The 142,061-nt window shown below is 36.3% G+C and overlaps 1 long non-coding RNA gene across 2 annotated transcripts; it reads right to left on the bottom strand.

The window, feature by feature from the left end:
• Positions 1-28,081: 28,081 nt before the first annotated feature.
• LOC148677082 (uncharacterized) lies at positions 28,082-128,395 on the bottom strand. 2 transcript variants are annotated; one of them, XR_015929697.1, is made up of 3 exons: positions 128,345-128,395; positions 86,017-86,050; positions 28,082-28,174 (listed from the first exon to the last, which is right to left on the bottom strand). It is a non-coding gene; the product is annotated as an uncharacterized LOC148677082 (long non-coding RNA). The 2 variants fall into 2 exon arrangements; XR_015929700.1 differs by lacking the exon at positions 128,345-128,395 and adding an exon at positions 127,964-128,256.
• Between the last annotated feature and the right edge of the window lie 13,666 nt (positions 128,396-142,061).

Below are 142,061 nucleotides of genomic sequence, written 5' to 3'. Positions count from 1 at the left end.
TATACTGTAAATGACAACCCTCTGTTATCAGTCTTTTTGTTCTTCTTTGAACTCTTTCCAAGGCTACAACATCCTTGTCTGTAGAATGGTGTCTAAAACTAGCACTATTTCTTACTGGTGTGATGAAAAGCTTAAACATAAATTATTTTTGCTATAAAGTCAAGCATTTTTTATTGTTTTCTCACACTGTCTTGATGAGGACAAAAGTTTCTGTGTTTGACACTCCCCCTATTTTTCGATTATCTGCAAATTTAACTGGTTTGTAACTTTACCAGAATCTAAATTGTTAATATGGAACAGGAAGAGCAATATACCTAAAACAGATCTCTGTGGTACACCACTGCTTACATCTGCTCAGTTAAGGGTTATATCCCTATGTCATGCTGTTTCCCGCTGACTGATTCTTGATTGTAAAAACACCCTTGGATTTTTACGCCTTTTAAATTGAGGATGAACTTCATCTGAAGGAACTTTCAAAAACTTTGTGGACATGTAATCATGTTGTGCATGTTTGCGTGTTTGAAGAATTCTAATAAGTCAGTTAAACAAGACTTTGCATTTCTAAATCCATGCTTGCTGTTTCTTAGAATGTCATTATTTTGTAAGTGTTATTCTAGTCTGGGTTTATGAATATCTCAATATATTTGATAATAACACTTGTACTATGGTTTCCTGGTTCAGTTTCAGACCTCTTTGAATTGAATTGGTATTACATTTGCAATTTTTCAGTCTTGAAAGTTCATATAATTTAGCAAAGAGTCTATAAATAACATCCCTGATTTTCCTAAATAAATGATAAAGGTTAAGCACCTTCACAAATGATAAGGCTGGAGCCCCCACTGGTGATCAAGATTACTGACTACTGCAGTGTTTTAGTACCTGATCAGTAAATTTGGGAACACTGGGAGAATTGGGAGCAGCAGCGAAAACATTGGCTGGGGTTTCAGGACATTGATATAAGCCAGGTGGGTCTCTGCTATTCCATAATACTCCTGCCATTAAAGATGGATTCTAGTTTGTAGTGGTTAAGCCAAGAACCAGCCAGTCATCCTGATTCAAATGACTTGTATACGACCATCATTATCCTCACATACTCGAAAGGCAGTACACAGAACTCACAGGTGCTGCACTCGATCATGAAGAGGAAGTTTATTTGCATGGCTTTGTTGTCCTTGGCTTTGTACCTCATCCTTGACATGTTGCAAATAATCATAGAATTATCATAGAGAGTGGCACTGATTTGAAATAATTCAGCCCATGTAGATCATGTATTTGCTTATAGGTATTGTACTACGGTATTACAGTTAAAAAATATTTTTAGAAGCTACAACTAATGATGTGTTTGCGCCTTGAAAAAACACAAAGTTCTAGTCCTGAAAAAGAGAATTTGTGTAACAGGAAGGAACTGTTTAGGGTTAACAGAAAAAAAAGTAATCACAAGCCCACAACTCATTTCTTGATTAAGAATGCTAAACATTAGCCTGTGGCTTAGTCCTGTAACAAATATGGTCCTGCTATATTTAAACCACCAGAGCAATCCCCCTACTCCACTGTATAGTGGAAACACAATCACAGCGGTTCTCCAACTTGGCAGTGGCTTTCACTTGTATTATGGCTTGCCTATATACTGAATCTTTGATTGTCACAATCAAGCGTAATTAAAATAAATAAATTCATAAATACAAAAAGAAATTAACCACACAGTTTAAATAGCTGCTCCAATTAGAAAACCATTGCTACAAAGCAAATAAATGTGGCTATATTGGCACCATTCACACATTTAATCAGCAAACATCTGTTTCCTGCATTCATTTCCACACCGATAAATGCTGATTGTTGAAGTCTTTGATAAAATGCAATTTCATAATCACACTTATGGTACTTGTAGCCAAACAAGATTTCAGGCAACTTAAAAAGAAAATGAAAACTTCTGTGCTGTTGTCCAGAATGCACACATTATAAAGTATTAGCAATACTTTATACAATACAATAGCAAAAAGATTGTATTCTGTTGAAAAAAGTTACTGAAGATTCACATGTTCATATTTACAAATCTGTAATATTAGTTTGTGTGTCATCTGTAAAGTTGTTTTACCCTTATCATTTACTTTACCATCACCAACAAAAATAAATGGACTTTGAGCTTGTCATGATCAATTATCAGTGTATTTGTGGCTCAGTTGTACAAACACTGGAGGATTAACAAAAAACAAGTCATTTAAGAGAGGGAAAAATAATATGAAAAATGCAGTACAGGAATTCTATGCCAGTGCCAGAACTGTTTAAATAATGCAATGCGCCATGCTACAGTCATCAACAGACTTTCATTCATCAGCCTGTGTTTTGAAACCCCATAGGCTTAATGGTGTGTATGATGGAAATGTCCTGCTGGAGACAGAACAGAGAGCAGCAAAATGGTTCTCCTGGAGACTCCTTGACAGGTCACAGCGGAGGAGACTGACATTGCTATACAATATCCGTATTGGGACTTCATGACTTAGGCTTGGAAATTAAACGTTTCAAGCTCTAGCATTCTTTCACACAGGTACTTAAGGAAAGAAACAAGTGCCAATCTTGTGACAAACGAATGTTCACTGCCACAGATTTAGTGATTTAATGGTAGACAGACCCACGCATGGGCTTTCTCATTATGTGGACTGGGGAAATTGCTTTTGTCATCAAAAGCTAAAAGTCTGTAACCCTTTTTCGTGCCTGGCACGTTCAAGGCATATAACATATCACTGTCGTTCTCATAGTCTCTCTTTTAAGACATGCTCGTATCAAAAGAAGAGAAACTTAAATGTGACTGTGGCGCTTACATAAGATTCTGCCCAATGCCGAAAAGACAGGCTATGACAGTTTACAGTACGCGCTTATCTGTTAAGTAAATTCCACATCCGAGCCACATTGGCTGATCAGGCCAGTCTTTATTTTGGTTTCCATGGTGTTAAGGGATGAGAGAGCACATACGTCTCCCCCTGGTAGGGATGCCAGTACATCACAGAGATTAACCCAAACATTGCTGGTCCTCATTTACACTACTAGTTCAACTGGAGAAACTGGGGTAAACTTCCTGATCCTAGGAGCCACAGCCTGTCTGCAGGATGTAGGAGCTGAATCTACATCCAACCTATTATGAGGCTAGAGATTTACACACTACACTGCACTACTCTCCTGTGTATCCTGTAAGCTTAAGGATACTCACCACATTGCAGAAATGGATGAAACTTAATGAACTGAATGCAGTTGTAATTAGGTGAAGTCTCTCATCAGGATGGAGCTTAACCTGGGCTTTGTAGCATTATGTAAAATGAAAATTGACTTCGCTCTGATAGATTTTTCCATTGCACAGTTTGTGTCCTGTTTTAGATCTGAGTATGCTGGAGAAACTGATGATCCAGGTTGACCAAGTTGATCAAGTACCTTGCTCACAAATACAACAGCAGCATCTGTAGTCAGGACATTAGCCTGTGACTCTCCACATGGGATTCTATAGCCTTGGCTACCACATCCAGCCACATTAGAAAACCTTTACATAATAGCACAAGAAACACAATCATGACAAAGATGCAAGACAAAAATATCAAATACAAAAAGCAGGACTAGACATTTCAAGAACAAAAGTGCAAATAGAGAATAATTAAAATGGATGTTTAATGTTTCCAACTTTAATTGAAACCTAATTAGAGCCTTATAAGAAGCACACCACTTCAAATCACATTAATCCTACAACTGCAACCCCAGAATCTTTGTGTCCTTTTGTTAGAGAAAGTGTATCCATCTAAGAGCAACATTCCACTCGTTAAGACTGGCTGAAAAGAGAATTTGCAATTTACAGCCCAGATTGTCATAATACCATTAGACTGGCAGTTTCATTCAGTGTTTTTGTAAGATAACTTAAGCAGCACATTTTTGAGTTCATAATCCGCATGCTTTAAATATAGCCCTTTCCTGAATATTTTATAACTGAGGGAATAGGAATGTTGGCCTACTAATTACTGTCACAGGTGGCTTAATTCTTTAGTCTGAGCATTGATAAGGAGGTATTAGAGCTGGAAAATCTTTTAGGTCAAAACCCCCTCAAGGCATGGACATGAATAAGGCAAATAAAGCAGGCATAGCTGTACATTTCAACTAGCAACAACAATAATAAAATATCCCACAATGCTTTGCATAGTGGGGAGACACACTGAAATGCCGCTCCAGATGGAGAAGAGAGAAATTGTGTAATATATATTGAGTTCTACCAAAGGAAATATAAGTAGATCATATTGTAGCATGAATAGTGCCATTGATTCCTTAATGACCAAGTGGTCAGTCCCTTGCTTCAACATGTGGGGCAAGAGTTTGGAAATTCTGCTCCATGGGGAAGAGTGTCACCTACTGGTCCACTTACAACACAAGGCTGATTATTTCTGAATACGTCTTTCTTTGTGTTTCTGTTTGTTTGTTTTTGGAATGCCTAATTTAGCGTTGCGGGGGAGCAGGAGCCTGTCCCGGCAAGCAACAGATGCAGGGCAGGGTACACCCTCGGTAGGACGCCAGTCCATAGCAAGGCACCAGCAGACACGCACACACTCGCACCAGAGCCAGATTTCCCAGAAGCCAATTTGCCTGCCAGTATGTCTTTAGACTGTGGGAGAAAACTGGAGCACCCGAAGGAAAGCCACACAAATGAGGGGAGAACATACAGAGAGCACACAAAGTCTGGAACTGAACACACCACTCCAGCACTGCAGGACATCAATACTAACCACTGTGCCACCATGCCACCCTGATTTTAGTAATTACTTTATAAAACTCTAAAAACTTATTGGCACCGACCTGGTTTCTCTATGCTGTCACACAATACAAACATACCCACTAGACTACAGTAGTTGAAAAAGTTGTTATACATACCCACTAGACTACAGTAGTTGAAAAAGTTGTTATTCTTTTCTCTGACTTGGCTGCCTCTTTGTTTCTTATGTCTCTTAACAGATTTTGTGCTTTTCTTTTTCATGAGATATTGAAGTGCTTAGAAATGTTTGGAAACATAATAATGTGGACCACTCCGCATTTAGAACAGCTGTGGCAATATTTCAAGATCTGATCAAACGTCTAGTCCTGTATACAGCACCACTATCATTCCAATCTGTATTCTGAGATGGTTCGAGTCACTACCGTGACTCTACAGCATATTCAATTACTGGCCGTAGCAACAAATGTCATGCTCTGTAAGAAGTTGTAGAACATCTTGTTATATAAGTACATATGTTAAACTGAGAAAGACAACATTGACACAAAAAAGACATTAGAAATAAATGCTTACCCTGTAACTGATAGTTTTCTATAGCATTGGGATTTCCAAGGTCTCTCTTTTTTTAAGACAGATATAAAAGAGACAAAAAGGTGTGTTTTAGTTTACAACAGTTAAGCCTAAATGAGGAAATAACATTTTGAAATAACTACTTTCCATGAGCCTGTGATGGCTAATTAAACTTCTAAAGGACCAATACTAAAAGAACTACTTTTAGTATATTTCCGTATTAACATATGGAATTTATATGAATGACTAGATGCTGTAAACATCTATTTATATACATATATTTTCAAAATATAAGAACATAAAATATGATTTATATTGAATATACGTGAATGTAGTTCAGGTGAGTAGCTGCGTCAACATGTGTAGGCTGCAAAGGAGCAAGTAATGGGTTTATTCCATGCTGAAAACAGAAGAAAGAAAACACAACATTTCACCTGTGGAGCCTTCTTCAGGTGTCAGGTTAGTATATTGCAAAATAATAAACTCTGAATTAGAACATTTTTTATAACATGTTAACTTAAAGTTAACAATTAAAGTTAGCAAATGAAAATAAAAGTTTTTTAAGGTAGTCTATTTTTCATATATCTTTCTTTGTGAGACTGAATGTAGCTTTTAGGAACTATTTTCTAAAAGCATTTTAGAAGCAGCCTAGTCTTCCTTAAGTGTCTCGTTTCCCAGTGCTGATTAGACCCAGCCTTGCTTAGCTTCCGAAATAAGTCTAAGTTAGTGACAGCACTGCAGTCATTAATTATGTATTTGTCCTGAATTAAGTCACGGTTTTAGATTATATAGATCATATTAATTCATGTACTTTAGAGAATTAATTTTTGCTTGTTTTTTATTTTTTTTCTGCTAATTTGGCAACTAAAGCACTTCACAAATTGCTGTAATGATATTTATATATTTGAACTGAGTAATGCACAAACATAGAGGTATATATCTTCATCACTGTCTAGCAAGAAATCGACACATCAGAAATGTGAGTAATACAAATGTAATTGATCAAATTTAAAATTGAATATGTTGTTTGGCTCCCACAACTACTCTTTTTAATGGGTGGTTAGTTGTGTTGAGAAATCCACAAAGATCTACAGCTCATATCATCAGCAAATGCTTATTTTTTTATCAGTAAGGTAGTAGGAAAAATGGAGCCCCTTTGCTAATGTTACCATAGAAACATGAATAAAATGTCTTAAGAGAAGACAGGACTGTGGGCGGTAACAGGTTTCCAGCCTTAGACGCTGTCCCGGGAGATTAAGGATTAGTTCGATGGATATAACACAAAAGTCGCTGTGAAGGAACATTTTTGTCATTTAAAAAAAAAATAACCTCTGAAACTTGCTTTCCTGGAGTGGCTTTGGGTGTATTGTCTTTCTTGAGTAGTTTAATCTTTACAAACTGTTTTCACATTTCAGCTTCATTGGTAATTGGCTGACTTGAAGTCAAGAGACATTAAAATAGGGCTACACCTTAATTCATGTCTATTCATTCTTTCTTTCAGTTGTAAGACTTCAGAAGCATAGTATACACCTGCAATATGTATTGTTACAATGTTCTCCAATTACATTTGGAAGACACTGCAATTGCTGAGACACATTATTTCCAAGGAGAAGTATAACAAAGGAATTTAATTCCTTAAGCACTTCAGAATATTAATCACAGCATGTATTTTGCTTCAAAAAAAGATGAAAATGAAAAACTATTTCCATTATTAAACGAAGGAAAACGTAACTATTTTATTTTCATTTGTATAAAAGTGTTAGGTTTTCAGAGTTCACCAATGAACAGTTTCTTTATGTATTCTGAGACACAGAAAACTGACGCTTCAGACAACAATTAAGATAATTAAATCTAAGGGGCATCAAACAATATAGAAAATCAAATCAAAGGACAGCATTGTTTTTTTTTTATCTTATGATCCATATGTTACAAGTTTCCAAGGCTTTTTGTGATGTTTCTTATTTTTAGAAAACATAAAATGTCAAAGCAAGCGAGCTCCGTCTGTAGTTTTCTTTTACAGATGTTACTTGCTAAACTTGTAAACTACATTTCCAACCGGCTAAGGGTATAAGCAATTGTCTAGGTTCATGTCACAAATTCAGAAAAAAAAACTTTACAGAGCAGAGGATTCTTCCCCAGACTTGTGAAATCTTTTATTCCAGACTGATCTGGAAGACCTAATGCTGAACCGTCTGTCAGTACTTTGCATTATAGCCTCCTCTGACCTCCATTGGAGCAAATTTCCACATTCTTTGTTGTCTTGTACATTCAATATAACTTAAAAGAGGAAAGCTCACCACTGTTTCACTGGTTTGTTACAGATTAACAAAAGATGCTAGAAAAATTTCAGGAAATACAGTACTTAAAAGGTTGCAAGGTACAGTTTACATTTGTATATTTAAAAGGAATTCTCTTCAAATAAAGGTATTTCTAAGTGCACTCAATAATTATGAAATCATAAGAACCAGCCATTCTTATGCTTGTGGTATACTGAGGTAATATAGCAGCATTTATTTTTTCTGTTTTCAGTGATCTTTTCTATTCTTGAATTAACTTTAAGCCAGACCCTGATCCTAAAACACCCACAGAGGTGTGTCCATTTGAGGTTGCACTGACCGAGAATTCAACCAAAGAGGGGTCAGTGGTCATCGCATTTTATCCTGTTTCACAGGCTAATCTCCTCATGCAAATCACTCTAAAAATATTTAACTTTGTCCAGCATGTTATTTTGTTTCCCCTCTCAACAGCCCCTTGAAGAATGGGTTTGTTTTTGCACTCAGGTGTTGATAGTAGAGGAGGTGAAAGAGATAATCTGTTGCAAGTTGTTTGCAGTTTGAAACTGAAATGCACCACCTCAATAAAAAAGGACAGTTGAGGTGCCTAATAATTGACACTTTCTTTTAGGTTCTTCTTTGACCCAGCAAAAAAAAAGGATGAGATAATGTTTGCAACATTAATCAATTTTATTTCCAGAAAAAAATGCTGCCATATTAAAAAGTGCCTTGGAGCCCAGAGGTCCCCATACATCAGTTTAAGAATTATTGCAAGGATGTCATTGAGTGAAAATATGACTAAATGTGCAATTAGATTTCTGTGGTTAATTCCTACAAGGAGGAGGAGTCTATTTTCATATTGTCTGTTTTAAACCAGGCAGTCCTACAGCAGCTGTTTTTGTAAAGATTATATACTGCTAACAGATATTCTAGAAAATGGTTAAATATTTTAAATAGGCATGTCATTACTGAATTTACCTTAACCATGTTATTTTTCCCATTCTTTGATAAGGTGGGTAATATTATTTCTACACAGAGGCCATACTGGCTAAGATAATGGATGAACATTGTTTATACAGGTCTGTTTGCCTAGTCTGAGACATTCAGTTCAATCATTCACCCATACCAGCACTTTCTACAGCTCCACCACTGGCACTCTTGAGATGATTAATATTAGCTCTGCTAACTATCCAGTCCTAAAACAACAAGGGAAAAAATGCCTGGAAAGCAAGAAAGCCCAGTGGTAGGTCTGGTATGCAAACAAAATCAAAATATTAACATATGGCAGCTCTTCTTGAGCACATCATAAGTAGAGGATGTCATGCTAAACAAAAATTTACCAAAATGTCTAAATAATAAGCATAAACTAATCAGCAGCAGATTAGGTTGTACATTTGGGATTGGTACACTCTGATTGTATGGCATAGCATCAAAGTGTAACTTTCAAGGAAATAAATATTTTATCCTTGATTTCTGAGTACGAGCGACTGAAATGGGAGCATTAACTCTTTTCTCATCCTCAACTGTCTGCCCATTGTGTCTGGGTCCACATGGCTGTGGCTTTTTGTACTTCAGTGCAACACTGCCATGTGACATACAATGTGACCTTTTTCTTCTCTATTATTCTTATGGTAATTATGTCCACATGTCGTCAAATGCAAGCCAAGCTGACTACAGCAAAGTCAGTCAGACTCATGTCTGTTCTTCTCCTGAGCCGCAGCTGAGATTGCAAGTGACACTGCTCTCGATTTTGTTCTAATTCACAGGATACACACACCATAAAGAAGCCATACAGCACACAGGGCAAGCTAATTCATTGATAAGAGTGAAGTCTTGAAGAGGAAATAAAATTGCAGCAATTAATTTTAAAAATCAGGCTTCTTCCATTAAAGGATGGAAATTAATTACAGAGGTGTCTTGGTCTGCCTTCCTTCCTTAGGTCTGACTTTGAGAAAGGAGGGTTTAATTTATCAGCAGCTAAATTTCAGTTCAAGGGTTCACAAGGAGAAGGATCTCTTCTAATATTGTTCCTCTCATTTACAGTTACTGATCTAAGTTGAAATAATTAAGGTTGAAACAGTACCTTAACATACTACTCTGTCTCTCCTCCTGTTTGGATAGACTTGTGTAGAGGTAACAAAGTATTGCAAGCCCTCCATTTGACCCAGGTAATTGTCAATTATCCCAGTCAGCAGTCTCATCATGTTGCTATAGAACGCTGCGATTGTAGATCCTATCTGGAGTGCTCTGACTCACTTAGTTAATGGGGCAGCACAACAGCCATTGTTCAACATTTCAGTAAACAGATTTAAAGTTATTTCCTCTACTTGTCATGCAAAAAAATAAAATAATGTATCAGCAGAGAGGATGCCAGATGAACCTTTGAGATTGTGTTGGGGATTGCTGTTGGATGTCAGATACGGTATCTTGTCAGCTTCTTAGCAGTGTGTCGGAGCAGCCTTGATAGTGAGACACGTCAGTAAAGGTTCACTGCTCGTGTAACAGTTGCTGTATCTGTGGTGCAAAATGAACAATAGAAGCTGATTTCCAGTTTGGCAAGTGGCATGTGGGCTGGTTGCTCTGAGGGCACTGTGGGCAAGGAGGCTTGACTGACAAAAGGGCAAACACAGCAGGTCCTTTAAGTCCCCTTTGAATGTCAGCTTCGGGTCAGAGAAGTTGTTTTTTTATTAATCATGAGAACAATAATTGATGGGAACTTGTCACGTCTGAAGGATACATTAAAGGATTGGTTCTGCTATCTATAATATGCTGAAGATTACTGGTCTGAATGCATGCTTTAGTGCAGTTTGCATGTCGATACTAAATATAATGACATAGAGTGTCAGAAATATAGTGCTCAAGGACTCAGCTAGGGCATTAAAAACTCCACTGCTGCTGTGAATCTTTCTGTTATTATTTAACACTATGCTACATATTACAGTATCATTCTAACCGAATACCAATATATAGCCATATGTACCTTGTTGATGAACAAATAATTGGGGCCAATTTAAAAAGAACAGCCTGTGGTAAACCCCAGTCCAAAACATATGTGGTTACAAGAGTCAGAAGCAGATTGATTGTAATACAAATGCACTTTTATTTAACTTAACAGCTGGGTATGTCTGTGCCATCTTTGTTTTACTCATTTCAGTGTCATGCTGCGGTCTTTCAAATTTGGTGGTTTCATCTGATCTCAAACAATGCACTGAGTGAAATATTTTGGATCTTTCACAGTTCCTTTAGGTTTTGTGGTAGGAGAAAGTAGTAAAACCACTAGGGCATTAGGTCCTCCCAGTTTCAAAAGGCATTTTTCCATGGAGAATAAAACCAACACGCCAACCACATCTTTCGAAAACAGATTAACAGTGTTTTAATTAGCCTTATCTGATTATGTAAAAAAGGCTGGCTGATGTCCAGTGAAACTGCTGTAATCCCTGTTTATATGTTTCCCCTTGGGCCAGACAATCAAATCGTCAGCTGCTATACAACTGGCTTGTTCATTAGTTTCCCAGTGGTAAGTTGCTAGGTATTATTTAAATAAAACCTAGATAAATGATTACGTCAACAACTTGATCATCTTTATCATGAGCTTTTTTCTGAAACTTTCTTCAAAGTTTACGTGAAGAAAGGGTGTCCTTTTGTTACAGTAACGCATCTGAACCAGAGATGGGAAAAGGCATCACTAGACACAAATAAATGCTGCGTTCAAAATATCAAGTGACCATTCCATATTTTATATTTTTCCAATTATTGCACATTTCCTTTTTATTCAGGTGGGTAGGCTGCAAAGGAACAAGTAAATAGAACACAACGTTTCGGCCGTGGAGCATTCTTCAGGTGTTTCCTTTTTATTGTTTATTTATATTGTTTTATATTCATATATATATATATTATTGTTGCTGTTCACCTGGGAACAGTTGATAAGGGATGAAGAAGATATAAAGTGGAGACAGAAAAGATGAGGATTCAAATCTTGTTAAAACAAACATTCATGTGGGAGAAACAGGCTTGGTGTGACAAACCTGGTAAGTGTGAGAGAGCTCTCTGTATATAATGAAGTTTTCATTCTCAGGTTGCGCCTCCTGTTTCCGAAAAACACGTGAATCCCCCATATCATACAATCCATTTCTTGGCAGAGCAAGTGAAACATTTCTGTGGATTGTGCAACTTTGAAGTACGAAGGCATGACTGATATGGTGGGGTTAATTCAGAGTCTGACTCTAGGACACACTGGAAAAATAGACGTTGTGCACTTTACATACACATATTACTAATGCCAAGAGCTCATCAGCGAAGCCAGAAAATGAAGTGGGTAGGGATACAGAGTGATTCATGGAGAGGGGGGATGCAGTTATGAGGACTTAAAAAAAAACCAAATACAAAATTAAAAATACAAATATGAGGATCTCTGTCTGAATTAACGCATATATTAACGCGTCTCAATTAACGGTATTTGGATGGTGCTTTTGACCCCAAAGGATCCAAATGAGCTTTATACTGTATATAGGAGGCGACCCACAAGTACCTTCAGGAAGGTGCTGCACCCACCTGAGTGACACATAGACATTAGGCTTCAGCAGTCCCAATCCACAGCAGTTAATGTGAAGAAATGAGAAATTGCTTTCCCAATTGAATTAAGGGATTAGCATTAGGGAAGCCAGATTGCACAAGCCCAGAATGGAACCTAGCTGGGACACCAGAGCACTCACCAAGCTTTTATAACAGCGGCAAAAGACTTTTAATGACCGAGATTTTGCACCTCTCACCATGTCTGATTGAAAACTTCTAGTCCAGAAGGACAAGAGTTACCTACTAGTCCACCAATTTACACCACCACCCTGAGGTACTGGCCAGGCACAGACCACCCAAAACAGGCTTCATGTACAGTATGTATCACTGTGAAGCAGTCACATTTAATTGCTTGCCCACACAGCAAGAGACATGTTGCTTGGTCCACAAGCTAAATGTATTGCAGAGGATTTTTAAACTCCTACCAGAAATACATTTAGATGCTAGATTCATGTAGATTTCTAGGTGTGTGGGGGTAGTACTCATTTGCCAGACTGCAATTGCCTCACCAGTTATCACTGACCTGCAGCCAGCCAGTGCTCTTTTAACAAGTGGGAGAACAGAACAGGTTTGCCTCTTTTGCATTTAAGAACTGACCCGTGAAAGAACTTGTCTGGATTTGTGCAGCATGCCAGTTTAGTGGCTGTGTTTTAGCTATTATGTGAGAAAGTGCTGAGAGATTAATTTGCAAAAAACTTCTTGAAAAGTCCCATGTTCCAAAGCATGGAAAGAGTTTCTTCATTGTGCAATGTGGATGGTAAACATGTTTGTGATGTTTCACCAAATGTGAGCATTTGGGAACTTAGATCATGTTGAGCCTGTGTGCAAGACAAGGAGAGTATAATTTGAATTACAAATCCTTTTAAATTCTGCATATAATATGTTTCAAAAATCGATTACACTTGCTGATTTCAAAAAGCTGCTGAAATAAAGGGAAATGACAAAAATAGATTAAAAAAATATTTATTTTAATATCTGAAAATAAAACTTTAACAACCTGACTTTATACTCCTGGGTTGATTGTTAAAGTTCACTCTATGTCTCTTGAATTTCAGTGCAAGTGTTTTAAAATTCTTGATACGTTGCATATATACCATGCACAGACACAAGGATATAATTTAAATCCGACAGTCACGTATTCTCTGTACTACCTACAGTGCTCTTTTCTCTATTCAGATGAAGACTAAAATAAAAAGCTCCCCAAGGACAGCAGACATCCCCATAGCCCTTGCAGAAAGAAGCAGGGGTGATTTATGTGTCTACAGGGAGAAAGCTTCATACTTCCTGGCTTTAGTTTAGAATTCAGTTCACTTAAAAATAGGTAGGTTTCTCTGCATTTTTAAGGCAAAGCTATGCATTCTCTTGTAGGTATGCATATTTTGTGCAAGTATTTAAATTTCCTGAAACCTTTAAAGAAGAGTGAGAGCTCCATATGGCTTAGAGAGGCAATAAGGAAGACATCAATCTCTGATAAGATCCCCTGCCTTGCTATACAGTGAACAAAAGTACTTCTGATTGCAACATTATCTTGTGTTATTTCATACTGCAGAAACTGAAGTGGTCTGGGTATTTTGGCTCTAAAGTGCATTTTTAAAGAAAAAAATAAGTTCTGCAAGTTCATGAAGCATGTGCCAGGAAAAAATATGCATGGCTGATGTTTCTAAATAGAATTAATTACAAAATATTCTGAATAAATATATAAAAGACCTTACTACTGAATGTATGCAGGCATGATAGAAAATACAAAGATTCTGGATGTTAATTAAATGGTTTTGGCATTATTTTGATTAATTGATCTTTTATGACTGGTTGTGATACACTCGGGTGATTTTTACTGTTTCATAAGCATTAAATCACCTCATTAGTGAGACATTTGATTGGGCATAGGTAATACTGTGAAACAATCTGTTAAATATCAGGGTCTGTGTAAATCAAGAAAGAAAAACACAGAAATGAACCGATATGAGCCGCATATTAAGAGAAAAATACTTTCATGTCATCGGCATGTCAGAGCCTAGACTAAGTCAGTGCACTGTTGATCACTGGCTGTGAACACCCCAGACAGCAATTTCAAACCTGGCAAGACGTTACAGCCAAACACAGTCTGTTAATAATAGGCCACAATCTGGGAGACCACATGTCACGACCTCACCAAGATTAATGGAGTGAATTGGAGACCAAGTGTGAGGGCCTGGCCAGGTTTGTCTCTTTGCAATAGATCTCCATGGCACTACATTGGTCAGATACTGGGACCTCACTTCTTGCCTTGCCTGTGTGCTCAGTCATACCTGACAATATTCCAGCAAGACAATGTTCATTCTGTTCATCGAAGGCAGCTCCATTGAGCTCCTTGGAACATTGAGCTGAGATGACATACTGTAGGACTTCTGGGGTGCAGAGATCAGTAACAGAGTCTTGCCTAGGCTCTACTAAAGGAATGGGACAACCCACGAGACAGCATCTACAACATGCTACAAGGCAAGCATTGCACAATTATAACTTGTGTTGCCTGTGATTTTCACAGCAGACCTGTGGTGATTACAAAGGGCAATCAACATAATAAATTCATGTATGTCATATGTCTTTAGTAAAATATCACTGCATCTGCAAGAATGTTCCTTTCATTTTCCTGATAACTCTGTGAAGTTGTTACAATACTTCTATTTTGATGCTGATGTCAGTATACATCTGTCCATTTTCTAAAAGTTTTTTTCAATGCCAGGTTGCAAGGGTGCCAGAGCCTATTCTGGTAAATATATATACTTTTTAAGGAAATGAACTAAATGTGACAGTGTATGACTGTGAATGCTGGACTTATGCACCTCACCAGTGCTATTGAGAGTAATATTATTTCAATGTTGACAAGGTATAATGAAAGAAAAGGATTTACTGTTTAAATATGTATAGCCCAAATCTCTAAACCTTAGGTATTCAGTAGAATTCAGCAAAGAACAAGAATTTAAAAAGACCTTGCACTGTCTAAAAACATGCTTCATGGCCTTGTACTTGTCTATTTTATCAAAGTATCCTAGGTATTTTCTACAAGTTCTGAGGAATTTTACAAAATTTCCACAGCCTCAGATAAGTAGTAATTAGCAGCAATCATTGAAATACCTACATTTTACACATTTTACATTCAATAAGATAATTTAAACAGCATTACAATAAAATTGTTCATTTCAAATTGAAAAGCAGTACCAGAAATTTAAAAAAAGTTATTAAAACATGCAGCTGTTCATCGATAACAGAACAGCATGACATTGCACGAACAGGGACTGCATATTTATCAGCCTTTTCCATTATTCACAAAAAATATTGGTCTCTGGATTTTTTCAAGGACTTCACTTTTACCTCTGTAGCAGAAGGGAGGAATTTAGAGAACATGTTGTAAAACTTACATTTAAACAAATTTTTATGAGAAAATAAATAAATTTTTATAAAAAAAACATTGATTTAATTACATTAAATCATATGATATGAGGAATAATTAAATACTGTTTAAATTTTAGGTTTCATAAAAAAAAAATACATTGTCATCTAAATAAATTCAGCAGTTAGGCAGAAAAAGCCTTAGAGGACTGATATGCATTGTACTGTTCTTCCTGTCTAACGATATTTTTTAAATCCATTTTTCAACATTTCGAAATTTGTCTAGATTGGGACTGCATTTCAGATTGTAAAACAAGGTCTTTCATTTCCTTTTATGTCTTGGTCTTATGTGCTTCACATTGCTGGAGAAATATTTTATACAAGCTCCAAGTCAAATGTGTCTTGGAGGAAGTCATGTGTGTGAACTTCTTGAGCAAACGACCCTTAAGCATGAAAAGAAAATAAACCAAAAGCACTAGTGGACTTTGTGGTGCATATGTATAAATATGGGGATTAAAAAACTGTCATCACCTTCTCTGGACATATGCCAATGCTTCACAATCACCAGGAATCAGAAAGATATCAAAACCTAAAAACAAAGCTTCTTAGCCTGAAGAATATACTTCATACCCGAACCATAGAATTTTAAGGTGTTACTAATATACAATAGAGGAGTAAAATATATTTTCTCCTGTGATCTTTCTGTCAAATATTAATGGAGTTAATTGTCTGCATTTAATCTGAAGACTCAGAGGGAAGTTTTTGTGCAGTTTCCTCCACAGCCTCAGATATCTAAAACGTTGGATAAATCTTTCTCTTATTGGTTTTGGTTGGTGTTCGCCTGTGGCACTGAATCTAATGGAGCTCTGTAGAAGGCACTCGTATGTTATTACAGTAAACATATGCCTTGAAGAAATATATAAGTATGAGAGAAGCAAGATATCATAAGCAATTAGAACAAAAATGTGTAACATTTTGACATTCCTGGAATAAAAAAAGCTTCAAAGAATCCTATGTACAAACCAAATGTTACAGACATTTTTAGTGCTCTTTTCAGCAAACGTTAAATAACTTCTTTCAGTGTGCCTCATATAATAAAGTACTATCTTATCTGACCTTGGGAGAAACTTTTAAAAAGGTTATTCATAACAGTGCAGGTCTTAATGAAATGGCAGTTACAGCCATACATCTTTTGGTCCTGCTCCCACAGAGTCAGACTGTGACTAAACAGCAAAAACTCCATCAATTTCAAGTGTTATAAATAAAATCGCTCAATGAAATGGCAGCAGATTTTGTTCAGGGGCCTTGGCGCTTGATTTGTGTCTACATTGCGTGGTGTGGAAGAGTGGGATCAGTGTTTCTTTTCTCGAGGAAATCAGTGCAATTGTGAACGCTGGCCACCTGGAAGTCTTGTGCTGGAAGTGAACGATCAAGGCTGAGAAGCAGGTAACATGAAGTTCACATCTGCGAGAGTCGTGATTTAGGCCTTTGATGTCAGGCCATGCTGTTGTAGTTAGTGTTGCAGCTTTAAAAATGATATTGGTATGGCACAGACAGAACTTGACGGATACAGATCAGACAAACAAGAAGCCATGGCTGATAATGTATATGATTGTCCAGGGATGTCTGTTTTATATTTTTCTTCAACAGCTGAAACCAAGCGGACAAAATAATTTAATGTTACTTCTAGTCTGGAAATTAGAACTTTTGAATTAAACAAAAATGCATATTTGGTTTCACATCATCTAGTTTTAAGGTTCCAGACATTGACTGGCTGAGAAAACACCCCACAGCTACATCAGGAGGGTTTCTGATTTCTTCTGGGGAGCGTGGAAGTGGAGCTATGTAAATTGTGCAATATAAAAGACGCTGAGGTTAGCGATGATTTCCTCTTTATGATGTATGATGTATGAATGATGTATAAGCAAACACTTTGCTGTTGTGCTTCTCAAATTTAAATTCAAACTTGAAATCATCAAAAAATAATTAATTCAATTCCACAAGCAGTTAAATCGAAAAGCACGCTCGCTGACATCTAGTCCATACCTCTTTTAAAGGACACATCTACAAAGGAAAGAAAAAAGAATATTTATTTTTAAGAAATTACACTTTCTTTCATGTCAGAAATTATTTGGTGTTTGCAATTTGGTAACTATGCAATATTTGGTCATACACGTCTAAGAATGAACAGAAAAAGTACTTATATACAAAAACACTGTATTCAAAAAGTACTTTTGCAACTATAAATTACAAGTATATGGCTAGTTCTAACTTTGTCAGCAAATGCTATTACACTAGAAATACATTCCACAGCTGTCATAAAGTTTTTGTTAGTTCCCCACAAAGCAGTAAATGGGAAAGCTCCACCTTATTGGCGTATCTTGTAGCTACTAATGATTCAAATCACTCCTCCAGGGCAGGGGACACAATGTTATTGCAGGTTCACTGTAGAAAACAGCTCCAAAGTATATTCTGTAGGGTTGTAATTTATTTTAAAAACCATTAATTTGCATTAACTCTTAACATGTATTTTTTTATTGTCTTTAAATGAGAGGACATAGATTTGTCAGACACCATTCCCTGTGCTGGTTATAATGTTTAATTTGATCCTTAGTGAAACTTCTGTTTTTGCTTTGTGAATGTGTTTGTGTGACCTTTCATTTGTGAGCTGCCTTGGGATAATATAAAAACTGTACTCTAGAAATTATATCAGTGGTACCATTATTACTTCATTAATCATCAGTATGTCTTAACATCCTCATTGAAATGTAGGTAAGTCTTCATTTGACATTGGCAAAAAAGTAAATTTGTAACCATTTGAAAGGACCTCATAATGAGTAAGTAATGTTTCTGAAATAAGCCTTTTTGTTCATACGGTGACAAGATTTATTTTAAACAGTTTCCAGAAAAAACAGTCTTGCTCAACAAATGCGAGATTCTTATCATTTTCCCAAGGGCACATTCAAATTTTATATATATGGAGAAAGACAGAATATTACGTATAAATGTATAAATTCACATACGTAAACAAAAATGATTGGGGAAAAAAGCTAGAAAAATCTATGGAAACAACACAGAATAACACATTAATATTTTAAGCTATCAATCATTGGAAAATATAATCATAGGTCACCAGACCAGAAAGTCGCACCATATGGTACAGTGAAATTGAATATGATACACCATTTGAACGAAGAGTGCTGATTGAAATGGAAAAGGCCATTTGTCAGGAGTTATATTTCCATTAAAATGACCTTTTTAAAAAGGAACAGTGTCATGAAATAGTTTGGAAAATGATATTTCAGAGAATTTAAAGACAACAAATAGACAGATTGCTTTGTGACACCAAGCAAAGAAATAGGCCAGAAAACAAAACCTAATGATCTTTATGTACAACTGAGATTTATATTTCTCTGCATACAAATATCAAACAAACTTAGACCTGTGAAACATTGCAATAAAGAGCCAAATCCACTACACTGAAATATTAATATTTTTGTAAATACACAAGCTTATGCTTTGGAATTTTACAAGTTAACCATTCCAGTTCCTGCTGTGAACCATTTTCACAGGCTATGTGGAACATCAACAATATCTGATTGCAAGCTGTTAGTATTCTACACAGCCTATCTAGTTTGAGTCATTGCAAGCAGGTGCACAGCATAATAAAGAAGGGTTAGAAAAAATACAATCTGAAGAATTTTCTATCACTGGCTATTAAACTCGGATGAAAATCTAAGTAATTAAGGGTTCATACATTGAGCAGTAAAGACCGGAAAAAGTGAAAGGCTGTAGCATTTTATGGTTTGAAGAATTACAGTAATCTAATACTACAATGAATTTAGTGCTGTGCTTTTATCACTGTTACACAGTAAACATAAATTCCGTATATGATGTGTAACTGAGTTCCTGCTTTCATTGGGTAGTTTGTTGGTTGGTGTGATAAGTTTAAAAAACGTACTTGGAATTGGTTTAAAAAGAGACTTCCAGCTTTTAAAACAACTGTCAAGGAAACAATGTTTTTCATCATGCCGTTAAAAAAAAAATTCTAGTTTTTAAAGGATGTTGAATGGAAAGTGAATTACAAATTACACGAGGATAGAGAGCATTTATTTGTTTTCATTTGATCTCTTTCCTTTTTTGAGTGTCAAAGGTTGGTTGCCCTGTCATTGTCTCTTGTACATGAAAACATGGCACCTCATTAGCAACGTTTCAAGCACCTCTTTATGTCTTTGAGTCTAGTCTTATTCATTCTGAGACCTGGAGTCTCTGAGCTTCCAGAGGGTGTCTGTTTTAATTGTGCAAAAATTATCAAAGGTGGGTCAAAAGTCATGTGCAACGATGGGTTAAAACTGTGTTTTCACAAAGTTGACAGTGTTGATGATCAAATTTCTAGAACACTTGTTCCCATACTGAAGTTCACATATTGGTTATTTCGGTTAGTGGATTAAATTGCTACAGTAGTCCTGTTTTCTTAATTTTTGTCCTTTTTCATAGGATGTTAAATGTCTGGAAAAACAAGAAAATATTTTTATATCAAGATAAACTGAAATAGCTGGAATTCAGTTATCATTTTTAGCTAAGGTGCAAGATTATACGTTCAGTACATTCAGCATCAATCACTAGCACTTTTCCTGTAGTGCTAAGTACTACCTTCATCAGCATATGCCTGAAAAAGTATATATTTATTTAGTTATGAGAGACTTCTTATTTGCTTTTGTTTTTAAAATTATTGTAGTAGATTTTTGCCTTTTAACACTAAAACAATAGATTTCTTACCAGTTTACAAATTTAAACCATTCCTTGGGGCTCCTGATTATTGTCAGCTCATGTCAGCTTGATATGAGGGAATGTGCCATTACATTGGATGAAACGCCAGAGTGCAATGTGTTACATGGAGTGAAACAAGCGCCCAGGCTGTGTCTAGACTAGACTGTGAAACTCAAGAAAAGAAACTGCATCAATTGCATCTTTCATCACTGCTTACTTCTTCTACTGACTCCCACAAACAACACAGCTTTGAAGCGAAGTCTGATGAGCTCAGAGAAATAACTCAGTCAGTGACAGTAGGTTCTTCATTTCTGATTAATTCTCCCGCAAATACCAATGGCTCCATCAGATCTCAAGACAGAATCTTTACTGTCTTCAATTCATCAAGGATGTCACCGCTTAATTCGCCATGTGAATGTCTAATTTGTAAAACAAAACATATATGCTGAATAACATATGGTCAGAAAACTAAATTAAAAACTATAACAACATTTAGCTGGAACCTATGGTATTGGATCTGTTAGTATAAGAAACCATTTCACGCATATTATGTTCGCTGAGCAAAAGTGCTAGCCTGGAAGCATAACCAGGACAAAACATCTCAAATCTGGAAAACAAATGCACAACAACAACAACAATGGAAAAATTAGGAACAACACAGTCATTTAAGTCTGAGCAATATTCTCTGCCAAGTATATAGCTATATCATTCGAGAAGAACATGTTAACAGCTAAGATTGCGTTCTGGAGACCATGAAAGGAAAATGGACTGGCCATCTCAGAGAATAACAATGTCCAAAATGATATAACATTGAATTCAGGCCCAAACCAAATTTCCCCCTACACAAAACCAGAATGTCTGTCGTGACATTAGAAAATTATATACATGTACTGTTCTTATATACAAAGTAGTAGATACATAATATTAAAAAAAAAACTATAAATTGTTCAATAACAGACTAGACTCCATTTCAAAGTGGTCACCAGTATGGTTTATTAAGTAATGCATGAAGACATGGACTATCCATCAGACATGAAGAGATGAAAACCAGATGCAGGACGTTCTTTCACTGGAACCTGAGGCTGCTGTAGGATAGGGGCTGAGTGTGGCTCAGCAGAGTGCTGACACACATCTTACAGCAAATAATCACTCATCAGTACAGTTCAAAGGGCCTGGTACCCTGGGGCAATTAATACTCCTTGTGAATCAATGGCACTGTAGCTAATATCACACAGCTCCCCAAGGGAATGCTGCAAAACAATTTGTGATGTCAGGGACAGGACAGTTAACCTTAAATGAGGTTTAAAGTTAGGTCAGTGCTGCTAGTTTAATATTCGGCCTTGCTCGTGTTTTGTGATCACTGTAATGTCATGAGCTGGAATGAAATGGTGAGACAGTGGCTTTTTGCTCGTGCAATTCAGGGAAGCTGGCAGACTTCTCCAAGTGCGTAGTGTGACCATTACGCGCAGTTTGAGGTTCAGCAGCTTTGATGGCCCCTAGGACTTTCTGGGTCAGATGAAGATGGCCTCTTTTAATTTTATGTTACTCTAATTTTCATGTTACTTTGGCAAAGCTATTTCTCTAATTGGCTTTTATGAGCAATCTTCATGATTCGCAAATCAGTAAATTATTGCACAATTACCTTTCGTTGGAATTTAATTGGTTTTCTTTATTTCTTACACTTTTTTTACAGTTCTCAATGGCTTTTACTGTTTTATCTCAACATGTGCTTGATCTGAAATTGTGCTCTTTATGCTCTGTCATCAACCGCAACTACACAGTGTACAACTACACTGTACACATGTGCAAGATGGTTGTGCTGAAAAAGGTGGTAAAATCTTAAAGAAATTCAACTTGTGGAATTCAAGGGCAGAATGGTGATATGGTGATCAGTGCTACCAGACATTTCCAGGATCCGGGGATCCATTTGTCTGCCAGTCTGTGAGGAGTTTGTGTATTTTGTTTATGTTGCTTCTTGCTGGGTACTGTATCTTCCAAATAATAAGCTTTCATTAGCTACTCTAAATTACCTTAATTACTGTGATTAAATCAAGACCAAATGAAACATGATTCACCAAATACCTTGCTTGTAACTACAGGTATGCTAATGTTATGAAGTAATTTCAACATCCTTTCACATTTTCTGTGTAAATTAGCTGTTTGTTGTAAAATACCAGTTTTTTAGTTACTTACTGCAGGCATCATAAATATTTGAAACTACTGCACCTCTTTGCTAGGTGCTCAATGTACCACCTCTAATTACATGCTATGTTGTTTTTGCTCAGTAATTGGTCTCAATGGTGAGGAAACTCATGACATCAGGGACAGACAAATGCTGCTTCCTGTAATGCAGTAATAACTGGATGAGAGGTGGAGTGTTTTGTTGCTGTTCTCTGTAGGTGCCAGCATGTTAACTGCATTAAACATCCACAATAAATATGCTGTGTGTATTCATCAGTGTAGTGCCTGGACGAAGTAGAGATGGTAATGTGATTCATCAGCTACAGAACAGCCAAGGAAACAGAACAGGGTAATAAGTAGGTAAAGTAATTAATAGATCAGTCTTCACAGATGTATAAATGGAATTTAAGCCACAATTACTCAGAGACAGTAATGTTTTCACACAATACAGGAGCAGGAAACAATTGGATTAATTACCCTGGAGCTCTCATTGAAAAAATAAAAAGACAAAACAAAGGACAGAAAACAAAACAACTTAGAAAATAGTGTGTAGTATTTCGGGATGTGAAATTACAACAACACAACTAGGTCTATTATGGATTATTATTTGCACAGGCTGAATAACGGGAATGCTAGTGCCCATGGTCTGGATTTTTCAACAAATACTTTTTAAAAAGAATATGTGAGAAGAAGCCTCAAATACATTTTTGCTGAAGTAGATTGAATCAGGCTTCTTGTGAATCTGGGGAAATGTTGGATTTAAGTGTTGTAGGTTGAACACATTTAGTAATGTTGTCTAAGGAAAAGTGTCTTAGATGAAAGCAGGAAAAGGACCTCTGTGTGGTTGCTCCTACACAATGCTCCATTCAAATTTCAAATCACAGTCCCTGTCTAGTATTCTAAATGTTAACATTACATCAAGCGTAAGACCAGGAGCACAGATAAGCTTGAAATTAGGAACTTACAGAGCTGCTTTAAAGAAAAATTTCATAAGCACATTTCTTGGTTTTGTTCTGTAGCAACAAAACTCTCAAAATCCAAAGGGAGTAGCATCTGCTTGGCATCCATATCTAGAGTTCAATTATTTTTTTTATAGTTTCTAAAACTTTTGGAACTTTGATGATATTTAGTAAACCATAATTAAACTAATGCTTAAGGAAGTGAGATTTCACCATAGGTTCTTACTGCAGACAGCGACTGTGGTGACTTTTAAACTATGTCAGGTGCTCTGTGGGAACAAAACTATGCACGTTTTTTTTTAACGGAAATAAAACAATGCCTGCACTGCCTCATCCTGTTTTTTTTTTACATAAAAGGCCCCACCTAGGTTTACATAAAATGTTTTCAGTTGTTCAAGATGTTTGTGTGACACAGTTGTTCTGACTCGGACTTTGGAATCTTAAAGTAAAGCAGCAAAACATTTCTCTGCTTCAGGAATGTTGCTTTCAGGGAAGCTTTTGCTTTAGGATGACCACCAGGGTTAGAGCTTAGGCTGGCTTTGAGCCTGTGTTATAAAGAGAAGCATAAATGCAGTGGGATTGGGTTATTTTCCACTCTTTGTGTGTCTCTAGCCCCCTTAACAAAAAGTGGATTACAAAAGAAAAGGAAGCTCCAACAATGACATAAACCCCCCTCGAAGCTTTACTGGGTAATGGACGATTTTATGGTTCAGTGGCAGAAAGCAACGTTTGAAAACAAGACTCTTTTGTTTTAAGCCTCATCATATCCAATGCATTGTGAGGTGTCAACAGTTCAGCCAGCCTTAAATAAAAAAAAACTTTATAGAAAAGAAAAATAATCTTACACAGACATCGAAAACATCATACTTTGATTGTCTTTACTCTAACATTCCTTAGCATATGATGATTTAGGACTTGCAAATAACTTCTGAAAAGACACCTGCTTCACACTTCATGATACTGAAAGACTTCTACAATGCCCTGCAATTATATTGCCTCAGAACTCCAAAAATATTTGAATCAGATTATCGTCTTAAAAAGCAATCAAACTTTTTAAATCCGATCATACACTTGTAAAGAAGTCAACATTCTCACCTGTGACCTTATACTGAAAATGTTGCAGGAGCACACAAGACATGCAAGTCTACTGCAAAATCAATTTTACAGAACATATACTGGGAACAGACTTTAAATGGACTAGAATGTACATCCATAATATACTTTATAAATCACGTAACAGTCATTGTTTGGGTATTGCAGTACAAAAGGTTAGAATCGTTTTTGAGCAACTTCTAACAAATAATTGAGACACATGTCATGCATATAGAAACATCAACACGTTTTTCCTTTGAGCAGAGACCAAAGCCAAAAATCAGAAGAAGACTATGTCTCCCTTTAACCCTGGTGACAGGATCGACTCATAACAGCAGGATCCCAACCCTTGACGTTGCAGAGATTGTCTATAATTTCTCATAATTAATGTACCGCAAATTCCCTGCCTGGAGGGGAAGAAGTGCCACTTCTGGGCTCAAGACCCCTAGTGGTTTGTTTTCTCCCACTGGGAGTTTTTGTTTGCCTCTCCTCTGTGCCCACATAGTCTCCTGTTGCTGTACAAGATTGTCAACAGCTGTATAATTCTGTAGAGTGCTCCGGAGCAAACTGTTGTGAAGAGTACTATAGCAAATTAAGATTGATGGACTGACAGTTGCTGCACAGAATGGCTTGTCTTGATGTCTATGCATTTATCACTATGCTCTGTCTTGTACTACTGTCTTTCTAGTAATTTTTAAAATAATTTAAAGGGTAACTAGATAGCTTCAAGCAGCAGGCGAATCAGGAATGCTTCCAAGAGATGGAAATATTAATATGAGTCTAAATTAGTCTGCCTGTCTTCTAAGCAGCTTGACTTAAACAGATTTACATATAATACACAGGCGCAAAAACTGTGAAAGGCTTTATTTAAAAAATAGTTCATAGACTAATTCAAATCAAATGCTCTGCATATTTTCTCCTAATAAAGTTTTCCTTGATTCTGTTTTTCAAGGGAATGTAGTGTATTAAATACCGATATCTTCATTTTGCAGAATCGTAGATCTGCTGTAAATCTAGCAAAGAGTGTTTCTGCAATTATTAGGTTTAACTTCCTGTATGTTAAGAGAAAAATCTGGTTTTGTAGGCATTTATACAAAAAAAAACATGACTTAAACAATAGTTCACAACAGCTCTGTTAATATTTTTGTTCAATGTGCTTGTGGTCCTTTAACTCCTGATTTGGCAAAATTATGGATAAATGTATTAGATAAGTATGTCATATAATTTACATGCTTAAATGTAAAAAAGCAATACAAGCAATAGGCTTTAGAAACCAGCTATGTTTTCATCAGTGACATGAACTCAAGCCCAGTCAAATGTGGATACATGAACTGAGCTGACTGAAAGGAATTTCACGTTTATCCAATTTATATTGAACATAAGAATTCAGTTCAAACACAGAGTCCCAGATTTTTTAAATAATTAGTTTAGGTACTGTAAGTAAAAGTGCACTATGAGCCATGATCTTACTTTATTTTTACTTCATCGATTTCTCTGAGGGGATATTTTAGGGGATTCTTTAGCCATAATGTGTTCTATAGTTAAATCTATAGTTAACAATGGGGAGTTCTATCATTTTAAATAACCTGTACATGCATTAAAATTGTTCCTTTTGTGAAGAAATCTTTTGATGAGTCACTGGCAAAACAATGTTAATGTCGATCAGCAATGTCTGTAGACTGAAAGATATACTGTATACAGGATCTCCCATTGATTGAGCTTTAAAGCATGAACTCTCTAGTATGTAGGGGCTGTTCTTTGCAATTGTGGAAATATATATAATTAATTTGATTAAACTACTCAGTGTACTTAATTTATTTTGTTATCATCAGTTTACAACAGTTTGAGCATGCCAGAATTCCTCAGAAAAATGCAAATTACCTTATCTGCAGCTGCCTTAAAATACAAAATACTTAATAAATACATTGCATAATATACATTCATAACACATTAGGTTTAGTGAAGTTTAATAGTTGAATAGACGTTGTATAAAACTGGAAAACTTTTCAAAATTGCAGAGTATTTCAGATGTATACTTCAGATGCAAACAGCCCTTTAAATTAGAACAGACCGGAGCCCCTTTCCACCTCCTTGGTTCATTATTGTTGCTTTTTACTTTTTAAGATTAAGATTTGATTTGATTCTTTAATCTTTTTAGACCATACAACCCAGTCCAACTGTGTCGTCTTTACCATGCAATGAGCCATACTTAAATTTGTCATGACAGAAAAAAGTGGGGTTTAAAGCATCGTTTAAGATATATTACCATTTAAATACATCTTATTTTGTAAGGGTCTTCCAACAGGTGTTCCCATGGAAACAACGGGGAAGGAATACACGTTCTCAACAATAAAAGCTGAGACATATGCAGGACGAAAAGAGTTGGTTTCTGTCTCCAGAGCAGCTGGGGTTGTTTGAGCCTTCAGGAGTTGAATGACTTCATAGCTGGACATCTTGGACTAGTTTGTTTGCTACCGAACAAAATGCCAAGGCTGAAAAGAAAATCCTGTCAAGGGATTTAGACAGTTCTCAGTAGTGACACAGGCAATTATTTCCAGATTTTAAATTTCAGAGGTTTCCTTTTTCAAAGTCTGTTATATTCATTCTTGCATCTTGACCACGAATTAAAAGGCCACTACACGTTTTTTTTTTTCATCTAAAAAAAATCTTGACAGCTACTGTAAGAGCTTAAAGTCCCACTTTAGCAACAGGCTGCCAATGTGTCTCGTAATGAGCTTAATTATTTTACCTTTTTTGCCACTTTCACACAGAGGGGCCTGATTCAAATTCAAAATAATCTTTTTGCTATAGCACAAATGAATGCAGCATGCAGAGTGGATTATTTCACTTGAATTAAGAAATCATGAACATTATTTTATAAGAATAGACATCAAATTGAAACTGGATACAAGCACAGCAATATCAAAATAAAACCTCAGGTAAGCAACAGAATCACACCTAAGGCGCTGCAGAAGCTGTACACAGGCCAGGCAGACAAGAATCAATGCACAGAGGTTTTAATTGATCCTACTAGTATCCTTTCATACCATGAAAGTGACTTTGCAGGGAATAACAGAATGGCCAAACCATGATATGGAATCTATTTTCAAAATCCCTTGTGCTCTGACCAGGAAAATAAATAAACAGCACTCTTAGCTTAATTCAGCATTAAACTCAATTTTTGGAAATTAGCATTTAGGATCAAAAACCCTGTGTTCAGGTTTTACAACGGATTAGTTTCTTTTACATGTGTAATGTTTTCAATGCTACAGGTTGATTAGTGTTATTGCCTTTTCTAAGCTTTATCCAATTAGTTTTGACTTTCGCAGATTTAAATAGTTGGGAGCCCCTACTCTGCTGTCCTAGTGTACAGCTCTTTTTTTAATGAAGTCATTCATTAAAAAGTCCCAGTCCCAAAGTCCCCGACGAGCTAGTTGTTTTAAATGTTGGTTATCAGCGGCTCGGTGTATGTGGCAAAGTATAGTGAACGTATACTGAAAGGACATGGAGGCTCAGACTGATAGATTGATGGTCTCGCACTTACAAAGGAGGCTTCATGGGGTCAGAGGTAACATCCGAGCAGACGTCAGCTGGGCACTCAACACCACAGCTTGAGAACTCCCGGTCAGTTCAGTCCATTCTGTCCAGAGCTGTAATGAAAAAAGTAATACCCTTTGGTTTCCCAGGCCAAACGAAATAATTACCACACCGCGATAATAAAAAATGGCCCTTTTCAGCCTCTTAGGCACGCGAGCCAGGGTAATTATTTGAAACCCTCTCTTTGTAAAGAAATTCTCCGCGGATTGGTGAGCTCCTTGTGAAAATGATACCTGGTCTGTGGTAAAACACCTGAGGGTAAACATGGGTAATGATGTACTTCAAGTCGCTAGGGCCCACTGCTCCTGATGCCATGAGAACAGTGCATCCCCCTAACGCGAACAAGGGACTTCTTTCTGTCACCTGAGGAGAGGCTAGGTGTGTGTGGGGACAGGCCGGTAACGGGTCATGCCTCTACTGACAACAGGTCGCTTCTTAAACTGTGACTGAGGTCTTTTTCGAAAGGGAAACGATTTGCTTTTGTTCTTCTTCTTTTTTTAATTACACCACTTTGTATTCCTGTCAATGGCTTTGGCATCAATGGCTTTTCTGTTGGGGAAAATGGCTTGTTTACTCATGGCTTCCACTCTCTGAAGACATGTCTTTGTCTGCAAAGTATGTTCAGTAAACACAATCTCAGAATGGGCCTGTCAAATTAAAATGCGGTGGAGTCAGCCACTTGAGGTTTTTCCTGAAGGAGATTTTAATGACAGGGTTCTGCGGGCATACTGTATGTGTTTGTTATGTTATAATAGTATGAAATTTAATCATTTTAGCTTTTTCATGTGGTAGTGTGTTGATTTGACTGATAGAAGAAAATATCCAAATTTGTGAAGTATGTTTATGTATATAAAAGGATATGAAAAACAAAAATGTTGTATTAATAAACACATAATTTGTCTGGAGGAATATTAGTTGCTGTAAGATGGAAGAATATTAGTTATGTTGTACATTCTGTTTTCATTAATGTTTTCCAAAATATTAGCTTATATAGTAAGCATTGAAGCTTCGTAATGGGATCCTATCATGAACCTTGGGAATGAGGGGATTTTAAAGAACAGGGGTTACTTTCCCTGTTTTTGAATAAAATGAAGGGATTGGAGGAGTCATGGGAGTACTTCCCCCTGTTGCCTTGTGATAAGACAGATGAGTTGAACATGAGATGAATGAAGTTTCCTTTTACTTTGGTTGAAAAGTAACCAAACCAACTCCACTGCATGGAGTTTTCCATCTGGTTCCTATTATAACCTTATACCATTTCTGTCCTCTGGTATTGTGTTCAGATTTCCCTGATGTATTTATCCTCAGGAGCAGGAGTTTTATCTAATAATATCTGGATTTCATTTAGTTACATATTTTAGAATGTAAAACGGATTTGTGTCAAAAGAAATATGTCAAGTTCCCAATAGAGGCTGTCTTAAAAGACATCAGTGCCTTTTAAATACTAAACTTTCGTTAGACGGATTATTTATTCTGTACTGCATATCTGTTTTAGTCTGTTAACTTGTGTTTTAAGTGAGAACACCTGAAACTTCCCTTACTTTTTACTGCATGCCTCTGTTTTTATAATTTTTTGTTGTTTACAGTACATACCACCTACAGTCCATAATCTAAATGAATTATAGACAGAGAGAGCATTTTCCTTTTGTCCTGAGAGGCTTGAATCACATAAGGGATGTGAACCTTTGGATTAATGAAATATTTTTGGAAGTCAGGGTTCACACATGCACTTATTATCACATGTAACATTTCAACAGAAGCTACAGTACAAGAGCAGCACGAGAGTCTGTTGTTATAAAAGCGTTTAGCCTCAGTCAAGCATCAAAGATAGTAGATATCTTTAAATTAATCTTAAGAAAATGTGTCTTGAAAAATATCTAAGAATGCATTCAAAGAATAACCCACCTAAAGGAGCTCTCACACTATGATGAACATTAAGAAAAAAAGATGTAAGTAATTGGATTCTGAGGAAATAAAAAAAGACATTCTAAAGACAATGAACGTGTTACACAAAGACTGTACGAAGTGTAGTAACAAATAGCTCCCAGATTATTAATTGATTACATCTAGTGACAAAAGTATGAAAAGCAGTAACAGCAAACAAATCAATTAATTAATGATTACATTATTAAAGTTATTTTGTATCATTATAGAAGATTTGAGAGCATTTTAGATATCACTATAATTGTAGTGGAACGTAATATGAACAATTACAGGATACAATAGTTGTATGATAAATCAACTACATTCTTGACTTATACTACCATTTTATCTTCTTAAATTCTGGAAATGGAAAAAAAATCTATGACAAGCAAACTATTTTTATTGAATTAACTTCACTTTTATTTTTGTAAATATTGTGCAGAAAAAGGCTTTTCAAATCACTGATACTTTTAGTATTAATGAACTTTTTGTATGACCAAAAACAAGTTTCACATCTCAGAGTTGTTTTCATTAATGGTAATTATGTTTGTAGCTCTACTGATTAAGAAGGTCAATGTTTGGGAACTAGTTTGGTGCTCCTGAATGCAATGTTATTTTCTGCTAATATTCTTCAGGCAGCCAAGCATTAAAAAACCATTACACCCGCACTCATTTAAGCAGCCGGGAAAAAGGCAAAATTCATAATAAGGACATTTTTGAATGGAAATAGTAAAAATTTACAGATTTTATAACAATTGCTTAGCATATTTATGAAATTATATGCATATAAATTAATTAGTATATCCATATAGAATAATGCAAATACGAACAAAATGTTTAAAACCATTTCTTCATGTGCCTGAAAAGTTACAAGTAAAATTGCTTTACTTCAATCTGTTCATTGAGACAATGTGGCCAAATCCAGTCCCAAACAGAATGTCTTCTGTGTTTTGTGGTCACTCAACAGAGCTAATTATTCACTCAAGAGGTCACAATTTGCTTCTGTCCCAATCTGTTGTCAGGATGATGATATAAAGAAATCTGATCAGTATGATAACATACCGATTCAATTGTGTCTGGATGGCCCATTCCATTGGAGTTATTTCCAATGGTAGACAAGGAGGAGAGTGGATAGCCTTGTCTAAGCAGTTGTGACTTGTGGTGCCGGGAGCCCATATTCTGGGACCATTGAAAAATAACAGTTTCCATCAAGGAAGGTTTCATGTGGCAGGCTGACCTCAAGGGTGGGCTGATTATGGTCCCATACCTGCTTCATGAATCATATTTATACAACAGCAGGAAAAAGAAGTACAAATGTGAGCACAATTGATGTCACATATCATGATAAAATTAAGAAACACAAAGAAGAGAGTACTGGCACCTTGCTTTCTGAATTCATTGATTCTTTGCACAAAAATACTTTGAAAGTCATTTGACTGTGGGTGAGAGCATTAACATATCTTATTATGACCATTTGAAACCTAAACAAGAGTTGGGTAAGGTCTGATTTTCCTCTTTTTAATTTGTGTGTAGAGTAATACTGTCGGTCTAGTGCCTTTGTGATGAGTGTATATGCTTTAAGTATATGTCTCGTGGTGTACAGCATATTATTAAGCTCTGAACTGTCACTGAATCATTAATCCTGCAGGATTGTAACATCCCCCTGACATTGTAACATCCTATAAAATCCCCAGAAATGTACCACTTTTTTTACTCATCAAACTGAAAAGTTAATACAAACTTTGTACCAGTACTTTACACTGGGCAAGGAATTTACTTGTTCCATTCTTAAAAACCAAATACACATAATAGCGTTGCATTAAAATACATTTTAATTAGAACATAAGAATATGGTGCCAAATGCCTAAACACCTGAAAGTGACAAACATGTATTTAGTTTCTCCCACCAGCACCTCAGAGTCTGGGAATGAAAACTATATGACTGTAACTTTCATACATGATTAACAGGACCATCTTGCACTTATCTACTCTAGGGTGTGCAGATCTTGATCGGGCTATCATCAGAAATGTCTTTATGATGGTTATTAATATGGGCACATCATTCCGGTCATGGAGGAAGTAAAAAATACTAATTTTCTATCAAGGTGTAATTTACCTTAGAAGCTAAAATTTCATATTATAGCTTCTAAGGTTTAACCAAACACAGGCATGTTTATAATGTAGTAGGACAGCCCAGGCCTGAAGTACTGTCACAACAATGCTTTTAGAGGTTCTGTTCCAGGTGCATAACAGTATACGATTTGTCTGTTTCAAAAATATTGCAATCCCTTTACTAGAACGTCTCATTGTTCTGCTCAACCACTATAAAGGGGCCACTTGTTAGCAACATTGCTCTGCCTGTTATATCATTGGTTGATTGAAAGAAAAGACCCACACCCCAACAATGCCATAATTTTAATTGTAGGTTTGACAAAAGTACAGAAAAATATATTGGTTTGGTAAGGAGGTGATAAGAATCTTCTGTAATCAGGCAATACATTTATCTCACTTCTCCTCACATCTCAGACAACAAAGGCAAATAACTCAAAGCTTTTTCCCTGTAGTCTTCAAATGTAATAGCATCAGTACGGATCATGCTACAGTAATCCTGGGTGGGGTTCATCTTTGGGACTCAGGTGTCTTCAGACAGCTGAGAAGTGACAGAAATCCCTGACAGCCCATTCCCTGGAGGATTTATTCAAATAATAAAATAAATCTTCCTAGTACAATGAGAACCATGTTTGGCCTCATTTCCAGTAAAACCTCCCATTCCATTCCTTCATACAGAACTGGTATATTTAATTTATACGGATTCTTTACTCTTCTGTAAGCATTACAAAATTGAGCATTTAAAATGGGTCATGCCTGCACGTTTTTGAACTACTGTATTCTGTGGAAGAACAGCTTTTTCTTAGTGTACAAATAACTATTGGGACTGCAGAAAGGAGTCTATTATCCTTTAGGGCCTTATATCGATCTCAAGTGTTCTTATCTTATTCCACATGGAGTAATATTTATGTGTGTCTGGTGTCACAAACACTAATCAAAATTATAGGAATAACATCCACATCCCGAATATATAATTCAGTGTTATACTCCCACGAGACATCATAAAACAGCAATGAACACAATTTATTTATTTGTTCTTTGTTGACTTGAATGTCCCCTGTGGTGTATGTCTGTGGTCCTAATCCATAAGAAATCTCAGTTCATTGATTTCTTAGCTTTAAGGTCTCCAAATTTAATTTTGTTTTTTTGTTAATAAAGATTTTGTATGAGGATATTATAACGATTATTTAAGCATTTGCATTTCTATATACAGAATGCAAAAACATTGAACGAGTCTTATCACATTGTCTGGCTTATGTTAAGATTTTTGTTTTAGGTGAGTGAAGTATTAAGGCAGAGCTATTGTTAAGTTGTTTCACTGAGTTCATTCACCTCATGTTGTGCCATAGAGGGTTGCTGCCAGTCAAAGTCAAAGTTAATTGTAATAAAACCAACATTTTTAGACACACGAGATCTTCGTTTATGAAGTATCATATTTATGACGCAGGTGGTGTAATTTTTTAGCTTAAGGCAGTAGATGAATATGAATTACTAAAATACTGATCAAGCTCCAAGGCCTACAGTACCTGTCCTAGTGAGCACAGGTGAAGCTTGACAGGAGTCTTACAGTCTTACAGGTCAGGGGGTGAATGACACCAGTCCCAGAAGGAAGCATTGCATTGAAAAGCAGGGATGGATGTATCGGAAGGTGAAGGAAAGAAAATTCAAAAGGCAAGAAATGGCTCTCGCTCAGTTTATTTAGTGCACAGAGAGCTGACATTCACCAGTGATGGTATATTTCTCACTTTATTCCATCACACAAGAGGGGAACATTAAACCCAAAAGCAATGCACTGCCATTCTGTATTTTTATAGGTATGGTGGTAATTTATGTTTCCTTTTGTAGTCCCTTAAGCCATCAAAAGTAGCAAAGGAAAATGCACCGGATAGTCACAATGTGGAATTGATTAGTATCTCATTAATGATGTCAAACAATGCATTTCAAATTAATTTTCTACAGAGCTGTATTCCACTGTGAATTTTTATTTTGCCATTATTCTGTCTTAAGGGGAACTGTCTTGTGTTAGCAGGCACGAGATACGCAGTAATATCCAAGGTGACATCTCTTGCCAGAAATACAAAACAAAAAAAAGAATAAAAATGAGTCTGGGACATTGCCGATGAGTTGATTTACTTTTTAGAAGTTGTTCAATTTGAGGTACTGTTTGGTTTCTTTATAAGAGGTTATTGAACTCGACACTTTAATTTTGCTTTTACTTACCATCTGTATTAACTTAACAATTTTCATAATGAAAAAAGTTCTGCTTATTTCACATTGGAAAACAGACTCACCTAAGTCTGAAATCCCCTGGCTGAATTCCTCCTTTAAATTCACAAAAAAGCAAGCTATATTTCATCAGCTACAACATTTCTTTGTCATGATAACATTCAAGGACAAATTCAAATAAAATGGACTAATAATGGGTGGATTAGTTAATGATTTAAGCTCCAAGGCATGGGAAATCTTACACCTGGCACACAGTTTCTGTTATTAAGTAATTTAGAGAAATATAATTTAACCTTTAAGGGAAAAAATGTACTGGCTCCATTTATCACGATAATGCAGAATATTAAACATGTGGTAAGCATACTTTAGGTATCATAGCTGAACAGTATTATATGGTAACGTGCTTAGAAAATACCTCACATGAGCACAGAAGTGCTGGATAAGAACACCTCCTCCACTGTTTTAATTTTAAAGTGTACAGTAGATCTGACAATAAATTACTTCAGGTGGGGAGCTGCGTCAGCATGCGTAGGCTGCAAAGGAACAAGTAACAGGTTTATTCCGTGCTGAGAAGAGAAGAAAGAAAACACAACGTTTTGGCTGTGGAGACTTCTTCAGGTGACCTTCTTCAGGTGTCACCTGAAGAAGGCTCCACTGCCAAAACGTTGTGTTTTCTTTCTTCTCTTTTCAGCATGGAATAAACCTATACTTGTTCCTTGACAATAAATTATCCTCTTGAAGCAATGTGTAGTACCAGAGGACTGAACCACATCAATCCATAAATCAAATTTAAACTTTTGCTATGCAGCAAACAGCCAGATATAGTTTAGAAATTATTAAGCAGTGGTGAAAAAGACAAAAAATTTAATAAAAACATCTGCTGTATTGAATGTCATGAGTACACAAAGGACAAACACTGACTTAATATTCTTTGTTTCCAAATATAATCCCATGCACTTTGAGGAGAACTACAAATGAAACATTAAAGGAAAGCCTGCTGGAGGTGAATTCACTTATGTGTTATAAAATAAGTGGAACAGAACAATGTGCCTGATCAGTGCTTTTTTAATGAGATGAAAGCTGATTAAGTATCATAAAAGGAGGGACCAATGAGGTGCATGCTTTGCATTTTTTGGAACACATCAGTAATCCTTTGCTATAGAGCAATAGCAATATAAATTACTGATCTTAAAATTCCTTCAGTGCAAGCAAGGACATAAAGCATGATGCATTGGCGCTGTATTCAAAGAAAGTGGGCAAAGCTGACAGTTTGTATGCAGGGCACAGGGATCGGTAATGGCCTTCTGCTGTTTTAATGCTACAAGACTCATCTGTCAACAATGCAAAGCAGATAATAGTTCAATATCTCACTCCCAGAGTGAAAGCCAAGTCGTGCCCCACAGGACACCAATAGCTCCCTGCTGTGGTTTCAAAAGGTTGCCGAGGTTATTACAAGGTAAACCTGAAGAGATTCAGGTCATTTATTTCACTTTTGTCCTACTTGAAATGTCTGTTTAGTACGTTTTTCTACATTCATATCCCAGTGCTTGTCTGGATTTTCAGTATGTACAAGGTGTCCAATTTCATCTCCAATTATTCTAAATTACTTTAAAATTAGCAATGCCTCTAGTTTGGCCTTGCTAAAGACTTTCTCAAAGGTGTTTTTGTGACAACACAACTCAGGCTGTACTCTTTTACGTTGAGACAGGAAAAATGGCTGTTATGTAATGACAAGAATTTTAAAAAATATCCTGTGGTATAATTTCACACAATAAATAAACATTGTCCTGCCCACCAAACGAGGTACTGCAAAAGGGCATGGCAAGCAATAACTTATAATTGCATGTTGTTTTGTACATGTTGTCTGCCCTGCTCATAATGAACTTAAAGCGATGTAACCAATGAAAATAAAGCATCATATATCCAGTTCTTTAGGGATTAAACCCAAGTACCTTGTGAATAGAGGAATGGTGTTGCGTTACTTCTCCTCTTTGGCAAAGCAATCATTTGCTTTTACGTTAATCTTTTGTTTGGTTATTCTAAATACTATCATTACTATGTGGGATTTGAATATTTGTAAAATAAACATGATGTGTATGACACCATTCCATCCCAAGACATGAAATCTCCACTCTTTCTGCTCTAAAGGAAGTGGGGCACTGAAGACACCACAGATGGTAAATTTTAATTAGAAAAGCAAGACTGATCTGGTCTGTTCTGCTGCTTTGTCTCACAATTAATGTTTGGTATACATTTTATTTAGAGATGACAATGATAGTAGCAGTACCTGTTGCAATGGCAACAATAACTGTAGCTTATACCATTTTACAAGACACATAAGCTAAGGAGGAACTTCAGGATGGGCAGATTTTACAAGACTAGTGTAGTTTTGCTGGGACACTGGAGTTTATACCCTTGTTCTTTCAAAAAGTGCTATGGCACAAATGACTAAATAGTCAGGACCACAGTTAAACATCTCATTTGAGGGTTATAGGTCAATTTGCATATTCACCATATTGGTGCATTGGTTTGGAAATTCTACTTCAGAGAAAACACCAGTCCACCAGCACAGCTTGCAGGAGAAACCTAGTTTTCCTTGGAAGCCTCCTATATCAATCTTGACTATTCCCATCCTTGAGAAACTTCCAACATCTGGCCACGAAGTGGTTGTGCAGTTGCTTAAACTTATATTTCTATTCTTGAGTAAGAAATATCAATTATGTAAATATTTTATTTCCGTTTGTGTTCTAGCTCACAGAACACCATTGGTTTGATGCACATTTTTATTAAATACCCAGATTCATTAAATTGCATACAAATTACAGAATAAGAAAAGCACTGTTTAAGACTACAGGAAACATAATTGCCCCTGTCTAACCCTTGTACACAGGTCACATCACAAAAGAAAGAAGAGAAAGAACAGTTTGTGTAAGCTTCTACACAGTAATTGATGCACAAAGCAGAGGTGGAGTCAGTCCTATTGCAAAAGCACAAGTCATGCTAAAAGAAAAGGGTCATTCCCATCCTGAATTTTGCTTTAATAAGAATGATAAATCAGAGGGATTTAAAAAAAAAAGTTAAAAAGGAGGTCAAGTATGAGCTGTACACAACACAGGGACAACAAGGAAGTAGCCTTCACCTGTCACTTTCAGAAAGTTATCACCCGCACTTGAGAATTCTTGGGGAGAGGAAGGACTGCCCCAGTACATCAAACAGATTGTCAACATGTTTTGCAGCAGGGGTCATTGGGAATGTTAAGACGGAATCCAGAGATGGAAAGTGCAGATTAGAGGTGTTTTTTTTCCCCAGCCATCCAGAGATATCTTACTGAAGATCCACAGTCTAACCCTTGCCCCATTCTTGTCTGCATACTGGCTTTCGGCATTTCTATCATTCTGTGCTGTTGCTTGTTTGAAGTTAGGCCGGAAAATTAATCAGGTACTGTCCTTGACATCCTGGTGCTATAACAATAATTGTTGCTTGGATTTGTGTTGAGCTTCTGTATCCCAAAGGTTCCCAAAGCTCTTCACATGCTCGTTTATGAAGGAACCTACTTCGTCTATGGGTGAACTGCAGAACCTACCTGGGTGTTTCTTCACAAATTAAATGAATTGTTCTGTAAACAAGAATGAGCAAAGCTGATGTGTAATGTAGCCAGAACATCAGGGTTAGGACCCCTACTCTTAAAAGTGAACTTTAATAACCAATAGAGGTCATGAACTCTGTTGAACATCTTGTCTGAAGGACAGCACCTCCTGCACAGGTCCTCTAGTCCACAGATACCCCTTACAGCAACATCCTGGCCTGACCTTGCTTAGCTTCTGAGATACAAGGTGACAATTCTGCAATCAATGCCAGCTACTTTTGACCTTTAGATCTCCTTCAAGACATTGATTCCAAATCAAGAGACAGCTTCCCTCAAGTTTAAGGCAAAATTTGTATTCTGGTTATACAGTGTTTACTCTGATTGTCTATATCCCTGGCTGTGAACGGCGCTTACCTCCCCCAACATGCATTCTGTGCCACAGTGACTATTTTTGCCTTTCGTATCCAATAGACCTGATTAGATGACCAATCGTTGACATTTCTTTCATGCATCTGGTGACAAGATAATTTGTCAGCTCAGGTTAAAATATTGAATTACAAATTTCTGCCAAGCAGCTATTGTTGCTCAATGTAATACTCAAACACTGAAAGGGGGAGTGGCTCACAGCTGACAGGGAAAGCTTTTCTAACTCTACATGACAGAGTCTGTGCAGTGTGTTAATACAAAGTGTATGCGCCTCAGACAGCAGCTACATCTATGACTGGGAAAACTACTAAGACTGGAAATATTGATGCAATAAGAACATTAATCACAATAGAAAGAAATAACAACACCGACTAGAACAAATGCTTCCCTTTCTGAAATAATAATGATCGGAGTTCAGCCTTATTTCATCTTATCAAAGTATTATAAATGCAACACTAGTTTTGACAATGCTCTTCTCTAGAATGTGTAATCACGTACAGTAGTCTATGTCACGGGTTGGTGTATAGAACACATCAGGCACAGTGAACTTTTTGGAGATTGTTGACAGATTTTGTACAGCACATCATCTGTCATTTTCAGGGAATATAAACAAATAATACTGGTTAAGAAAGGCTTTGAAAATTGACAGTTGTCTTCAACGTGTTCTTATTCTGACATTTAAAAAAAATACATATTTTTATTTCATTTAAGAATTGAATATTTTAAAAAAATATTTCCACAAAAGCAAAAAGACTCTCTTTTGAAAACACAACTGCACAGAAAAACCACAAGAGCATTGCAGCATTGCTGGAAAACCTTTCTGTAAAGCATTTTTGGGCAAGGGTCAAGCACTGATTAAAAATGTTCACAAATCTTATGTGTGTTGAGATTTTTATTAACTGTTAATACCAAACAGCTTATCAAAGGTTCATTGTTTGAAAAGTACATAAAAGTACTTGACACATCTACTCTGGAGGCAGATCATTTGTTATGTTAAACTGAATGCACAAAAAGAGGATTCTTTGAGGAAATAAACTAGTTTTCAGATGTATTTACCAGGAACACATTTAACACTACACAAGTAGGTGTCTTTCTTAGCACTATATCTGTCTAATCAACTCAGTGATTTAGAGGCCCTTGTCTAAAGGTAATTTTTATAATGTATTTTATAATTTATAGCCCTCAGAGAACTGAATATGCAGCTTATTTTTTAGATTATTATTATTCATAAATTCGATGTGTTCACTATGCATAGTTCTATTCTATTTAACTTACAACTGTAACAACAGTTTAGTTTCTAAGCATTTTATAATTTTAAGATTTATTATTTGCATAAACCAAATTATTTTGTTTAAACCAAAATGTGGTTAAAGTGAAAACATGAACCTAATTACAAGGTTTAGAATACACTTATAATGAACATAGTAGAACAGGGAAGAATGTTTCAATATCACTATAATTAATAATTCCTGGTGTAGTGCTGAATTCTGCTAATTGTTTATGATTAGATTTTGTTGTAGGATTTCCATGCTGTAATAAAATATAACTTTTATTAAATAGTTTCAAAAAACTATAAAATTAATCTAGACAGTTTCTTGGGTCTTAAATTTGTTAAGTTATGGGTCTCTTACTATCACTTTTTTCAATTGTAAGCAAGTTGTTCTGTAAAGTCTTCCAGAAAGAAAGACAATTATTCAGTGCTACATGGCTTTATGATAGAGGCATTATAATTTTCTGTCTTCTGGGTTTTCTGGTTAAGTCCAGCTTTGTTATCAACACTTGTGTTTTAAAATGAAACAGAACACAAATGATACCAATAAATTCTTCAGTACAATCCCTCGTCTTTGAAGAACCCAAGCAATCTGTAGGGCCAGCTTCACTTCAATTCGCCACACCTCATTGTACTGGAAGGCAATTACAGCACGGATATCTGTCAATGCTAGGCTTGGCATCTCTGCATTAGTCATAAATTAAATCCTCAGAAGTCAAGACTCCCTGCCCTCATTATTTCCTGACAGATCGCAAGTTAAATGATAGCACTGAGCTACACCTCTCACAGTTTGATGCTTTTTGCAGAGCTTGTGATACAGAGGAGGGAAAAATAAATGATGATGTCCAAACAGTTTCTTAATCCCATTAAACCACAGAGGCCATGTTCAACTGTATGGAGTGTGTGCTTTGGATTACAGTAGATTTACATTTAGCTCAGAGGGAAACGTCTGGTGAAAGTCTCCCTGCTTGGACAAAAAAAAACATTTCTCATTCAAGCCTTCGATATGGTTGTATGTGCTTCTGCGCATAGAGAAAGGCAAGTTTATAGCACAATTTTCATAACTGATGTTTTGGCATAAACAAGCTGGTCTTTTTGTGATATGTAATAACCAGTTTGAAATGGAAGTTTTGCAAGGTCCATTATGTGGCAATTGTATGTATAAAGCTAATTTGTAAGACAAAGCATTGAAAACAATGATTAATGAAACCAAGAATGGATATTTAAATCACATATCCATTTGCTGTTTGTTTGGAATTCTTTATTCTATTTACTTTACAAGTATCCACAGTATAAACTATACTGCTTGAAATGCAGGAGTTGGGCCCAGGTACTGTACAGAAGGTTACTTTTCAGTTATGTTGCTTGTTCTAGCAGTTTATGAACTGACTGAGTCCCTTGACAATTCGACTGTGTTTTCTTTATTAATAGGATCATTCATTAAGACCAGTTGATTTATCTCCTATTTTGCTGTTAAACAGGCAACAGCTGAGTGAAATTAAAGCACAATTACCATAGTGTACTTTGTTTCCTAGGAATTGACAACAAATGGAAAATGGCAAGGATCAGAGGGAGATTAAGGATCATAATACAGAAAATTGCTGCAGCACTTGGTATCATTTTTTAACATTGGTAATTACTGTCAGCACTTGATGGATTTATATATACAGCTATTAGTATGCCACATTTTTTTCTTTCAGTTACTATTGTAGAATAACAAACGCGAATGAAAAAACCCAAGGAAGCACTTCATAAAGTAGTGGCTGGATATAGGTGTATCTCATATTAACAGTATCATACTGTATATTCCACTACATTTAGGTTGAACCTGGGTTTATATGTTATACAACTTTTAATAGTTGTATTTAAAATATTGCCATGTCACCTGCTACTACTACACTAGCTGTTGTAGAAACTCCAGTGGGCCAAATATCAAAGTCACAAGAAATTTAGCCCAACAAGCTTGGGAATGGTGAATCTTACGATTTGCCTGAAAAAGAAACACTCTTCAAGGGTTAAGTCAACCTGATTGCTGTATCTTTACTTGGAACAAAAAAAAAAGAACAGAAAGAAAAGCAAAGTGGAACATACAGCCAGGAAACAGAAATCAAGGCCAGAAATGAGAACCACAGGTGATAATCAGACTAGTTTAGATCGCCCCAGCTCTTTCTCATACTCTGCACTTAAATACATAATCGAAACGACTTTCATATTTTCCTTTAATCTAAAAGCAGATTTCTCTCTCCCTCCCCCTGGGGAGAACTTCTCTAAGCCACTCTAAAGCAGCTTGGTACCAGGTTTGATTACTTCATTTGCCAGGGTTTCCTACTGTTTCTTGACTTGTTTTTCCTCTACAGGGATCCTTCATTTCATGTCATGTGAAACCTTTCGGATTTATGATGATGAGAGGATTTTAGCTCGGCTTTACTTGGGACGGGGCCCTCCACTTTCCAATGCATTTACAGGAGATCGTGATAAAATGTACAGCATCATTAAAGAAATAATTCCACCTACTCTAAATTCAGTCAGTCAAAATCCCAGAACTGTAGATTATGCCTGTTTATATTCATTAATTCAGATCCTCTCTTTCTTAGCATTGTGGTTTAAGCTTTTTAAGTACATATTCTTAATTACTGGACAAGAAGCATGCATCATTAAAAATTAATATACATTGAGGTTATTTCATGGTTTGTATTCTGTGAGCAAGTATTTGCAGAAGTATAGATCACTCATGGAGTACACACTGTATAAATGAAACAGATGGGAAATGTACTGAACACTGAAAAAGGATTACTTAAAAGAAATCTAACTTGTTCAGAGGCAGAGGGAAGAACTGTCAGTTCTTAAGAACACTTAAGAAGTAAGCATAAATAACAACAAGAAGTAATGGATACTAAAAGGCTCACTGTGGCATTTGTCAACTACCCAGTTTTGCATTATGATAATGCATTCATGCCGAAAAAAGCCACTTGAAGCTGCGCCACAAATGAATTATTTTCTTAATAGAAAGGAATACATTGTATTTTTGTATTATTCATATTGGTCAGTCCATTGCAAACAATACCTCCCTTCTATACATATAAAGTATTGAGTAATTTCAAGTAAAGTTGCTTTTGTAACAGTAGCTCTCTGAAAAAAGGGCTCAAGAAGCAAATACTGTTATTCTCTCTGATGCGGTTTGATGTGCTTTATGAGCTCTGATCTGCTAACACGATGGACATTCTATTTTGGGGGGCTTTGCTGTACACTGCAAATTCTTTTCTTCTTATTCAAGAGCACACAGCAGCCTTAGTGTGGCACAACTGAAAGTTATGACCCTTCTGAATTAAGAGTAGTGCTGTTAGACTTCATGAGAAAACACTCTTTCCCAAAGGAACATGCTCTGTCAATTAAAGAAGAATCCCCAGAGCTCACACTGGAATCTGTTTGCCTTCGGTGCAGATGTATGGGATTAAAAAATTGCACAGCAGCAAAAACCTGTTAGTTTTCTAAATGAAAACAGAGGCCAGTTATGGATGCTGTATGCAGTATAATCCTCAAATAACACTGCTCTGATTTTTCTTTTTCTTTTTCACATGTACCCTACAGCCCATGTATTTTCTTTTGGCAGCTTCCATTTAACATCGAAAAAATACAGAGCAGCTGTGTGTTTGCACGGCAGAAAGGGTCTTCAATAATCATTGACAATAGCTTTTTTGTGGTTAGTTTACTGTATACGCTTTGCTTCTGTACGAGTAATGGCAATAATCAGATAATATATTATTGTAGAACCAAATAAAAAGAAAACTGTCAGGTGCTATTAATGTGATTTACTTTGTATTTCCAAAAATGGGTACAAATGTGTATTTCATCACCTATATACAGTATGACTTAATAACAAGCTGGGTAATGTAAGGATTAGAAAAATTATATCAGCTCAGAGCATTTATCCATTGTTCTGTTGCCAGATGACACATGAAAACAAAATATTCTGTAGTGCCACAGGTCATTATTAGCATTATCTTGGGTCAAGTCTGGTGTGTATAAAGATTCAGCGCTTGACAAGCTTGGATCCCCCCATTCTGGCTTTCCAGCATTCCTCTACGGCACAGACAGACAGAGCTTGGGACTGTTGCCAGCACAGCCTTGACCCCACTCAGTTCAGACCACCCGATAAGCTTATTTAATTGACAGGAGAGGCTCTTCCACTAAGACTTTACTCATTTATTCCTTCTGGCAGCAAGACTAGAGGGCAGAGCAGACACGTTGAAGATGAAATAAAAAGATTTTGACCTCAGGAAAAATATTTAAGAGGACTGATATCATATCTAATACTTTTGAGATGGAAATCTGCAAAATTAGCACTTAAATGTAACATGTGATTACAGTCAAAGGAAAACATTTGAAAAGTACGAGAAGTATTAAAAGATTGCAGGACCCCAAGGAAGCTTGTTTTATTGCTGAAATAAAAGTCATTCAAAGTAACTTTTCTCGACTGATGTCAATTACAATCCCCTGAAGTGTAGGGATTAAGAATTAACATGCTGTTTGTGAACATTTACCAATTTATTCATTCAGACCAAGATCACATTTTTCTTTGTGGTTTTTTAAGGGATTCGACACTGCCCTCTGTTTAAAAAGGAGAAGGAGCAGTTTTAGGCCTGGGTGGGAGATTGTTAGAATCTGTGAATGTCAGCTGTATAACTGGTGGTGTCTTTCCTTTTCAGAAATTGATTCAGGCAATTCAGCTTACAGGAAAGGTATAATTACACTCTGTGACCTCTAAAGGAAGGTGGGCTATTTCAGCTCTCCCAGGATCACACTGAATATTGACAACAGGACCATATAATGTGTGCTGCTTGAAGAACAATAATAAAAGAAATACTTGCCTATCTCAGCCAAGTGTGTCCTTGCCTAACGTTTCTTTCTAACTTGTGCAAGGTCCAAATGCACGAGGCTTTTAATAACACAGATATGGAGCTGAATTATTTACACAGGTGGTGCTTGACTATGATTAACTGAGCACAGTAAATGCAACATTTATTCCTGCAAACAGGCAAAACATTGATTTTACACGGTATGCCTTAATATACAAGCATGCCACTCCTGAAATCCTTAGAACATTGGACCAAATGGGACAGAAACAAGTCGTAAACAGTTATTAGTAGTATTGTCCAGAAGAACTTTGGTTTCTCATCCATTATGTTCAATCTAGGTACTATACAGTATGTGGTACATTCTCCAAGTCCCTTACTGAGCAATAGTGATACAACATAGGTTTGTGTTAGTGATGTTTAGAGACTCTTTGTCCAGATATAGAATAGGGGCCATTGTTATAAGAGGGTGGTCAAGAAACTGTGTTCTTGACAACTTGGTTTTCGTAAGTGCATTGCCACTGAGCAGCCTGTCTTAGGAGCTGTTCTGCTTAGTCCTTTCGATGAGATGTAAAACCGAGGTCCCGACTCTCTGTGGTCATTAAAAATCTCTGGGCGCTTCTAAAAAAAAACGGGGGTGTTACCCTGGCATCCTGGCCAAATTTCCCATTGTCCTTTACTAACCATGGCCTCCTAATCATACCCATCTATGAATTGGCTTCATCACTCTGTTCTCCTCCCTACTGATAGCTAGTGTGTGGTGAGTGTGCACTATGGCTGCTGTCGCATCCAAATGATGATGATGATGATGATGATGATGATGATGATGATGATGATTATTATTGTTGTTGTTGTTGTTGTTGTTGTTGTTGTTGTTGTTATTATTAAAAACAGTGTTGGGCTAGTCCATCAGACACCAGTGGACCAAAGAAAGTTCTCTTCTCCCAGCTCAGCCAAAACAGTCACAGCAGAGGGGGATGGAAGAACGATCTTTAAGAGATGGTAAAAGTATGGAGATGGTAAAAGTATGGAACAGTGATTAGTATTCTGGAGTACCAATTGAAAGGTTGTGTGTTCACTGCACTGCAGACACTGCTGGTGCACCCTCGAGCAAGGTACTTCATATAGATTGTTCCCGTGAAATACCCAGCTGAATAAATGGGAACTTGGGATAAAAGCATCAGCCAAATAAATTAGTAATTAGTAAAAGCAAACATAAAGAAATGCGGCATTGACATCAAGTCCTGTCGTGGTCTTGATGTGCTCTTTCAGATCTTTAACATCAACGCGCCAGAACAAGGGAACACAGTGAGACCGAAGAAAAGAGCTCATCATGACTGGATTGACATCCAGATACCCCCCAAGAGAACACAGGCTCATCTTGCCAGAGAGTGTGCAATTTTTGCATTGGACTCCGTTACCTTCAAGTTCATGGAAGACAATTATCTCCATCATTAAAGGATATCCAATAAATGATGACTAATACGATCATTTACTATTCCTGACACTCATAATAATCTTTAATTAGCCATTCTAATGCTCCATATTTCTCATGGGACATGACATTAAGATTTTCTACTGTAGATCTTGCTAGATGTTTATTAATTGCAGTGCATTTTTAAAGTACAACTTTTAATTTAGGAATTGTAAAAGCCTACATTTGTACTAATACTAAGATTCCAAAATGAAAAGAAATGGAAGGTTTTTCATAGATTTATTGAAAGAATGTTTATCTCCTCTAAAATGTTAAGGGAGCCTCTTCATTCAGGAGAGCACCACCATGGTGTTAGCACTAATCTGCTGTCACGCTACGTTCCCTGTGGCAACTTGTTCCTTAAAGTCCTCAACAACCGTGCTTAACATAAACACATCTTGCCTTAAGGCTGAAGGCAGCCTTAAAAGAGCTACAATGACTAAATAGCTCCTTATCAGTAGTATATGTAAAACACAAAGGCCTTTTTTATTATGTTCAGAGCAGTGCAGTGGAGTCTTTACAATGAAGGGCAAACTCTTAAGGTTTATCAAAGGCCGACAGTCCCTAGAGTGGTGTCCTAAAGCTGACCCTTCTCTTTCCATTATCCATGACTGCTGGCTTGTCTTAACAGAAAAAGTTACTTATCTGGACAGGAACACCATCAAGGTTAATTCTTGGCAGAAGTCTTAGCCTTCTACAACTGCTGAGATTTAGGTTATATTTGAATCTTCTTGAATCTTCCCAGTGGGAAGATGGTCTCCCAGCACGGTTTGCAGCACCAACCTGGTCTTCCTTGGTACTGACCGGGCTCAGCCTTGCTTAGCTTCTTGGATCTGAAGAGATCAGGCTAGGAGGTGTTAAATTCTGCTGCCAAAACATATCTAATCTGTTCTAGAGTAAGGAATGTAAATTATGTAAAAATAACTTTTTTCAATGTTGTGGGTAATACAACCCCATGGCTCATGTACATTGTTCTTAAATACCCAGAATCAATATGTACATCACATACAAGTCACTGAAATAAAAAGGAATTATTTTAAGACAGCATGCTGGGCCTACTGTGCCTATAACATCGGATCAGAAGTGTATCGGTCTTCAATCAGAAAGGGATCTCACAGCAGCCAAGTAAAAATAAAAAGCATGACAAGTAAATCAACTCTACATCTCCTTACTATTTTCATTCTTCGACTTAAAATTTGATATCCGTTTCATGCCGGTTCAATGAAACATTTTTTTAAAGAAATCATGTACACTTTCTGAACTGAGATACATTGGTAAAATTAAAAGTGACTTGCAAAACTGAAGATTTGAACATTTGAACCTTCAACGGCAATGTGGTTAAAATTTTAAAGTCATGGTAAGGCACGAAGGAGCTTTAAAGCTTCAATCCAGTTAATCTTTTCTCTCCAATGCTGAAGATTAAAAGGGAGAAAAAATGGAGAAAAAAATGAGGATAGCTGATAAGGGTTCTGGATCAATAACAAAGGAGTGAAATGTCTGAGAATTATTTTCTTCACTGACCTAATAAAACCCAACAGAGGACACCCCACCCACACACACTACATACAGTATCTGCAATGGCCTCCCTCCACCCTCCAAACACACTCATTCTCTATCTTTGCGTATCCTTTTTGGAGTTTGGGTCCACTTCCTTTTTCCCGAACTAAGCTATTTGCTAGGAATCGGGGTGACATTAATATGGAAAACTGCTGCAATGCGTTTATTTTTAGATGTATTATTTCTTTGGAGCCAAAGCTGCTTCTGATTCCCAAAGAAATATAAACAGAGGATTTCCTTACTGAACTCAACTTCCTCTTCATTCAAAGTGTCAGAAACTGTAAACACAGCAGCAGGCTTCTTGAATGCGTCTTTCACTTTTTTATTCGTGTAAAGATGCGTTGATTCAAGGATAATACCAGTTCAAGAGTTTATTTAGATTGTTTCTGGCTTATTTAGCTTGCATTTCTCTTTGATTTTCGCTAACAGTGTACCTTTCCAGGACTGCCTGCAGCATTACCTGCTGGGAAAAGACGGTACTGGAGTAACTCCAAACTCTCCAACTGTCACGGCTCATCAGTGGCTGTTTTCAACAGCATGTACGCCAGCTGGTTTAGATTTCTGGCAGTTTTTGAGGAGGGAAACTTGTCATTTCTATATTGTCCAGTCACATTAAACCGTTGCCGAAGGACTTCAACTCTTTTAACGTCATAACCACCTTGGTGAGCTCAAAGAGTGGGAGTGATGATAATGATCCATTTTATTTAAGAGCAAAAAAAGAAAATAAGAAACAGCAGCATTTTGTTTAGAGAAATATAGAGAACATAAACAGTGTTAGAAGGGAGAGGAGGCCATTCTCTCCTGTAGTCAGTTTGATTAGTAGTAGCTTGATCCACAGCTTGTGGTATCAGTTTTGACTGCATGGCTGGGTAGCTTGTTCCAGGCCACCATAACTCTGTGTAAAAAAGTGATTTACTTTCTTGGCTTATGTCCTCTGGTTCATGTTTCATAGTTGATTCCAAAGACGTTTATTTGGTTAACTATGTCAATTCCTTTGACAATTTTGCATCTTAAATCAGGGATCTTTGTAGTCATCTCTGTACAAAATAAAAAGTGACAGTTCTTTTTGCCTTTAAGTGTACTATATTCCTGTAAGCCCTGGACTATATGTGGTTGCTCTTCTCTGGACTGATTCCAGACCAGCCATATCTTTTAAGTAGTGTATTAATCACCATTGTACTCAATTCAGTGTCTTAAAAATTACTGTAGAGCAATCCGACTGATTTCACAGGCTCCATGTGCCTGACCATTTTTCATATTATATCTGTAGATTTATCATCTTACACTACCCTGCAGCTGTACAAGAATGCCAGTCCAAAATTTCTTTTTAACTTCCCTTGCACTGATAACATTCTTCTGGCATTCACACATACAGTCATTCACAAAACCTATCTGATAAATGTAAACGTATTTCTATTGAATTGTAACTGGCGTATCTATTTCATTAAAGTAAATATTATAATCTTAAAACAGAGACAAACTGTATGGCAATTTAGGTTCTCTGGAAATGGTGCTTTAAAAAGAAAATAAATGCAACAGTGATTTAAATGTAGAGTTACATCTGTGTAATAACTATTAGTTTTAGGACTTTGAAATGTAAGACTGTTGTAAAAATGCCATATAACTGTATTATTGAAACAGTTCTGAACTTTTTCAGTGTCAGATCATGTACAGACTAATTGGTATGGTGCTTAGAATTAGCACACTAATGGGTCAACTCCTATCTGCATTACAACAAACATGAATTAAAAGTCAGCCACTGCCTAGCTGAGACCTTTGCCACTGGAACCACTAGGGAGCTACTAGAATTATGCACATGTTTGATCTTGCTTCATTCTTAATGTTAGTTAGGGTTGGCAGGATCGTGGCTTCTGCAGGAAATACTGACTGATGTTTCAGCAGCATGCAGGGTTTCTGATAACCTTGTGAAGGTCCAAATGTTAATTAGGAAACAGAGTCACCATAACACTCACAAAGAGTCACAAAGCATTATTATTTTCTTGCTTGTACATTGGGCAATTATGATGTCTACAGCAGACCTCCTATCATTTGTTTAAGCAGTTCCTTGGTAACAAACTAAAGAGAAACAGCAGTCTACTATGCCAATGTAGAATAGAATGATTTAGAAACTGGCCATTTTATAAAAGTAAAGTGAAGTATATTCTTGTAATAATTTGTGATCTGAATGCTTGCTGTTAAATGTAAAGATATGCATGCAGAAGTATGTACAGAATATTTGTTTTTTGTTAACTGGGGACATTCTTAAAATCTCGAATTTGTCAGTCAGTATAAAGTGGGCCTTGTAAGGGCTAGACAGAAAAATGGCAGAAACACTAAGATAGAAGTGGTCCCTACTGGTTTTCCTGTTTATGACAGTAAGGAAGTCAAGAACAGTCCAGTCATGCATCAGCTCCTCAGCCTCACAGAGACTATCAATCACCTAACATACCTGAGTAGCCATATTTGGGCTTCTTATGGTAGCTGTAAATAAATAGAAGGTTCTCTTAGGAAGTTTCAGTGCGTTGGCCTGTATTCTGAATACCAAGGTAGGCATCCCACAATCAGCCCTAGTAGATAAACATCTGTGTTTACTTTTACCCGAAACACAAAGACTGGATTATATGTTTCCAGGGAACTGAAGAAATAAGTACAGAATAGAGCAGAAGCAAAGCTCAAAAGCCTAAGGTGTACTACAGAATTAAGAATTTGTCTACATAAATTAATGTGCTGAAGTAGAAAAAATCCTCTGTCCTGTTAGTCATTAACATTTCTAGTTTTTAAATTTCACAAACTAAACTTGTTTAGTTTATTGAATACAATTTAATAGGCATTAGCCTCTGTAAGCTAAATGCATATTATATACATATACAGTACTTGTTGAATGGCAATAACCCTGTACATTGTTTTCTATTATACATTTATTTACAGTTTTGAAGGTTTAAAGGAGTGGTATATTTTCTCTTTTGAAAGCCCTGCAGTTCAGCCAGTTCACCCTTCCAAAGTATTACTTGGGTTAAAAAGGTAGGTATGGAGGAGTAGAAATTACAAACAATTATTCACCTGTTAGATGACAGAAACTCTATTTTCAAAAACGAATTTGTCACTTACAGGCTAATAGAACAACCACTGTGTATAACTGTGATTTAGGGATAATAATGGGATGGAAAGGTTTATCAGTGTCAGCTTAGGGGCTTTTCACATGATAGCACCATAAACCCTGTCTCATTTTGTCTGGCGAGAACTGCCAACTGAATGCCTGTTTGTCTGGAGGGTAGAGAAGGTGGTGGAGTTAAAACAGTAAATCGTCCTCTTCTGTAATGAGGAAAACAACCAAACTTATGCTTTTCCATAGAGGCAATAAAAAGATGGGACACCATTAATGACAAGGCTACTTGGTTGTCAATAAAACCCCACACTTTAAGGTTCCACACTCCTACAGAAATGGCCAGACCCAATAGATTTAATGAGGTCTGACAGGTCTGTGTTTAAATATATTGATCACATGTAGGGTTTATGCATTATAAGCACTTTTTGGATAGAGCACAAGGTCCACAACTGCCTGTTAAGTCACTTACCAATGCTGGTAAGATTTCAGTCTGGCTTTTCCATTTTCAGAGCCAACAGTCTGTATAGATACTAAAATGAAACACAATATACCAATTACCCGTGAAATGTTTTAAAAAGACTAGTTCAAAAGTAAGCCAAAATTCAAGAATCTCTATCCAATAGGATTTTGGTTGATATTAGATCCTGTTGGGTCAAACTCTGAGGTCTAAATAAATTCAATTAGTTTTCCGCAAGTCATTGATTCAGTTTTCAACGGTGTTCCAATGGTGAACACATTTATTCACGTAAATTTCAATCAAATTTGGGTAAAACAAAGCCAAAATTCAAAATCTATGTCTAATATTACTATAAAATGTACTCATTTGTCTTGATAGTTAGTGCAAGGTTATTATATATTAACTGCAGTAGAAGAAAAACAGATGTACACAATTATTTTTTAAATGCACATTTCAGAAATCCTAGGGAGAGGAAAACATTTAGATTTTATTTTTGACAATAACATCTTATTTTTCATGACAAGAAAAACAATGTTTTAAACTAAAAGCATACGTCCTCCGTGTCTTGTAATCCATTTAATGTGATTTGGCATATAATTTCTGTGTTACTAATGTGAAAAAAAAAATTCTTACTGTATTTCCAAAAGGGTTTTCTTTTAATGCTGTATGCTGTGGAACTGGAGCTTACTTATTAAAATGTATATTAATGTGAATCTGACTCAAAAGTCTGAATAAGGTGGAATATGTCTGTATTCTGATTCTAATCACCTTGTTTTCAAGCTTCTTGAAATTCCACTTTCGTTTGTCTTAAATATGCAGAAAAGTACACAAGATAAAGTTATTTCCAGTGTGCATTACTAAATCCGGGGTTAATAATGAAAAACAGACATGGTAAATTGGTAACCCACTTCACTATAAAATCAGCCATATGAAAACGATCATAGTCCTGTGTATAGTGTTGCAGCTTTTACTGACGTATTTATTCACTTCAGTCAAAGAACGAAATCAAAACCAGTGCTGGAAATAGCCAAAGAAAAATCAAATAAGTTACAATCCATCCACAGATGTCATAAAAATAACTGAGCAGAAATATATTTGCATATTATTCAGCATAAAAAAGCTTCATCAAAACATGAGAACACATTGGATTAGACAAATGTAGGCTTTTACAATGAACTTGAGCAGTTTTATCCTAATGTCTGTAAGTGTCATAAGAGTGTCATAGGCCAAAGTTTGGCTCTGTAAGCTTTTTCACTGGAAAGGAAGATAAAGAATATTTATCTACTTTGCCAAGCATGTGTAATGCATTACCAATATTAGCACCATGAAAATTGAAGTTACTAGAACTAAAATCCACAGCATGAAGAATCAGACCTAATAGAAAACTTTCATGAATAACTGATTTATAACTCATGAATAAGGCAAGTCATCATGAACCTATGAATTTATGAAAATGTAAAACATTTACCATTTACATGCAGCTAGTGTTCTTGAAATTACAAGCAATCAGATCAAATATGAGAAACAAGATCTTAGGAACTGTGGAATGCCCTTTTGTATTGCTTCAAGTCATGTTCATGTCACTGAGAGGTCAAAGGTCTCTACTGTATGAAAATACAAAATAAAATTTGGATTCTTAGGCTGAACTCCTTGAGTCTGGTTGGGGAGGTCCAAAAATGAGAACAGACCTGCACCATTAATTCTCCTATCAAGTTCATTCTGAACCGTGAATATTTGGCAGAGCTATTATGCAGAAGATAATAGATCACGCAAATGTCCAGCAACTACAGTTAAACATACAGCACAACATGATTCATTCTAAAGAATACATCGCTTGATGAATGTCAATGATTATCTTTTCAAAAATGAGAAATACACATTGACAACGATGTATTAATGGTGTACCTTGGAGAACAAATACCTCATTCCCTAAGGTCCTCTGTGCAACAGAAACCAACCAAGCGTGCAGTGTGATTTTTATTATCATCCACAGTACCATATGAGGACTTGAAATTCCATATCCAGGAATAATCAGTCTGATAGCTGGACTCCTGCACTGGCAATAAAATCGTGCTATCTTTCCAAATTTACTATGGTGTCAAAATGTTCGCCATCTGGCACTTGCAGACTGAAACATTGTCTTAATGATAGTCCGTATTGAGCCACAGTATTTTGTGAAAAGATTTATTCGTTCCAATCATTTTGGTTTCAAGACTCAAGAGCCTTGATGAGATTTATGCTTCGCTTTGGTTTTTTTCCATATGGAAAGTTTTACTATAGGTAACTGTTCACCAAGCACAAACAAGTTATGCAGGGACCACATTTCCTGTATGCATATTGGAAGCAGTTCTCTAGGCATTGAAAGCATGAAATGACACCTGGTTTAAGGTAACCTTTTGCCATATACAGTTCCAAGGAGACTGAGCTGCACTAACTGTTTCTGTTTTGAGAACCATGTATGGGAAACCTGGGCCCTTCAAAAAAGAATGTTTATTTGCAATAAAGTTTTAAAGTATTTTAAAAGTTCTTATACTGATACTTCTATAGGATACAAAAAACACAAAGCATATGAATGAAACATGTATTTTAACATATCACAGAGGGGGATACCAGGTATAATGAATTATACCATATGAAATACAGGAGTGTTATAATAGATGGTTAAGCTTCATCTGTGCATTATTTGTTTAAGTTTCCATTTAATTTAATCTGATTTCTTCCTCTGGGGAACATTGATTTCATTCTGAAACAGGCGTTCCATTGTGAAATATTAACATCTTTATAAACGAACATTTAAAGACATCTTAAAATCTGTTTTTCTGGATTGGTAGGTAATTCATGAGGGATTTTTTTTATATTAAGATCCCACTTAACAAAGTGGATCAGAAACTTAATCAGATTTTATTTTTTGAAAAACAGTGGGAACAGACGTCAAATGCGTTTTAAACTATTTGTATACTTTGACCCTAAAAATATTGTTTCAACAAAAGATACCAAATTGGTGATACAATAGTTATATAAAGATCAATATTGGTTTTGCTGTTTATAGTACCTGTACTCTGTTTTATTCTTTGCATTAGCTGGTGAAACTACTGAAAAGCTGCAATGGTTTTGTGCTGTCTTTAGGCACTGTGAGAAGTCACATGTCTTCTTGTGTTGTCTGCGTGTGTGTTTAGGAGAGTGCAGGAGTTGGGGAGAGTGCGAAGCAGCTGCGCAGGGCTTGGACTCCAGGATCTGAGGGGATGGGGCTACTTATGACAGTTGTATGTTGAGAGAGTGAGCTTCCAACATGACATGAAGAGTAAGCGACTCTCTTGTGCTCTGATGGCACGCAGGTGTGAACCGGGTGTAAGTCTGAGATTCTTGTGTTGGGTTTGGGGAATTCAGAGCGTGCAGGTGCTCAGAGTGTGTCTGTCCTGTAGCTGCCTGCATGGGAGTGCATGCTATTTAATGCCAATCCTGTATATGCTCCTGCATATGAACTTGCTTTTCTATATAAATAAACTATATGCATTTAATAAAGCACATGATTCTGCACTTGGCTCCTATATTCATCTGGTTTCTTTACAATCCATGCAAGAAATATACTGTTTCATCCCAATATACTTAATGGACTCAGATTGTTGATTGGCTGACAGATGAAAGTCACTCTTTCATTGCTCTTTAAGAAAACATGCTGGACACAGTCAGTTGTCTCCTTTGTAGCTCTTTTCTCTTCTTATCCGGCTGTGTTTGCATAAGCAAGAGATTATTTAGGTTTATGAGGCACAATCAGATTTCTAATCAAAGCCCAATCCTGGGTGGTAGCTATCGTTCTGTGGGTGGTCATGGAATCTACCTACCTTACCCTGTACCTCCATATTCGGTTTGTGAGTCTATGGAATGTACAAGCTGAGATGAATCTGTTAACATTGTAGTGTACATTGTAAGTACACTATGCTCTGACTGGAATAACCTAGTCATGGCCAGCAATATACCTGATGAAACTGCATTGTACATAATATTGAGTTGATTTAAAGGGAACTAGTCTTGTTATATTCCATGTTGTTTGTGTCAATCAAACTTCACACAGTTTTCTTGATGTTAACATTCCGTTTCTTGTTCCATTTAACATAAATTATTCACAGATATAGCTACGCAGTCTCTGCAAACAGTGTGAGCAGAATATGAACAGACGAGCAAAAAAAAACATTTTAAGGAATGATTGGGGCTGGCAAAAAATATAAAGGCAATCCACAGCAGATGACAGTCATAACATAAACACATCTTGATGAGGAACAGCTATGTGTAAACAATGGCAGGCTGCCAGCTCAATAGAAAAGAAAATGGCTTTCGAACTTCTGAAGACTTGCAGAGTTTTGTGCCTGGAATACTGCACGCCAAAAATGCACACTTTTTTATCTTTATGTGTCTCTAAAGACAGAAGGGTCCTCTGAATGACTTGTCAGAGATGGAGGAGAAAGCTGAGGATTTAATCCATACTTTCTTGGAGAAACACTGCCAGCACTCTTCTGCTTGTACACAATCTCCCTGTCTCCCTAGTGCTTCCCTTGAGAGAAGAAAGGAGCAGCACGCAGCAGTAGATACTTCAGCTGTTGGAATTAATAGAATTTCATATGGCTCAAAATTGATATTCCATTTGTATCCACCCAGGCTAAGACTCTAAGACTGTCTGCTTAGAAAATATGTCAAAGACAATAAACAAGGTCTGTGGGGCAAAATAATTACTGGTGTATTTGCTTGTTGCTTTGTAACACTTTTTGGTTTGGTTTTCAGCAAGCTGTCCTAAAAATACAAATTTTCCAGTCATAGTGGATAATGTTAACGTATAAACATAAGGAAATAAGCCAAAAATGAGAGGATACTGCTCCTGTTGGTACATTTTGGCCTAATTTCAATTTTACTTTTTTTACTTGCTGTGTTAACTGTGGTTTAACAGCTTTTCTGGTCTTTAACAAAACAGTCAAATCACAAAATATTATTAGAAATGTATCACTAGTTTAAAATCCCCTTTACCAAAAACTATATGCAAATAGTGATATGCCCTGGCTGTATGAATGTTTTTTTTCATTTAGGAGCATTTTACTGTATGTGTATAAACCCCCCTCAAAAAATGACCAGTATTTCCATTAAATTAACATTGGTAAGTGTCACAGAGTGAGACAAATTGGAGGTACTGTAAGGCAGTAGCTTGGGAACCATTTGGGAACGTGCAATTAATCTGTTTGTCTTTCTTCTTTCTTCTTAGAGCTTCCCCTCAATTAAATCAATTCCCCTAGGTGAGCCATGCAATCTGTGCCTTGCCCCCACCTTCAGGTAATCTGGTTGGTAAAACATTCGTTCTTTATATTTTTCAAAGCACTTTTACGTCCAATGTTCAATAATTCAGTGTTTTCGTCCAAGGATTCTAAGATCAATTAAAAATAGACGTAACATTTTCAGAATAGATCTGTACACAACAGCCAGATAATATATTTGTCCAATTTCAAACAAAAACATTAAGCATGTTAATTATTTTTTATTATAAATCCCAAATAATCACAAACTAGCTTGCTTTAATTGCCATTATCATGAAATCCAATTAAAGAATCTAAATTAAGAAATAAAAAACCTCTTCAATGACCTTTAATGTGGATTTACAAAATACAAAAAGAAATAATTCTGTGCTCTTTAAATGCTTTTTCTTGTTTCTCAGACTCACCCACTAGTTTTTTTAGATCCAGTTTCCCAGCAATTTTATGTTCATGTTGTTGAGTCCAACAAGTCTCTCCTGCACCATTGGTGGACACATTGTTGAATGTTTTTAGCACTTCTTTTTGACAAGCTACAGTATGCTTGCCACTAGCTATAGAAACCGCTAATTTAAAAGAATGCATAGTTATGAAAGTGTTTGGAAAGCTGTCTGAGAGTTTATTTTCACAAATAACCTTCAGTACTTCCAAAGGAGCGTGATGTTTCCGAAGTCGTCTTAAAAAAGCCTCAAATCTACAGCATCAATGTCTTTTATATTTCCATGAGTGAATGCCGATTCCAGTTTTATACCATTTTATTCCCTTGCCTGTTCTGCTGTTTTCTTTTTCTTTTGAGCGATTAACAGTATCAAGACTGCAAAGTAGGACTTCACTTGGAAACTTTTTTTGGGGATCTGAATTGGTGTTTCTTTGTTCATAAGAAAACTGTTGTTTCTGTTGCCCAATGCTAACTGGCACTGTCTCAAAGTCTGTGGGAAAATCCTTTTCTTCAGCTAGCTCACAAGAATCTACCAGTGTTCTCTCAAACCCTTCATTTCACTGAAATCCTCCACAATATTTTTATTTTGCTGCAGTTTTTGAACAGCTGAATGTTTGTTGATGTTGAAGTTATTTTCCTGAAGCTGATATCAAAAAGGATACTGTAACTCAAAGCAAGTGAAGAAACATATTTGAACATGGAAAAGGTCATTTAAAAGAGCTTTTGCATCTGAACATAATATTATTAGGCATTTCAATTAGGGCATCATAAACATCGATAGCGATGTTAATAGTTAATGATGAAGAGAGTTTAAATGAGTAGTTATTTACAATAACAACTAAACAACACATTACACAACATTCAACATGTTATTCAATAAACATTATTATTTTTGTATATTTTCTATTATTATATTTAAGAAACAAGGTGTTGCAGAGGCCTATGTTATACAGACCAAGAAACCCAGAATGCTCACCCTGTAACCTGAAATCCTGCATAATGCCTAACCAGGCCAACAAAAGAAACACCCAGAGTCAGAAACCAATCCAATGCTAAATCTCCCTCCCTATAATCCTGGATGACCACAAGTTTGGATGTCAGCAAATCCAAGACATTGAATGAGGTGCTCTCACCTGGTACTTCTGTTTCCTTCTCCTGTCTCCTTCTCTGTTCTCTGACCTTTCTCTCTCCTGCTCCTTTTTATGATGTCTTCCTCAGTGTTAAATGTTTATTCTTCCATTTTGATTAACCAGAGTAGAAGATTTCTTTTGAACTGCTGTCTCTAACAGCCCACCCACAGATAGGTAAACAGCTCAGTTTCTACCTATTGTTTTTTGTTTTGTTTTTAGTTTTATAAGTCGTAATATTATCAAATGTATAATGACAATTAAATGACAAAAGCATCTTTTAGCCCTTTAGATGCCAGTCAATTGCCCCACAGTTCAGAGGCAACGGGTGGGATGGCAGGAAAGGTTCAACTAGGCCAAGCATTGTTACAGCTGTCAATCTACAGTATATACAGTCAGTTCATCAATTAGCTCTGCCTGATCCCAAGACATCACCACGACACTCCCGCCCCTCATTTGGAGTCCTGGAGTTCTGGTCAGGAAGGGCAGATAGAAGCCCAGCCCAGGAAGACTGAGCAAGAGAAGGATCTGAGAAAATTTGAGGACAGTGCACCACTGAATACTCGAGAGGACCCGGACATCAGAAGGGGGCACGTTACAGAGAGCAGCTGAAGAAAGCTCAGGCATTCTTACCCTGTAATGGGACACAGAGCAACAGGCTGGAGGAAAGCATAAGGTACCATGCTGTTTGGCCATGACTGAGGAGAAGGCCTTGGTGGAACCAAAAGGACTCCACAGAGGTTCATCCTTTACTTCTCTGTGTACAAAGGTTGCTAGACGGAACTTTTCTGGGGGAACAGCATTACTGGACTGCTCTGTGGGGACAGTTTTTTTGGAGTAACTGGGATTCATGTGTTTCTGTGAGTGCGTGTGCCCCTTGTGGATAGTTTTTGTGTTATTAGATAGAAGCAACTGATTGGAGTTGTCAGTGAACTAAAGTACTACAGATGTGTGTGTTAACTGTCTTGTCTGTTCTGAGGGTGCACTGGTGGTTCTGGGAGATACAGAAAACTTGTTGCAGAGGAAAATGAGTCTTACAATTGCTGTGTGCCATAGTCAACTACAATTTACCTGAATATTGGGGTCACTCTTAGGTATGCTACATACATAAGCTCTCCATAGCTTGTTAGAAAGGTGCAGAGCACAAAACATACATTTTTATCACAGCTCCTGGCATTTGCTACTGGTGCATTCTAGAGAATGTTTAAGGACAACAACAATAAACAACAGAATGACATATCAAAATGCACATATAATAATACATGCAACAGGAATAATAGGATGTAAGCACATGAACTAAACCTTTCCTGTTCCGTGAAGAGTACAGTTTTAAAACAAATGTATATAGATATTTGCATTTATACAGTAAAAAAGTGAAAAGTGAAAAATAAAGTGAAAACACATCATTGATGCCGGCTAAAATCAGTTATAATGGAGACAATACCAAAGTTAAGCTTTGGTATTAGACGTGATCTAAGACTGCTTGAGTCAGGTTGGATGTATTGTCATTTCTGTCTTCAGAAAATCGTCTGATAGTTCAACATTTATGGTTTTGGATGAGACACTATGATTAATTTGATCACTGTAAGTAAACCTCAATGGGATGAAACTCCTGTGGATTTTATGAGTGTTGTACACATTTTTAAAGTAATGCCAGAATCAGAGCAGTGATTGTGTGATAGAGGAATTAGAGGGGGAGTTTGGGTTTTGGTGATTGTTAATATACTTTTCTTTTGAAGGTTTTCTGCAAGTTCAATGAAGAGAGAGTTTACATATGTGTCACAACAAAGAGGCTTTGACATTAATTAGTGGACGGCTTGGCCATGAAATTCAATAATGCCCTGTAAAGCATGTTGGGAAAACATAAAAGTCTTTAAAAACGCCTGTTACAGACATCCATGACTGACCTTACTGCCTGCTCTGTGTGTAATGGACAACAAAGTTAAGCACTGTCCTAATTTAAAAAACCTGTATGCCGTCGTCATGCATTTGGCTAGATTAACTGAGAGGGAAGAGAGCTGCTAATGACTTCAGACCACCTTTGATGAATATTAACACTGAAGAAGACGCCAGAATCATGAGCAGCCATAAAGAAGAAAATATGACTGGGGGCTAGATGCATCTTTTTCCAGAGGTCATGACTTGATTCTATTTGCAAAACCATGAAATTGGACCACCACATCGTCACTTAAAGGCATGGTATTCCCAAACAGGCAATCAAGATCACAGCAACAAATTTAAAATAAGGCTCTGAGACTCATTTCACTTTTTTTAATCTCATTTCATTACCCTAATTAAAACCAAGAAACAATATCGACTCTAGTTTTCTGGACTAGTTCCCACAAGTAATACTTCATATCTTTTTTGCTTGAACTGAGACTCACTGTCTAAACCATGGGGGAAAAGTCATGCTGATTCAAACTAAATCTTTCTGGTAGTTTGGGACACAAACCGGATCTTTTGCAACAGTTCCTGTTTCGGTATTAAGTTTCAATATTCAACACAATCTCAGGTCAAATTTAGTATGAAAAGAGACGGCTATCTTCTGAAATATCTCTGTACTGTTGCTACACACAGGAGGATCAATTTCATTGCTAATGAGAGCACAAATCTCATTGCTTTTGAATGTTATAAGGAGACTTGAACACATGCAATAAAGAATGTTTTTAGGCACCCTCTTTTCAAAGGTCACATTGGGGCATAAACAACTAGTGGGAGAAACCCCAGTGCCTCTACATTTGATGCAAAATGTGAAACATCTGTTCTTATTTCCATTTCACACATCCTTGGGGTTCAAAACTATAGAAGTGATAATTTTCTTTTTTTAACATTATGTTGAAAACTTTCAGCCAAAGCAAACACTGCAAGACTGCATCTTCACTTATTTTCTTTTTTCTTGCTCATTGTTTCACAGGCAATGCAAAGATGCATTTAAAGAATTTCATTTGGTAATCTTTCTTTAATTTAATATAGCTGTTTTGGATTATGTTTCAGTGCAACAAAAAGTGTACCCATATCCTTCACAGTCCTCAGAGCGCTTGGGGATAAGGTCTCTTTAAAAAAATAACTACAAACACAAGTATGCCCCAATGTCTTAAATGTAATGTAAATCTAAGACATTTTAGATGTAACTCAACACTGTTTTCTTTTAACCAAATCACACTTTATTTATAATAGATTAATAACATTATCTGAAAACCAGTGACATTGGACTGCTTCTATTTGGCAATTTCATGCTTTTTGAAGGAGGTTCATTCAATTACATAGAAGCCAACACATCATGAACTAACAACAGTAAGTTGTTGAGACTTTAAATCTAGTCACTTCACATGAACTGAATTTAGAAGTTATTCTTTTGAACATTTCCCAGTGTGTCACAGATATTCTTGGGTTTTGTAATTTTTTTTACAAAATGAAAACCCTGGAAAAAAGTCTAACAAATTGAATTCTAGGACAGGCAGTATAGTATATTTGAATCTAGCAATCCCAATTTGGTAGTATAATAATGTTCCAGCTTCTACAAGGTTACAAACCACATGCCATCAAACAATTTCCATTTTGAGCATTTTCTACATTGAAAAACTAAACAATTCTCAAGACGCTTTAAACAAGATTGATACAACACTGTGGGCCACAGATCTGAAGCTCCAATATTTGAGGGCTGCAGAATCCTCAGGATTTCTTCCCAGATCTTAATTGCTTCATTGAACTAATTATTTGAATATGAAAAGTTGATTCAACCATATTTTTAGATCTTAATTATTAGCTACTACATTAGCATTTGTAAAACCTGCAGGAATCTGGCCATCAAGGCCTGAAATTACCCATTCAAATTCAAGAACATACTGTTAGCAATTCACCCATGTTGCAATTAAAGGCCCAGGCAAGATTCTCAGGATATACAGGTACGCTGTGCACATTTTTTGCTTCTGGCATTAATTTGAGATTTCAGCATAGAGTTTTGGGTGACATGGACAAGCATCTATGATGGATTAAATTGCCTGTTCTCATGTCCTGGATTTATAACAGCTAATTTTAATGTAGTAGTGAAGTCATCAAAGACTATGACAAAGCACCTAATTATCCTAATTGTCTTGTCGGTACATTTTCAAATTCTGTTCTGAGGGAGCTTTCATTGCATGAGAAAAGCCATAACATTATCATAATTACGCAGATACACCTTGCTTTTAGAGAATGTACTGTACCATTGAATGTTTAGAATGCATTTCAAAATATACCAAATTTAATAGGAAGGCAAATTTTTATCTGAACAGCAAGGTTTGTTGAGATATTTTTCAACATTAAATGATGAGTCATTAAATAATTAGGTTATTTTCTGAATGTAATAAATCATTTCAATTAATGCTTGATTGCTGTATAGATATTTTGTAAACGTCCTTCGAGATTTCAGTGAGCTGTTTTTAATCAATATTTTACGTATATCAAGTCCATAGAGTTTTCCTTCTGAAGATATTGATATTATCTTTTCTGCTTGTAATTACTTTAAATTTTATTCACTAAATGATTTGAAATATTTTTTTGAAATGAAGAAAATAAATCAGTTTTAAGAGCTGAGAACTGGGTTGTTCCTATTTTGTTTTGACATCAACTGATGCAGAATGTAGAAATACAACAGACACCTGCACATTTAAATAAATGTTTTTAAAATAAATATTCAAATAAAAATGCACAAACTTACAGATGATCTCCCATCAAAATCCAAACCAAAGAGTGAGTTAGAGGGTTGGTTTGCAGGGCACATGTTACCAAGAACTGACAATAAACATCCAACTTTTAAGACTGAAAATGAAAAATATAACCAGTTTCAAGGTTATTGACATTGTCTTTCTAGTTGTAAAATTATGGTAATGTGCTGTATCCCTTAGTTTAAAATTCTCTATGTTTGATGGATTTTAAAACAACACTTGAGCTAATTTGCTTTTAACGGAAAGTCCGTGATGACTTTTCACCATCAAAATTCCCTGTTGCACAGTTGAAAAGTTGAGCTGAAAAATAATGGTTTTCTTTCACAGCCTTTTCAGTCTTGTATGTGCAGTATGGTACAACCGGTAGTGTCCACTTCCTCTTTGCAAAAATAGATCTTGAGCTCCATTTTTAGGAATTAGTTTTAAGATGCTCTTTGAAACTACCCCCTTGATTATTAACAGAAAAAACAGTGTACTGCAGAAAGTGTAATGAAGGTAAATCATGGTGTTAATAATGTATTAGTTATATAAGATCAGAAAGTGACATCTTTCTCATTGTACCATATAGTTTAGACAAGGATTAGATACACTATCTGTATAAATGCCTGGTATTGACACAGTGTCTCATTTCCAGAACAATATATTTGTAAATATATTTGTGGATTTCTAAACTGTATATAGTCCTTTCACTCAAACAATCCCATCTAGTATAACACATCTCTGTAACACCAACTGTGTCACTTTCAAAACAGAACATTATACAGTTACAATGTGAGAACAGTACACAATCATTTTAAGGTCAATCAATCACTTTTATATTCTGCACAGAAATTCTTTGCAAAGGCCAGTACTTTTAACATCAGCATAGAGTTCAGCAAAAAGAAACATTTTGCTGTTCATTTTAATGAGGTCTTCATTTCCCCTATTTAGTAACTACAGAACACTATTTTAAAGCTCTTTAATTTTCTGAAAAGGGTACTGTCACAACTCGTACCTTCTCTCGTAAACGCCCTGGCTTTCTACACACAATCACCCAGGAGCTAATTATCCAACTACGTCCCTCTCTTCCAATATTTAAACACTCTTCACTGGCTTACCTACGCTCACTATTGAGAAGTCTTCCACAGCTTTCTCTGGTGTGCGCTATATTCTTTACGACCTGACTCCTTTGGCTACCCGGCCTGGTTCCTAGTTTTGACTTCGCTCTTGCCTAACGACTTGCAGAAGGAATATTGGATTTACTCTTTTCCTTGAACTCCCTTCCTCACGGCTTCACACAGGGGTCCTACAACTCACCGCTTTCAGATTTCTGACAGGTACAAAGGTACTGTCTAGTAGAAAGTGGGTATGGATGGTATAAAAAGGTTAGAACTGTGATATCCATAGAAATGGCACATACTGTACACTACAAGACAGCTTTAGAACAGGTACTGCCTCTCTAGCATACTAATATCACAGAACCAAGAACGCTATTCTACACAGATCAGAACAGTTATCAAGGGGCTTTGTTGAATGAAAAATAACAGTCCTACTCTATTCTTCTAAACAAAACAAGTACTCTTTTGTCTCATTAGTGTATACTATATTGTAATATGCAAATTAGAGGTCAGAATAAACTGGAGAAAGCTGTCAGACAAGCCAGTAGAACTATAGGCAAAAGCCAAAGGACTATCTTTGAGCTCTATAAAATCTGATGAAGGTAAAGACAAAATAGATAATGGGAGTCAACCCCTTTATAGCAGGTTGTGTAGATATAGTGGAAGGAGGAACTGCTGGCTTTTGCGACAAAAGACTCACAGCAACAGACCTGGAAGCTATTATTCCTGCAGACTATAATATTGTACAATAACACTGTGAAATGAGCACTTGAATTGCATCTTCAATTCTATAGTTGTTAAAATGTATTGAATCACTGTAGTATTGTATGTTGTATCTTGTAGGGTTTCATTTCATTCATATTTATTGTATTTTTCTGTATTTGTATGCATGTGTCTTTTCTTCTTACTAGTGGGTTGAGAAGCAATATTGCCAAATGAATTTCCTGAGTTTGGGATAATAAAGGTCTTCTAATGTACTCGAATCTGTGAGAAAAAATGCAGTATTTAGGTATTTTTAATAGTGTTTTGGTATAATCATTGAATGGAATGTTATCTTCATATATACTGAAAAAAAAAGACTAAATACTTTACCAACACAGCCTTTCAATTGTGTTACAGATCTGCAAAATCAGAATGTCTCAGTGGAGCTGTGATCTGAACTTGGATTGTATGCAAATGTTTACACCTCTTTCATGAAAAGGTGATCCTTGAATGATTAAACTTTGATATCGAGCACATTTTCTACACTGGCATTAACAGCCACAGCAACCTCCGTAGTGAGTTCTTAAAGTAATTTATATTCTAGTTTGAATTCCTCCTAGTTCACATATGGTGCTGTTGATTAAAATCAATCTTCTGGTTTTGAGCAAAACAAATTTAAAAGGTAATAGCAAGCAATCAGAGTGGCCCGGCGATGTGATTTATTTTTCCTGCTCTCATATTAAGCTTTAATCTCCAACACAATATCATCGCTGCCTATAATTCACCCATTTTTGGTCTAATCTGTAAAATGTCTGTATACTGACCAAAAACACATCATCATTTTGTACTCAGTGAGAGTAAAGAGTAAAGACACAAACTTTAAAATATTCACTTTTAATTGCATTGTTTATGTTAATCTAAAACTATATTTCTATGATTCAAAATAAAAATGAATTGTACACAATACCCATTCCAAAGCTTTCAGAATGTAAATGATTAAAATGTATTTTTAAAGAGGAGATACAAAAATGTGTTTTTACTTGAGCATCAGCATCGCATTTTATATTATTACTTTTACAGACTGTTTAATCTTATTGCCCCTGCTTCTTACATGTGTGCATAATTTGTATATATAATAGGTAATGTGACAAATATACTTTTTTATACTTTTATGATAGTTAAATTAATCTATATAATGAAATCCCTGGGCGTTAGTCTGTAAAACTAAACTTCTTGTTTATTTATTAATTAACCATAACCATAGTGTTATTCAAATCTTTCTTGAGTTATCTGGTAACCCCACATTTTAACGATGAATAACAAAATGTATATTTTTGAATATGAGGTATGCCAAAGGCAATCATTTTTAAAGAGATTTGAAGTGATTTGAAGTGATCTCCCTGTAGAGGAATCTTGTCCTAAAACCTCAGCAGTCATCTCTGAGCTCTCTAACCACTGCACAACTCACAACATGTCAAAATTAAAGTGGAAGGCTGCCCATTTATCGTATATCTGACAACTCTCTTGTATTTGTTTTCTTTTGTTTAAGCATAATTCACAAGGGCCTCGCAGGAATATGAGCTGGCAATAATCCATGCTAGACTTGACCTGCCATCAGATAGGAGCAATTTTGGTGTTTATACTTCTTAAAGTGGGCATCCCAGTGGACAACAAGAACTCCCATTTTTGTCAAGAGTGGGCAAACATGAATTGTGTCTGAAAACCAGTGACCCATATGGGTCTCACCACAGAACATAGTCATTAGTCAATGCCAAAAAGACGACGGCCACCTACCTTGCTTCTTTTCAGGTGTGGTTTTGATTCTGTAAAGGCCCAGAATATTTGAGCTCAACAACTATGTCATGGCAGAAATCCTACAGTGTTTTTATTGCAGTCAGCCCCATATTAGGCATACTGTTTGATATACAAATACAAAGAATATCACAGTGCGATGCATTGCTTTTAGGTGAAATGATTTTGTCTCTTTTTGACCCTTTTTACCAGGTTGTAAATTCCCGTACTATTACCTAAGCTATAATAATTGAATAACGATGACTCAATACGAGACTGCTAAATGCAGCAGATCCGAGAAATTGGAAATTGCAATTGTTTTTGTCAAGCATTAGCTCCAAAAAATGCTCAAGGCACAAAAAAGTAATTATCCACTTTTTCATTATTCTAACAAAATTTAAAAAAGAAATACAAGCCAATAAAATAAGTCAATTATGACAAGCCTCGACTTCAGTCCCCATCACTTTGTATAATTTGGTACAAATGAAATGGTGATTTTGTAAATTTCTCACTATTGTAATTTTAAAACTTTGCTTCTGAAGTTAATAACCTGTCCTTTTTTGTGGATTTTTTCTATGATGACAAATGCTTTGGATGAAGCTAGACTGGGCTTCTAGTACTCTAGTGACACAGTGAATGAACTTAATTATGGCCTTAGGAATTGATATTTTCTCCTTTGTGTGGTATTAGACTAGAACTTGTAAGAAAGTCAGTAACACTGAATCTCATTTGTAAATATAATATATAATACATTAGACATGTATAAGATAAGATATTAGCCATATACAATTTCTTTCATTAGGAATTAATCTTTTTGCATACCCCAGCTTGCTCTCCGTGAGACACAAGCACACAGACAGGGAGAGAAGCTTAGGGTCAGAGCACAGGGTCAGCCATTGTACAGCACCCCTGGAGCACTTGGGGTTAAGGGCCTTGCTCAGGGGCCCAACGGAGTAGGATTCCTCTGCCGGCCGTGGGATTTGAACCGGCAACCTTCCAGCCACAGATCCTTAGCCACTGTGCCACCGCTCCGCCCATAAATGTTTTAAAAAATTGTGAAAAGTTGTTCATATTGTATTGTACTAAAAAGAGGACAAATGTATATAAAATAGTTTTAAGGAATACACAGTTTAAGGAACCTATATGTGCTCTTTTGTGAGAGAACATACAGTAAGTACTGAACAGGATATACGAGAGGATTAAGACATCCTTTCCCAAAGCAATTCAAGATAAACAAGAAGATCAGCACACCTTGTCTAATTTTGAGCTGAAATTAATTATAGGCTATATTTTAAAACACACCCCTTTGCTTTCCTAAGATTCTCAGCATATGACATTATGAAGCAATAAAATAATTACTCTTATTATTCCACATAAACCTAACATTGTTAAGTAAGGTACAATCTAATGATTGCTCCATTCATCTGTATGCAGATGGTGGGTGTGTTTTGTTGTGACAGTCTATGACTAAACTAAAAAGCAGAATACCTCTCAAAAAGGAGCCACTCCCCACTATTCATTTGGACTATATGGGTATTATTTTCCTATTCAAGTTTATTTTGATATTAGGTTCAAAGTTCAAGTGGCTATGTTACATTGCCTAACACTACAGTGTTTTTTAGACAACTACCATTAACTGTGTTTACATTTTGTGTGTGTGCCTGGAAAAGACTGATGGCTAAACATATCTATCAGACAGCATGTTAATTTTACACGTGTTTTTTGTAGGTGTTGAAAACGAGGTCCAATTTTTCATTGATCGCAGCTGCTTTCCATTGGGAAGACTACTGCACATAACAGATAGCTTTGCAGAACTAGAACACACACCCTGAGGACAACAGCTGTGTTATTACTGGGATGAGGGGCTGTAGAGCATGTTAGGACTTCTGAAGGTGTTAGTGAAGACTCCCATCATTGAGGTTACATGTAAACCATATCTGTGAAAACAGAACTAACGCTGCTGTTTAAGTGACATGTCTATTTTGGCGTCTAAAACTGCAGAGTACTAGACATAATAAAACAAATAAGTGGTCACATTCACCGGTCAACCTTGTGGTGTTCTGAAGTAAAGCTGGGAACTATTTTCCAGTCCTCAATTGTTCTAGGGCGGAGCGTTGGCTCTGTGGCTAGGGATCTAGGGTGGAGCGGTGGCTCTGTGGCTTGGGATCTAGGGCGGAGCGGTGGCTCTGTGGCTAGGGATCTGCGCCTGTGACTGGAAGGTTGCCGGTTCAAATCCTGTGGCCGGCAGAGGAATCCTACTCCGTTGGGCCCCTGAGCAAGGCCCTTAACCCTAACTGCTCCAGGGGCGCCGTACAATGGCAGACCCTGCGCTCTGACCCCAAGCTTCTCTCCCTGTCTCTGTGTCTGTGTCTCCATGGAGAAAAGCTGGGGTATGCGAAAAGACACATTCCTAATGCAAGAAATTGTATAGGGCTAATAAAGAAACATTAACATTAAAGAGCTAAAGCACTGTACACTGCAAGTCACTGTACAACGCTAAGACAGGCCAGCTCTAATGGATTTGTTGAGGTTTCTAGATTTTCCCAGTTCATGTTGTACTAGAGCAGTATTCTCTCCGTATGGAAGCAGTCATGCGGTATTGAGAAACGTGTCAGATTGATTTGCACCCTCAGAACCAAGCGCAGCTAAAGGCAACTTCACCATCCCCAGGCTGAAACATTCAGCAATTATCCACCTCCTCCAGGATGCTAAATCTGTTCTGTGACTCCTGCCCTGCCAGTCAGATTATTTTGAATGTTCCCTTGAAGTGTATCAAGCACAGATCATTTGAAACCTTGTACAATAAAAAATATTGTATAACAACATTCTATTAAAATATTCTTTTCCATGAGGATGCTCAAGTGGCTGTGGACATACAGTAATTTACCTTTCATGGTGATTAGAACAGAAAATGTGTTGCAAGTGTTTTTCTTAATTTGTAATATGGAAAAAATGAAATCTTTAACTATTTTAACTTGGTTAACCCATATTAAACACCTGTGTATGGACGATAGTTGCATGTTAATTTACAAACCCGTTTTTAAAAGACACAAGACATCGCAATGCATTCTTAGTTTAATTCACAGCTATTGTTCAGTTTTGATAGAAAGAACTTGAATCAATTCCTAAAAGGAAAGTGATTTTCACAGAGCATAGAATGATTAATTTATAGTTAAGTTTTAGTTTATAAACAGATGATAAGCCATGTGTTAATACATTTATAAAGCGTGATCAATAGAACAAGATGCCCCCAGGTTTAGAGTTAGGAGCATCATTTAGGCTTTTCAGGAATAGGGTTTTTCTACTAACATACGAGCATGCCACAGAAGAGGGGTGGTTCTCAACCTTTTTGTCCGAGGTGCCCCTGGAGGGTTGGCCAGTTCCTCAGGTACCCCCTGAGATTATCGTAGGTCTAGAACACAAACAAAGGGGTGTTTTTCCGGGGGGTGGGGGGTGGGGGGTTGCGTGTATGTATGTACTGTATTATAGCGGAATCAAAAAAGAATCGCTGCTCCTAAAATATGAAACTAAAAAATTGTAAGTCTTATTAAGACTCCAAATTAAAATAATAAAAAGTTGGAACTAATGAGAGACCTGCTGCAACAGATTTTCAACGATTTTGCTGAAATGATGTGTCAAAGCTGATAATTGACAGCGAATGTCTGCTGAGGCGTCAGGTTTGTTTCTCATTTTTGAATTTGTGTCATTTGGCAAACCCACATCCGCATAAATACGTTGTCACAAATGGTAAAAGTTTACGAACTGCTTTGTCTGCTATATTAGGGAAAGAGTGTAACAAACTAGACCAGATCGAAGACAGCAGAACACTTAAAACTTCACAATACAAAACGTTTCTGGGAATTCCTCCCCCCCCCCCACCCTACTTGATACGGGTGCATGATTGCAAAGCGCTCTACTGGGGCTGCATACAGATTTCAGCAGATGGAGGACACGCTGTACAATCGTACCGCCCCCCATCTCCTCATAACAATAGAAATAGGAATATCCTAAATATGCATATAGCATTGAGAATCTAAATGATTTCAGAATTAGCTGATAAACATTTTACTAAAAACTAAGTACATGAAAATCCGCCATTTTGGTGGCGATGCCCGAAGTACCCCCTGGTACATCTCGTGGTACCCCAGGGGTACGCGTACCCCCGGTTGAGAACCACTCCAGTAGAGGTTGGATATTATTACTCTTACATCCTCCTGTTAATATCTATTACAAATTTATTTACTCCATTTTAAAACAGAATATCTTACTTTACAACATTGCGACAGGAAACTCAAAACATATGACAATTTCGAGACAGGCTGTACAGGTTTTTTACATCAGACAAAAATAAAGCATTGGCTACAATTAGTAGAGCTTTGTGTATCAGCAGGACAGTGAATGATGTATGATCGTAATTCTCTCCCCTGTTCTGTCTGTTTAGTTCAGTCCACAGTCTGTGCTTTCAATTAGAGGCAGCTGCATGAATAGAGGTGAGACAGTAACTTAAATCATTAGGGGGACTTTCTTGCCTAAACAAAACACTTCTTTTTGGTTCTGTTGTTGTGATGTGGGACCATTTTAACTTTCTTTTCTAAATGATTTTCTTTCAGCCACTGTACGAGAGGACGCCAAGTCACAGGCGAAGGTCTCGTGGCAAGACTTTGGCCGGCAGTCTATTGAAAGAACATTTCACCGAAAACTGAAATGAGAATCTTATTGACTTCACACCACCTACACTTGGTCTCCACAGGTTTGCTTCAGCTGAGTGTCATTTCGAAATACAAGCTCCAGGAAGGTTGCAGCTTAAATGCAGGTCAAATGCAATGAGAGCAGTGTTGTGTTTTTAGCTGGCAGGGCTAAAATGAGAAACAAAAAAGAAAACTGAACTAATGTAATGAATAAATGCAACCTATACATCTTTTTTAAAATGTTTAATTGGTTTTACACCTATATATGCAAATGCAACCTACATTGATGACTCACACCGCAATCATACTTTGTGTTTCTGAATAGTGACATTAGCAGCCACAGTTAAAAAAAAAACAAGTTTAATTGACATCAAGGAATGAAAGGGGTATAATTACCAAAAGAGGAAAATGAGATCTTTAGGAGCACTCTGTCAAGATTGCACTTCTTTTATACTAAATCCTTTTATTTATTCTCTTGCACAGTGTCTGTGCCCTTATTAGGTATTGTGATTTCTCCTAGATCCGGCACTAAAGCTGCCTGAAACTGTTCACATCTGGTAATGTGTCATAGTCACCCTACAAATTAGACTGCAAACTGTGTTTTTCTGACACGTCACAGCATGGGAAGGTGCTACTGAAATCTGACAGGTCTACCTGTCAGCATGCAGCAAAAGTATTCTGCTGACCGATCATTCACTAAAATCCTCTTGTAGGTCACTCATCTCAGCTGGTCAGTGCCTTCTTTAACCTCAGTGCCCATGTCATAAACCTTCCAGTGTGCTGTCAAATACATCATGTAGGCGTAATGAATAAGGTTATGTGTTATCATAGAATCTAAATGTACAAACATAAATGTTGCCCAGTAATTTCAGATCCTGACAATGCCATCAGTGTCTTATGTTCCCACATGATAAAAATAAACACCTCATAAAAGTAAAAGCAATTTTTTAATGAAGAAAATATCACTACCCACTGGTAACAATGCACAGTTGTCATGTTTGACAGTTCTGTATACCACTAGTGCCTTTTAATGTGCCATTGTCATTGTAAACACATGGACAAAAGACTCCATTCTTTACATTTCAATTTTAGCACAGGTTTCAAGGAACCAGCAAAACCTAAATGATATGCAAATGCTACTTCCCTTGAGGGCTATACAATTTGCCTTCATGCCTTGTAAGCAGGCAGCTGTACATACTGTAAGATACACAGGTGTTTAATATGGGTTACCTTGGCTTGTTTGTATGGGTAACATATTCAAAACTGCATAGTTTAAGAACAACAGTTTGCAGGAAATAAATCTTTATTGCTCATTCAGGCAATTAATCTGTATTGCCCATCTGACATTAGCCTCAACTGAATAATTTATAAAAAGACCAAAAAATATTCTCACCTACAGTACATTAATATTGTACTGCAGATACAATAGGCATAAGAAGAGCACTAAATAACAAAGGTTTAACTGGAGCGGATATAAAGACAGAAGTACAAACAAGATCTATCCCATCCGGTCATTTTTGTCTCCAGTATTTATTATTTTGAAGTCTCACATTACATTACAACCATGTCTTCATTAACTGGACATTCTATGCTGTTTGCTGTTTATTTATTTGATCCAGAAGAAATATACCAAATGCTATTACTTCCATTTTCCCTTTGTGCTCCAGAGTACAGCTTTCTGCCCTGTGCCAAAATCAATACTTATCTTTTTGTCCATTAATAATAGCTGGCACAACATGGGACCATTGATAGGTTTTTCTGAATTCATGTTTTCCTGCAACAGGGAAATATTTGACAGGCTCAGTATTATGGGTACAGTCTGGGACTAGGATCAATCTGTCTCTGTTTACATTGCATTCATATGAATACTTATTCTGCCCAAAACTGCTCAAAGTCAATATGTTTTCAGTACAGAGATGTATTGACTTTTTGTGGACAAGTTTTTGAATTAGGTTTGAAGCTACTAAAATACTCTACTTGCCTTTAACTTTCAAAAAGTTTACAGGACTGCTTTTATTTGAATTAATACTGAAGGAAATACAGGTTATGCAGGAGCATATCTTAACCTGCAAAACAATATTCTATTATTACACATCCTTTATAATAAATTAGATAAAGATAAGATTGGGAATTTACAGTTTTGTGTTTTCTTACAAATTAATCTGCTTATTTTATAGGTGTTTATATTTTGTAGAGAGCAGGCATATTTGATCACATATTGCATGAATATGAACTTACCTGAGATAAGATGTCAAGATTGTATTTGATCTGCACACAGAAAGGACAAATTTGTAAAATACTTAAATGACATCAATTATAATTTAGTTTCTATTCCAGTGGATTTAAAGTAAAAATGACACCAGTTTATAACAAATGCCATATGCCCCCTTGATTTTATTATCATTATTAATTTATTTGAATACATTCAAATTAGCCTACATTTGTACCAGTCAATACAGTTAAGTATTTGACTAAAGCAATCTGGGTGAAGTACCTTGCTTAAGGGCATAAAAGCTGTGCCCCCACCCTAGATTGGAAGCGAAGATACTAAAGGAAAAATGCTTTTCTTAATGATCTCAAAGATTTCTATGCAATTTCTAAGAAACTCACTGATTTTTCTGTTGCTTTGTGTCATCATTTCCTAGTCACTTGGTTTTTCCTATCAACTATACTGTATATATACAGTACTTCTACATATTACAGTATATGCTGGGCATATCTTTTTAATAATGTGTTGAACTGTTGCATATACAGTACAGTATAATAAAGTAGAATCATGTTTTATGCAAAATATTTGTACTAATTCGTGTATACATGGTTGGCGACAAAAACAAGAAAAAATCAAATAATGCAGGAGATTTCACAAATGCAAATCTGGCATAGCACACACCTGAGCTACACTTGGGGCACTAGTTACAGAGCATATAGCACGCCATATTGTTTTTTTTTGTATCGGCCTCACCCTAAATATATGGCTCGTAAACTGAAAACAAGTACGAAACGGAAAGTCAAGAAAAGTGACCGATGAGGAGTTAGTAAACAAGAATTGGAACATGTTAAGAAGCGTGACGATGGTAACATTGATGCGTATGTACAGTACTGTATAGCAAGAATTAATTTCCGATTGGTACGATTAGAGACTGACAGAAGGCTGTTTGTGAAAGATACTGTATGCATCTGCTGTGTTCCCTACATTTTATTATTATTAAATTTTATTTGATCTATTTTTTATACTATATATTTGGTGTAATCATTTTAATAATACTTTAAACTACATACATACACATACAGTACTGATACACTAGCGATGTTTTTTACTTGCTTAAGAAGGGGAATAAAAGGGCCTAAGAGGGGTTTTCTGAATATATGCGATCTTGGGTGTACACGCTATGTCAGGAACCTAACTACCATCAAACTCACAGGAAAACTAACTGTTTGGGGTATCCAGTAAACCTAAAATAATCTAGCCTCCACCCCTTTCTTAACTTTGTGACGCCTTGCCCTTGTTGCTCTCTAGCTATTTTTGGTGTTTTTTTGTTGTTGTTTTTGGAATGGACGTCGCAAGGGGTCAGGGGTCAGGTGAAAATGGATACAGTATTTTCTGCCAGCCGCCCACAGACTCCACAAGGGGCTTTGCTGCTCGTGTTAGGGTTTTTTAAGACTTCCATTCCTGTGAAACGCATAGTTAAACACTAAACCCACATCTCCAGGTCTTGTTCTTTTTAACCTCAGTAGCTCAGACTGCAGGTTAGTGCAAGGTGCAGTATATAAGGGGATTCAGTGTACCGTAGGAATGGAGACATTGTAGTAAACATGGCCTACTGATCATATCATTGAGAAGGGTATAGTAAAATCAAATCATAGAATTCTATTTCTTAGTGCTTTCACCAGCGATTCTTTCTGAGTTTACATTGCTTTCAAGAGTGTATAATGTAGGCAGTGGTTTCTTTTATATAGTTTATATAGTTTGCCATTAGCCAGTAATCATTTTGGTCAATTAAATAGAGCAATTACAAGTCAAAACATGTATCCAGACACAGATGGTTTTGAATTAAGAATGTTGTTATACTTAAGCTTTAATAGTTATAATTAACTTAAAAGCCAATGTATGGTCTGCATTGGTTTAACACTTTAAGGGATTGGATGGAATAATTTCTAAAACAGAAAACGAATGCTGTTGCCAGATTTGGCCACTAATTTTTAACTTTCCAAGCCTCAGGTATGAATAAACCTTAGTAGACCTCCCCATTCCAATATACACTACAGACCAACAGCTGCATTACAGTTTTAATAAATTTTGAATTTACTGTATCTGGAGATATGTAGCATTGAACATATTTAAAAATCAAATTTTATTGTTCCCTTTACATTTTTTGAAACTTTTGTGCAGATTGTGATTCGGGTTTTCTGGCAGACTCAGAAGTGTTTTGGAAGGAAGTACTTAGTTCCTGGGAAAGTATGGTGCTGGCAACAGTACAGAATAACTGAGAAAATCAAAGCTGTTGGAAGCTGTCAAGTCTTTAGGACTCTTAGATTTGGAATAGGGAATATTGCTGGATTGAGAAAACAATCTCTCTAGGTCTGAAAAGGGAAAAAATAAAAACAGCGTGACAACGCAAAGTTAATTGATAGATAATTATCAATGATGAAGGGAGGAGAGGGATCTGGAGAGAATGTTATGTTAAATCTTAGAAGGTATTCTTCACATGGCCTAGAAGGATATAGGCATTTATATTTTCTAAAATACAGAAATGAAGTTTCTTTTAGAAATATAATCAGATACTAAACCTAACTTGAAATTGAAATTTTGAAATGATAAGAACTGTATTCAGTGTAATGTTAACCTGGGTAGGTCAAAGTCACAGTAGGACACTGCAAATCTGTCTTAATACTGTATACAGTATATAGTATATTGCATTTTAAGCTGCCATATAATTTTAGAGGGCAATGGAAAAAACACCTGATGTTTTAATCTATTTGTTTGCTTAGTATTTGAAGTTACTGTATGTTTATTTATATCAACTATAATATACAATATATAAGTAATATATTAATATAGTCATTTATGGGCATTATTTTTAATTTTAGACTGATTTTAGCATTAGAATACTAGTAACTGTGAGAAAAGAAAGGGTTTTAAAATTGGATATATGTGTTTTCTATGAGGTGGAGATTAGTGAATGTGTAAAACAGAAAACCTAAAAAAATGAGATTGCCCTTCACTGAAGTCTCATTATGCAGTTGCTTGAAAGATCTCAAATTAGATGGGTCCAAAGCATAGCGTTTTCTATGAAATTTAGCGGTTTCTAAATAGTCACAGCTGAAGTCAGAATGCTTTCCTCGTTGCCTAAAGGCCTGATCTTAAATTAAAAACAGAAAAAAGACATCCCTTACTTCATTTGTAAAGAACTAATGTTCTTAAACACATAGTGGTACTTTTTTATAGACATAACTGTTCAGTAACAAATGTTCGAATCACACCTACTAAAAATAAACAGGTACAGCAGGGAGCTGACATTCTCTATTTAAATTGATTAGATGTAATTTAGAAAACTCAGTGTTTACAGTGAAGTGTATGTGTAATCAGCTCAGAACTAGGACTGGATTTTCCACATTTATCATACTTACACATTTCAGACTATACCTCTAGCCAGCGAGTCCAAACTTATTTTTCAGACTCATCTAGAACAGGATTCCTCTACAGGCACTTGGGTTTTAAGAGTTTTGGCTGCATTGTCAGAGAAATCTTTATACCTTCAGATCTTTTCTTTCATTAACTATGCTTCTGAGCGAAATAAACCTCTGTTGAGACACTGAGCTTTTTTCCTGATAACATCTTCCTTGTATTAAGAGATTATAAGATAACTGAACCCTGGAAATGATGGGTGTGTAATGGAGGCACACTAATTAAAAGATTATTATTATTATTCATGCTGCCAATTCTATTAAATAAATGGCCAAACTGATAATCAGGCACGAAACCTATGTTAAAACAGAAGATACAACACCTGCCTTTCCACACAAACATCTAATGCAAGTATTAAAATTCTTTCTCTCCCTTTCTATTTATATTATAAGCTATTCATATAATAGCTTGTGGGGAAATTGTGCTTTTTATTTTATTGTTCTTTTCTCACTTGACCAAAACCAATGGAAAAGCTGATTTAATCCAGTTTGGGAGGATCTGATGTGGAACTTAACAATGTAACCGATTGCTTTGAACACATGAATTTCTGAATTTCAGTGTTCAGTTATTGTTTTGTAAGGGCTAAACTGAAAGTGGTTGCTGGAAACACTTTGAACCTGAAGGGTTTTGTTTTTTAGTTTTGCCGAAACAGACAGAAAAGTTACATTAAGAATTCAATAGCACGGGAGGCTTTAACAAAATTAAAAATCAATGCTCCAAGCAGAAACAAACCTGTCACTGTTACAAATACATCAACATTTTCATCCCTAGGCTGGATTTTCTGCTGTAATAGGCATGCTTGATTGCTTGGGATTATCTTCCTGGAGTCAAATCAAAGATGCAACATTAACTTTATTCAGATACACCAAGCTGCCTTCTAAAAAGGAGGCAGATGAATCAATTTTTCATGCTTAAGCCCATCTCCTCTTTCATGCATGTCTTGTGAAGCAGCAGTGAATTTTTCCACACAGACTTATCAAGCCCCAGAATGAGCGATAAGGTTTGTTACTGTAATAAAGAGCAGGAAGCAGAACTTGTTATCAGCTGATTTGATGACAGATTGAAACATTGGTTCCCATTAAAAGTGCACTACCACTAAGGACACAAAACTATGGCTCATAAATTATTATTACAACAAGGATCGTGGTGTTACTAATGTGATGTGAAAATACCATAAAAAAATAACCTGTAGTTGTTATTTATCAAAATCAACAGGATTTATTATTCTAAAAATGGTTTTGTGGTAAAATACAGAGATATTTTTGTCATCAACAAATTACTGGAAAACAGGGAAACAGAAATATTATGGAAAAGGTTTTTTATATCTGCCCAGTTAATGCAACATATTTCTGCAATAATATGGAAAGAATTAATTCACTTGTTTATTTTAATGGGGGGGGGGGGCAATTAAATCATTAAAGTACTTGTTACATGAGACAAATGTTTGATTATTGTGGCTCATTAATATTAACTGGAAAAGTAAAATAAGCAGTTTTATTTGTGGGGGTGTTTCATTTCCTATCCAGTAGATGCAGATTCCTTATATTTTGTTAGTCAGGCATTAAGATAGTGAAAATTATTGAAACAAATTGGATGCTTTAGAAAATGTAATTTTCAGGGTTTTCAGCTTTCCAACACCATGAAAAGATTTATATATCATTGGAATTAATTAATTCATCCTGTGGAGTTCAGATGACTATCCAGAAGTACTGCTTTGAGGGTTAAATTAAGATTGCTGACCACAATCCTTGACTCTTTTCCTCTAATCACGCATCTATTATGTTGCAAGCAAACTCTAAGCCTAAGAGACAGTTCTCTATTACAAGTTCTGACCTCTATTCAATTTTAATCAGTTCAACGTTTTTGAAAACGTCAGGAGACGCATTGCATAACCCCTCATCATAGGAATTTACAGGAGTTCTTGTCCAAAACCTTAGCTTTTTGAAGATTTTTTTTTAAAAAAAAGATCACCTGAATAAAAAGGATTCCTCATCTTAAAAAATCTAGTGGGAGTATCTGTTGTTTCAACAATGTATTAATGTCAGTAGTCATATTTGTGTAAAACCACCTGTACGTTAAGGTAGTCAATAACAGGCTATGGTCTTAGTACAAGTAATAAATTGTTTACATCATGATACAAATAATCACCAAAATATCAAACATTAGATGAAGTGCAGCCAACCAAACCAACTCCTGATTTTGACTGATATAGAAAGTAAAGTCACAAAATGATTTTATTTTCATTTCCTGACCTTGCAGTATATTTTATTAAGACGCAAGATCTAATCAAAAGCAAACTCCTCAGAGCATATAAAGCTGAAATCTTGGGAATGACTGGGCTCTCCGGAAAATCTTTGTGATTAAAAAAAATCCATTTGTTTTGCCCATCAGCAAAGAAAGCCTTTGGAGCTATTATACCTCAATCCCACTGTACTGAACATTCCTCATCTTTTTTCATGCTTCACCATCATTGAAAAATTTATTGAGTTTTCTTTTCTCTTCTGCATGGGAAAATGATAGGACTTTGATGTAGCAACATAGATTTGCCTTTTTTGTTGTTGGCCAAGGGGTGGAGGAGCTCTGGGGTGGGGGAGATGACAGATTTTTCATGTATCTTCCTGAACATCAAGTTGCGTTCACTATTTTCTCATAAATCAGAGCTAGTCTGGTTAATCTCATTCGAGGAATTTCTAAAAAAAGGAAAAAAGAAGTCTGACCCGAATGGCTTTCATATGTGATGGTTTATTACTGAAGCTTGTAAAAATATCCTGCTGCAATCAATGCTGAACCCCCTGGTGATACACTTGAAATTGTATATGTGGCACTGCTGTTCCTACCCAATGAAACTGCATTGGAACTGCATTGTTTCAAGTCCAGTAACTGAGCGATGTTCAGGTCAAGAACAATCGATCGTTTTTCAGTTTTGTAGTTGAGAGAACACTAACATCAGCACTTGCTTTAATTTCTTTTGTACACATTCTCTTTAAAAAGGGGGGAGTGCTAAACGTTTAATTGCACTGGCCACCACTGTCTGTCTAGTATTTCAATCAATACTCTCAATCACTTCTGTAATCCTGTTCTATAATCTTGACCTGCCAGCAGTGTATACAAGCCAACTGAATATTATAATAATAACTTATTATTAAAATAATAATAATAATAATAATAATAATAATAATAATAATAATAATAATAATAATAATAATAATAATAATAAATATGTTAAAGAACTTTGTCTTTCTTCAAAAACTGTGACTAGTTCTTTGAATTGTTATAATAGATCTTATTATATAAGATTTTTTTATAAAGGCAACTCAGTTTTTTAATGTAATATAATTAAGATTAGAAAGGATACATACCTTTGCCTTAGTTTATTTTACACAGATACTCACTATTACTGCAAGGACTTCAAAGAGCCTGGACCATTGTATGTATCAACAAGCAGCCCTAGCAGTGGCAGTCAACTAGCAACAGAACAGGAGATTCAAAGAGTTAAGTAAAGGTGGTGAAGAGGTGATAGTGGATTCAAGGCAGAACACATTATTGATTAGGCTGTGCTGAATATCTCTTTCTATAAACAGAGGACCTCATGACCTTGTCATTGAAATCAGGCTTGGTTTTTGGATGCTAAATTTGAAACTTTGACATTCTTGCCATCAATTTCCCTGGTGCTGTCCCATGTAATCTCTGTAGTGAACCACTATCGGGACTCAGGGCAGATCGTCCTTCCAAGGTAGGATAAAGTTGTCAAAATGTCAAAAGATGGAGACCCTAGGCCTTTTTGTAATCTCAGTCGGTAAATGCTAAGTGCATGTAGTGCTCTCATTAGGAACCTTGCAAAATTCCTCGGGCAGAGTTCTAGCAGTTGTGGGGTTTATCCAGAGAAGTCTTAGAATCAAAGAGATAAGAGGTGATGTCTGTAGAGAAGCAGATTTAACTAGTGTTGTGTGCATCTCCTGAAGCACTTGAAGTTGTGAGGCTTATAAGTAGCCTTACAAACACAAGGTATTGCTTAAATTTCTGTTTGGAACCAGTGAAGAGAAAACCTTTGTAAAAAATCTGCTTTTTGAGAAAAGTTTCATCAGAACATTGTCTCATCTTATTAAACCATAAGAGCTCCAAGTGAAACAGGCACTGTAGACTCTCTTCATAGTCCCTCATTTAATATACTGTACATATTGCTTGAGAAATTTGAACCATGACTTTTGTGATAATTTAAAACAATGTATTAAAACATAGGAGCGTAAACTGGAAACTAAGAAAACCTAGTCACAGTTTTGGGGATTTTTTTCACATACGGTTTAGATATAAATTTTCATCAGGTTAATCGCTGTCTTTCAAAGACCTACTGATATTTACTTTGAACAAAAAGCAACAAAACACATGGAAAAATGTAGAGAAGGTATTGGATATTTTCCCCAGAAAGTGGTTCATTGTATGGTCTCTCATTTACCATGGAAAAAGGCTCTTATTCTGTTGATAATGCAAGATTAGTTACTGTTGTAGGTGAAGGATGGACACTTCCTGGCATCCATTGTTTATTTTTCGTTTCTGTCCGCCATGTGATGTTACACCCTGTGAATGCCTGTTTGTTTGGCAGCCTCATCCTCCTGGACCCCACACAGTGGCCACAGCCCTGGTCCTGATTACTGTTAAAATCTCTGAAGACACTTACTAACTACTGCAACTCTATGAGCCTATTGACATTGTTGTTCTGGTGTATTTACATAGCCTCACATCAAAGAACATCAAAGCTATTGAAGCCACCTCACATCTTATGTCAAGTGACTTGAGGTCATGAAGTTTTCACCCGCTACTAAGTCCAGCGACTTGGACCTCTTTAGCTATCTGAAACGTGTTTACCTTTTGTTTTTTCAGAATGTAACATACAGTGCTTATAGTTTTGCCAATACCAAAGCTGATATTTTGGTGTGAATAGTATTAAACAGTAAGCTACCTATGAAAAAACACTTGAGAAGCCACCAGATTTTACAATAAAGAGTGATATGAAATATATGATATACATAAACTCAGAGTTTAATGAAGGACAGACGTTGCATATCTTTTTAATGCTCAAGTTTTAATTTTTGTTCTAAATTTGTGGCATATCTATTTCAAGCAACGGTTGTAGTATCTTGTTTTCTTATGAACTAAAGTATTACAGCTAGATATTTTGTTCATTCAAAATTCTGAGGTAGTAGTAGGAACATATAGCGCTTTTCTGGACACTCCACTCAAAGCGCTTTACAGGTAATGGGGACTCCCCTCCACCACCACCAATATGCAGCATACACCTGGATGATGTGATGGCAGTCATAGTGCGCCAGAATGCTCACCACACAACCATTAATGGGGAGGAGAGCAGAGTAATGAAGCCAATTCATAGATGAGGATTACCAGGAGGCCATGATTGGTAAAGGTTTGGAGAAAATTTGGCCAGGACGCCTAGGTTAACACCCTTACTCTTTTTGAGAAATGCCCTGGCGTTAATGACCATGGTGAGTCAGGACCTCAGTTTTATGTGTCATATGAACGACAGCATAATTTTTACATAAAGAGTCCTCGTCACTATACTGGGGCATTAGGATCCACACAGACCGCAGGGTGAGCACCCCCTACTGGTTCCACTAGTTTTCTCAGGTGGTCTCCCATCCAGCTACTGTCCAGGCTCACACCTGCTTACCTTCAGTGGGTTGTCAGTTGTGAGCTGCATGAGCTTTAAATAACTTCACATGAAAGTGGAAGACTGTATAGAGGTGACTACAGTGGAAAGTGCTCATAAGACATGCTCATAATTCCTGTATGCCCCATGAAAGATCTTGCAAAATATTTAAAAAAATATATATTTCTGTCAGCTATATAGATCTTCAGAATCTAGAAGAAGCAAGCAATGCCTTACAAAATCCATAGAAACCCTTCACATACCAGTGCCAGAGACACTATAGTATAAAGCAGTACAAGGTCTATTAGGCAGACATGTTGAAAACATAGCTCAATAAAAAAAGACCTTGAAAGCTAATTAGATTTCACTTGGGGGTGAGATGGGGATTAGCGAGATGTGCAATAAATCCAGGTCCAGGATGTCTGGCTGTAGTATCTTATCAACAGTACCTGGATTTTCTAGATGAGGAGGTAGACTTGTTTTAACAGCCAGGGATTGACAGTGGCCTCTATATCTGGTGTTCAAGAGTTTGCACACAGAATATGCAGTAAGTTACAGACTTAAAAAGTCATCATACTGGCCTTCTACGATCAAGGCTTTACTCTTTTATTTAAAAAAAATAGTGTTTTGCTAAAGTATTCTCATGAGAATAGCTACTGAGCTCAACTCTGACTGTTTTTTTTATGTTCTATGTAGTACTGCGATCTAAGGTCAAACATGTTTAATAAATTTTATGCAAATACCAAATCTTCTCTACTTTTTATTAAACCCCTTCAAAGCTTCAAGAATATTTAAATGGATTCCTAACAAATCTAAATAGTGAGTGTTGACGACTGGTCAGCAATGGCGTGGGATTTGCCAGAACACCACAAAAAGAGGCTAGGAACATATTAAAAAATAAATAAAAATAAAAAGGGAGAATTTGATTAGAGAAAACAATGTTGAGGTGACAGACATTAGGGCATCTGAATATTTGAGGAAAACAACAGCAATTCTGCGTTAAATTAAATTGCAATTCTTTGTTTTTTATTAGAATCACCAATTATACAGTAATTGGTAACATACTGCCCCAATTTGGAACGACCTACAGTGTCTTCGTATTGTGGCTCAGAAGTGAAAAGTCCTGTAACCAAACAGGGGCATGAGGAGATGTAAACAAGGCCTTCCAGCCTCTATACCCATACAGCTGTTCATCGTTTCACAGGTTATAAACTCTGCAGTGGTGTACACAGGAGGTTTGGCATTGTTTGACAGAGAGGCCCATCTCCTGCCGATGTCACTGTAAGCTCACAGGCACCTCAGAGGTCGCAGGGGTCTCTGTTTCACTGTGAGGAAAGAGAGCACTGCCTGACCAATCCCACTCTAGGCAGTACTGAGCCAATCGGATGCTGGCATGTAGGGAATGTCTATAGCTGTTGGCTAGTGATATAATCCAGGCTTGAACTTGTGACATCTGAGTCGTAGAGCCCAGCCTGAGCTCAGAGCCACCATCTTTATCTGTTCTTACAGTAGTAATGCCTTTTCTTGTATTCAATGCACTGGAAACAAAATTATCATAATTATTATTACTAAATGTAATACAAATGGTTATGTCTGAATACAAAATTGTTTACCACATTTGCAAGGGGAGAGCAAAGGAGAGAGCATTTTACATTTTCAGATTGAAATTCTAATATGCTAGGGCATGGTAGATAGAACTTAATAGCATAAAATAATCAATTCCTTGATCTCCGAATGCAAGTCCAGCAACACAGTCAAGGTTACCTCTCCAATCTCATTATATATGTTTCATTGAGAAAGGAACATTCATCTTTCTAAAGAGACTCTGGAGCTTCTATACCAGATAAAGGATGTGAAGCTTTTGTATTGCCTTAGGGATGAGAGTCTGAAAGTTTAGTTTTGAACCATGATTAAAGCAGACTGCCAAATTTTCACCATTATTAAAAACATGCATTTAATTCTTCAGGTTTTTTTTCTTTAGCATAAAATGACTCGAGCTCCATAAACACAAAATTCCAATTTCAGTTTGCCAAAGAAAAGGTTACATGCCACGCAGTTTGTAAAATCAGACTTGTGTTCTTGTTAATGAGTGCTGCTTTCATCATCTGTAAATATAAATTTGACTTTTGAACAGAAAACAGTGTTAGAGGATACAGCTCTTAAAATGTACTGGTTTGCTCCCAAAGTCTGAATGTTGAAAAAGCTGATGGCATTCTTGTCTAGTGACTGACAGAGTTTTAATGGTTAATTAAGTACGAAGGTCCCATTGCATCTGTTGAGATTTAATCAATATTTTCTCACCGATAGATTTCTGGCTGTCTTCCACAATACACAGAATTTGCATTCACTTTGTAATTCTCTATAAGGAATCCTCTGAGCCACAGTTGTGCATATTGTCTATCAACACTTTTCCTTCCCTTGGCTCTTAATAAGACAGCAGCAAGAGCTCGAAAGCAGTGCATATTCATTCTAGCATCTAGTCACATGAATGTGTGAGGTTCACCAAGAGGACTGGTAGCAATCTCCCTTTCTTCTGGAGTAAATCAATTTTACCACTAAGGAGACTGGTCTTCAATCAGCATGCAATTAGACTTAGGAATATATCAGCATGCCTGCATCTGACTCAGGTCAAGTTCAAAACTCAGCAAAGCTGTCTACACTGGATTGCAGGCAAGGGTGTCTGTCAACGGCTGTCATAATGCATGTAATTTGATCTATTGATTGTGGACAATTAAATGTGTGGAAGAATGTTTTTTTGCTGTTAGCCCTCCACAGGCAGTAGTCCCAGGCAATAGAGACTAGTCTACAGACCTGCTTTGAGTCACTATCAGCTGTTGTGCGGAAGATGCTGAAGTGTTGACATCATCTGGAGATAATGGTATCAGGCACACTCAGCAGCATGGTTCCAGGACATGCGTTGCACCGGTATCGTTCCAAACAGGTTGATCTGCTGAATTACTGTTATACAGTATCTCCCTTTTTTCCATCTCATCAAACAAAAATGCTCACCTCTCCTATTAACAGGACAAAACTTTTCAACGTTGTGCCATCTTTTGGTGGAATCAAAATACGACCACAGCATTTTTTTTTTTACACATACATAACTGATACTCCAGTTATGGGTAAATCAACAGAAATCTTACAGGATCTGAATTCATTGACCCTAAATATTATATTAAGTAGTGCTTGTTATTAATTATAAATGTACATTTCAATTCAAAGCAAGGCAAGTTGGAAAGCAGATACTTTTCAGTATTTGAAGGCTATTCCTGCCCAAGTGAAAAATCACAAGTTCAGTGGCTAGATTCTTTTTAAGGTTTTAGAGTTTTCAGAAATGTGTAACCTGAAGCTACCCTAGTTGTTTACAATTTTTCTTCTTTTCAAAATTATCCAAACACTGTAAGAAAGACAAATGAAACGTTACTTTGACCTTGAACACATGCTCAGTAATGTTCCCTTTGTTTTAGCATGAGAGAATAATAGAACAAGGCATCAGAGAGTTCTGTACAAACACACACAGCGCTGGCTGCTCATCAACAGGCTGTGGTGAACTCCATTTGCAAGACAGCCTGTGGTCTTCCCAGTGGGTCAGGCAAGGAAATGCGATGCTAGCCTGCCATGTGAAGGGGGATTATATGCAGTACCGGCATGAAGTGTTGATTGGATTGGACTGGACTGAGCTGAACTGCATGCAGCACCCAAAGCAAAGTAATACTTACAATCCTGCTGGCCAGCCTTCAGCTCCCGACTCCTCTGTGGGGGAAGGACAGAGAGGCTGTACATTCCTAACAATCATAACCTTTCATAACAACTGTAACCAAAACAAAAGGTGTTCCCACTTCTGTACGCTCCTTAATTGACTGGAAAATATTTCCGTAAGCCCTTATAACAAATCCAGGCATCAGTCAAGGGAACTATTAAGTGGCTTGTGTTGAAAGGCTTTTGAAGTTGCAGATCTAGGGATTCATTCACAGGCTATTATGGGCACCTATTGTATTTTCAGTTGAAAAGATGTAAATCTGCCAAGCAAAGCAAAGGGTTAATTATACAGCGCGCACTGCGCTGAAAATCGCAGAAGCTCCTCTAATTCTTAATTTACAGTGCTGGCTTGAATTATTCTTTCTTGCGAAATTCAACATGCTTAATTCATTATGAAAGTGAAGGAGTTAAATAGCAGCTTTGGTAATTTTTCTTATTAAAAGCTTTAAGCGTAAACAACTAATTCAACAAGAGAAAAACTAATTATGGCACAAGGCATGAATCTTTCCCTGCTATCTGTATTTCAGGCAGGCTGGCAGATTCCCAGTGAATTTCCACTCATTGGAGAAGATGGCCTATTTCGCCGGAGGCTCGGGGGAGTATATTTATATAAATCATCATCTCAGAAACAGCCTAAAGGGTTTGTCTTTGCATTAAAGCTTCAGCAACTTTGAAAGAAAAGACAGTACAGCTCTAGAGATTGGCACAGCGGTTTAACAGAATATAGCACTGAACTGGGTAAAGATGAATACAGGCGATGAACAGCAGACAAGCCTTTTTTTTCTTTATCTGGGAGGGATAAATATTTAAAGATGTTTCAGGTTTTGCACATTCAGATTAATACAACATAAGCTTAATTGCTCTTATCCTGTCTTTAATATTGACGGGTGAATCAACAGCAGGAATTATTCTGTGCTCTACCAGCTTTGTTGGATTGCAGTATTGTTTTCAGAGTCCTGTTTGGATTGCTATTTTTCTCTACCTCGACAATCAAGTCCTGTATGCTGCAGGTACTGTAGCAAATGATTCCTAAAAGTGTATTTTTAAGGGTATGTTTTAAGAAAAAAAGGTTGCTTTGGAAAGTATCAAAATACCTTGAGAAAATGTCTTAATTTGATGGGTTTTTATTACAGTATTTCACATATTTAACTTTTTTGACAGCACACCCACACTGCTTCAGTTAATGGCTTACTAGTGAGTGCCAAGCAAAGCCCACATTTTCATTTAAATATACAGTAAGTGAGATTTTTCTCAGCCTGGTAAAGAGCAAATTGGTATAGCAGTAGTAAATAGGTCCAGTGTGGTAACCCTAATGATATTAAACATTAACATATTATAAAATCCTGGATTTGAAAGTTTTAACAAAGCATAAGAGAAACATTCATAAATTAGTAAAAAAAAACATCCTTATGATATTCATTAGCCATTGTGTCAGCAAACGTGTTATTTGATATTCCAAATATTCAGCCAAAATGGGATTGTGATCATGGAAACTTTAGTTTAGGAAGGAATATTAGTCATCATTTGCCATCAGAATAAACCTGTTTAATTTTCTGGCGCAAAAAAGGTCTATATGTGGTTATATCCTAGGGACTTCCTAAAGACAACTCCCATTTTTCAATTTAGACCTTATACAACATGCTTTTTAACCAGCAAGTCTGGCAAAGCAAATACAGTAAAAAGTTCAGAACATTAAAGGGAAAAATATTGCTTAGAGAAAGATCAAAGGATATTGAATTGTAAAGGTTATTGTGCACAGTATTTTAACATGGTTTCATAAAAGGGCTAGATATTAATTGTATTAGAAGGGAAAAAAGGCAGATCATATCCACATCCCTTACGGAAGTGGAGAAAAAAGTAAATGGAAATCCAAGTATGTAGTTTCTTTTTTTTTATTTCAAGTAAAATAGTCACAGAATATACCATAAATTAAGCTGGCCTTGAAACACCTGTTCACAATTAACACAGACTTGCATGAAATATTTATAAGTACATTTGCATTCTTAATTATTTGCATTGGAAACGATTCCTTGGATACTTCAGGTGTCAAATGATGGTAAGCTTTTTAATTGCTGTTTATTTTTCATTCTTTCAAATCACTTAACACTTGGGTTCTGTAAATAAATTTAAAAAATAGAACGGAAGTCATGCCTCAGTGAAGTCATGCAAAATATGAGTCTTGTTGATTCATTAGTACTGGAAAATCATAGTGATACATACTGTGTGCACACTTCCATAAGTTAAAAATCCCACTTTTTTCATTCCTACTTGCAGTAATTGCTGTTCATTTTAAATCTACTGTAGTTAGTCAGCTTTATATAAATAGGCTGGTCCTTCTTGAGTCAAATGCGATAGGACTGTTTTGTTTTGACACTTTTCAATGTGAAAAAGTAAAAACATGAGCCTAAAGGTCTAGTTCTGTTATCTGTTTTGATAGACTCAGGGCTGATAATTCAGTGTTAAAGCCCAACTATGTGCAGGTGCTCCTCTGAAGAGTAAAATATCCCGGAAGCTTAACTACTACCCTGCTCTCCCATGTGGAAGCTGTTTAAGCGGTGTGCCTGTCAAATGTAAGATGTGCTCACCAATGCCGTTTATTTGGATAAGCCTCAGCTTGAGGGAGGAAACTCAGGGTCAACCTGTTTCAACTGAGCAAACACGCCAGGGCAGACCCACCATCAGAAATACATTCCAAATAATTAGACAATGGAATTGTGTTGGATTCGTTGCAAATGATTCAAAATCACAGTTTGCCTTGAGAATGATATGAACCTTTAATTTCCCTTCGTTTTGCAAAACCATGCTTGCATTTACTAGAAAGGAAATTATGAATATGGAAATCCAACCCCGAGACAAAGTATTACTCATAAATAAACACCATTCACACCCTTCAATGTTTTTCTCTTGTCTAAACATGCTGTCTTCTAAACATAGAAGTAGTTCACAGGGCTTTCCTCCAAACAATAGATATTGTTTTATTCAGTGTCATCATTTTGTTTCATCATTCATGATTCATTCTTGCTCTAAATGGGAGGTTTCCTAATGCTTAGATCACTGAATATTCTCAATATTCTCAGTTTAAAAAAAAAAAAATAACTCAGACACACATTCAGACAGCTTAAATAAATATTAAATAAATAAAATCCTCCTTCCAAGCTTTGGGGACTAAGACCACCAATACTGGCTCATGTTAAATTTTATGCCTCATCAATTATAATAGTCTATAAACACTGTTTGCATCTTTATATGGCTTGCTTTCAGATTTACAACTTTCACCATGGGGTGAAGAACAAGCTGCATAAGACCAACAGCAGACCCTCAAACTGAGGTGCATGCCTCACACTAAATATAGTATGTGCTGCCAATCCAGCTGAAGTATGGACATTAAAAACAGGCTAATTGGAATATTTTACAACACCCGGAAGGTAACAAAGAAGAAAATGATATTTACACTTGCCTCAAGGCATATTACTGAGCATAGGTACTGCAAGTCAGGTTAAGATGTGTGTGTGCTTAGGCTGCCAAAGGAAGTTTCCAATTAGCTGAAGTAGAAGATAAATGGGACACTTATGTCTCCTTTGTACACATAGAAACTTAACCGTTTCGATGTCTTCAGGACATAAATAATAATACCATTGCACTCGGTGCAGATATTAAGGAAGTTATAACTCCAGAAATGTAATTTTATAGTTCCTGGAACAAGTAAGTAATGGTGCTAATATCTATTTAGTATACAGAAGTGGCCTTCTTGCCTTGTCTTGAAGAGAGCTGCATTTTATGATCATTTTGCTGATGCCTGTTTTGCTGATTAGTGTGAAATTGGGGTTAGGTGTATTGCAGCTTACTTCAACCTCCTTCTTGAATCGTGTACAGTCTCAAAAAAGGATAGGAGAGATGACAACATTTCTCAGACATGTTAATTAGCTCATAAAACAAAGAAATTAGTCATGCTTTTGTCATTAGTTATTTAGTTTTTTCCGTTACGGAAAGAAAATAAATTAGGCCTTGGAGATGTTTTTCTCACAGGAAGAACACTAATATTTAATCAAACAGAGCGCCATGAAATCTCCGCTACATTTTAACTTTCAACAATAGAAGGTAAGTGAAGCAGCTGTCTAACCCTTAGTCTATGTGACAGTATATTTGCATCCTAATTTTGCAATTTTCCAATGGTTTACACTACATTTGCATACGTAGCTCCTTTTCAGTGTTTGCAACATGGCTTTTCATTATGTACACCTCTATGATTTACCTTGATTTGCCTGTGATCTACTTCACTTTACTGACTGTTTTCAATTTTGGAAAAAAGGGTTTCACATGGAACTCTGCCTAACCCAATCACAGTTGTTCTGCAGCCCCACGACAGGCCCCTGATTAGCAACTGGCAAAGGCTGTAGTAACAGCTGCAGTCTCAACTTGCATTACTTTATTATTCATCTGCTCTTGGAGTAGAGGCACTTACCAGATAAGACAATGAGATTTTTCCAATAGCAACATCTCTTAAGTGTCTGTAAATTAGCTCCTTTTTGTTTAGAGCTCAGGTGATGATTTTAGGGGTTTGATTATTTAGGAAATTTTGGATTGTACACATGTGAGTATAATTCACCTATTGTATGAACACAGTGTGATTAGATTTGTGACGTCTGTGAATTACCCCTACTCAATAGCTGGCTTTAATTATCCAGTTGTAAACCTCAGGCATTAGATGCTTTTTGTAATTGTACAGTACATGCTTCAGTTTGATCTGATTGTTAACTCTGTAAGAAGTTGGTTTATGCAATTACACAAGACTTTAAAACTAGACACATGTACAGGTACAGCTGAAGAGAATGGTATTACATAAGTGAATACTGAGAACATATACTGATTATGTGGGGTTAATATATTGTTAATTCACTTGCGCCCAAGTCTTGCTTTTTGCTAATGTGTGTTTAATCTTAGTGTTGTGTCAAAATGCTGATTAAAGTTTGGTTTGCTTTAGGTTAATTGTTTTAAACAAAACAAAGTAGTGAGCTGAATAAGAGTTTTTAATAATTATTCATAATTGAGTATTTGTCCTACATATGATATTTAACATCTCTAAGGTGCTAATAAATTAGCTAATTTGCAGCCAAAATAGCGTCAAACATTTGGTGTCAAAGCTGCAAGACATTAAGAAAATTAGAAATTAGACATTGAAAATTTAGTTTCAGCCTTTTTTTCTCATTGATTTTTTAATGTTACTATAAACGTTAGTCATTCCTCTGAATAACCTGCAGTTATATACTCATCCTTAATAAGCAAAGAAACATCAGGATCACAGAACATTAAAATCAGGCTCTGCTGCCTGTTTTCATGTAAATTGAGGTGGAAAGGATAAATAGATTCAAACTCTGAAAATGCCATATGAGCTAGAAAAAAACGAATTCCAAAAATCACTTTGTGTTCTCTAGAAATGCAACATTTTCTGATGAAACTAGTTTTCATCACTGGCAGTCAGCAAGATGCTGCTGAAGTGCAGATGAAAAATAGAGCACATCACAAAAGAAGACAAGTACAGATGATGTTTGGGGTCTCCACTTGAGCAGTGTGACACAAAACTTCCAAAATGGAAATAATTTTGGTTATTTTTTTCTTTGCCTGGTAGTGTTGCTGACAGTTAGCATCTAAAACTGTGTTTATCGAGTGCATAATCCACTGGAATTTTCCTACATTTGGAAGTGGGGTGAATGCAAAATCATATGCAATTTGCATTTACCATTATGTGTTTTAGAAGAGTATGCATGTGTTTTAGAACTTCTATAACCTGAAAATTATGCAGGAATCCTAAAAAAATAATATTAAACTCAGGACTGGAAAATTAAATAAATTGCATTTATTTGTTCTGCTTGATCTAGGATCCATTATCAGTTACTCAGTACAAATGACTCAGTTTAGCTCAGTTTATCAACAAAAATGTTGAAAAACAACATTGAAATATAGAACTCCACTGTTTTATTATAATATAGGAGTTCCATTACTGCAGGGAATCAAGAATGATTGCATTAGAGGAAAGAACAATATAGGAAACTGTGTATTGAACAAATCCCTTTAGTACAGAATTTGCTGTTAAAACTTCATTTACAAAAGTTTAATCTGCCTTGGTTTACTTCAAAAAGACTATCTTTGACAAGTAAAAAAAATTCAATCCAAATACATTACTGTAATACTACTATGATTACTAATAAATGCTACATTGGCCTTAGTTCAGTATTATATACAACATCTGTAGGGTGCTAGAGTTGAAAACTCTGTAGGGCACTTGAGAAAAAATAAATTGCTTACAACTCATGATAGATTAAGTGGTCATAAAGGAAAAGGACTGGAAAAGGAAGTCACAGAGACTAACATCTTACCATCTCTGTTTATAGACTAGATGCTACACAGATAAGTGTGATGCAGTGGCAGCCTTTATTGAAGCACAAGAAAAAGGACCACCCTCTACTGGGGTAAGTGGGGCATTTAATCATTTTACTTCAAGCCCTGCTCTCTTTTTCCTGCCAATGTGATATGCCTAAAAGGAAAAATATCTGTCTTCTATTAAGGCTTTTTTGACTCATATAGTCAGGCGCCTTTTGGCATACACTGAAAGCAGTTGAAGTGCAGTCAGCGTAAATGAAACATGTGAAGAACGTTTAAGAACGAAAAAGAAAGATTCATGGCATTTTAAAACTGACATCTTCTGAATGGAGAGCTGACAATCATAGGCACCCAGGCAGGAGACCAATTCACTTAATCTCTCAGCTCTTTCCAGTTTTATTGCTTTTTTTGAACATTTGCTATATTTACAACTTTCCCTGTCCAAGACAAGACTAAGCTATTTATGCTGGCTGAGCAGATTGATAGAGAACCTGCAGAGTTCCCTGCACATGCCTTTGAATGCAGGAAATGGAACACATGCCTTCACCTTGGTCAATCTTTTTCTAATGAGATCAGCTGTCACCTTTGCCACAAAAAAGTCACAATGACCCCAATTTGGGGTTCAGACGTAGAGGGAGAAACCATTATTCAACTCTCAGTACTGTATCATCCTACGCCTTTTCTTGTGTGCCTTTGGTCAAAACCGAGAGGCTGAATTTGAATTTTTTTAGCCTTTGGGGAGAGTATTCATTCTAGGTCTTTTGTAGTTCAAGTAGAAACACCACCAAGCGCACAACCACATGCATGGCAATAAATATATTTAACATATTGTAGTCAGTGTGAATGTGGCATACCTGACAGGAGCATTTTATTATTGTTGACTACGAAACTACACTGATCATTGAAATAAAATAGCATTGATTCTATAACAGCTGTGTTTTTCATGGGCACAAAGCAGCCTTTTATGTGGTGGTACAGTATCTTTTGCTTATTTGTTTTGAAATCACAAAACTAAATTACTACATTAATGGGACTCAACACAGTCTTTTACTAGTTTTAAAAAACACATGCTTCACAGACATTCCGTCTCTACATTTGGCACATGATGTAATCCCAATCAAATTGCGTGTCGCTAATCTCCATATTTCTCAGTTATACAGTTCTGACATTTAAAATGTTTTTTAAAATTTGTATGAGGTTTTTCTATATTCTTTTCATTTACATAGTCTTCTCCTGCTGAGGCTATTGTAAGGGAGGCACCTACAGGTATATCTCTGTCTGAGCACAGAGAGGTGGTTCTGGACATAAAGGATAAATCCCCAGATGGCAGGCCTCCCGAACTTTAGGGTCTAATTGGATCTCCTTTTCCTTGAAATGATAGAAACCTGCTATAAGGAAAGCTTAATTTTAGTAGAATGTTAATACTGCTGTTATATCCCTGTTATTGAAAAAAGACAAAGCAATAAAAAGACTTTGTACAGTATAAGTTATCATCCCATCTTTCTAATTTGTTTTAATGCCAAGCAGTATCCTAATGTACTATCATTCCAGCTATAGAGTATATGACCAAGCTACTATACCATGACCAGACAGACTTTATTAAATGGCGTCTTGTGTCTGATAATATTTGCGGCCTACTCCTCATTATACACATGGCTACAAATATTGCCTCTTCCTGTACTGGGCTTTCATAGGAATCCGAAAAGGATTTTGACTGGCTTAAATGGGGATGTCTGTGGTCAGTTATAGAAAATGCTGGTTGGCGATCAGATTTCACTAATATGGTAAACTTATTACAGCATAAAACCAACAGACTGCAAGTGTTCTTCCCAGTTTTCAGTGTGTAAGTGCAATCATCCCAAATCCCCAATTTCAATTTTTCCTTGCTGTCAATCTACAATTACTACCACTTTTTCAGCAAAAAACTCAATATTGCATAAAGCTCTGTGCTGATGATGTATTGTTATATGTAGACAATGTCGACAATGTCCTTTCCAGATCGGCTATTTTTGATGATTTCTGTGCTCTTTCAGGATGAAAGACTCAAAAATGAATTGGCCTAAGCCTATCACTGTTAAGTTTTGTAATGCAAAAGAACCACTTGACAAACACTACATACTGTATACCTTGGCACTGAGATTTAGTCTCCTTTACTTACTTTTACAGAAAAAAATAATATTTTTAAATAGGTAGACACCGCCTTGAATATATGAATACATTTCCCAATTCTCTTCAAATGTATGTTTCCATAATAAAAATTAAAGTGCTCCCTCGTGTGAATTTTTTAGTTTTATGATTCCTTTTTCTGCCCCGTTATAGTACTGGGATAGGTTGCATATTAGACTTTCTATCCTATGGAGAAGGGAGCAATCATGTATTAAATCCAAGTCTTGACAAACGTTAAATTCTATTTTTAGTCCTTTGTTTAGAGATCTCTCTTCGGTTTAATTCTGACACTTGGCATCCACTTGAAGAAAGTCTGGTCTTTCCAAACAAACTCTAGCATTTAATTTATGCTGGTGTTCTATAGTTAGAAATTTAATTACTACTTGGTGTTAAGCAAAAGATTTTAAAAATTCCAGAAATCGTGGTATTACCACACTCCATAATGCTTAAACACAAACTCTATGCAAACTAAGTATCCTTTCTCTTCCTTTTGCAAAAATTAGTATTTCAAGGACATTCTTTGCTTGTTCCAGAATATGCAGTCTCAATGTGTGCTACCGGGCTCTTCTTTTTGTCTTTTTTACTTGTGTCTTCTTCCTGCAGTGCATGTAAGGATGTAAGGCAAGGTAGTCCACACACCCAGTGCATAATCTGCTGGATTTCAAGGACAAACCTAAGGGATTATGTTCCTCAATTTGTTGCTGTTAAAGGCTTGATACCAACATGTAGCAGTTCTTACTATTCAGAGCAGGCACTTGTTAGATGTTAAAGATTAAGAAATTTGCTGTAATTACATTAAGGGATGATATAAATTGTTTTAAAAAATAATACAAATCAAATTATTCACTTCAATTTTCTTCACAGACTGTACATGGCCTCTCGTAGATTCTATCAGAAAAATGTTGTCCCTAGTCTTTTGTATCTACTCTCTTCAGGGGACAGCTTTTTAGCTTACAAAAAACCTACAATTAATTCCTTCAAAAAATACTCAGACTCTTACTGTGTTACAATATAATACTTATTTTACATTACATCATGTAATAACCCTGCCATTTTGCTATATAAATGTATAAAATGCTCTTTCCACCGTTTTACTCCATAGTGAGAAAAGCAGTCGCTTTCTTTTCCAAAGCGTTCTCCACTGCTAAACGGAAAGGTTTTCAAGCAGCTCTTTAAAATCTCAGAGCTTTCTTACAAGTAAACAATTGAGCATGCTAGGAAAAGGAGGAAATGATAACTTTCTGCAGAAATTTCTTTCTAATATCATTAACCTTAAAACTTCTTTGAAGTCCTGTTATAAAAGTCACAGGATCCATCACTTTGACAAATCGCTCCATTATTTCGGGTGGCCCAAGTTGGAGAGCAAGTATATACTGCTAGGCTCAAGCTGTAGTTAAAGTAATAAAAAGCACTCTACCCTCTGCTTGTAGACAGGAGGTGAAGACGCATATATATATATAACAAGGTTTTTTAATGCGTCTCAAAATGATATTTTTACAGTTTGTCTGAATACGCACAAAAACATTGAAAAATGGTATATTAAGTTAATAGATATTTATAATCTATGTGCCAGTGGGCTCGATCATTTAGATATCAATGGGTTAGAAGCTGAGAGTGTTAAAATAAACAAATGGAAAATCAAACTATAGTATATGAAACTATTCATTTACGAGTCTAAGTCATGTACAGTAACTAATTGAGCCAAATTGCTGGCCACCCATATACAGTATAGGTACTGTAGTTAGCTACTGTATGCAAAGTACATAGAGATTATGACAGCATCAGGAGTGGAATAAAATTCAAGATTAGTCAGTTTACATTTGTAAATGTCTAAACATAAACTCTGTTATGATTTTGATAAAATTTCACTTTCAGAAAATTAGACTTCCAGAACAGTTTGTACCCTATAACAAAGGCAGTGCTTTTGTCTTTCTTATGTGACTGTGTTGGTGTCAAGTGCACAAAACTCACTTGTTATGACGTATTGTACTGTAGCTTCAAGCCACAATAAATGCCAACCACTGAGATATTTTCTTCTCAGTGCCTGCTTTTCTCCATGTACATATGATTTTTAGTTTTAGAAAGGGAAAACATGGAAACTATATGTGTTTTTCTTCTCACAACATCAAGAGCCACACGGTCTTTGACATGTAACAGTCCGAAGGAGATAAGAAAGAAGTAAAAGAAAACAAGCAATTTTGTAAATTAAGAATAAGAATTGCTGTGATTTCATAATACACTGTACAAGCATTCAAAGATGTTTGATTGACATGTTGCCATAGGACAATAATGTATAACTAATATGTTAATTTAAAAACAAGTCAATATTCTTCCTCACTAGAGCACAATGACAGACTATTTAAATCTATGAAATTGCTTTTTAAATACTTTGTCTTTTACAAACCAGCTCTCTGCAGTTCATTTAGACTGATAAAGCAATAAAAAATGACCTCATGATATACACAATAAGCACTGTTTACTTTATATGATGCATATATCCTTTTGTAACTAGGGGACCACATCAGATAGCAGTGTAACCACAGAGCCTGACAATTCAACAGTATTGAATTGTGTCAGTATTAGCAGCCTCTTTGCCCTTCCACCATTATCTGGGAAAAAAATAAAGTACCTCTCTCAATGCTGCAATTACATTTTCTAATTGAAAAAGGTACTCATAAGTGACAAAAAAAGAATCCCTTTTATTTCACAAAAACAAAAAGTAAGACTTCAATAGATTTAACATGTTTTCCATGACTTTTACACTAAAGAAAATAAATCCAACTATTTTGTGCCCACTGATTCTTAACCGGGGTATTTTCGCAATTATACACTTCTTACTTTTAATACTCTAATGAATACTTTCTTTAGAAAACCAGGATGGGTAATGTTTTTCATACCCTGATGTTTTCAGTTGTACACAGTTACTTGTAGTAGCAAGCAGGGAGCACAGTTTGTTGGGTCTTACTACTCCCGGATATGGATTTATTGTAGATGAAGTACAACTATGTAAATTACACTGTTATTACCAAATCAGAGAAGCAGGGAAAAGGAAACGTATTATAAAGAAGAACAAAGGGAGAAGGAGGGGGGATAAATCCAAGGGAATTTCCGAGGAAATCTGAGGATTAGTCTTGAGTTTAATGAAAGTGATATGGATTACAATGTACCAAGGCTACAGCTAATATAATGCATACCAGTTGATGGCTCAAAATATATGATGTATTTGTTCTGCATTATCAAAATCTGTTGGATTTGGAGGCCTAATTTGCATTAAAATACCCCATATCCAATGGTTAGCCCAGCTGATGCAAATTAGGAGCAAGCTCACATTGAGACTCAACAAGACACAGCAAATGACTTCCCTAAGCAACCATAACAGATTAGGCCTGAAATATCCTAATTATTCAGATTTCTTTTCAAAGAGACTATGCATGCATTGTAGCAGACCAACAAAATCAGAGGCTGAGAAGAGCTGTTAGTATTGTAGCAGTGGTGGTCACTGAGGACAGGTTTCCCAAGCTAGGAATGTTGTATTGCATTTATTTGTTATTTCTTTATTCAAGTGTACAATAAAAATGTATTCCTTAATACTGGTTGTGTTTTTATACATTTAATAAGAATTATACACAGCTAAAATTAGGAGGTTAATGTACTGTATGCTGTATATACATACAGTAAATACAGATGTACGATATATACAGTATTATATTACTTATATGTACAGTAGATATTTATGAGACTGTTTATCATTTATGAGACCACGATAGCACAAAATCTTCAGCATAGACTTTCAGCAAGTGGTCCGATGCTGGTAGTAATAGAAACCTTTATTTTTTACTTCACAATTTGAAGAACCTGAATCTCATCTAGCACCCTCTGTTTTACAAGTGTGCATGACTCTCTGCGTAGATGTGGCTACAGAATCTGTCCTTGCCACCATTTTTGCCTCCCCAATGAAGACTTATTCAGAACTCATTTTCAAACACTCAAGATGTGTCAAAAAATGTTAATTAATGATTAATTAATTAATTAATTAATCATGCAACATAGTTGTAATGTACTAAAACAAGTTCCCTGCTGACCTGAAAAAACCCTGCATACGACACCTTTATCCTTTTTTTCCAGAACTCCTAATCATCTGCTCTTCATCCAATGTACCTGTATTTTGAAGAGGTTTTAAAAATGTCAGCTTTTGATAAGCACGATACAATTGGAACCAGAAGCTGTTTTACAAAAGCATGTATATTTATGCTCTCTTATGTGATAATGAGTAGAAATATAATGGCTATTAGAACTGAAGAAAAATAAAATAATTTCAAAGGTTTAAAAGTCAGTATTTATTGGTGACCTATCAGCAACTTTCATTAAATGAATCCCAGAGGACATGGTCTAAGCTCTTGAAAACATGTTTTAGTGTTCTCTAATAATTATGACCTACGTATTGTTGGTGTGTAATTAGATTTCAATGTGAGTTGTCAAGGTGTTTTGAACAGCCGTTTTATTTTTTTTTAAGCAATTGTCTTCACAACAAGTTGGTAAACCAGTGGACTTTAATTGAAACGTTCAAATGCATGCAAATTATACAGTATGCCAAACTTCAATAGACACACAAAATATTAATCTGAAACATAGCTGAAAACACAACTCGGGCTCTTAAAATTGAAAGCCATCATTTTTAATCATGCAGCCAAGTCTATAAAGACTCAATGTGCATATGCTGTACATACTGTACACACATGCGAAAAACACAAAACAGCAGTGTAATGTAATAGCTTGTTAAACATGATAGACATGCAAGACGAATGCTATACATGAACATGTTAGCAAATGTGAAAGTTGGTAATGAAATGGTGGGACATCTTTCTTCACCAGTGTCATAACTTAGCAAATATCAGAATGTTTGTTACTGGGCTGTCTCTTGCAGTGTTAGGAAAATATAGATGACAGCATTTTACAACACCAGGCAATTTGTTTTATTCTTCTTAAACATATCGTTAGCACATTAATCACAAATACCTTAAAGTTTATTTTACTACTGGCTACTTACATAAAATACACCTACAAACATTATTTTATTTTTTATCTTTGACAAATGTTAAAACTTTATTAATTTAAAATCTTAAGGGTCAGTCTTTCTTCTTCCTACTTAAACATTTCATTGAACACTAAGACTGTTCTTAAATCTTAATGTGTTACACAATTTTTTTTTTTATTTTCCAATGAGATTTGGAATCGTCCAGATAATACTGTACATATTTTGACTAAAGACAAATCCTACAGACAAGAAACTTTTAGGACACTGACTAATCCACATTGTTCAAATGGATAGGTAATACACTCTTTTAAATCTGATTAGGTTTTCTCAATTCCAACTCATGTGGCTACTTCATTAACAATTTAATGACAAAGTGTCAAATGCAGGTGTTCTGAGTAAGGAAGGTTTTGAGTTCTGATGTCATTGTGAAGGCTCATCTGAATAATTTAGTAACAAGCCTTGCCTTTGATATATGTATGGCAGCAGAATCTGATTGACTTGCACAAGTGTGAATCAGGTCTGGAGTATGAGTGTGCATAATACAGTTAAAGGAAGAGTCCTTTAAAAGAAATGACATCAACAACATCTACTTACAAAATATAAACTTTCATCTTCCCTAATTCTATATTTGAAGCAATTTTAATTATTTTGAAAACTTTTTTAAAATGAAAAGTCTGTACCTAAATACATTGCATTGCGTTTAAATCACCTGGTACAAAAAAAAACCTCCTACAAGTACGTTGGGAATATTCTTATCAAAACAGATGATAGTGTCAGATAATTTTCAGTTTCTGTTCTAATATTACAGTGAATATTCAAACGAAAACCTGCAGCTACACTGCCAATTAGTGGCGAAGGTATGTTACTCTTAAAAAGACCACCACTGGTTAACTAATAGGGAAAGTTACTATGATAAACCCAAAGGTCTTAAAGATTTCTCTGTCCACAATAATAGTGAAATGCAATCCTTCTGTGCACTTCTCATCACAAAAACATAGTAGATTTGACATTTTTTACAGAGCACATATTAGCCAACACTTCACTTAACATGTACTTGTAATTGGGAAAAAAAAAACTTCCGTTTATCTAACAAAATGTAACTTTTTTTTTCCCTCTTTGAGTCAGGACACAGCATGGTGCATGCCAACTAATGTGCGTAATGACAATCTACACAGGACACAGCATGAACAATGAGCACACAGCATGACAAAGTCTGTTACAGATATGGCAACAGATTTATTCTCTCTTAAAAAAAGCCTTCAACAAAGGGCTGAAGCAGAGAAGAGGGGTTACGACAACGTGATATACAGTACAATAATTTCTCTGTAACTGCGGTTCTATCCAGGTTATTTTTCCTCACCATATTTATTGTTTAATTTGACATTTAAGTTGATTTTTTTATACTGATGCCGTTGTTCTTTTTATTGATCCATTTGTTCTTTTCACCTCACACATTTTATTTCCTTCTTCAGCTGGTCAGCTCCTCAGTGTCAGTTTTTGGACTGGAGGAATTAGCTTCAGTAGGTGCTGGGGACATGTAATCCAAAAAAATGTGTTTCATAAAACCTTGCTTCAAACCATTTTTTTTTTTTACCCTAAGCACCATCTAAATCCTGTTCATCCTGAAAGCTGGCAGTCATACCATTTGATTCTGAAATAATAAAGTGTCCTTGATCAAAAACGTGGGCTGTGATTAATATGAAACCTTTTTTTTTATTTCACAGCACTCCTGGCTTCAATAATTATCTTCCTCCGATGGTTTTGAACACGAAAATATATCTTCCATAACTTTAGGTATGCATTAGGAAAAAGATGGCATGTCACTCTCTTATCTGACATTTTTATTGGCCCAGCTTTCTTTCCTTCTTTTCCTACACACTATAAACCTGCAAACCTTGTACAGGGGGAATTTGTCACTAATCTCTTACAGCTGTGAGAGATCGCACGGCCAATTAAAGAAAACAGTTTGGCTCCTTCCCAAATGAGGCAAGCACATGTTGGACCGAGACTGGCTTCTCGGGGGAGAGAAGGTCAAAGGTATATCTGCTTGTCATTTCCTCACTAAAGGAGAAAATTCAGAAAAACAATCAGAAAGCAAACAAACACAATGCAGGAGGCTATTCATAAGCATCTCCTTCTCTGACAAAGGGACACTTAGATCACTGCTAAGATTTGACAACCAAGGCAAAAAAGTGCAACAAAGCTCCTAGTTTTGCTTTTTTTTTGGAACTGAAATGATGATGTTCCTTTCTCTATATCATAGCCAGAGAAAAACATTAACTATTGTCAAAAATCATATTTTTTACACACTCACACAGTGCATTATATTGTATGGCGTATTGCTTCAATGCACAGTGTTAACTAAAGCTTTGCTTCATATGAAATATATGTAAATAACATTAGCTAAATGCATATTTAGGCAAAATATTTAATTACATTCAATTTTAACAGTTTCAGTTTTTGCATAATTAAATCAATGCTTCCTAAATGAGAAATTGTTCTCTGTGACAAAACTGCATAATGAGCATCAGGATTATTATTGTAAAACATCAGACGCTGGTGGAAAAACAACTATTAAAAACTGAGACTGGAAGAAAATATTAAGTAGAAAGAAAATGTAAGTTTACAGTTTCAGAAGCAGTAAGACGGGATCCATAGGTGTCAAACAACAATCCAGAAACGTGAACAAAAATACACATCAAAGTACCATGATCCCTGAAAATGAAAACATGGCAGGTGTGACCTCAATGATCGCTAACACAATCACAACTGCAGTGATACATAAATCTGATCAACCTCTGAAAGACACAGATATGGGCTGTTCAACGGCCCTGCCTGAGCAGCTGCAGAACCTTGAGCTCGGAAAGGCTGGCCAGTAGTTTCCTGTTCATGACATTTGCAAGGTGGTCTCACGGACGATCTGTTGGGCTCAGGTCAGAAGAACAGGGTGGTCAAGGCAAGAAAACACTGTCTTCTTGAAGTCGTGTCATTGTCAGCCTCACATTGTTTGGACTTGGGAGGACTTTGTCTAAGCAATCGCTGAGCAGTACAGTTGCATCGATTCACACCAGAGGTGTACCAGTGTTGAAGGAGATTCTCCCCCCCATCATAACACATCTTGATCATCTTAACTTCTTAACTCTCGCTTAAACAGACACCACAGTGCTCACCACAACAATGATGTTTAAGAAGGTAGAATTATAAGTGAAAATGTAATTTATTTTTTTGATTGTGAATAAAAATACGCAAGAAAATATAACATATTTATCTGTTTATCCCATTTTTGAATTAGCTAATGGTGCTCTTCACAGGTTTTATTGCCCCATATGCTACAACAATATTTTTATGATGTCTTTCCTTCCTGAAAAGAAATCTATTTTTCAGATATATTTGGTCCTAAGAAATGCATGTTAATATTGATTTCTAATTTATATACTGTTTTTAATTTGTCATGTGATATTCATACATAAATAAGTACATGTGCATAAATATTTATACATTTGAAAAATTATTCTAGATCTGGGTTTCAAATTTGGAGTTAAAGCAGTCTAGTGCTTTCACGCCTTGCTGGTACTGACTAGGAAAGGTCCAACAAGCCAGTGATGATTTTGAAGCAAGGGGCATCCTGAGGTTTTACTGCTTAAACAGAAGGCACAAGGATTCAAATTCACTTTCTATCATCACATTTATAGTGAGCCTGCCTAAGCTGATGGCCCACAACATTTAGGGAGAAACACAATCTGTTATCAGTCAGCATGAGACCTTACCATGAACATGCACCAGCGTCACTGTGCATATGGCTCAATAGGTCCAATGTACTAGTACGTAGCTGCACCGTTGTTGTGTTAATTGGATTGTCCTGTGCACAGATGACTGACACATGCAGTGTTAGGCTACAACAGAGATTCCTGTGTAATATGAGGCCTGTGAAGTTACTGTACATACAGTTTTGTGCTAATTACTATTTTTTGGGGATGACACTTTTATCCAAAGTGCTTTACATTTCTAACCATTTATAGAGCTGATTATTTTTTTTACTGGAACACTTCAGGTGAAGTGCCTTTTCCAAGAGTACAACAGAAGTGTATCACCTGGGACTTGAACCCACAACACTCCAGTTACCAGCCTAGAAACATAACTACTGCTCCACGCTGCCTTTGTGATAAGTGTGCTTCATTTTGCATAAATGGCAAAGTTACTCAAAAGAAGACTAAATGTAATATTTGCATTAGGATGTTGTGCCTTACATCCATTAAAATAATTGCCTTGCTTCCTTTTGTTACGTTTTGCTAAGGTTTTTGGATTTGAAAGAGTCTGGGCTCTCAGATTGTGGTTGTAATAACATCTGTTTTTAATATAAAGAGTGAAAAGACTAAATCATACATTCACAGGATATCATTCTCAAAGCTTAAATAAAAATTGAGATCTTTGATAAGATGTCTCACTACTGTGTATGTTCTTATACACTCATCTTTTCTTGGATTTTCCTACAACTTTGTACTTATGATACAATGGACAAAATTGAGCAAAGACATTAGACATAACAAAATTTAAATTGTGCTCAGATCTAAGCTTAATCACACACACCTGAAAACGATGCATGAAACTGTCTCCACACTAGATGAAGTATTGGCTCTTGAACCAACAAATTGGGTTTCAAAATAACGTTTTGGACGGATGTTTCATGTTTAACCATCACATGCTATCATCTTTCACAAGGTAGCCTTTTAAGAGTATTTAATGTTTAGGCATCAATGGTGTAAGAATAGTCATACGTTTACAGTAACACAAAATAAAACTATGAGGTTTTGAAAGGCCTTGTCTCTTTATTAAATGTTCTTATGGATCTCTTTCTAAACAATCACTGCACCAGTCATAATGATGTACTCTATGGTATTGCTAAGATTATAGGAATAATTTTACCTTTCATTCCTGCCATTAATGCGGTTAGTGCAAAAGATAAGATACAAACACAGATCTGTCAATATACTTTGACTCCTAGTGGAGCAAATAAGAAAATATTGGACTTCTCAAACACATCTGCTTTATGTTCCCAAAAAATAATAAATCTGCACTTATAAAGAAAACTTCATATTTATGTATTCCTGTTAAGTACATTATATGCATTTCACAGCAGTTTCCCATAGTAGCTTTCTAGAGAATCATTTACAACATTCCTTACTGAGAAATGCAGGAGTATCTCTGAACTTTTTTAAAAAATATATATTTCCTGTCTGCCCACAAACTTGTCAAATGTCAAGGGTTTTTTTTCTCCTATTTAAATTCCAAAAGTGTGCTGACAGATGATCTTCACTTGAGAACCTTTGGAAATAAGAACTTCCTCAAAGATTGGGTACAGATGGAGGTTATGTAAGGCCGAAGATAGATGTTAGTCTACTATGTTAGAGCAGCTGTCTTCTGTACTTTCTCACTTTGCCACTCTGACTTTGCTGGAAATTATTCTATAACCCACCTGAAACAGATTTCTAACATTTCCATAAACGTCACGAACAAACATACTATAATAGTTTTATTATAATTATCCCAGACAGCTCCTATTACAAATAATTTCTTGAGATATTTATAGTTACAGTACATTCCTGCTACATACAGTATTCCTTGACTAATTCTAGGTGTTTATTGTGATTTTGATCTTTGTGATCTCACTGCAGTCTGTTCTCCAAGATAAGGACTGTGGCTATGCAATTTTGTGTTCATTTTATGAGGGGACGGACTCTTGTGGACAGTGCTGCGTTCCCTCTCATGTTGAAGTCTTTAGAATTCATGTTTTCTTTTCTACCAGAACATCAGTCCTCCATGGAAATTCCCTTAATCCTTTCTCCTTCGATGACAATTCCATTTTTTTGCTCCTGTGCAGCTCAATCCATATTAGAGCATAAGTGCCATGTTTTTTCCCTGTCAGACGCTGGTAATGGGGTGTCTGGTTATGCAAATCCCCTTTGGTACCCAATGGAAGCCAGGAGGACATGAAATAATCCAATAACACAGTCAAAATCACAGACGGATGAGAACTTTTTTTCCTCTAACCCTTACCACTTTTAGTTTTTTTCTTAGTATATCTGTATTTTCTATTTGTCTTCTGCACAACCTACTGTAGAGGTCCTGCGCTTTTCAGACAGCAACCTGCTGTGAACAACTGTAAAAGTCAACATCGCTTTTCCCCCTGATGAAGCCCTAATATTTATGCCAGTTTTGGCAGCAACAGTCCGTGAAGAAGAATGTTCTGATCCCCCAAAGCACTGTGCCTTCAAAGGTTGTGCAGTACAAAAGCTCCACAAACTGAGGGAAAGCCTTAAAATAAAAGTAATATCTTAAGGGGGAATTGGAAATGTACTGTACACAGGGGCATCTACTTATTCATCACAAGTATAATGGTTAAGTTTCCAGGGCACAAATCATAATTGATGGATAGTTCCAAAACATTCAGAGCCTTCCAAGCAGATGGCCTCTTGAGTTTAAGGGCTGTTCTGTTTTCACACGTGCTTCAGGATCACTGTGCCAGCCCTTGGGCTGGGATCATTATGTTCAATTCGTTTTCTCTGTTTTTTAAGAACACAGACATTGATTCCACAAATATTGTCTTTCATTTTTTTTTAAAAAAGGCCAGTGCACCTCTGGAAAAACTAGGAAAACTTTTTTCTTTTCTCTCTGTGCTTATCTGAATTTCAGATGAGAAATTCTTCTTAATTAAATTTGCTTGGGCAAGAGAGCACAGTATAATTGCATTGAATTATAATATTAAAGGTGAATGCATGTGTCCATGTCTATATTACTAAGGACATTTAAGATTAAAGCTGCTTCAGTAGTCCTACTGTATATCTTTTATTTTTTTAAGCACTGATGTTAAAATCTTGTGTTTAATGTAATACATCATCACAAGAGACTGTAGTAAACTCATTTTAAAGAAAGAGCTCTCCTACTTAATTCTGAAGATTTTTTCTCCTGTCTTTTTCAAAAAATCTTGCTGCCAACATTAAATCTGAAGATTCATTGAAATATAATACAAATAGATTATAATTTTAATTTTTCTAAAAAAATGTCATGGGTAGTGCAGCATGCTGGTGCAGTGGTGAGCATTGCTGCCTTGCAGTGCTGGAGCCCTGGGTTCAATTCTGGACTTGGGGTGCTGTCTGTGTAGAGTTAATATGTTCTCCCTGTTTTTGTGTGGGTTTTCACTGGGAACTCCTGTTTCCTCGCACAGTCCAAAGACACAATCGTACTGTACATTGGCTGACCTTGATTAATTGCCCTTGGTGTGAGTGTGGGGTCTGTGTCTGTGTGTGCGTGCCCTCCAGGGTGTATCTTTCCTTGAGCCCATTGCGTGTCAGGGTAGGCTCCGCCTCCCCCACAACCCCGTACTGGATAAAGAGGCTGGAAAATGGAAGGATGTCTTGCATAAAGGTGAACAAAGGATTCAGAATAACACAGTTTCTAAAATTGTGCATGGCAATTTCATTTACTTTATCTTGTTTTACCCACATCCTCGCTCAAAAACAGAAAATAAATAATCAAGCCCTTCTAAAAAATTTTCAAATGTAATTTTATAGGTTTTAAGTTGACCTAGGGCTGCGGTTCCCCTTGAACGTACAGTAGGCTCCAGTTGATGCTACAAATACATTTATGCCTGACTTAAAAATATAACATCATAGTCATATTGTTTGGATGGAGTCAGGGATCGCGTTTGCATTACGATAATCATCTACCTACATTACTATATACCTACCATGTCAAGGTCACAGAGAACTTTCAACCTATGCCTAAATTTTACCTCACAGTCTGTAAATTAGGCCATGTAAAACACTGCTGTAACACTATGTTTTATGGTATCTAACCTTAACCACGAACAGGGACTATTTCTGGCCCAGTGGCATGGGCCAGCAGCAATGTCACACTGCGGCTCTCATCTGGCAGCCCATTGAAGCTCTGGCGTTCTGGCGCTCTATGGCTGCTGTTGCATCATCCAGGTGGGGCTGCACATGGGTGTGGAGGGGAGTCCCCATTACCTGTAAAGCGCTTTGAGTGGAGTGTCCAGAAAAGCGCTATAGAAGTGTAAGGAATTAATATGATTATTTCTAACCCTGCAGTTTGTGGTCATTTAATAGTAGCTTCAGTCTCAATCCACAATCTCGGCAAGTGACAAAAAGTCACTGGAAAAGTGACTCAAAAGTCATTCAGTCATCAAAATATACATCTATTAACTTTACTTCCCTAGACCTCCTCATTTCCACTAGTATATAAGTTATCCATCCATTTTCTAACTGTTAATCCAGTAAAGGGTTGCTGGGGATGCTGGAGCCTCATCCACCAAGCAACGGGTCCAAGGTGAACTACACCTTGGACAGGACACCAGTCCATTGCAGGGCACAATATATAAATCAATCCCAATTTAAAGTATTTTAATTAACATAAGAGCTTGTACAGTATATTTAGTTGGTTTTAATTGGTGCTAGAGTTAGTGTTAGATTTCCCCTTGAACCAGGACATCAATAAATATTAAAGATAAATTGTATTGGAATTAGGGATTATAATATAGTATAAGTAGTGTTTAAACTTTCCTTTAGATTTGTTGTCTTAAACTATGTGATAATCAGTAGTAAAATTGAATGTAAACCTTATATCTAATGGACGGTCAGAAGCAGTGTTTCCACAGTGAATTCAAACAAATGCTGCAGCCTTGGACAGATTGCAATTTATTTGTTTCTTTTTAGATTTAATAATGTGCTGGAGACTGAATTGAAATAAGAGTCATTTTATTTTATTGGATTCTGCTGGATTTGTACCCTGTGTTGTTCTATAGTGAACATATAGATAAAACCTGGAATATAATTATGGCACTAACACTGTAATTTACATGCATGGCACAATATATTCATAAAAAGAGTGCTGCTGCTGCACTGCCATTGATATTGTAAATGACAGGATTATACCATTTCTTCTGCCCATTTAAATATTGTGTCTTCTCCCTCGGGGTCCTGGAGATTGTGCTGTTTAACTGGAAGCAGGCCCAGCTTATTGATCCTGATGAAATATTGGAACTGTCATCATTTGGTTCAAAAGAAATCTAACAAAGTTATCCAGCGATTGCTTCCCAGACAAGTCCCAGTCACAGGGCCTTTTTCTAACTGCAGCTATCACAGCATCTCAACATGTGGTTACAGAAATCAAACCCTGCAAATCTACAGTAGTTCTTCTTTAAATCGCTCTTGATGCACACTGTGATCTCACAAATTCCTGGCTTTTTGATAAAAGGGCATACTTGACCATTCATAATCACCAGAAAAACCTACAGATCCATTAAAAATATGTACATGCCAGAACAGTTGGATTTGAATGGGTAAGAAGTAGTCATATCAAGTCTGACAATGTGATGGCATACAGTAGTTAGAAAGAAGGTAATTTCAGTCTGGAGTACTGAACAAGTTCCACTTGTTAATTTGCTGTACTTCATAACTTGTTAGCTCAAAAAGTGTCTGGTGTAAATAGTTCTAGTTTAGGTGACGGTCAAACAATCTGGTATTGTGGAAGCTACCAATACAATGCAAGCAACCATTTAATTGGAATCAGGTCTGCCTGTTTCTGTTGCTGTGAGAGGCTAGGATTAGATTTTTTATCCAGCAAGGGTATGAAATGTTAACAGGGAATATGAGTATTTATAATATTGGACAAACAGGAAGAGACTAGTTTCCAGAACTTAATAACTTCTGGACACTTCAAAAACTTTTAACATGTTCACCTGTGTATGGTCTATTTTGATAAGACGTGATCAAATACATTCTGTGAATGCAGTTTAAGTGGGTCATTCAGCGATTAGAATTTTTGGAGGTGCAATTTGCATTGTATCAAATATTGACTGAGGAAATAGCCTCATCTGCAACACTGAAGTCCTATTCCAAATAGCCACTGCGGCTGCAAATAGCTTATACAAAACCTGTAATAAAAAGGCACAGAGGAGGAAGTCTGTTCCTCTGTTCTACCACAATATCAAAGAGATCAGGCTTTGGGTGTACTGTATACACAACCTCGCCCCCCAGGGTGAGCCACAGGCATGCACTGCAGAGTGTAGACATAAGTAAAAAAAAGGAAGAGCTCTGTAGCTCACACTGCGATAGCAGGTCTTGGAACAGGTGAAGGCCATCCTCGTTAAAAATATTTGCAAGATTGTGAATTCCAGGAAAAAAAAAGTGACTTTGTGATAATGGATGGCTGGAATTTTCAATAATTCACATTCATTTTTGTTGCTACATACAGCTCTTGACAGGAATGAATAAATGGAATTGCGTGAACAATTTCGTAATAGTTTCCTCCACACACTATTTTCTGATGATTATCATAACACGGCTGTCACGTCTCGTGCTTTAAAGCCCTGGATTAAATGTCTGCTGCGGTCGCTGTTCTTCAAAGGGCTCCTTTTATACGCTGGGCGCATTTTACCCCAAAGTGTCACCCTGAACCAAATAAGGCATTACTGCTGGTTTTAACACACATGAGTTATCATCAAAAGAGCTGCAAGTTGTAGCAAAAGAGTAAGTAAAATCAAGCACAATGCTCTTGTTAACTGTAAAGTATTTTTAACTTCTAACTGTAGGATAACATAATTTCAACGAAAACAACACATGGTTATTCTGGATAAATGAGAGAAATTCAGTGCTTACCTTTAGCGAGACAAGCTGGACAGTGCTGTTTACCGTCGAAGTTACTCGAAGTTTTAAAGAAGTAACTACATGACAGGAATTTCAAGAACTTCTTTGTAATAGGGAAAGAAAGTTTGAGGTTTTCCTTCTATAGCAAAGGCATAATCAGTGGCGAAATTAAGAAGTCTTTTGACAATTTCTTCCATATGGTTTCTGAGGCAGATAGCATTTTTTAACTGTTTGGGAAAAAAACTGTTCGAGGAAAAGCAAAAAAACATGTAGGCTTCAATGCAATTTCTCACATCACAAAGTTTAAATTGACAAGCACATTTTCTTACTTTTTATGTCACAAAAGTAAAGAACAGATGTTTTCAAACTGTATACCATTACTACTACTGATGTGATCCCAACCGCAGTTTGGCAACTCTGTTTACCTGCTCAATTTTTTTTGCATAGTAACGATTTATACAGATTTAAAAAAAACAGGTCATTCCATGTGAGATCAATTAATTAGAAAACATTCTGACATTAACACTTTTTACCTTATTTATACTTTTGCAACTACTGCATGTTACATTTGGAAAAACAGTTACAGTTTAAGTATGAGGCATGAGTAATGAACTACAGGCAATCAAAGTTTGACATTTTAACTCTTGTTATAAGCCTCTGAAATAGGGAGATACTGTAATTCCATTAAATATTCTGTGAAAAGTCCAATACCAATCTTGTCACTGTTGATTATACTAAGGGTTTAAATAATGCAATGTGGATAGTCAGGCGTGTTTTTGCAAACGAAGTGATTAAACAAATAATGCAATTACAGTAAGCATGACATTTTTATCAGGTATGCCCTTCTGTTAATCGCTACCTGACTTTTTTGGGTCAATTTCAATGTACCAAAATAAAATGAGGCAATGACACAACACATGACCACAATATTATTATAAATAAAAGTCATAATACCTATAAGCTTCTGTTTTTATTGATTTAAGTGAACTAACAATGATGCAACAATGCAGAATAACACAAAAATCTCTTGGAAATAAAATAAAAATGATAATATTTAAGTGTGCATGAAAAACTACTCTTTTCTGCGAGCTTCTCTTTTGCATGGTCCATGATTTAATTTTGGGCATTGCACTAGAATCTACCTCAGCTCCTGCCAATGAATTTAAATTCCAGCTCCATTACAGATAGCTCATTGTGCTTCTTACTGTATGACTAACCATCCATTCATGGAGAATTTCCAAGCCTATAGGGTTATTATCCTAGATGGGTTGTTTTCATAGCTAATAGTGGAACCACTTCAGGTATATCTCAGCTTAACACACCGTGACAGTGCTGTAATTGTGGGTCATGGGACTGAGGCTCCTAAGTGTTAATCATGTAATCATCACGTCTATTATTGCTGCTATTCCAAAGTTTGCATCCCTCTAGCACTAACTGCATGCGGTCCTTGCATTTGTCCCAGCAACTTAACAGCTCTGTAAAAGTACAGTGGAGTTCTGGTGCTCACTTTATTGCTGCAATGGCTCTGGAACGCTTTGGATGTTGGAGGCCTGGGTACAGTTTTAAATGTCACAGGCCAGTAAATTCACTTCACTTGCTTTTTAAATTTGGCTTTATAGAAGCAGCTCTCTACGAGCTGTTTGTACCACACATAAAGAAACCTGGAGCATCTATGATGAGTGAGGCAAGCTGAAATCTTTAGTTCCTTGATCAGTTTATAGTAATTATTGTGTTTATGTGAAAAATGTGAAAGTGAGTGTGGGCATCAAAGTGATTCTCTAAATAAGAGTTTACAATTTATTTAGGAACAGCACAGCTCCTCAATAAATGTATTATGCTTGGTAAACACACAGAACATCAGCTAAGACAGTATATGGAGAATTTTATTTTTTGGAAAAGACCTATAAAAACTATTTTTGGAATCTACATAATACTGTACATGTTTCAATAATTGCTGTAGTCTGTTTTTAAATGTATGCACATTTTAGGACTCAACCATAGTTTCTTCACCTCCTTAACTTTTCAAAGAGCTGGAAAAGGTTCACTTTAACAAAATAATTTAGCATTTTGTTCAGCTGAGAAATGGAGAACTGGAATGGGTGGAAAAACAGGACTCTGGCTCAGAAAGGCTTGAACAGGCCAGCTGTGCTATCTTATATCAAACTCGGCACCTTAAATCTTAAAATGCAGTGCTGTTTTTAACATGCCATTGATATGGCCTCTCCTCACCTCTCCATTCACGCCTCGGTATCTGAAGGAGACAGGGAGGATTCTCCTTAGTTTCCCAGCTGTCTCTATGTGCTCTATTTACAGTCATGACTCATGGGGTTCGATAGGCCAGCATTCAGCAGCATTATTACTAGTACTACTAATAGTGGTCCAAACGTGATTAGGCCTTTTTTATATTAAATGAAATAGTTCAGCAACAGAAAAGCAGATTAAAATAATTTAAGGAATTTAAATATATTACACAATAAGAATTACTCTTCTGAAAGGGCTATAGTGTCATTCAAGAGTAAGAAGTTGCAATGAATTAAATCTCTTGAAAGTCACCAGAATACTGAAAAGAGGTTTTTTTTGTGAGTTGCTGTACGTATCGTATGTCTGATGCTTAGAAGAGCCAAAGTGCTCCACAGACAAATTTGAATTTTGGTCTATCTTTTCTATTTCTCCCAACAACAAAAAAATCAAAGGATTTTTGTAGTTCTGTACATGTGACTGTTAAATATTGTCCAGATATTATTTTTCAGGGGATTATGAAGACAGTAAAAAGAGAAGCCACCTCAGCAACTGGCTAAAACATGTTCTTAAAAACAAAGTATCATACAAACAAGCTTGCCATTCACTTTTGAATTAATCTATTATCCACATCAGCGAACTGCAGCATAACTCTCAAACATAGGATACAAGTCAGGCTATACTGTAGACAGGCACAAACAGACATACAGACACAGATTAGACTATGAAGCATGTCTGTCACGAACACGAGAAGAACATACTTCACACAGAATTTGGTCCATTCCAGACTCGAACCCAGGACCCATGAGCTGTGAGGCAGCAGTGCTAACTGCACACCACTGTGCCAAACTACAGTTTTCTAAATTATCATAAATCTTTCACCATAAAATAGACCTATAAAATCAGACAGCATGACTGAGTCAAAGGAAATCCCAAGTTCCATATAAAGCTGCATAAACAAAGCTCTCTGTAAATGTCTTCTAATTGTTTCCAAATGTTCTTAATACTGTAGCAGCACCAGCACTTCATGAAGTCCTGTTGTGAAATTTAAGTCCAAGACGTATTGTGTTACAGCATATTATTATGGTTCCTTCTTTCCTCAAATATGGAATCTGCTATTTTTAATTTTTCATCTGCATATTCTTATTGAGAAAGCTTACGACTAACTACTGTAGCTTTGAAAAAAGACTTCTATTGCTCTCCAGGTACTGTAAGTTCGTCCACTTTAAAGACAGACCAATCAAATGGAATGTGACACATGCAAGAATCCCCCCTTGAAAGCAGACATTTAGTTGGGAAAGGAACATCCATATAAGAAGACACAAAGAGATGATGGAAGCATTTTTTAAAAAGTAACTCCAGAAAACTGATTGAGGAGCATGACAGAATGCTGGATAATTGCTATGGCTGGAAAGACTAGGATCAAAGGGTGTCTGGCAAAGTTAAGATGTCACAACATACTGTAGAACTGCAAACCAGTTAAGTAATCAAGATTTCCCAATATAAATATGAAATATGAATACCTTTTCAAATATGAAACCGATAGCCCTGAAAATAATGAAATGTGGATTTCTAAAAATAAAGGCCCAAATGAGCTACAGGTGAGTAACATATTGTGCAAGAATATTCAAGCAGTTATTAGTATTCAATACTTTTATTTTATTTTTTATTTTACAATGGTGTCCAAATTATATCTTATAATATATTCCGAGTCATAAAATATATTATTTAAGGTTTAATTATTTTAAGTATAATAAGTAATGAAGAGAAAAAATATCCAACTACCTTCTGTCCTTTGTGTGTACAATTTTTTTGTATTTTTATTATTTTAAAAAAATAAGACAAAATGTGAACAAAATTATATTTTGTTCATTTAAGTTTCATACGTTTATAGCCATGGTACAGTATATTTAAGGCACCGCGACACTTCAGTATCTTTGGATATACAGAAAGTAAGATTTTGAAATTTGTCACGTTTATTTTAGTCACTTTTTATTAATTTGAGTTATTTTTGATCAATCACAGGACAATGCAATGCAAAATGATCTAGCTATACATGTGAGTTTTAAAAGGTTCTTACACCAAAATTAAATGTAGGGCAGCACTATGGTACAGTGTTTAGCATTGGTGCCTTGCAGAACTGGAGTCCTGGGTTCAATTCAGGTGGATGCTGCACATTGGTGGTGGTGGAGGGGAGTCCCCATTGCCTGTAAAGCGCTTTGAGTGGAGTGTCCAGAAAAGCGCTATATAAATGTAAGCAATTATTATTATTATAATTAATTCCTCAGGTTCTGTCTGTGTAAAGTTTATACAGTATGTTCTCCTTGTGTTCACTTGGGCTTCTTCCAGGTTCTCTTTTTTTATCCCGCAGTACAGACATACAGTACAGTGTATACTAGTACAGCAGCTTATTTGGCTTCTGGAAAAAGTTGCCCTCTTGTGAGTGTGTACAAGTTTGTGATTTTGTGTGCCATTCAATGGACTGGCATTACTTGACAGGATAGGCGCCGACTGCCCTGTGGCCCTGTTAGATAATCTCCTGCTGAGAGACTTTAACATCCTACAGCTCTTCTCCATGAAACATTTCCATTTGTTTCAGAGTTCTACACTTGGCAAGGTCATTATATTTGATCTTTAATTTAATTTAGTAAACTCCCAAGAATCCAGTTGTAATTTCCATAATTATAGTTTTTACTGTACATGAGCAAAGTAAAATGAGTGTAATTTAACATTTTAGGTTTGTCCTATTCAGAAGCCTGCAGTGCTTTTCTATCAGAATGGCCATGGCAAACCTACACTGGCCTGTGGGAGCATTAAACAACCCAAACACATCCACTGAGACAAGTGGATTTTTTAAACTATTTCCTGTCATCTCCAATCCTGGAAAGCGAACAGCAAAGGTTTTGTGCACCAGAGGACAGATACTGGTCTCACTGATAATGCCCAGGCCTGCAGGTGCCTGACCATTGTCTGGTAAGCTGAGAATACCCTAGTTGGCTCCACCCTTATACAAACCTGGCAGCAATCCACTAATTTTGTAGAGCTGGCAAGTGGCATAGCCTGGATTCAAACCAGCTGCCTCCAGGGTACAAGACTAATTTCACATTCCAAGTGTGTCAAGTCATGAACTCCTCCCCAATTGCTTTTTCCACAGTATAAAAACGTGAGTTACAAAAGTGGCTTGTTTTTCATTGGTACAGTACGACCCATATCATTCACTGAATAAGAACATGAAAGGGGTAATTAATTTAACACAGCCAAAGCAAGTAATGGACTGGAAAGAGATTCACAACCATTTATTCTGGAATACTATGTATTAAAAATAATGGCCAAAGATCATATGATTTTAGAGCACTACTAACTTCACCCTGTTCCTAGTATTTAAGTTGCACATATGAGGAATAGATAAATGTCTGTAATGCTATTGGTTTCACTGGGGATCCTGTCTAGTGTGTCAGTGGACCAAAGCAGCAATCTGATAATAACAATAAAAATATTAATGCTACATGGCAAAACAAAATGGGTAAATCTCACAGCTTTCAGTTTAAAGGGACGCTATAACAAGAGACACAAGAGATCAAGCAAGACTGTTTTTAAAAGTTGCTCTGCAACTTAGCAGCAGAACACATTCATACACATCCCCGGGTGAACTGTTTTTTACATCTCATGAAAACATAAGAGTGGTTGCAAAACAGAGACGGCCTTTCTGCTCGACTAGCTCGGTTGAATTTTAGTAGATAATTGATCCAGGGATCTCGTCCAGCCATTTTCTGAAGCCAGGATATCAGCTCCAGCAGCATGGATGGGTGACCTCTCCTAGGCTCCATTGCTTGTGCCTCTTGGTCCCAGATTTAAATGCACTTCCCAGAAGTTTCCACTTTTGTTCTCTGGTTTGCGTTCCACCTCAGATTTTGAACTTGACCATAGCATTGGCTTGTCAATTGCTGTGAGCATTTTGAGAACTTGAATCTTAGTCCTCTCGGCTTTAAGACTAAAATTCAGTTCTGTTAGCCCATCGATGGCTGACATTCATTTCAACCACAGGAATGAATCTGGCTGCTGTACTCTGTAGTGATTCTAGAGCTGCACTATTTTTTTTGCGTTGGGGTAAGCAAAATTTAACGATATATGCTAAAAGCAGTCTTACAAAAGCATTGCTCCGTTTAAAGATACCATCACTTGAATCTTCACATACCTAAATTCTACACTTTTAACTGCACATCATGTACATGTCATTTGTGCCTTAGCTTTCCGCAGAGTCTATAGGATGTAAACATGCAGTAAATATAAAATGTAAACATAAACACCTAAGCCTTTCAAGCTTGATGTATCATGTTTTATATTTATGATTTATGTTTTTGCCATATGTGTGTACCAGTCTGCCTTTGTCTACATTGAATATCACCAGGTGTTTTCTCAGTTCTGAATTTTGTCTGTTTTTAATTTTTTTCCGCTGCTTCAACAGTGATTTCTAATCCTTCTATTTCGATGTCATCTACAAACTTCACTAGATTGCTAGTGAATATACTGTATATAGATTGCTATATATAGTATCTCAGAATCTGTACATAAATCATGATGAGCACTGGTACTAATAAAGATCCCTGTAGTACTCCACTAATTGCATCACCCTAATTTGAAAATTCATGCCTTATATGTACCCTCACTTTTCTGTCCATTAACAATGTGAGCATAGTGTGCTGAAGAAGACTAGCTATCTCTGCCACTGGAAACCTAAATAAAATATAGAAACCTAACAGACTCAACCAAATATGTTTTTTTAAGTTAAGAACTCAAAATAATTGATATAATTGAGTATGGGCTACACACCAACAAAGATCCTAAGAAATCTTTTGGTGTACAGTAAAAGCATTAATCTTTTCCAAACCATAATGCAATACAAATGTTCTGCATAAAAGGGTGTATCCAAATAGCAAAGCCACCAGACTAACCAAGTATTTTAGATCTAAATGGACATACCGTACAGCATTTTTATAGCTTGTTAGCTACAAAAACAAACAACCTACTTCTACATTTTTTTATTTTTTAATAAAGTACAATTCTTACTGAAAAAAAAGATCTTTGATAGTCGGCAAAATTATACATGGGTATAATGCCTCTTTCTGTACCTTCTAAATATTCACCTTGTTTCTACAGTATATCTACAGAGACATCATAATAAATATTTTTTAAAAATAAGATATACACTTATTAAATCAATAAATTGTGTAATTAAAGATATCAGCAAACTCCATAAATCAGGTATGGTGTAAATCAAGTCAATGTCTTCCATGAGAATGACAACACTGTGAAAACTGTTTTCATTCATGGTCTGTGGTAAGAAGATGTAATCCATCAGAAGCCAGGTGTACTCTTACAAACAGTTATTCAAAATGAACAGGAATTCATTATCCTCTATCAGTCCTTAGTCAATTAATTCAGTTTGGATAGATCAGATCGATGTTTGAAATGATTAGATTGCCTTTCAGTAAGAAGGATTAACATTTGAAACCAATTAATTTTGAGTTCCTGAAAACAGTGAGTCCTACAACTGAAGGAAAATGAGTTAAGTACAGCAGAGGTTGCATTAGATGACAGGAAATTAATTTTCAATTGGCATTTTTAAGATTTTTTCTTTTTAGAAAGATTGTCAACTGGTGTTGCATAAGCTCTTGTGATCTTGTTGAGATGTCACCATTTGTGTCACACAATAAATCAACTTTGACATCCCAAAGTTTCCTTAAAGTGTAGTGTATATTGTGAGGTAGGTCTACATATGACACCTTACACCATCTGGGATACTCCCGTGGGTCTCAACCAGATATCGATACCAGGAGTTTAGATTGAGAATATCAACTATACCTGAAAGCACTCATGTACAGGTAGATACACTGACAGGTCATGGTTATAGAAAGTTAAATATGTTCACAACATTGATTTGATGAGTTCTTGGGTACTGAGTGGAAACATTTATTTCTCAGAGAATAAAAACTGTCATGGTATATGCAAATATAAATACTTTCATATCCCCTGTTAATCTCTCCACATTTACTTTTAGGAGGTTTAATAATATTTTGTGGCTGCAGGGATTTCTAACAAGTCATGAAACAAATCCCCAGACAGTATTTTAACAAGCCAGTTCGCAATGGCTTGAACTTCAGGAAGTCTTAGCCACATTTCAACACAGCTAGCACAGCAAACATTACCAGACAGAGTTTATCAGGGTTTATTTGGGGGTTCAGAGGATAAACTGATTAAAAACCCCTGAAACCAGATTACTGGGTGTGCATTATCAAAAACGATTTAGATGAAAATTACATAAATTGCAGCAAGTTTCCCATCTAATAGAGTTACTAAATACCTGTTAAAAATACTATTTTTTAATATACAGTATAAGTTGTGTCATAAACCATGCCTTCTCATAGCTACAGGGCTATGAAGATGTTTTAATTACCTTTTTAAAAATAATTATAGTAATTAGCTGATGCAAGAAGAAGAAAAAGTATTATAATTATTATGGTCCTTCTTTTAACCACATATGTTGGTTACGTCGGGTTTAATTTATTCTTTAAAAAATAATGTTTTGGAATGTAAAGGCAGTGAAAAATCTGGGCTGGTGTTTCTTAATTTAGAATGGACCTCCTCTTACTCTCTGGTTACTGCTCATGGTTTGGTTACAAGACCTGGGAGAATGGTATGAATCTGGCAAAGCTGCAGTGTTCTTTTACTTCCTAGTATTGAAACTGTGAGCCTATCCTAGGATTCCTTCTTATCTGGCAAAAGGAAACAAAGCATTAGTCTCTGGAGCTTAGCCAGAGCTTAATATTGGGTTATAAAACTCAACTGAAAATGTGGTTAAATATTTGCTTAAATCGCTGACTTGTTATTTCAATCTAAAGCAAAGGAATGCTACCAGGGCTCTAGCCAAGTCAAGTACCAGAGGGCTAGTTTACCACAATGGCTCCCAGTAACCACATTTTGTCATATATCTTTATGATCTGCTAATAACCAAATAGTATTAAAAAATACAAGGTATGGCATGAATTAAGAAGCCTTGGCAAAAGAATACAGCTCTTCTGAAAGGGACATATTTCAAGACTTCCAGCACTTTGACATAGTTCTTGTGCATCTTATGTTTACTGCTAATGTTGGACGTTTACATAGACATTAAATAACCCATTTTCTTGTGCTAGATGTTATATATTGTCTCACTGTTGTTCTTAAACAGTGCTTGTACAGTAAGCCTGAAACCCTTCCTCCGTACACACAAATGTGAAAGCTTAATAATTACAGACTCATGCGTTAGGAACAACATTCTTCAATTTTGGACTTGAAGAGTGCTGTTTTGAAATCCAGATTTCAAATTGAATTCAAATGGCATTTCCAGATTTTTCTAGTAATATGCTTTACATGCTTTACTATTACTTTCCAATCTCATTTCTTATATACAGTACTGGTTTCAATTTAATATTCCCTGAAAAAGAAAACAGGTTGTATTTCTTGTCCTTAAAAAGTCCATCCATCCATTTCTCAGAAAATCCTCTGCATAAAATAGGAGTGGGTATTTGAAAATAATGAAAAAATAGCTATGCAAAAACTATAAAAAGGTAGACAGGAAGGTAAGTAGTAACCAAAGAGGGATGTTATTTTATATTTACAAATAAAAATATGGGGTCATCTAACTGATCTTTGTAGACTGTCCTTTTTGTTTCCGGTTTTGATTTGGCAAATGTAGCTATACAAAATTAGATTGTCTCTTAATGCTGCATTTGGTCAGCATTTTTCTTGATTGCATTGTATCTGACTAAACAAAAGTGGTTTTAAAGACGTATCATATGTTTAACTGTGTTTTCTGTGATGGATGCATGTTAGGTCTTTAACTAGATGTATGAAAAAACACCTATCTTAGGGGAGTAAAGAGAACATTATTTATTCTAGGTACTATAGATTCCTTTTTTGGCCATTTAATTAGTGGCATTTATAAAAAGCAAACAGCAAAACAAATCTTACTGAGCGAGATGGGCAGTTCAACAATTCATCATCTGGTACTGTATATCAATTAGAAGCATCCAATCAAGTGCAGCTATCGGTCAGAGCTGCTGTTTGGAGAAACCAATCAAGCAAACCCATCAGTCACCATCATTGTTCTTACAGACCAATCCAGGCCTTTATTGATACTGAGTGCTGAAAAGTGGCAGTGATGCACACATCTATGGGTACTGGCTCAGAATAGAAATCAGGAATTAGAAGTGACAGGTTTATTCATCGCATAGTTAACTAGCCTTTGAAGAGAATGAGAAAAATGTCAATGTCAAGAGGCAGTCTACGAAAGATTGTAGCAATATTGATTTTTCTGAAGCAACTCAGGAATTCCCAATGGCCAACGCAGGGGCCATAATGTATTTAAATGCAGTACAAAAACACCAAAAGTCTTCTGTATAACAGCATCTTTAAAACATACTCACTTGAAAAGCCTGGAGAAGAATTTGAATATTGAACTTAGATAACAGCTGAGTTTATTAAATAGTGTTAAGGTGTATGGAAACAAATTGCTTAGGGGTAGCAGAAAGCAAACATTACAGACAGTCATGTACAATACTTAATTGTCAATGATAAAAATCATGTTTAAAATATGTTACCATTTGGTAATGTTATATAAACGATATTTGCTCTGGTTTCTACATGATAGTTTAAAGAACTGGAAAATTGAAAAGCACCTTAATATAATTAATGAATACTGAACAGTCCAATTTTATTACTGTAAAGAACGCATACATTTACTTAATATGTGAAATCCAAAACAGGAAACTGGAATGAATATTTGTCCTAACAGCAAACCTGCAGATCTGATAGAAATAATGTACTCCTTATGGACTGCCTCTATCCCTTAAATCTTTAAATGGGGGCCTCCTTACCAGCCAATCAAACAGATTGCAGAGGATTTGTCATAAAAAAGACATCTCTGAATCTGAAAATTCAGATAAAATTACATAATAATACACAATTAGTTTTAAAAAAGCAAAACGCAAATTAAAATAATGGTTTTAAGGACTACAACGATTAAAAGTAAGCCTTCGACTCTAGGACTTTCCTAAGGATCTACTTACAGTCTATTTATCATATGACTCATTAATGGAACATACCTTAAACTCATATTTATACAATTGAATCTAAAATAGGACCTGAATTTCAGTTCTCGTGTATTGACTTAAGAGTAATAGTGGCTGTGATAGTGGCTGATCATTGTACAGGAGAGGCCTGTTACTTTCCCTGTTTCCTATTACTATCTGTTGTTAATCAGCCCTGGATTAAGAAGAAGTCACATCTTTAAGACTTTAAGACCTTTACTCAGTGTTGAATATCCAAGAGAATAACAAGACATTCAGTAATTAAAGTAAATTTGACTGGAAATTAATATCAGTTGTCAAAGATAGCATAGAAAGATCAGAAATATTAAATGCTGTGAATTTCACCCATTGAAATAGGCAACAGAAAAAACACTTTACCTTACTATTGCTTAACCACTTGAGATAGACATTTGTCAATATTTACTCAGAGCAATGCAAAACGTTCAGATCCAATTACAAATTTGTTCAAATATACAGATGAGTGGACAATTCAGCCCCAACAGCAGGGATCCTTCTGGAAACCAATCAATTTGCGTTCTGATTCAAGTTCACAAGATTCCAAATGTCTTTGATCCATCTCTCTGTTTGCCGTTTTTATATTCTTGAACACAAGACAAAGTGTTTTGTTTATTTTGTTTCCTAAATAAATGTTTTGTTAGCTGTGGCTTTTTAAAAAATGTTTAATTGTAAGCTTTGTCCACAGACACACACACATACAGTATCTATGCCAATAAAAACCTGACTTGTACCATGCATATTTTTAATGGATAGAAAATAAAATAATTTAAGTTCTTCATTGTGTCAATTGGAAACACATTCTCATATGTACTCTAAAAGAAACACATCTCTGGGTGTATTAGAAGATATAGAACACAGGAAATGTTACAGAAAACAGAATTGATTAGGGCTTTTGTAGAAGGTAGTTGTATTTGTAAGAAGTAAATATGTATAATACTACACTGAGATTTAGAAATAGTTTAATTTTGGATGCCAGAAGTTCAAAATACTGTATATATTTTTTTTAAATGTCAAATAATAATAATTATCGTAATAATTAATCAAACAGGGAAAAAAGTACCCCTGTCCTAAAATTAAACTGTTGAGTTTTCTGATTGAGAGATGATAAAAAACTGAAATCCCTTGATGAACAGAAAGCAGTTTTAGTCTTGTGACTAAAGTTTTAAAACTTTAGGTTTGTGACAAAGTTAAATTTTTTCTAAACTATTTTCTTCTTCTTTTTTATATAACCTTGTATACAGGAACACAGTTTAAAGCCCCCACCCCCATTTTGAGGAAGGGAAAATGTAAGGATTCACTGCTTTTTCTCATCTGAAAGTCGTTTTTTACTATTATATACATTAATATACTGTTGTATATTTCATTACCATAAGAAAATAAACACTGAAATAGTAGCTGCTGGAAGATGTTTGTAATTTTAGTGCTGTATGCAATATTTACCAAGATAAATAGCAGCCTCATACAAGGTTAAGGAAAAAAACATTAAACACAAGAAAGCCTAGAACAGTCTCATACAAGGTTAAGGAAAAAAACATTAAACACAAGAAAGCCTAGAACATATTAACACTATTTATGTGAACATTTTTGACCATCTCAACTGTATTCTCCACAAATCTAAGGATTTTCTTTTTCATATTTTTCAGGTTGTGTACACAAATAGTTCCTTACACAGAAAAGAAGCCACTGAAATGTAAAACTGCTCTGGTCTGACACTGGAGACCTGATGAAGACACTACTCGATCACACAGCAAAACAAACATTTTTCAAGAAGTGACTGCAGTGAGATAAAGTGAGTTGGCATTAGATTCATTCTTCTGGAACAAAGGCACATTTTTAAAGGTTGGAAGGAAATAGGAGAGGAAAAAAAGCTGTTTTTTTTAAATATTCATGCAGGTCAACAGCCGAACACCAGAATATAAACACTACATTTCTCAAGTGCTTTTCCCACTTTTTTATGCTCTCTTGCTCAGAAAATGCACACTGTAAGTACAGCCATGGCTTGCCCCTGTATTTCTCTCTCTTTATCCCCATTCCATGTTTCAAAAAGTGTTTTTTTGTTCGGCTGCAGATCATTGCCACTGAAAGCCCAACTGCGCCCAACAAAGCCAGAACTTTGAAGTTTGTTTGCTAGAGTGTGGAATCTGTGGTACAGTGTGGTGGTTATGCAAGTCTTTCCACAGGCTCTAAAAAGTTCGCTGTAAACACACCCATGCTGCTTGCAAAGCTCCTGCCCTCTGGCTATTGCTCTACCTGTGATTACTAGAGACCCACAATGCTAGTTATTGTGTGTCTTTCACACAAGCATTTGAAGAGCCGCATGTTTTGACAGCCTAGTCACATGATACAGCTAGGGCTTTTAAAATGGAGGAGTAGGAAATGTAAAACCTTAAAATCTTAAAAGTAAATCATTTTGTTATGGCACTCAGCCCTATGCATGCAGATTCAGTTCATTGGGCAAGTTGAATTCATGCTATTTTTTACACACTACCCCTGCCCCTCTCCCCCTCACGTGTACTTGTTCTTAAAAGAAATTATTATTCGAAATTTATTGTGGATTTATAAGTGGATCTAACAGATGCAATTTTTATTTTTTCGACAACAACAGATCAGGTGGAAGGCAAGCCTCGATTCTCACAAATCACCTGATATCTGGTACAATAAATATAGAACATCAGACTTTCCTTCCCAGCAGTCTTTGTTCAAGTATCTTCCCCCCGTAAAGCCCTGGATCAGTTTACAGGTGTTTCTTACTACCTTGTCCACACACCCTACTTATTGTGCTGCAAACCAAGTGGCTTAAACCTAAAACAGGTCATACTGTAAGTCTTCATTTTTTTAACACAAACTCATTACTTCTTAGTGTTAAGCTGCATCTCCTGAGCTATACTTAAAAAGAAAATGTAAAAAAAAGCTGTGCAGGTAACAATAAAGTTGGTGTGCTAAATTAAAGAAGCAAAACGTAATGTGAAACAGGCAGTCTGTCTCTCCCCAGAATAGTGTACAGAGTAGAATAGGAACATTCCAAACCTTTCTGAATATTTGTTTTCACTTAGGGTAATCTGAATAGGGAAAGTGAATATAAACAGTGAACTGGGGAAATGAGTGCAGTGTTTGCTTAGAGGTTCCAAGATAAACATTAAAAACTAGGACATGGGTACTCAGCTGATTAGCAGATTTAATAACAGTGAAGATGAAAATAGGATTTCTAGCTATGCTTATTCAACTAGGGCCACATCTGCAATAGTGCCAGGCTTCATCAGTATCTGTTACGTAGTGAAAACAAATTAGTGAAGGAAAGTGTAGGGTGGAGAGATCGCATCTTGAATTTACTACCTGGAAGCAAAAGGATTAAAATCTGGGATCTGCAGCAAATGGCTATCATCATGGGTGACATTTCTATAAAGAGTCATTTAATTCATATCTGTGAAATCCAAGAAAATTGGCACTGTGACTTGTACTATTAAACCTTCCTCTTCCGTACCAAGACATTTTTTGAAATAATCTAATAACCCACATCTCTGCAATATAATTACTTTGAATTGTTGTATTGATCTGACATTTAGTAGACTACGAATTCATGCTTTTTTCTTGATGTTGTTCTAATTAATCTGTAACTGTAACAGAGCTGCAAATTACATATCTATGTTTTACAATACAATTCTCAAAATCATCACAAAACTGGACAGCATATAAAAGCACCGTTGAGATATTTCAAAAAGAGCATTAACAATCAATTAGCATTCCTTGCATAAAGATAAACCTAAAAAAATGCCAGAAGATAAAGCACTCTGCTACAAACAGCTACTCTCTTGAGCAAATTTGTTTTCCCTATTTGGCAACTGCCTGTTGAGCTCATCGCTTTGTGTTACTGAAGCATAATTTTCCAATATGTTATAAATTGGGAGTGTGACTTTATTGTAGCGTGTCATGTAACAAAATGTTACAGTACACAATAACAAATAGCTCTCTTAATTTGGCTTGACGCTCCTGAATAGCATTCTAATGCTTTCTCCACATTACAGTAGTCCACACAAGATCATTCACAGCTGAGAAAGAAGTTATTAAATTGTTCTGCGATGTTGCAATGTATTTTCTTCAAGGAACCTCATAATTAATTAATGACTTTATTTAGCTGTTGATTTTCTTTTGTTCCAGTTCCCATTTCTATTTAATTTTGTTAATAAGCAAAGCATGTAAGCTCTCTGACCATTACTCACTTTCATTTCTCTAAAGTAATACATTTGATAGCCTTAATAATTAATAAGAAGTTGGATGAGTAATAAGTCTGCTTGTGTCTGCACGAATACAACATAAGATGAATGGTATTAAATATTGAAGCAAAGACATTCTCGGATCATATAAGATGAATGTTATCAAAATATTGACAGAAAACTGACTAAAATTCTACAGAACACAATTGACATCACTCTGACTTCAGATGAGCTTTTCTAGTGAAATGATTAAGTAGTTACCACCTGCAGACAATCCTATATTTTTTCATTGCTAACTTCTCTTGTATACTTGCCAAACATTTGAAAAAGTTCTTGTATAAGGGGTTTTATAATCCCTTTCTGCAACCGCCAGAATTCTGTGTTTACCATTGCACTCTTTTACCCACAAATCACCAAAAACAAATATCTAAGAGCCACCTCTCTGGAGGTGGTTACAAAAGCACAGAACAATTTGGGCAAAAAGAGCTATGATTTCCAAACAATCTTTTAATAAAAGGCCAAGTTTCCTTTACTCTTAACAGGCTCAGAAATGTCACGAGGTGGTTTGACAGATAAAATAGATTACGCTCGCATAAAACTATTCTGAACAACATACTGTACACGCACCATGGGATTTCAAAACAGTGAGACTACTTCTGGCATCGGCACATTTAAAAGAAAGTACAAATAAAGGAATACAGTATTCAAAGAAAGGGCTATCTTTCATTCGTAGAGATTTATTATGATACACAATCAGTGGGAGAGAAAGAATGCCTGAGTTTTTTTGGCAGCACTTCACCCCTTGGTGCCGAATTCAAGCGCAGAAGAAACCTCACAAAGGGCTGTTTTATTGTGAAAGTACACAATAGTGTTGTCTCTGATTATTCAGACGGTATGGTCCTGTTGCTTTGTGGACACTGTCCAGACCTCATGCACAGCACTCAGCTTTCTGTTCCCTTCATGTATTGTATGCCTAAACAGCTTGGCTCCACATTGTATTAAATAATATAAAAAGTAGAAACCTTGTAAAGCAAAACTAGTGAATCATGGGGTGGAAGGCACCTTATAATGAAAAGCTATGCAACTCCATCTACTGTAGGTAAAATGCTTTTTGAGTTTCAGAAGTTTAAAAACAGTGTGCAACCAGTCAGAATCATAGGCCCTGCTTGTCGTTACAAACTACAGTATTGTAACGCAACGGGGGCTCAGGCGGGCGCCCTTGCCGCATCTGGTCGGCCCCATCCCGACTGGAGGCTCGAACCCGGGACTTCCGCGTCTCTCTGCAGCGACCTAGCCCCGTGAGCTAAAGAGAGATCTCTCCACAGCCCAGTAGCTGTGGTCCTGCTATCACAGGGAAGGGCGGTGACGTCACCCGCTCTGGTACGCCGGCTCTTACACACACTGCTTGTCGGCCGTAAGCGTTACAGTATGTAGGCACCAACAGAATATGTTTACACTTAAATATGGGGTACCGCAATTCACGTAGCACATATTACATATAGGACAAGAAATCCCAAGCTTCATTATTAATTTAAAAGAAATTAAAAGAAACCAAAAAATGCATAGTTAATTCTTTTGTATCCGTTTCCCGTTAGTCAGTAAATGATTTTAAGCCCTATATGGGGAGTTGTGGGGAATGATTGCAACTTCAATCCAATGATTGCAGCCCTTTTCCTGTTTAGTTAAGCAGGAATCAAACAGTGATTCAATAATTTCTTATTTGTTTTTTCCAGACATTGGTATGCCTTTGATTACTTGCAGGAAGACAACTAAAAGCAAGCCTGTTCATTCAGCACACACCACCGTTCAGTGATTGGCTCAATCAGCCAGCGAAAGGAGGTACCCTCAGCATTCAGTTTCTTTTTTCCCTCAAAACTGAAATTACTTTTCCTGACATACTCCAAAGCCTCTCATCAAGACATGTACACATTCTCTTGAGCGACCAAACCCCATCACAAAGAAAAAGGCCTTATGTTAGCACCGTTCCAAAAGAAATCCTCTTACTCTCTTGCACAATTGTCGGCCACTAGAGCAGAAAATGAGCCAATGCTGGGATAACATGAAAAACCTACCTGTTAAGAAATGTACATCATCCTCTAAAAGTGTTGAGATACCTTCTTATTCTTTTTTAGGCAACTGTACTAAAACAGAAAAGCTGATTTACCACAGTACAACCTACAGTTGTATATTTCTGATACTTTCTTAACACCATTGTATATGAAAGATAATACTAAATGAACTCTAACTTTCTTCATCATTCATTTAATCCATTGTGCCTCTTGTTTTATCTATAAAAATCTGGACAGCAAAAGACTAAGCATTGCAATACTGAGCAATCACATGACACAGTCCCCTGTATATTAATAGCGAATGTGCACTGGCACAGAAAACATCTATCTCCTGCTAAAAACAAACATTCTTTTGCATGAGAAATAAAAAATTAACAAACTCACAAACAGGCCATTTACCCCCTTTTCTTTTCCTCTTTCGTGCAGGAAGTTACATCCATAAAAGGGTAAAGGTGAACTGCCTCAAAAGCCCTTAAAGAGAAAGAACATTTTCTTAACGTTACAGTTTGTAGTTCACCTGCTGATTTTCTTTGGGTCAATCTTCAATGTTTTTGCAGGAAAGCACTAGGTGGCTGGAGGTTTTTTCAACATTATTTGAGCTTTCCCATTTAGAACTGTCTAATGCTCAAGAGGATACTGAGTGTTTTATAAGGTGGAGATTTATACTTCAGCTAAATTCATCATTAATCCTCCTCGAGCTGTTCCACATTGCCATGATCCAGCATGAAATTCACTGCAGTAGATCTCAGGCACAAATAAACTGAAATGCTGATGCACACACACATCTTCAAGCTCAGCTGCAGAAGCCTTCATACCACCACTGCTTCTGAAGATTTGTTAAAAGGCTACACAGCCCTGTGTCCTATATAGACTTGAAAAAGACTTCAAAAGAATTTTAAAAGTAAAACCTGACCAAAAACATCTGAAGAATATTCATGATATATGTATACACACAATTAATTATTAAAGTATAAAGTTTATTTATATATCACAGTTCATAGGAATACATATGCAACAATAACATTTTCTGTTTTCTGTAAATACTATGACAGGTTTAGCAACAGAGAAACAAAATACCAAATTTTATTAATTCATTTCCACACTATGGAGGAACATTGTTTTTACATTGGAAAGCATTATTTTTTACAGCAATGTTCTATATAACGTTTCTATAACAATATAAAGAAATCTTAAAAGTAAAAAAAAATAAAAGCCCATGGGCAAACTTGATTCAGTTAAACTATACATTAGTGTGATGTTGAATTCCTTTAGCTCAACGGTAAAGAAAAAAGTTGCTATAATTGAATTCGTCAAAGAGTCAGTTGTTTTTATTTAAAAGCAGAATTAAATATAAAATGTTAAGAGGTTCTTTGAGCTCTCTAAGAATCCCTGAATGCCTTTTTTAAACATTGAGGTTCGGATGTCTGGGAGGGGAAAAAAAAGAAGTCTTAGAACTGTAAAAACTAATAGTCAAATCACTAAGAACTCTGGACATTACAATTGTAGTGTAAATGCAGTATTTCTCTTTTCGCTATAGTTGGTAATAGTTCTTTTACTTTTAGCTGTTGTCAGAGGTTTTGTTTGTCATATGTTATGATGTATTATTTGTTCTATAAGAGTCTCTAGTGTACCAAGGTTGGAATACCTTAATTTTATAGCTGAAAACAGCCTTTTCACATCTCCATGCTTGTCTATTGGCCAGGGACCAGCGTTCTGCTAGGTGGAGAGGAAAGGAAACTGATGTTATCCAATCGTGGCTCCCTACGCCTGCCTTTCAGAAATATATATTTTTTAATTTATGCCCTAATAACTGGATTATTCATGCCAGGTTTAGAAAAAAAGCACTTTAAGTGTATCACCTTTTATTTGCGTACTTGCCCATCTGCCAAGTAATCAAGGTCAAGAAACTGCGATAATCTGGCTTCCTGAGTATTACCCTACAGAATTTGTCTCCTGCACCTTAGTTAGCTCTGCTGTCAATGAAGGCTGTCTATGAGCACTGTTAAACAGGAATGGATATGGAGAGTGACATCATAACATCTTGCCCTGGAGGCTCCGGTACTGTATGTTACTTTCTTTTAAACTGAAAATGCACTGTGTCCAATTATGAGATGTTTCTGGATTGGTTTGCAAAAATTCCTTGGCACTGCTATTCCATTGTTTGGTGGCTACTGTCAGGGGCAGGAAGTATAGGAGTAACATAAACCTTTCATGTATGTATTGCATGTAGTATGAAGAGCAACAGGAAACAGTTTTATTGACTATAATCAGTCCTCACTCTGATTGAACTCAGATAAAACTAAAAAAAATAACATAATTTGCATGCCAAAGTAGGTTTTGAGCCAGGACCGCATACTTTAGATGTGTTTCGCAAAACTGAACACAAACCTTCTGGCATACAAATCCAATCATCCAGTCCTGCAGATTGGAATGTGTTCAACAATAGCCTCCTGTTTGGGATTTTAAACTGCACAGAAAGATCATTTCTGTGCAGTTGGTTTGCTCATTGAAGTGCTTCTTATTAATTATTTCAAGAACTTAAACATCAACTAACAGCTGATTCCACAAATAAAGCTCCCCTTTTCTGCACAGAGCACCACCACACACCTTAAATGGACTTGAATGTATTTTGTTTGTAAAAAAAGATTTTTCATTTTTGTAAATGAACAAAAGAAGGGTAGAAAACTGGACTTATATACATTAAATATACATAAAAACCCTTAGAAATTCTGTTTTTTTAGCATTATCCAAGAACATGTCGGTGCAAATGTCATTAAAGGTGCCTGGTTTGGGTATACAGTCTGTCAGCACCTAGATCCGGAGGCTAGGGTGCTGAGAAGATGTGAAAGACAGTGCTGTCATCAGGGTCAAAGGTCAAGCAATACCCATTAGAGTGAGCTTTCGCTCCCATTTTGAGAATGAACAGAATATTACATTCAAAGATAAATCCGTGGACAGCTTAAGACCGCACGGCCGTTTCTATTTATTTTTAGCGGTACGCTCATTCCCACAAACCTGAAGGCCCTTCTTGTTTCGGGTCTGGATATCTGTGGCCGGGCAAAACGTTTTGTAGAGGTCTGGATGGATTATGCAGTGTGTAAACGCAGGAGGATTATAACTGACATGGGCCCAAATAAAAAGAACTTGGCCTCGAAGGCCTTATCTAATGGGGAGGAGATGGTTTTACATTTTGTTATTTTAAATAAATGGTAACAGAATCAGGAATGTGCATGTAAATTTAAAAAAAAGCACAGTGGCAGTATTCATTGCTTAACTTTGTTCATGGATCCTGAGTGAAAGGAGCTGGGTAAGCTAAAGGCTACAATGTGTTTCTGCATTTTAATTAAAATACCATAACTGGTCCAAATACATTTTAATTTTCAAAACATGCATTCTTCTTTCAGTAACTAGTAAAATCTGTAGCCAATTAATGTTCTGTTTCCCAACAAAAAAAAGTTTCTGTTAGGTGAGACAATAATTGTAACTTCTGAGTTGTGGATAACTTATTTCTGCTTCAGCTCAATGTTATATGTCTTCATGTTAGATCAGAAAATTCGAGCGTTGGTCGGGTTTTAAAAAATCAAGTAACCCTTCTCAATCTTACAGCGCTCTTTTGTTTTTGAAAGTTTTGTCAAACACAAGAGAAGCTGAATCCAGAGCACGCCGCCATCTCGAACACATAGTGACACGTTTGGGAAAGGATTTCTAGATGGACGAGCGAGACCGCCCATCTTGCAGACACGCAATGAGAGGAATTTCCTCCGGTAGACAGCCGCCAAAAAAAATGTTATTAAAGCAGTTAATATTTGCAACGTACATAGAAGCTTTCCAGCTGTTCCGGTAGAAAACCTTTGGAGTTGTTTTGTACACAGCAACAGATCTTTTTGTAACTTCCATGGGTGTAGTTTGGTCGGGCAGCTGGTTTGTCTGTGAGACAGTGAGGAGATACACAAATGAAGAAATCTGGCTTGTAATGCTGAACATTTCATGTACTGTAGGCAGCATTCTTTGATACAGGGGATTACAGTGAGTAATACAGTAAGACTGCAGAATGCAAGAGAGTCTCCTGAAATGTAACCTTGAGGGTGATAGCTACCCAGGCCTGTGCAGCCCCTGACAGATCAAAGGACTCAGTGGCAAACTAATAAATGATTGCAATCATCGTTTAATGACCACGTAATCACACATTATTGACTTGGGGAGAAGCTGCTAGGATCAGCTGTGCTCCAGATGCTAACCCCTCCGCCACCCTGCCTTGTCCCTTTCCAGTTCAAAAAACCCCAAGTGGAAGATGGCTTGAGCTGCTTGTTTATATTCTAAACTCATTAAATTATATTAGCTTATTAAGGTTTATTGCTAATCTTCCAAAACGAGGGAACTGTATCTGCTTCTCCATCCAATTTTAACTAGACCAACACAATAACAAAATGAATCCCCAGCTCCTGGATAGGCTCACTGGTATTTGTATTTTTTATGAAATGTAAGCCCTTCAGCGTGGTGTTTCTGGTGCTTTAAGTTCCCCACAGATCCGAGTCTGGGATGTAGTGACCTCATAGTCCTACTGCTCCAGGGCTCAATACACCTGTTTTAAACTGTGCTATATTCAGCAAAAGGTTGATTTTAAAACTGTAACCACAAAACCATGAATTGTTCTCTATACCACTTAGAACATTTGTTATCAGCTAGAGTATAACCTAACATGTCAAAACTATTTAACCATTTTCAAGTAATAAATCTTATAATACACAAATCACAACCAGACTGTATCTGTACAATTTTAGCATCTTCTAAAAAGCACATTAAAATCAAGATGTGTGCTGGGATAGGCTCTGGTTTCCTCTTGACCCTGTACTGGGTAAAGCAGTTAGAAAATGTACTGTTGGGATAGATGGATTAAAATTAAGATTTTCAAAAACTGTCCTTTCAAACTTTATACTCACCATTTTCCTGAACTTCAGACACTATCACTTATAATTTATTACAGAGCTTCTGTGTCAGGTGTACTGCTATGTTCCTCTACAACGAAGACAATCAACTTTAGAAATGCAATCTTTTAAAAGAATAACAATTTGCCTGTAAAATGTACTCTTCTGTTCAGTCAACAAAAGTGAAATATAGATGACTCTGACAGTATATCCCCCTGCAGTAAAACAGAATGGTTGCAGACACTTCAGAATGCATTATTGATGCCGCACAACCTCTGGAATTCAACCAAAGGCTAAATATTCAAGCTGCCTTATGAGAAGACTAAATGAGAAAATACAAACAAACATCATGAAATACACATAGGTACTTCAGGGTCATATCTAGGTTTATGAAATGAGCAGCAATTTACAGGACTGCAATTTAAGAAAATAGCCTGGACTGTATTGACCTGTTGTGTGCCCAAAATGAGAAAAGGAGTTCATTGGAAAGGATTTCAATGTGCACAGGACTGTGAATGATAAACCATTTTGTTTAACCCTGTTTTAATTAAAAACAGCCTAAAAAACATCTAAAGTTAAAAAGGCAATAATCAGACTATGGAATTTCCCAATCTATAAATCATTTTGTGTATGTGGTTTTTTTTTCCAACAGAGAATTGATTGTGATATGAGTGCAAAATGACAGGTTTACAAAGTAATGATACAGTCTTAAGAGAAAACCTTTCAAATCAAATGTATTCAGCCCCTCTGCAGTGCAAGCACGGGATTAAACGAAACATAGATCATCTGGGGTAAAGGCATCCTGTGTAGAGTTACCATGCAATTCCGCCTTAATAAATGTTTACAAGGGGGATTCAACAGGGTTGTGGTGCTGCTGAATGGCTTCCATGGTTTGCCATAACCACCGCTGCTACATTATTTGATTTAATTCCTCTCTGTGCTGCTTTTTTCAATGCTAAGGCTTCGTGAAGTCCGTCATAGCCAGCAACCATATCACTCTGCAACTCACAAATGGCAACCCACTGAAGTTTAGCAGGTGTGAGCCTGGCCAGTACCTGGATGGGAGACCTCCTGGGAAAAAGTAAGGTTGCTGCTGGAAGAGGTGTTAGTGGTGCCAGCAGGGGGCACTCACCCTGAGGTTCATGTGGGTCCTAATGCCCCAGTATAGTGATGGGGACACTATACTGTAAACTGGCACCGTCCTTCGGATGAGACGTAAAACCGAGGTCCTGACTTTCTGTGGTCATTAAAAATCCCAGGGCGTTTCTTGAAAAGAGTAGGGGTGTAACCCCGGCGTCCTGGCCAAAATTCGCATTGGCCTTTACCAATCATGGCCTCCTAATAATCCCCATATATGAATTGGCTTCATCACTCTGTCCTCCTCCCCACTGATGGCTGATGTGTGGTGAGCGTTCTGGCGCACTCTGGTTGCTGTCGCATCATCCAGGTGGATGCTGCACATTGGTGGTGGTGGAGGGGAGTCCCCATTACCTGTAAAGCGATTATATAAGTGTAAGCAATTATTATTATTATTATTATTATTATTATTATTATTATTGTTGTCATTGAAAACAGGCCATTCTTGAACACGTCACTCTCCATTAGTTTTTACTGTAGGCCTAGTCGGTAAGAAGCCATTAGTCTGTATCTTCTCGAACAATACATCATTCACTTTCTCTTAAAGCCAGCTCGCACGATTCAGACGTTCAGCTGAACTGAGGCAAGAGCTTTTGTCTGTCTACAAAACTTCTACCAAGTGCAGCACCTTACATTCTCTTTAGATTAACATTGGGGGACTACTAAATTGGTATACGTGGTCACATCAGCTACAGTATTAGTGAAACTGAATTTGTTTTTTTTTCTTCTATTTGTTTTTATATGTGAGGGGAAAAGGGTAAATTTACTTACTTAAACAGGTCAAAAAATGAGGGTTAGTAAACCTGACAGTATATATTGAAATTTGGTGCCCAATGTAATAAATCAAGAGAGAGTAGGCTGCAAAGGAACAAATAAAGGTTTATTCCATGCTGAAATGAAAAGAAAAGAGACACATCGTTTCAGCTCTGGAGCCTTTTTCTGGTGTGCATGTATGAAGAGACATCTGCTTGTGTGGTTTTGAAACTTTTTCCAAGAAACATTTTCCTATGCAATACGTACAGTAGCAGTAGCGTTATTGTAATTCAGTATTTTATACATGTACATTGAAATTGCCCAAGAATTCCCAACAAGGTCATTTAAAGAGCAGATGACTGTGAACTTGGCAATCACCATCAGACAGTGCAAACATCATAGAGTAAGGAGGAGATTTGGGTCTCAATGTGAATCTCCATGCAAAATTCAAATTCATTTAATTAAGACAACCACATAGAATATTAAACAAATAACATAAATGCAAAAGGCTGAGCAAAATGTAATAATTATTCCTTTAATCTTTGTTCTCCAGCATTCAGTAATAATGGTAATTAACAATCATCTTAATTTTGCTGACATTTCTTGTAATTATCAAACATCAGTGTAAATTAAATTAGCAGGCTGTACTTGACATTGTATCTTGTGGAAACAAATGTGAGGTACAGACCATGAGCTTCGCAATTGAGCAAGGACACCAACTGCATTAATCAATTTCTCAGCAGGTGCCACAGGATCCTGGCTTAACGACTGTGCTGGGCTAAGCAAGGAATCTAACAGCAAACCTGTTCAGCTTTTCCACTGGAAGTTTAAATACCCTGGATGGTCATTTACTAGACAAGGTTGATTGCTTCATTGGGTTTTATTTCTTGACAAATATCTCCCAGTAGCCTTATAAGTCAGCACTTGTTAGGTGGTTACATCTGGCACAGGCAGCAGCACATGTGGCTAATCTGGCAAAATCTTTGAGGCAATAAGCTTAACACAGATGGGGTGAAATTGTCCTGAGTGTAAACGGGAGGTCTGGTAATTAATTGTATCAAGCATCACTCAGATCCCATAGAGAATTGTCTGACCTTAAGAAGTTTTATGCACTGGCTAGCTAGCAGAGGGAGTGACCGGAGCAGTTGGTTGTCCTCATGACCACAGCTCAATCTTTAATGCCTTTGAAACTTTAATCTGTCACTGCCTAGTTTCATCAGGATTCCATAATGACCTGTTAGAGGTTTGCATTTCTCTGGCTCTTCCCCAAAGACAAAACTGTTTGACTTCAATTATAGCCAATATCTGTCAGGCCTGGTGAAAATTGTGACACGGTAACAACAATTTTTAAGCATTCAAATGTCCCCAAACCCGCCCCTGTACTTGTATATCTTGAGAGAAGACAATGCGGCCATATTGCCATTATACTGTATACAGTAGGTCTCTCTAAGGTCCTTGAACCTGTGTAACTTAAATACCATATGTTTATTTTTTTTAAAATAAAAGTTTATTTAAAGCAGAGTTCTCAGGTACTTTCTGATAGCCTAGAGATACGGGAAAGAGGAGTTCATCAAATAACCTCGATCTGAAAACAGGAAAGTGTATGTACTGTATACTGTATAACAGCAAAACGCTCTTCGAAATGATGAAAATGAATACCACAGTGTAGTGGTACAAAACTAGTATATGTTCACTTTAAGAGCTGAAGTAGATTATTAAGACACATTCTTTCACTACTGCTGACTTTGCGCATAGTTCTATATACATTGCATTGCTCTGCAGTTCCTATACAAATTGAACATTAATGCTTTTACTATATATCTCCATGTTTTTCTGAGCAGCCAAGATATCTGTCTTTTGTTCAAGGAACTTTTAAAAAGGAATTAAACAGAAAAAACGTCCTTTGTCAGTGATTTTATTTGAAAGCTATAATATAATTCTAGGAAATCATTATATGAATGATGTATACCAGTGTCCCTATTTAAAACAATTGTAGAATAAAATGTATTTTCATGACTGTAGTTTTATTTTTATGTTATCATTTTTAAGCAGGAAACTCAATTTTGCCCTTTCCTGTCAGGGAAAGATTCAATTATTTAAAATATTTTGTTTATTTTTGTCTTCTTATGAAATGCCACTGGCAATACCATACCCATCACTCGTCCTCTTTGAAAATGAGGGTATACAGTCCATGTTGGTGAAACTGACTTAAAGAGCAATGATCACATCTGTTGTTTTTAAAAAATGATGGCTTATTGTTCTCTTGGGCAGGCATGAAGCCAACGTGGAGGAGAACGATGAAGGAGCACAATTCATTTAAAAACACATGCACGAGCAAAAGAAGTGAATGTCTGGAGTCAAAGTTAGTTAAGTTGAATATGAAAGCCATCTATTGAAAAGTCCATTGAAGCAAATGTAAAATATTCCTTGTAATACAGAGCAGGGTACAAAGCAACCGCAGCAGCTATGGGATAAAAAAAAAAAGATAAGGAGGCATTGTAAATCTCCGTCCCAAAGATCAATATTAATTAAGTTGTAGGCAAGGGGGAGGAATCACTGGATCAAATGCTGAAGCTGCATTCTTGATACTCTGAGATACAGTAGCTAGTTATAAAATTGAGCATACACACATACATGAATGAAGAGATTTTCTACCACAGTGTCGAAGCAGCTGGACATAAAGATAATGCATTAAGTCCAAGTGGTTAAGATTGCTTGATTTAGCGATTAGTAATCTGCCTAACACATCCCCGCCATTAGAGGACATCTGCACCTCAGAGATTTGGAAGATAATGCCAATGGCTGCCGTCGACTCCAGGAGAGTCTTTGATATAAGCACTTACTCAAGTGTGAAGCTGCACCAGCTGCCACAACTCTGCTTAAAGGGTTACGGTTTTTTCTCTCTGGAAAATATGAGTCTGTCTTTTCCAAGGACGGTTCTCCATGTCATATGTTAGTAGTCAGTAAACCTCTAGGCGTTTATGTTTCAGAAATTTGTTTCTTACACTTAAGGCTATATGAAAAATGCAAGCAAAGCATGATGATAACATTATAGCATTCAGGACTGGTAATATGCCATTTTTTTTCTCAGAGAGAGTAGGGGGTTTACGTTTGTTTTCCTCAGGAATTTTGTGTTTCTGCAAAAACCCGAAAAAACATCATAATATTCAAATTAACTTAAAAGGAGAAATGTTCATTAAACAAACCAGAAGACCTGTACGAAAGTAGTTTTACTAATTTCATTTTCTAAGACAAAGAAAGTGTGTGTATTCTCTAGCAACACAACACATTTGTTTTCCAAAGACTGTTAGAAATTGTTCAGTAACACTGAGGTTAGAATTCTGCTGGTCACACTATAGACGCTGTGGTACACTGCTTTGTGGCAGCAACATTTTTATCCCATCGGAGTTAAACAAGGACTTGTACAGGGATGGGACATCATTAAGGCAAACTAGATTACAGGTGCAAGGGGTCTGCTGGACCAGTAGGTGGTATTTTTCCACTGAACCAGAATAGTCAAAGTTTCCCATTATGGTGATCAGGGAAACTGCTGTAGGAGCTACTGTCCTTCTGATGAGATGTTGAATCAAGATCCTGACTTCATTTAATGACTAATAAATAGGTAATGAAAGATCTTATGTTACTGTCTATAAGAGTGGGGTTGTTTATCTATAGTACCACTGCAATGGAGCAGCCTACTGGGTGATACAGAGCAGTCATTCTGTACTAGCAGCCCCACTTCACAGCCGATTAACCAGAGGGGTAGGAAATGGCTTCACCAACTGAATTAAAAAGAAGCTTTAGAAAAACTAGATTGAGCAGAATGGAAGTTGGCCAGAGAAAATAGGGTTAAATTAGTCCTTTCCTACTATATATGTGAAAAGTTTTGGAATGAAAGTTCCTTTCTATAACTGTAAGGAACTCACTGTTGTGCAAAACATTAAAATACTTAGATACTACATGATTTAGATTTCACTTGTAGTGAAATTTTTGAAGATTCTGATTCATATGTACTTAGCAGAGGCTTTGAATAAAATGTTGACATTTGTATTTTACATAATTCTAACTCTTTTCTGCATCTGAGATGTGTAAGACTTTTGTAATAGCACAGTATGTCTAAAAATCTGTAGAGAGATTTTTGTAATCTTGAACCTGAAAAGTATATATTAAACAAAATGTACACATGTTGAGATGTGTCTGTAAACTATTACTATTGAACTTACGTATTACACAGCATAAAATAATCTTTTATAGATCTCCAAATTCTTAGTGGGTGAGGGAATACGCAAGCATGAGTTTCATGCATTAAAAGTTCATCTGCCATCATCAAAATGTTTAGAATTGTAAGAATCTGGAACACATTGCCTTGCAGATGTGGTCTTAGAAACGGCTTCATCATCAATGACTCATCCTAGTTGGAACAATGTTCTGGTTTATACCATAAGTAACTAAGTATAAATCAGTGTAGCCATATTGTCCGGCAAGAACTGAAGCTGGCTACATTTCTCGACCACTTTCACTTGCATCAGTAACACTTAACCTCTGACTGTAGTGGTTTAATTGGTCTCAAATACAAAGCCTCTGAATTAAAAAGCAGAAAGTCACTGATGAATTACCTCTGGTATCAGTATTAAAAGATGTTATCTCTCAATTTTTCCACATTTGACACGTATTTAAAATAGGATTAAGTGAAAAACGGGGAAAGGAACACAAAGCTGACAAGGTCTGCAGGTTTAAAATTTCTTCTTAAAAATAGGTATTTTTGTCTTTATGGTTGATTATATTCTTCAATTTCAAACTCCAAAGTAATCTCAGTTCTTCCTGCACAATAACACAGTATCACCTTTCAGTAAAACATAAAGAAAGCTATATGCTGCCATGTGTACAAGGAAAAATTTGAGTTTTTTTAAATGCAGCATATCCCCTTCAAGTGAAACTTCAAAAGTTAACATTTTCTATTGATGCCTTAGGTCAGGTTTTGTTATTTTTTTTAAACAGACAATATATATTTAAATTTAACACTGGAGGTTAAGTTGCAGATTATTTTTTTGTAAAACTATGACATAGAGCTGAGAACGTTACAGCTGAATCCCTCAGTAATCAGTATGTATCCAGGATCTGCATGAATTTAAACACTTGGTTGGAAGTCTGAGGGTTGAATTTAACGAGCTGCTGCTCATTTTATTTAGTGTTTTTTTTCTTCCCTTGTATCTGAATTATTCACCTAGATAGGTTTCCACAAAAACATATGGTGCTTCGTGGGATAAGGTTTCCTTCAGAAGCTTTGTCTTTCACACTACAGGAGGGTTTAGCTGGAGGAAGAAGATATCTATGGGATGACTGCTCATTGAATCGCGAAATTAAAACTCGTGTAAAAACTGAAGGAGCAAGTTGTATGAAACTCCTGAGTAAAAACTATGACTTTGGCACAGGTTCAATAGGTCCAGTATGGATATTTGAAACAGAGAAACTTAAAAACAGAAGTCTGCACTGTTCTGTTCTGTTTCTATCCTATGCTGTGAACTGACACACGGCTTTAAAATGTGATGATGGGTTATTGAATTTCAATCATGATGGCCAGTGTGGGTTGCCTCCCCTGGTGAGGATTGTCCCTAGAGAGCAGCCAGGATATGTGTTATTGGTTGAATCGTTGCTGGTTGCTGATGCTTCATGGGTATTAAAAGGCAGCAGCTGGAATTCAACATAACAGCTGGTCTTGCCTGTCTAGTCCTGCCATATTGGTCAATCTGTAAAAAAATACTCTCTGTCATATTATCTAAGGATACACAAAAGGACTGGGAAAAGAAATCTGGATTTGAAACATTATAGAATCTTGACATCCTAGACAGCATGCTCTCATTTTTCTCAATGGATTCTTTTGAAAAAACCCCTCGGGAGGGATACTTTTTTACAATTTTGCTTTGCCTTCATTAAACCCTTTTATTTCATTTTCTCACTACTGCCCTGATTAAGTGACTTTGGGGGGGGATGAAATAGTTTTCTGCAATAAGATCCAGGGATGGTTGAAATTACTGTCTTTTAAAAACATTCTGTTAGTTTTGTGTTAGAATACATCAGAGGTGAGGTGGAAAGTGAATGCTGTCTTCACCAGAAAAGAAAATTCACTTAAAAAACTGACTGATGTTACTTAAATTGAAAGGCAAGTAAAGAAAAAAAAAAGAAGTTTTCCTGTCTTAAAGATAGATCTGCAGCATGGATGTAAAATGTCTACACATTGTACTTTCTAGGCTGTAGGTAACCATTTTTCACATATTGCAAAACTAGTCCTTAGAGCTTACTCATTCAATTCAATTATCTGATATTTAACGAATGTGAAGACTCTAGAATGTTCACTTTGGAATGTTTTTATACTGCCACACCTAGATGTCAACAAATATAAATAACATGACAGTGAAGATTAACATCAGCTCTTGAAACACATCAATTTAAGCTTCACGGTTTCCAAAACTGTGCAGTTAAAACCTTATCATTAAGAAAAAATGGAAATTCATATCTTATGAGACTTTCCAAGTCAGACTTAGACTTGAAAAGTGTTAGAAAAATCTGTAAAAACACTGGGTGTATAGATACAGCAAATACAAAATCTACTTTTCATCTAACATAAAGATTTGTACGTTGTCAAGAAGATCGGCTGTGTAATTGTGAAATACTGCTTCCCTTGCAAATGGAGAGAATAGAACTACAGTCTTCAAATGGATCTATGTTTTTAAGCAATGTCGTACTGTGATAACATGAACACACTTTATCTGACAATCATCAAGAGTATGAAAGCAGCAACTTTCACAAAGCACGCAGGCTGTTCTATTCAAAATGCTGTAGTGGTCAGACAGCCAAGGAGAACCATCTTACAGCCACAAAAAAAGATTAAACAAAAACACAATTTGTGTCAAAATTACCATTAGCATTGTTTTATGTAGCAGCACAATTGATGATGAGAATGAGATGAGATGAGAATGAATTTACATGGAAAGTAATAAAAAGTGAATATTTTTAATTGATTAACCCTCCCATTCCCTTTTTATGTGAAGTTAATGATGCAGAACAAATATGAAGTATCTAGTTGGAGACCAAGCAGTACGAAGTGAATATGTTATGCTTGGATAGAGATATTAGGGTAGTTTCTAAAAACATCTTGGCTGGAAATTGGATATTAAAACCATCGTCTCAATACATGTAATGATCATTATAGTAGAACTTTTGGGGCCTATTCATCATTCTTATTCTGTTGTTCTTAATCAGGAAAAATACACTGCCAAAGTCTAAAC

The sequence above is a fragment of the Lepisosteus platostomus genome, chromosome 2, assembly GCF_059453375.1.
Source record: "Lepisosteus platostomus isolate fLepPlt1 chromosome 2, fLepPlt1.hap1, whole genome shotgun sequence".
NCBI classification, from domain to species: Eukaryota; Metazoa; Chordata; class Actinopteri; order Semionotiformes; family Lepisosteidae; genus Lepisosteus; species Lepisosteus platostomus.
Note: the sequence above shows the minus strand (reverse complement) of the source record. Positions and strands in the feature narration are given on the sequence as shown.